Here is a 140833-nt window from a genome sequence, read left to right as displayed (position 1 = left end):
CTGAAACAAAATCTTGTAGCACTGCAATCATCTTTTTTTTGTTGTCTCTGCCTATATTAATTTATTTGAGTCACCAGTATTCCAAATTAACCAGTTTCTAACAGGACTAAAATGCCTCCGCACATACTTAAATGCAGTAATAACAACACCTAATTGGATAAGCAGACATGACTTATGCTCTAGAAAAACTTTTGAGTTAGCTCATATTAAGCTCAGAGATCCCTGGAGCAGTTTCAGAACATTACAGCTTCAGCTGGAAGGCACAATTTCAAAGCTTTCAATACTTCCTCAGAGTTTAGGTAAATGACAGTAACTTTTGTTAAGACAGAACAATTTTCAGTCAGTGGAAATGGTATGGTCTTTGGTAGCCCCCAATGAACTTTAGAACCTTAAATACATAGACCCTGAGAGGTCCTTTAAAATCCTGTGATCTCACACACCTCAGCCAAGTATTCTTTGGTCTGGATCTGTGTGTTCTCTGCAAAGCTGTGGTCCTGTTTTGCCCACAGCTTCTCACATCATAGGACCTGTAATCCTTACTTGTGGTCTCCTGCGATCGTGGTGGCACCATAATTGGCACCCTCGCCAGAGAGAAAATCTATTTCAGTGTGAGGGTTCAAAATAGACTCTGCTTTCCACATCAGTGGTGCACTTGATCTCTAATTGGTTCAAAGCAGCAGAAAACTCATGTGACTCTTGGACCGACACACGATATTTAAAAAAAAAAAAAAATTCTCTGAGTGGAACTGCAGAGAGAGTAAAGCCCTGAAGGTACGATTACAGGAACAGTTCATTTGTGTGCCTACAAAAATGTCTGAACAGTGTGAGATGACCCTTCTGGAGGAGATGTTCCCACTGATATTCAGCAGAGAGAGACCCATTTGCTATGATAAAACTTCACTCCGTGCCAAGTACAGTGTTGAGCAGAGCTGAAAGAGAATTACATGCATGCTAAAGTGATTCTTTTAGCTGGAAACAGATGACGGTCAACAGAGCGTAATTTAAAACCCCAGGCCTTCAATTTCTAGCTGTCCAGCAGCTAAATGACCTGCAGGATCAAGCCAAAATGATTTTAAAATGTTTCAGTGGACCTGAGGGTAAAGGAAGGTCTACATTTTACAGTCTCATTAACTCAGCTATGAACTGTGGCTACGTATTTGCTCCACTCCCTTAGAGACATTATAGGAAAACAATGGTGTCAGCATATCATCGATACCATTAAAGAAGAGGTTTAATTAAACCCATGACGCCCTTTAGTTGTGATGTCCTAGTTTTCTTGCTAACCAGTTGACCACAGGAAGCCCAAGAGAGGCATTAGAAGGCAAATTGGTATTGTTTTACCATATGAAAATCTATTCCTGTGTAATCACAAGTGTATGTAAACCATGTAATTATTCATAGTTGTAGTGTATTTACTCACTATAAGATTCTCATTAAGCATGGAGTCAGTGTAGTGATGGGACGTGTTCCCTTTCTGCACAGAGTTCTCCATTTGAAGAATGAACACAATAATTAATACTCTATGTTAAGACAGGTCATTAATGCCATATTATAATTCATTGGCTGACAAGGCTGACAATTTCCTAAATTTACACCACTGCCTCTGATCTCTCATATCCATATTCTAGTCTCATTTCCAGGTCTTGGCTGAAGCAAAACGCAGTAAATAATTTAGGAAGCACATCAATGAGCCCCAGTGACAATTTCTTAAGTCATCTGATTGCTGGGGAATTTTAATATAGTGTTAGTCATTGTCAGTAGATCTGGATTAATTGCAATGGGGGTTGTAGCTCTCAGTGACATCAATGCCATGAAATGCTGATGCTAAAGTAAAAGATTTAAAACAGGAATTTATGAGCTCCAGGTAAGAAGGTTGCAAAAAGGCTTCAGTAACGTTCTGAACGTTTATTTTAATATGATCCTCTTTCCTACACTGTCCAGAAGTACAGTGTTTTCTGATTTCATATCCCAGGCACGTCAGTTCCAGACAGAGGTCAATCAGATTACTAGCCTTCTTCCTGCTCAAGCTACAGGTGTGTTGTAATCCGAGTCATCTTCTCATCTCCTCAGTAGGGAAATGGAGAGATCTGTAGTGGAAAGGCTTAATAGCTTTGATAATAACTCTAAAGTGACACATCTTTCAAAACCATACATATCAACACCCCCCGGCCCCACACACACCCGCACAAACAAAAACACACACGCATTCACTCTCTCTCTCTCTCTCTCTCTCTCTCTCTCTCTCTCTCACACACACACGTTTGTACTCATATCCTAGTGGGGACTTCCCATTGACTCCCATTATCCTGTAACTAAAGAATACTAACCTATGCCTAACCCTAACCCTGACCCTAACCTTAACCAAAGAAATTACACTTTTTGTTTTATCAATAACAACAATATAGTTTAGAAAAACTTTGTCCTTCGAGTGGTGACCAGCACTTTGGTCCCCACCAGGCACCTTTGTCAGATTATGCTGTCTTACTGGGGACTTACTGGTCCCCAGAAAGATACCAGTGCACGCTAGCAGGCATGCACACACACACGAACGCACACACACAAACACACGCATTTCATTTTCAGTGGCATTTCACACAATTCATTTCCAAAGGCATTTCAGGTTTCACAATCTCAGGCAGGTCCTGAAATTGCCCCCTGAAAAAAGGTCCCCTTTGGCCATCACATCTAGGAGCCAACCAATAGCACTGTTATGAGATTTGTCACTCTGAAATGAAGGAGATCTATGTTACTTTGTTCTGTGTTTCTGTAGGTAATATAGGGCCAGATTCCAAACTTTCTATAGGTTTGGGGGCGTTAAGTGTAAACCTTTGAAAACAAGCAAAAAATTATGGGAGTGGATTATCTAGTGCATCGAGGTTTGTCAGTCTTAAACTGGTCTTAGTGAGAGGGGGATTTTACTATGCATTTCGAAACCCATATGCAGTTTTGGTCCTTCCCGTGGAAGTGCAATTTGTTCTAAGAAGGAACAACAAAATAACAGAATGAGGGGAATGTTAAAAGGTGTAGGTGTCATAGAAATAACTGGATTTGCAGATTTGCACAACTCACACAGACAGCTAACTTAATACTTAAAACCCAGCCTGTTTTCACCGGCTTAGTGAGTCAGCTCAGGTGATTATGTTTCTTTTGTTTGGGTTTGTGGCTTTGCGCAAATTAAAATACCACCAAACCTTTGGTAAACCCATCTTTCCCTGTTCAGCACATAGACATGGACAATCAATTGACTTCTGTAATGCTATCTTAACCAATACATCATGCTGAATTGCTACACACAAGAATAAATCTAACACCATTTGCTGTAATGTGACACCAAGTGCTAGAGGTGCTCTAGCAAATGTTGAGGTTACACTGAAAACAGTAAGGGCTCCATGTGAAACAATGAGAGAAATCTAAGCACCAGTGAGTCATTCTTTGAATGTTGATGTGCCTCCTCTACACCTGCAAGGTCAGGAAGCAGAAGAGAATTTAGAAGAAGACCTGCATTCAAGCTGGAAAAAATGCAACCAAATGCCTTCCTACCCGACTAGGGAAATAAATCTCCACAACAACAGATAGGGAAAACTCGCTATTGTTATCGTAGATCTGATTTTGGAGGGTGCGGGCTCACTTTGGGATACAGATATGATCACTGAACGCCGTGGTTCAGTTTTTTTGTATTCAGTCCGTAACAGTTCCGGCTGAAGTCTAAGTCAGACCTCTGTGATATCTTTATTGTATGTGTCAGCCTGACATCATTGAATTTTTATGGCCAGGATGCCACATTGAATTGACAGGACGTTTAGCTTGCATTTCCTCAACAAAAACCAAAAGAATTCCAAACATATCTGTTGCCTCCAGAACCATGCGATTGAATATAATGGTGTTTGGTTTCATTTTTTTTACCCCAAAATTCATAAAAAAAAAAGAAATACGAATCTAATTTAAAATAGCAAGAGAAAAAAACACTATCTAGACTAAAGAAACCCAGAGGTCGCTGCTCACAAAGGCTTTACAAGAAAAACTTTACCGACTGTTTACAAATTAAACTTATATGGCTTCTTCTTTGTAAGTAATATTAAGCAATAGCAGATTCCCAATAAATGACCGGCACCAACTGTCAGTTATTTGTGGGATGGTAGATTTTTATACTGGTTTCAGTTTGTACAGTCAGCATTCCAGTTTGTTGACTAAGCGTAGACAGTTCTGTCTTTCAGATAACCAAAGTGACTGTAGCACAATCCATAGTACAATCCAGCTGCTTCCAGACCCTGATCTGGGCTCCATCATTATGCCCCTTGCAAGCATCCCCACACAGGAAACTTATCAATTATTCAGCCCCATTGCTCGACTCACAATTGAGTACATTTACAACTGGCGCCTTGCGACCTCACTCAAACTTCACCTTGCCGTAGCAGGGAGCAGAAATCCTTTGGATCCCTCTAAATCAATTCTAATCCCCTTCACAGGGATCAAGGAAGATCCTTCAGCCCACAACGCGTTTAGAAATCTAATATTTGGAAACCAAAGGCATGCGCCGACTGTACTGTGTACTAGTCGTCACAGAAAAAAGTGTATGTTTGGTCATATACATATCCAGCTCCATGACATCTAGGTATTAAAAGAAAAAGTGAAAGAAATGTTACTATTTTGATGTCTCTGAAAGGATGAGAGTGATGTGGTAAATCTAAGAGCTTCTGACACTCAAACCTGACTCTCATGAAAATGATGCAATCAGCCATTTCAGAAAGCCTGCTTCCCTGCGTTTATAAGCTCTCAGATATTTGATGTTGGGGTTTTTAACTAAAAATGTGTCTGCTGCCTTTCCTCAGGCATATTGTATATCTAAGGGCTACACAGTGTTTATGTGTGGTCTCACCTCCCCCCCCCCCCCCCTTCCCCAACCCACCCCTCCCAACACACACACACACACAGAAAATACCGGACATGAGGATCAGTCCCATATCACAAGATTTACAGCAGGCCGTCTTTAGTTTGATAAAGGGGTTATCTGCTCTGGCCTTTCCTTCTTGTCAGACTTTTTTTTTTTCTTCCAATCCAATAACAACGACGGGTTATGAGAATTTCTTCAGGGGGGCATCAGAGCAATTCAATTCTGTGTCTTCAGCTATCTTCAGCCTGGCTGCCTCACTAAATCAATTATAGGAGAACAAATGGTGCTACCTCTCACCACGTCACCTCTCATCTCAGCCTGTGTGAAAACATTCGACGGGAATACCTAGTGATATACATATTCTGGAAGATCTATTCCAGTAAAAAGGCAAGAAATTGTTAAATATAAGAAGGAAAATGGCCCATATACCTCTGTTTTCTTCACAGAATGGGTCCTATAACTGAAAATCCATTAGCGATTCACCTACTTAACGATTCACCTGCTTTCAGCTGTTTTCTTCTGTCTTCTGAGTGGACACGAATGAATGCAATGCAGTGATTTGAAATATGTTGGCAGTTGTTTGAAACAGCAATGGCCTGAGGAACTGTTGTTTTTCAGATGAAGCAAGGTCTGAGCTGACTTTAAGAGACTCACGGGATGTAATGGGTTAATCCCTAGAAGCACTGTAATGAATAGATTCACAAACAGTGATTTGTACTGTTTTTACACCTAAGAATGTTCACACTGGACAGTCTTTTTGGCCCTGCATCAGACAGGGTGAAAGAGTCCTCACTTAAAAGAAATGCCTGCTTTAAAGCAAAGTGATTTCTGAATTTCACAGGGTTCTTAGTTTTTTTTTTTTTGGGGGGGGGGGGGGGGGGGGTCGAAGCACCAAGTGTTAAACCTCATGATGAAACACTTTTGCCAGAAATACTCTGTTTTCGTTCTTGCTCCTGAGAAGAACAACCACAACAACACATATTCTACTCACATAATCAAGTTAACCCTTTGATGGTTAAAGCTAAAATGCTAAACAATGAGCTTTGAACATTATAATATCATAAAATACATAACACATACCATACATTTGTATGTTTTAATACAACAAAAATTATATATGCAACTTATTCCTTGCAGAGAGCAGTTAGAGGATTGCTACGAGAGACAGTTCATAGGGATTTATTGATTTGATCTTAAAAAGGACTGAAAATATGTAACACATTCTGTCCAAAGAGCGGCAGTGAGACCATCAAATGCAGAGCTCTGTAAAGCATAATTCAGCATCATATTTCTGGACAGTAAAAGCTGCCAGGTTTAATAAATTCAGGAAAAACCTAACTGCCTCAGCTCTACACTGTACAAGACTTTATTAATGCAAGAGTCACACTCCCACCCAATCCTACCCCTGACTAAAATGCTGGAGATTTCGAAATTTAGAGATGTACAAAGTGGGTAAATTTCACTTATTAGCGTTGCCAAATGGAATCCAGTGAATTTTCAGCTGCTGAATTATGCATTTTATTAATATCATTAAGTTTCAAATTGGACTGAAGCACGTATAATTTACTATGAACGTCTATTAGTGTGTCAAAGCAAGCATTAAATGTGCCAGCTGAATCCATTTCTCCTTAAGATGATGGAGAGCCCCCCACCCGAACTAATATTCCGCCTATTACTTTGACCATTTAGGCTACTGAGGTCCCAGTAGTGAGGTTACACGCAAGAGAGATTGGATTTTATATCAACCTCAGCTGAAACCCTTTTTACCGTAATGCAACCCATTTGATGAGAAAGAGTTTTCATATCGAGATAACACAAACACAGAGTGGCATTTTAATTCAGCCCTCTACTCCTCTATAAAACCAAATTCCTTTACTAGGACAATTAGTGGGGGGCTAATTATTCATTTTTACCCGACCCGGTTTTTGTTACCGTAACACGCATTGTGAGAGTAAAAATGTGCCTTTAAAACACTATATTTTCAAATTTGGCTGTATTGTTCGCGTATCCGATGAGCACAGGCAACTGCGGAGGGACTGCCTCGTTGTCAGAGAGACAGAGACTCACCCCACAAAAAGCAAAGCTGGCCTATCATGTTCAAACAGGACAGGTCTGCTTCTTAATAAGAATTAAACAATCAGACTTCAGTTTCGCTGAAATACTAATTAAATAAATAAGCATAAATGTCCGTACTGATCCTCGATATAAAATGTTTGAGAACTAGCCCACATAAGCAAAGTATTGTCCATCAAGCAACGCCAGAAGAGTTCTGAGTTTCTCATTTAGGGTAAGGTGTGGGGGTGAATTCCTCATTGCCCGTGAACACGTAACCACAACTCAACTTTTGCACAATAACTAACTGCAGACAATCATTAATGATGTGAAAAGCGCTCATTTACCACAATATCGCGGAAGCATGCGGAGAATTTTTGCGGTTTGTTCGCCACCCATATAATCTGTCGTGGACTCATGTTGTCTATCGTAAGCATGTAATGTTAGGATCAAATCGAATGATGGAAAAAACAATGTCTTTAAACTAAGCCTTAATGACTTGTTCATTTATATGGTGTATGTTTTTTGGCAACTTAACATGGAAAATCAAAGCAAAACGCACATACCCACAAATTTCACAGAAGTGTTAGAACCTTGTCGCGACTAAATCAGAAGTAACTGATGTCTGACATAAACAACAGTAGAAATGCGCGTATGAAAATAACTGTTGTCATATGGATAGTGTATAATGGACAAATCTTGTACAGTTTAAATGAAGAAAAGAAGTGATATCCCTAAATGAGAAGTAAGATCAAAGCGCGGCTACCTGCAAGAGACGGTGATCTCCACTTTTGTGGCTGGGATATTCCCAGTTATGGGGTCGAACTCACACACTGAGGCCATGTCCTCCAATTTGTCCATGACGTCTCCCTCCATTAGCGCTGGGGACTCTGGGCCGCTCTCCGCTTCACACAGCTTGGCTGTTTCTGGGTCCCACCAGCGGTTCCCCAAATCACACGCCTCTGGCCAGGCGCGGGTGTGCGCAGGGAGCGCAGCAGTGCCAAATAGAGATAAGCGTCTGCGTTGCAGATACGGAGTTAAAAACGAGAGAGGGGGAGATTCCGTAGATGCACTCTAGAAAACTAAATCTACTCTAAGCAAATATCGTGGTTAATAAAGAACGACTAAGTGACAACAACGAGTTTAGGAGTGTGAAGTCACAGGTCTGATCTTCACTGAAGCTGGAGGCGCTCTCTGTTCGCAACGGTACCGTTTGGAAAGTAAACGCGCTGAACTCCACCCCTTTTTGCATTCTTTCACATGCTCGCTGCGACTACTGCTCAGTGCATCACTCGTTGTATTGATCTATAGCTATGACTCATTACCATCCCAGTCATTTCTCACAGTTGCAGCAAAGGAAATTAACAGGCCAGTAGAGTTATTACATAATTTTCTTGTAATAAGCAGCTGTAGCGCATTCATAAAACAGTTTGAGGGGGATTACTGAACTGATGAGAAACACGGTGATATACATTTTGCTTAATAACTTAGGAATAAAAAGGAATCATCAGCTGTTCTTTTCGACCTGGCTCGAATTGAACTACAGTGTTATGTGTAGTAGTGAACCGACTTTGTAGTTTCATTCGCCAAAAGTTTAAAGGTCTTTGGACTTATGCAGTTCTGTGAGTGGGATCCACGTTCCGAGTTTCTCGTATTTTAACAGAGGAGATTTCAGCACCACTGACAGTTCCTCTTTACCGAAAATAATAATCACGCATTTCTCCAAATGCGTAAGATTTAAACATTCGCTTAGTTTGTGTCTTTTTCACAAATAAAAGTCTTAATAAACAAATCAAAAAACAAACAAACAAACAAAAATTCATTCAGCTTCATTTTCCATGGGAAATTTATTTCCCAAGCAGATCTTCCATTTTGCTAGTTCAGTAACACTGAGGTTTGTGATTTTGTTTGATCAAACATAAGAGCAAAACCATGGTTAGATTAAGCCAAAACAATCTTTAGGTCTCATCTGAACCAGGTGTTTTCTTACATAACTGTTTTTTTTTCAAACAGGCTTTATACTAGGAGCAAAGGTACCAGTGTGGCCCACTGGGCAAAGTATGCCCATTTTAAAGTCTTTTTACATTCCTCTACAGTGCAGGGCTGCACTGCGAAAGCCGAGGCTTTGCACTATGTGTCTCTTCAATGAAACACACAAAGGCGAAGATCTGAGCAAGGTTGGAATGAAACAAAAGGTGCAAGGAGTCTGGAGTTAATCATTTGTCGGGTTTAATTTCATCTTCCACAGTCTCCCGGTTCACTGATGTTAAAGCCCCTTAAAATGCCCTGGCCCATGCCGAGGCACCCTGCAGACACCGTGTGCTCTCAGTTTTGGCCAGTACGTGTAATTATCGGCTGCAAATGGGTGGGAAGAGAGGCGGTGTGGCAGCCCAATAGTTGCATTCTGACAGGACCCCATATTGAGATTATCTTCCCTTGGAAGGTTGACTTTTCAGACTACCCAAATGACGACCTTGTTTTGCATGTGGCTCTTTTTTCTGCCTCTTTCTTTTTTTAAATAGATACAGATTACAAATAGACTCTTTCAAATAAATACAGATGTAGGATGTAGTGGATTTGTGCAAGAGAGAAAGAGAGAGAGAAAAAGAGAGATTTTCAGCATTATGGAAAGCAGCTTGACATATTCTCAGTTCTTCTGTTAATGACCCAGGAGCATTCAATCAAAGAGTTTTCATCAAGCCAGCTCTTGTCTCTCTTCTTGTTCTGAAAGAGAAGAGGTCACAGACATATAAATCAGGAACCCCACCGACATCTTTTCCCTAGTTGGAATTCAGTTCCAGAGGGAGAGCATTTCACAAGGTGACATCCAACCACGCCTTTCAATTACACATACCTCTGGACCTGACTGGTCTGTTGTCCTCAGCTGATGGACACAGAGATACAGGAGTACATCCTAGTGCCTTGGCCTATGCTCTCCCATCCTGAACTGCACAGAGTGAAACTGTCAATCACAACAGCACCATGCAGGCAGACTGGTGCATTGGCGCACATAATCATCTAGCACGTCTCAATTCGTTATTTTACACCTCAGTAAGTGCAGCCAGTCCAAGTCCAACAAAAGTGAAGTGAAGCAGTATAACGAAGAGGACCTTGACGTAGCTCAAACTTGACACTACCTCTCCCTGACCCGTGAAAAAAAAAAAAAAGAAATTTACAGAGAATGAACAAGTTATCAAATGAGGCAGTGTTCCATCTGTTATGTAGTTTTTACTTGGTGAAGACAGCCAGTGCCTCATTCAGACAATTCTGAAATCACCATTTCTCCTGTGGAGATAAAGCAAAAAGCCGAGACAGGCAGAACAAACAATATGGTTTTTATTTCTGAAAGGTCTACGCCTGGAATCCAGGGATCAGTAAACTCCTCCTTGTGCCTCCTACATGTGTCAGTCACAGATCGCTGAGGGGGAGCACAGTGGAGGGCTCATGTCAGCATCAGCAGGACAGGAGCACATGGAGGAGCGCTCCCGCTGATAGTCAGATGGAGCCTCGTCACAGCGAGGCAACCCATTAAGAAGCCGGCGACCACTCCATCTTGCAGATGCCTTCAAGCAAAAACAGAGCGTTACTGCCACAGTGGGCAAGCAGCCATCAGAACTAGAGGTGCCCGGGAAAACACAAGCTCATCATGTATGGCAGCGGTGTCGGAGGAAGATACAGTTGTTTGCTCGATCAAGAGTTTTGGGAAGCAACAATCCTGCATGCATCTCTCAGAACGTAGCTTCATTCATGGTGTTCACTGGTTTTTGCTATGTCCAGTTTAGACATAGTTTAGATGTTTTACAGTGTACAATGTGCCATGGGTGATCCGAACACGACGGAGAGTCAAAGAAAAGAACATGAGAATGATATTTGGACTTGTGAACTATATTTCCCAACCATCAATTGGGTAATTGTGATACTTTAGTGGACAATGACTTCGGGCCATGTCATATCAGTCACATTTCCTGTTATGCATTAAAAGGAAAATAATTTAATCAACATTGCTCGTAAATGTTACAAGCAAACTCTCCAGGCAAAAACATTCTGATATGAATCCCTGTCATTCAGCATTGATTGATGGCAAGTTTTTTTTCCCTCTTCTTGGCAAGGACTTTTACAAATGAAGCCATCAACCATAAAGTGATTGGAAACATTAAGGAACATTGACTGCAGTTGAAATGTACAATTTCAAAATCCTATGTGAACTTTAGAATGAGAAAAGCAAGTGGTGGCATTTTTTTTTATCACCAGAGACAGATTTTTGACGGTGACATATTTTTGATAGCTGGCAGAAACTCAGCTGTGACAGAGAGAGACAGTGATTGACATGTGATTAGCCTCATCACAACAGGGTCAACCCCCACAGGTTCACTGGTCATAAACAAACGTTCATCTGAGACTTAGGAGAAACACCTCTGGGAGACAGGCATCACTGTGAAGCAAGACACTGCCTTTCCTCAACATTCCTGCTATCTTTCATCTCTTACATCCAAACAAGAACCTGAGATTCAAAAATGATCAGACTTTAATTGGCATTGCAAAGAATTTTACTGAAGAGCTTCCTCCAAATGACTCTAAAATTATGTTTTTGCAGATATGTTGATGAGTCATTATTTGATTATAGAAGATACACAACAATCCTTATCTGGCTCCAGCTAGCCTGAAACACATTTTTTTTCTCAACAAGGGCATTTAGAAGGCTCCTTTTTTCAAACGATACATGAGTGTGTACAGCATATAACTGATAACAGGTTCCTCTGAAGTAGTGAGGTAAAATTGTAACACACGCGTTGAACAACAAAACAGAGAGGAAAGTGTGTCTCAAACCCACAAGACTTTAGGTTCTTTCTGTGGATTAGCATATCTTGCTAAACAGACTGAATTTTTAGTGTTGTAAAGTGCTTTAAGTCTCAGTTGGAGGAGAAAAAAAAAAAAAGAAAACGAATGAACATGCTGTGACGAGACAGAAGAAGCCGGAAAGGATAGAATCTGTGCAAATGAACAGAGTGAAATTTTGGAACAGCTTTGTCATTCACTTGGGGGAAGAAAAAGAATATCGTACACAGAAGAATAAAACTCTGTATTGATCGTGGCAGCTGGGACTTAAATAACACACGGGTCTTGGCTGATATTGGAACAGCTAATCTTATAAAGATATTTATTTGTGAGTTTATAATATATGGATAAACATACTTTGAAGAAGTACTTATGTGATGGACAAGCCTTTTGATGTTCTTGCATGTCCTTGATGGAGAGGACAATTCTGACCTTCACATGACCAAACTTAGGTTCTTCAATCACTTTGAACAAATTAGTCAGGAGAGTCTCACTCTAAAAACTTGTAAGCACACTGATTGGGCAAAACACAATCAGAGAGGAGAGGCACCAGTACAATTATAGCTTTTCTGTCTGATTACTAGATGCTTCCTGTATGCATCCTTTCGAAAAATTGTGTTTCAGTAAGTGATGAGCAAATTGCAAGGGTGACAAATGATGGAGCTTGTTTTGGCATGGTTCTCCCATTCAGAAGTATATCTGACAGTTAAACCAAGTGAGCTGCAGCAACTGTTATATCCCAAAACAAATGTCACAAGTGTATTGATACAATATTTAACATGCAAGCTCACAAGGCTAATTTTAAGTGTGTGATAGCTGAGAACATGCAGTGGTGCATATCAGACTACAGCATCTTCTAGAAAAAATTATATTTCATTCAGCACTCAACACCTCTTTCCAAAGACCGCCACTTTTTTTTTTCAGATATCATGTATTTTAGCTGAGATGCCACTATCTTAAAATAACAGAGAGGTTGAGATGAAGGGATGGCATGATATGGCCCTCCCTCTCTTCTCCTCTCCTCTCCTCTCCTCTCCTCTCCTCTCCTCTCCTCTCACCAGTAGTGCTACATCTAACATCAGCCTGACCCAGTTTAAACCTACCCTTGGCTGACACATGCATATTCATTGGTCTCTCAATCTCAAACCTGCCACGAGTGTGTGAAGAGGAGGTTTCTTTAATTACTGTTCATCCCATTTTGCTATGAAGATATCTCAGACAATATCCAATGGTGCATCACGTAACACATTTGTGATAAAACTAGAATACGAGTGCCGTTTGTGATTGATAACCCTCTCTGTTCACGTCAGTTTATACACATGAACAGATTTAGTTAACGCAAACATGACATTGATCACTGTCTAGGATGGATTTTGTTGTGTTGTTTGTTGTGGGGGTTTTTTTTCAATTTCATTGCAGTCTGTGGTACTCAGACATAACAAAAGCCTTAAATTTCAGAATGTCCAATATCATTATATGCACAAGGACTTATACCAACAAAATTCAGTTGCAGCAAAACATCTCCTTTCCATCTGTCTAAGATCTTCTCAGATTGTCCACACACACACACACACACACACACACACAAGCACACACACGTGCTCCTGTGACCAAGTGACACTTGATAGCTACATGTCCTATGCAATTTGCACTAAAAAAAATGGATTGCCAGATTTAAAAAACATGGAAAGTCAGTTCACGTCTTCAAAAAATTTCCTGCGCCTGCACAATCCTCACGGGAACTCCCACAAAATAACAGAGTCTAAATGTCAATTGGTGCCTACCATAAACAAATGCCATGGAAAAACAGCAGAAGAACACAAGCCAAATCCTGGTCTTATCACACGGAATTGCAAATAGAACAAAACCTCCCCTCTGTGTCTTGAGGTCTGTAAAATTCAATGGCTTTAGAAATCCTCTTAATGCATTTCTGCACCGACTTTGACCTGACTCTGTCTCCAGGAGTGCAGTGCTTGAGGAGGACGATATTTTAATATTCTGAACAAAGTAAGCAGCAGCATCAGCACGGAGAATTCAAAGGCTTAAAAAGTCGATTTCCACAAAACTGAGCATTCCTCAGCTATCTGTTTTCCCTTCATCACGCTCTCTAAAGTCTACTTGAGTCAATAAAATGACAGTGAAAGTTATACCCATTACAAATCTCGAGACTCTTCATTCTCTGTTTCTACAGAGAACTGTTAGCTGTCAACATCATGCTGGTGTGCTTGGCGAGAAGTCTAACAACAAAGGCTAATCCTATTACTTTTGGATACTAGCCGATGCTAATGTAGTTTTGAGTCTTCTCAATCCACACACTGAGCTGCTTCTCGGTAAGGATTAAATTAAAAGGATTCAGGCAAGGAATAAAAAACAAATTAAAATCACTACATTTCTTGTAATTTAATTTCCTTTCCAGACAGGAGACACTGGAAGTTCTAATTGTGAGCTTTTCCAGGGAGTTAGTTGCAAATACTAACGAAGAAATCAAAGAGACAACCAAAATTGACTGGTTCGAAAGGATCTATGAACTGACCAATGGAGTCCCAGCTGGCGTACTGCTCTTGGGAAAAAGCTGAGTGGCGTTATGAAAGCATTCTGAAGCTGGTGCAATCTGATGCAAGTATTTGTGAAATATGTTTGCACATGTGATATAACACTGTTCACTCTGTGTCCAGTCAAAAAACTGATTGGTTGGAAGCATCATGCAAGATCTGTGAGGATGACAGGTGAAGCCATACATTTCTAAACCCTAAGCCTATGCGGGAGACTTGCTCAACTCACCTGCTGAAAGACAAAAAATCCTCCCCAAAAACCTCCCTGCCCATATTTATTTGGCAAAATATCTTGAGAAATTCTTCTTTTGAAAAGCTTACATTTTATTGCAGATAATGCGGAGGTGTCTTTACCACAAGACAAGAACAGCATTGAAAATCCCCAAGTTCTGCTGAAATAGATTGAGCAATATTTCTGTGGGCTGCCAAATTTAGCTTCCTATAACTTCTGTATACACTGCCTGGCACACTCTAATATTTCGTTGGACTGCCTTGAGCTTTGATTACGACGCGGATTCACTGTGGCATTGTTTCGACAACCTTATGCGATGCACAACATTTATTTCCGTCCAGAGTTGCACTGATTTTTGGCTGAGATCTTGTTGATGACAGGAGAGTCGAACCACTCCATAGAGTCTTCTCCAGCACATCCCAAAAACTTTTAATGGGGTTAAGGTCAGGACTTTGTGGTGGCCAATTCATGTGTGAAAATGATTCCTCGTGCTCCTTGAATCACTCTTTCACAGTTTGAGCCTGATGAATCTTGGCATTGTCATCCTGGAATATGCTCATGCCATCAGGGAAGAAAAAATCCACTGATGGGATAACCTGGTCATTCAGTACATTCAGGTACTCAGCTGACTTCATTTTATTCCCACATAACGTTGCTGAGCCTAGATCTGACCAATTGAAGCAACCCCAGATCATAACACTGCCTCCAGAGGCTCCAAATCCAAACAGCGACTTTTTTTTGGCCAGGCAGTGTATATGTATCCACAGGTAAATGTAGTTTGCAATTAGAGCAAATTAGAGAAATGAGAACAGAATCCCATATAAACCTCTAGAGACGATAGCCACGTCACAAAAAAGGTTGTGACTTCATTTTAGCTTTCCTTACTCAGCTAGCTCTTAGTATCAGTGAAGGATTGTCAAGAGTGCGCTTCAGCTTATTCTCATTACTATGAAGCTATCGTAAGCTCACCACGAACCCTCCTACACATGCTCCTGTAAATTAGCAGCAAAAGAGTATAAAAACCATGCAGAACCAACAAAATGGTTTGTTTGAGGGATGAGATCAAGTGTTCCCATTATGTCTTTCTCTCTGCCAGACCTGGGCACTTCCTCCTTTCCCCCTGGTGGCACTAGTCTGGGATAATGACCTGAATACGGGAGCAGCTTCATACCAGTTAAGCTGTAGCATCGCCTTAGAGCGAAACACTCTCCAATGCACATCATTATATAAACACTCTGAAGACACACACACGCGCGCACGCGTGCGCACACACACAAACAGATACCCCGCAAGGCCTATCAGGGTATGTCATTATCATTTGCCTCATTAGCAGACCTGCACATACTGACGCTTATCTTTGCCTCATCGCCTGGGGACGTCATCAAACGAGATTCCTACATCTCCTGGACGACTCACTGTGAGCAGCTAGTGCAACGGGAAAAGCCCCACAAAAAGTATTAAACTCATTCAGTTCCTTGAATTCAGAGAAGCTCTCAAGCAATCGAAATACTGTACAAACAAAACCTGCCTCCAGTGTGGCCTTTGTTTCCATACTGTGAGGTTGAAAAGAAAGATAGATAGTTCATAACACAAGGCTCTCTTTCAAGAATAACTCCTTTCTACAAATGGAGAAAACAACCCTGTTTTAAACAGAAACCTTTTACTGGACACAATTCGGTTTGCTTTACTCAATGCCCCCCTTTGGGTAAATCCTGCTGGTGAACAATACTGAGCAAACAGGGAGCCAGGGCTTAACAGCAGCACAGCACAGATCATTTGAGTGTGATGGATGGTTCTGGGAAGAGATGAAAGGTCTTGTAATTTTATCACAAGGGAATCCTCTCGCTTTCCCTACATCTGTCCATCCAATCAATGGTTTCTCATTCGTGTGACTCGAGCTGACCTCCCTCAACGCTCAAGTGATGGATTAGCACAGAAGAAAAAAACCTTGGAAGAAATGTTCTTCATGCCTATGGATCATCAAGACATCAATATTCAGACAACAAAGCTCACCTTAAGGCCCTCTTAACTACCCTTTCTTTTTTCTTGTTGAGGCACTGGAGAGCTTCTAAACTAACACTGAACACTCTGATAGTCTGTTACTCTGATTCCATTATTAATCACATGGTTTTTCACCAGGTAATAGCTGAATCCTTGTCTGTGTATGAATCAAGGGTCACATAAGGATGAAAGTTATTTCTGATGACAGGTGTTTTAGTGTGTCTAATCAACTCCATTCACATTCATGTAATCCAAAGTTACCCCGTTTCATGTTCATTCATAAAAATACTTAAAGGCCTCGGGTAACACTGTAACGGTGCTTCTCAGATCTTCTCAGTGATGGTTCTTAATGTTCATCTGTCGTGGTGTGTAGGGAAACATATGGAAGTAGCTTCCAGACTCTGATGGAGTCAAGAATTGACATCTCTAATGATCACAAGTCCTTGGATCATATTATATCCGCAACCTGGAGATTCAATATTGAAACAAGTCTGACAAACAGCATCACAAACGGCATAACTTTGTTATGCAGGTCATAGCATTAAATTGTGTGATTAATCAAAACAAATGTCTTAAATTGATTACAGCATAATCACTGATTGTCAGTTGGGAATGATTTGTTATGCTCAATATAAATGTAATAATCACAACTGAAGTTTAGAAAACTGGCTGAGAGAGAGAGAGAGAGAGAGAGAGAGAGAGAGAGAGAGAGAGAGATATGGGGAGAGAACAGAGAGTAAGGAAGGGGGTGCAAGCAGGTCCAGCTGTGGTTAAATTTAATCTAAACTCAGATACAATGAGTGGTACAATGAATGTTGACAGTTGTAAGGGAAGAAATCCTTGATTTTCAAAATAATTTGTGTTAATAGATTGTTGATACTACAGGGCTGCTTTGAGTTTGCAGACAGATTATAGCTTGACAACAATACTATAATTAGGTCCTAGACCCACGGGGTCTTTTGGTACCAAAGAGCAGGCAGAAGGTATGAAGAGAACAGGACCGGTAATGACTGTTTGCTTAAATGATGATGGACCCTATGCTAGTTACGCCAAAGCCCTCCACTTCAGACTCCCAAAGCAATCATACTAAATTGTTGTTCTCTCCTCTCTCTTCCCCTTGCTTACAGTTGCCCATAAACACAGCAGTGGTTGTCCTCTAATGACTAGTGATTTTTGGAGAAGTCAATTCTTGCCCTCATCAGCATTTGGACACTACTCCAAAATACTTCACTCTACCAAACGCCAGACAGAAGGACAGAAACAAATCAGAACACAACACTTATGCAACTGTCCCATGCTTTTTTATGCTAATTATGAATGAATGTGAACTCATTCATAATGAACTAGACTTTCTGCACTAGACTTTCTCTTATTATCCACCGAGTACTTGTCCCTCTGTTGATAAGGAGTGAGAGAGCTGTGTAAGGGGAATGGCAGGACCATAGACAATAAGTCAGTGGTTCAAAATGAGCCACAAAACTTTCTGGCAATCACATTTGCGCTTTGAGATTAGGAAGAAACCAGAAATAAAGAGAAACAATCTAATGACTGCCTTCTCCTGAACACATCAAACAAGAATAAAGAACGAATTCAGTGAACTTTCTGCCCTGTTTCATAATTACCCACCTGCACAACACAAATATGTGTATTGTTTGTTTCATTCCCAATAGAATGATTTCTTGCAAAAGTTCAATGTGAGAACAGCCAATATCTCGATAGGTTATACAGGGAAAAGAAACAAAACAGAGACAAAAAAAAAACTTGTTACCATTCTCATTTTTTTCTATGTCCTTTTCCATCAAAAAGACATACTGCCCCCTCATGGTACATTCACTGCTCTCATTCATTTTCTGGTCTCTCAATACAATTCAGAGATGGAACTTGTTACTACATATTATTTTCTGATGATCAATATTCATTACAAAAAAAAATAAAATAAAATTTGAAAAAAAACACATCTCTCATTCTTTTAACTGATTAAGACTAGTCTATCTAGAGATCACCACACTCATAGAGATGGTGATCATCTTAGTGATCTATAACTAATTTTGAACTATAGCACTTCAGTGAGAATCTAAGCGTGATATTCATGAAGAATACTGCACTGCCTTAAACAGGACTAAGAGGACTATGAGGTGTGTTACAAGTTGGTCTCATGCCAAAATACAGCAATTACAAAGCAAAGCATTACAAGAACAGCCAAGATGAGGACGGCAAATGAACCACTGAAAAGGAAAAATCTCAATACATCAAAGAGTCTGAGCTACAATGTGCACCTTATTTTGTTGTTCAAAAGATACTTCACAACTGTGCTGAAGAAGTTCTCAATTTGAGATCCACTATGCAATCCAGTTTATTTTAACTGTTACATAAACAATGTTTTCTGGTGCGAAACTGACGTTTTCTTCCAAAGCATGGAATTTGATTAATATTGAACTAATTGTGTTTGGTTATGTAAAGTAGAACAACTGTATCCAACAAGGCCCAGTGGGGAATCAAGGAGATGAGAACCAAATCAATGAACCAGAACAATGCAGATCCTAACTGGTTACAATTCACAGAAATAATCACAGGCATGTAGTAGCCCTGTTGTTCAGCTCCCCTGGGGGCTTTGACAAACACACACAGGGTTGAAATGATGCTGTTGGCTGAGGAAAAAAGATTCTAAGCATCCAGAAAGATAATGAAAAATCACACAGAGAGGCAAACCCAGCATTCTTCAGTCTTCTTCCACTGAGCAAAGGAACAATGAACCAAGGTGAGAAAAGTGAACAATGTGAAATTCCATGTATTCTGTAGTGTCTGGAAATCTAATTTGGTTTATCATGTCTTATGTGACCAGCATTCCAATATTTTTGCCACTTTGTATAACAGAGTCATTAACATCTAATTAAAATAAAACCAAAGTTTTATGGATGATAGCTGGTCATGAAAGCAATAAATCCCAGGCCTTCCCAAGTGCCTGAAGCTTGAAGCTTTTTTGAATTAGATGAGCCACTGAGCTAGATTATGAGAAATTATTTAAAGCTTTCAAAGCTTTAAAGCTTTTTTTTTCATTTGTCATCTTTTTAAGATTGTCATCTTTCATCTTGCGCATGTTTTAATTGGCCAAATAATTTTGCTAATGTAAATAGATAGTCATTACATAGAACAAACACAGTACACCTCACACTGTCATACAACACTACAGGTACAACTGGACTTAGACACTGACTCTCTCTTTGTATAACAAATTCTTTATCAAACTGGACTTAAGTTGTAGAGTTATTCTGGTTCATCTTTAAATAGTTCTGTGTGTGTGTGTGTGTGTGTGTGTGTGTGTGTGTGTGTGTGTAAACTAAGGTAGGGTATATTTGTAAATTAAAGCCTGTGGTGTTCCTTTCAAACCTCCAATGAAAATTCATTGTAATTTAGAAAGTAGTTTACCGCTTACCCCCCTTAGTTCGACAGGAAAACTGTAGACTGGAGGACGAGAAGTTCTGATTAATGTCAGCACACTCATCTGATGGCTGATTACACACGAGCGATGAGCTGTAATCAAATCCATTTAGAATCTCTAAAATACAACATCAGACAGACCAGAGAAAGATGCGGGAGAACTTTATCACACCGTAGACACAATCAGTCATGTTGCTCGTGCGCATGTAGTGCTTTTCAGAGAAGCGCACAGAGGAAAAATCTCAGCCACAGATTAAATGAATGGGTTTTTGTTACCGTGTGCTACACCACAAGATTGCACTCTCATTAGGTTTAATTTGCATTTTTATAGTAAATCATGGCAGTAGATTTCTACACAAATATAATTTACAGTACGTATCTGTTTTACCACTGTAAGAATTAAAGTTAGTCCTTTTTCTTACAACACACCAGAGACAAGTAAACGTAGGCTGTAGACTCTCCCTGTCAATGTTTTATTTCACAACTCAGAAAGTTTGTCAATACCTCAAACAGCAAATCCAATATCAGAATTTCATATGCTTGATATGTGGTTTTGTAAAGCTGATATCAGAATCTAAAATCAAAAAAACTAATTTCAAGAAGTTAATAACTTTATCGGATTTCAAAAAACGCGATAATGAGCATCCAAACATAATAATAGGCTATTAAAATTGTGAGTAGGGCTAACGTTGACAGAGTATATTAAGCATTCTGTATTCTGTTCTGTTAATGGACCGTAACCTTACCAACTGTTTTTTGATTGGCGTCTCATATTAAATCCCATACAATTCCACACGCATATATAAAACTGCGTCGGAAATGAGCTGTGAGACCATGATTATAAGGCGTTTTACATTTAAGAGGCCATCCAATGAGATTTTAGATGCAAAAACGGCTGGGTAAGTTCTAATGGCCTGATTAAAGTGATTCTGAGGTTCCAAATGTGTATATTTAAACATACATGTCAAACAAACTAGGAAAGATTAAACAATTAAAAGTTCAACTATTAATAACTGGTAACCATTCCACGTAACTAACTGCAAGAAACCAGTTTGATGGCTAGACACTTTGGGCGTCTTTTCATCGGAGCTAGTGCCGCTTACCTAATTTACGGCGTGTATACTTCAATGCGTTTACATTTCAAAGGTAGTTTAAGTCCTCATACGATAGCGAGACTCGCTTTACTATTTGGTTCATTTACAATCAAATCATATTTCCGTTCCCTAAATTCAGGTAATGATGAGACAAAAGTCAAAAATCCTTTCTGTAGTTGTATATTGAGATAATCTGTCAAATGTCTGAACAGAGTCCTCAGAGCGAGAAAAGCTGAACAAACTTGTCGAAAATTTAGCCGGCAGTGTCAGCCAAGCGGACCAGCTATGCGATATTTCTATCCTTTTTCGGTCCCTTCCACCTGAGGTAAGTAAACCACTTATGGGATCTCAATGGGCAGGACTTTAGAATATTGAACTCGCCGCTATAAATACTGTGGCACTGATATATGAAACTGATCTCTCTCTCTCTCTCTCTCTCTCTCTCTCTCTCTCTCTCTCTCTCTCTCTCTCTCTCTCTCTCTCTCTCTCTCTGTAGCATGGCATTATTTTGAAACCTGGACAAATTCAAGTAATTGCCGCATCTCTCACGGATGAAAAAAGATTTGTGAGGATACATGGCTACAATACACTTCAGTGCGTGCTGGACTTAGGGACAGGGAGTGAAAAGGAAGTAAAGGTCAGAGTTACTATGTTTACCTTTACATTTAGCCAGCAGGTGATTTGTAGGGGATGCCTTCCCCTTTGTTAGCAAAATGACCAAAATTCATACCCCTTGTTAACCTGCCTTCCCCCTATATACTCTACACTCTATACTCTATATAGTAGTGTCAGTGACCATTGGACCATCCCCCCTGTTGGCCATTGGGCCATCCCTCCTGTTAAAAAATAACAAATCCCCTACTACATTTAGCCATTTCACAGACGTGTCTCAGCACACAAAAGCAATACCAAGAACTAGTTTCAAGACCCATGAATAGAGTGAAATACTTCATTGGGTCTTTATGTATTTGTTGTTGTTATTATTATAAATACAAGTGCAGTTAATTGGTAAGATTAGAAAGAGGTGAGTTATGAGGCATTTTTGAATGTATCCTGTGTATTTGGAGGGGAGTTGTACGATAGAAGTGCAAGGGAAATATGATGCAGAGAGGCAGATCGTTCCACCGTTTAGGAGCTAGGTGCGAGAGGATTTCTGATTGCAACCCTCACCCACATGCAGGTGGTGCCACTAGGCATATTTCTGTAGCAGACCTGAGCAGATGGCCTGGGGCACATGGTTTGATTGCAGACTGAATGTGGACAGGTGGGGTTCCATTGGCTGGTCTGAAAGCCACCATCAAGGTCTTGATCCTGATGCAGTCAGCATCAGGCAGCTAGTGGAGAAATACAAAAAGAGGAGTGACGTGTGAACATATAAGCAGGTTAAACACTGAACATGCTGTTTCCTTTTAAATCCTCTGGAGTGGATGGACTGACCATGCAAGGAGACTGGCCAGGAGAACATTGCAGCAGTCCAGACAAGAAATGACCAACACGTGGACGAGGAGCTATGCTGCATGCTTCAACAAGAAAGGCCTGATCTTCCTTATGTATCTGCATGAGCACACAACTGCTGTGACGTGGTCGGTGAACATCACATTGACACCTACTGGTATTCCAAAGTTTCTTACTGTGTTGGAGCGTCTTACTGCCAATGAACCTTTGTTGATAGAGAGGTCCCATGGGAGAGATGAGCTCACAGGAATGACGAGAGGCTCTGTTTTCAAATTCTTGAACAAGAAGTGATTGTTCACCATCCATCTGGAGACATCAGAGAGGCAGGCTGTGATCTTTGCTGAAATGTTAGCATCGAGTGATGGAAGCATAAGTAAAGATCAGTTATTGTCAGCATAGCAGTGAGCGGTGTAAGAGAGGCAGTATGGAGTGTAAAGAGGAGCGTGCCAAGCATTGAAACTTGGGGCACACCTGTTGGTACTAGCCTTGGTTTATGTAGTTGCCCCCTCTATCGGGGGTATCAGTGACCAACAAGGGGGCTATCTCCATATAATGGCCATTCTCAAAACCTGACTTGTTAGATTCTAGTAGGTTGTTACCAGTAGTAGGTTGTTAACAGAGTCGGGGGGACGAGTAGTGGAATGGTTTGAGAGAATGAGACACAGGTCCTTTGGCATAGCACAACTTAAGTAAAGGTCAAAACTCTCATACTAAGGACTTGATTTAAGACTTGATTTAAAGTTCTAAAGTAGCCTATCAACTCCAAAATGTAAACTACTTAACTTGGTATGTAGTTTCTTGTATTGCAGGGTCAAATTAACCAAAAAGCAGATATATGTTGTGAATGGTATATGTATGATTAAAAGGTAAACAACACAGTTTATGTCTAAATCCAGTTTATAATTGTCCTGTGAACTTAGATGGATGGGACAGAACACCACATGAGTACCAAAATAAGAAATGAAATATACACTGTACTCTGTGCTGCAGAACATCCCATAAAGGTTCTATGATACGCAGATCCTGTGATTTTGCAGCCTTTGTGACCCATGCACCTGAAGTCCAGAAACTGACTCTTTCGGCCCCTTTCAGTTTCCGTTAGATGCCGTTTTTTGTTGTTTTAGAAACTCACCTATTTTTAAATATCTTTTAAGGCTAACACATAATGAGAATTAGTATTTTACTTAATTGTCCATGTAGCTAATCTTAATGATTTTAGTTACTTCAATATTTGTGACCCTTTTTATCTTCTGTTTCCATTATTTTGTGCACCCCAAGTATTTTCACTGTGCTTTGTACTTTTTAAGTGTGAACTGACACTGATTTGCTGGTTTTATTCATATATTTATTTAGCGACCCATTTATTTCTTTATTTTCAAACAATATACTTGTGTGTAAGTATGTGTGTACATGCATCTGTGTTAATGATTCATTTTTTTAAGACTTTGCCTGCGTTTTACCTTTTGCTCCTGTCTTATGAGTGTAACTGGCTTTATGCATGTCATCATCCTGTGTCCTTCATCTGTGTTCCAGGCTGTTGTACACTACATTCCACTCCTGTTCTCCCTCACTGCTAACAGTGATAGTCTAGATGAGCTGCAGGCATCGCTGGAGCTCCTAGTCTCTCTGTCCACCCATAGAATAGCTCATCATGTCCTGGTCCAAGGCCTTCCTTCCTGCATCAGTATCCTCCACTCACAGCTCTTACAACACAACATTGTGGTGCGTTCAAATAATCCAGAATTTTGAAAGGTTATCCATGACTGGGGTCAGGTCTCTTAGCCATACACAGCTGTGCCATATAGTTTATTTTTCTGTAAACTTAACTCTGACTCTAACTCATATGGTTAGTATCAAGTGTTGTGTGAGTATACAGGTAGAGGACCTCAGTACAGAGGACTACATACAGTAATAAGGAGCACAGCCATTACACATAAAAAGCTAACCTGCTTGTTTAATACTGACTGCCACATATGGGGATATTATTCACAAACACATACATGTGTTTTTTTCCCTTCTGTGTAGAAGCTTGTGTTACGACTCCTCTACAACTTGTCTGAAAACAAGGATGTGTTGGAGAGGCTACTGAATTGCAAAGTGGGTCTGTTTCCCTGATTCATGAAGGCCGTCGAGTTAATGAAAGGCACCATTTGGTGCAATATCACTGCTCATACTACGGTAAGGGTTTTTCTCTCTCTCTGTCATTCTCTCTCTCTCTCTTTCCAGATGGAGGTTGTTCTTGTGAGGCTGATGCACCCTTCTTCTCCAAAGGAGATTCTGCTCCTCTGCCTGGGACTACTTAGCAACCTGAGCTGTCAAGAGCCACCAGGGGGCACCAGAACACATCAGTATGCTGAGGCGTCACTGTACAGCCTACTGTATTCCCCTCATTCAGCCTTGCAGTGTACCCTCAAGACTCTGACATCCCACAGTGAGGAGCGAGTGAGAGACACGGCCTGCTACATTCTGTCCAGGCTTCCCCTGTTGACATCAGTCCACCACCAACCCAAATGACCTTGTCCAACACTGAATGAATTTGGATTCGGTCTCTCTCATGCATTAATGTTGCTGAGGTGTAGAGAATCATAAGCATCCAAAGATAAATTACATATATGGACACATGGAGTACAAATGCAATCATACAGGCAAATGATATTTCCTTCCTTAATAAAGTCATGGTAACATCACATAATATCATTTTCTAATTTTGTATACATCACTTTCTACACTATAGATGGCTGTCTTTGTCTAAATGTTATGTACAGGGGAGTGAACATCCTAAAGGTAACTGAAGATATATGTCTTATCTGTTCCCAAGAAATCATGTTTATTGTAAAGAGACAGAAATCTTATGATAAATGTAATCAAACTATTATCAACTATAAGTCAAAGTCTGTGCTTGAAGAATAAATTTTATTTCATTCAATGACATTGTCATGTTATCATAAAGATGTTGTCTGTCATTGACTAATCTCATTGAAAAACAGTTATCAAACCAGCGAGCCAATAGCCAAACAATGTGGAGTCCTTATAAGGAATCACCCTTGGGTAACTTTATAACTTACTGATATTGGATATTTATAAGAATTTGAATGAAAATTATAGATTATATCTACACTGGGGATATTCATTGATGTCAAAATGATTCAGCAGAGCTTATAAATCGCTCAGCATAAATGAAATTTCACCATTAGTCCAATGTTTAATTTATTTCTGGCGAATCAGAATGTTCGAAAGCAGAGACAGTTGTCATGAAGCCATTAAACATGAAACCAAATGTTGTTAGTTGGTGACAGATTTTGAGGCATTAGGGTCAACGCAGACGCCAAAGTTGGTGTTGGTGATGGAATCACCAAGACTCCAGTCAAAGTCACACTTCAGTCCATCCTCACAGGGGCAGATGTAGTATGTACCATACAAGCTCTGGAGAGGTGAGAATGGTATGAAAACAAAAGAAGGCACACATTGAGACCTTTAAAATACGGATTTAGTTTAAATCATTTCATTTAAGATCCTGTCAACAACATTAACTCTAACTATTTAACTCAACTAACAGTGTGTGAAAAAGATATTTTCAGATCAATAAAGTAGTTTTAACGTGAGAGCAAATGTTAATTAATTAATTTAAAGTTACAAAATTAATTGTGTTTATAAGTGGACAAAAATGCTAACAATAACTTATGCAACGCCATGCCTTTTTTTTTTCTTTGCAATTTCCCACAAGGATCTTCTTATCTGACAGCGGAGGCCAGTGTGTTTCTAGTGGCCTTCGTCTCTATTTTAGGCAGGGTCTCTCTTTGATCAGAGATCTAAGACCGAACAGTCTTATCCTGCGACTCTTGTATCTGAGTGAATTTCCACTGCAGCAGGCAATGCTATATTGATGTGTAATGTGTTGTGTTGTTTTGTTTTGTGTGTTGTCCCGTACTGTAGCTATGCTACAGTAAAACCTGCTGTTTTGTTCTGTGCTTAGCTGAATCATGCAGTCTTATGGTGAGCTGTGCCGTGTTTTGTTGTGTTGGGCTGAGCTGTGCCGTACTGTAGCGGAACACTTCTGGGTCTCTGCGGAGCGGGGGGCACAACGGGCGAGGCTGGTACCAGAAGAACGATGGCAGCAGGAGCTTTTACACTGCAGGCTGATGAAACATAGCTCACCATTATCCTATGGGAAATGCATATTGTGAGACACAGACTGTGAGAGTACCTCCAAAAACAATTGCACATCCACAAAAAGATGTTTATTTAGCTTTAACTTTAAAGTATTTTTCTACCCCCTCAGACTAAATAATGAATTCAATAAGCTCAGCCAGACATCCTATGTTTTACATTACAAATATTAAGTTTCCTACAGTCTGTTTTTGAGGTACTCTTTTATAAAAACATATTAAAAAGAAATGTTTGTAAAGAAGGAATTTTAATATTTTTGATGTAGTGTTTCAATTAAACGCACAAATGAGACAAATATACTTCATGCAGTATGTTCAGTACAGCAGATGTTATAGGGGTGCCATGGTACTTACCAAATTGATGATCAGGCCCTTGGTATTAGGAGGGGCAGCCAAAGCTGCAGCTACCAAAAACACGGCTAGCACTAGCAGAGTCCTCATGATACGACGCGTCCTGTTGGCTAGAGTCAACTCAGACTGACATGCAGAACGTATGATTTGATTATATATCTGAGATCCCAGTGCGCACTTGGATCCCGACATCTAACGTCAACAGTGATTGTACGAGCTGCATTGTAAACTCTGTAGCAGCTGTGTCACCACACGCCTTTTCCCATCAAACTGACTGGAACAACAGAGGGCGAATTCCCAGGGTTAGATATCTATATCCATATTTTTTGGAATCGTACAAGTTGGCACACGCATTCGTGGTGAGGTTAGAACTGAGAGAAAGCGATTGATGGTTTAGTTACACTAGTTCCCAAGGTCTATGTAGTATGATAAAAAAAAAAAACAGATAAACTCACTGTAATTCAAGGAAACCTTTTTTTTTCTAACTTGACCACAGATGTACATAGCTCAAACAGTTGAGAACGGGATGCAATATCGGCACATAGCCCTTCTGCCATCCCTTTGCAAACCCCCACCAACCTCTCTCTCTCTCTCTCTCTCTCTCTCTCTCTCTCTGACATTATTAATGAAGTCTTAGTTCACACCCATATCTGATTACCCAAGTGAACAGTATTTTGTCACCTTAGTCGTCTGATTATCTTACTAGGAATAATTAATAATTCAAACACTGACACTTCTGTTGGCAGAGAAGTTACCTCTAACACCCGAGACCTGAGAGTTCGCTATCAGTCTTCTTTAGTTCTTCGTTGTATTAAATAACTCAACACCATTACTGCTGGTAACAAAGAAGAGACCGTAAGACATGCAAGTATTCGTTTTCGCCTTCGTTTTCTGACCGGGCATCAAACCACCTACTGTCCAGGATCAACAAACAACAAACGGATTGTGCATTCCTTATCCTGTCATTCATCTCTTGACTGACCCCAACAACAACCAAACAGAAAATGAATTGACTAAGGGACAATCAACAACTGGGGCGCGTGTGCTGAGAATAAGTCTTGTTCGAGTAACTTTCTTTGTAAGTCTTCTTCCTTCTCGTTGATTACAATACGTTTCTTTTGTTTACATCGCCAGACAACTTGTTGTCAAGATGGAGAAGATGCTACCAGCCCAAGAGGCTGCCAAAATCTACCATACCAATTATGTGAGAAACTCACGAGCCATTGGTGTCCTTTGGGCAATATTCACTATCTGTTTTGCCATTATCACAGTTGTGGTCTTCATCCAGCCGTACTGGATAGGCGACAGTGTCAACACTCCCCAGGCTGGTTACTTCGGGCTCTTCCACTACTGCATAGGCAATGCGCTCAGCTCCGAGTTGGTCTGCAAGGGCAGTGTTCTCGATTTTGGTTCTATTCCGTCTGGGGCCTTCAGGACCGCTTTATTCTTTGTTGGCTCTTCAATGTTGCTTGTTGTCGGCTGCATTGTCTGTTTCAGTCTGTTCTTCTTCTGCAACGCAGGTAGCGTGTACAAGATATGCGCATGGATGCAACTTGCCTCAGGTACGTAATTTCGTCTCTATTTATCATGTTCATTTTTCGCTGCGCGACTGCAGACCAGTGCAATTTGGTTGATATTACTTTGCGTCCAGTAACTACTGTAGTGATATACACTACAGGGATATGGGTTGGGTACCACAGATGCACGTACTAATAAAGTTAATGAATTTACTCTGGATCTAAGAATAATTAAACTCTATTCGACATCATGAGGATTTCTCACCTATTCGTGTTGTGTGTATGATTCGCGAGACTGACAGCAAGAAAAAAAAACACTATCATTATGTGTTTGCAGTTCACTTATTTTAGTCCAGCTGGAATAAGACTGAAACTTCAGCTTAACAATGAAAATGTTCAACGCTGAACCTTGAATGAAAGTGTCGCGACTAATCAGTAGGAAACTGCGCAAATTCTTTTTGTTAGCCTGGATAAGCGCATCCCGAATCTGTGTAATCTTTCCACTTTTTTCTCCTCAGCCGTGTTGATGGTAATGGGCTGTATGATTTATCCCGATGGCTGGGACGCGCCTGAAGTGAAACGTATGTGCGGCGAGCGGACGGATAAATACACGCTGGGGAACTGCACGGTGCGCTGGGCCTACATACTAGCAATCATTAGCATCCTGGACTCGCTCGTTCTCTCCTTTCTCGCTTTCACTCTGGGTAAGCGACAGGACCAGTTGCTTCCCGATGACTTCGAAATAGAAAGTGGTGATAACAAGGAGGCTGAGGGCGACGGAGCAACAAGTTAAAGAGTGTGTATGTGGTAGGTAGAAACAGACACACAAACCTTCTGTTCTCTTTGGACACTCAGCGTGAGAGAGTGCCATCATGCAAGACTATGGGTAAAACGAGTTTCAAAAGAATTCGCATTGTTTTGTATTCCTTTTCAGATCAATCCTGAAAACAACCAGACTAAATCGCTTGAAACCATCAAGAACATTGTCCTCAAATGTAGGCTACTGAAAAGATCATGGGCTTGACAGATAGCTTTGGGTCCTGAGACACTACAAATGATGAACATTTGATCTAGACTGTAACTCCACGATCTCTCTGAATGAGAAATTCAGCTATATGAAGTCACACACCCTGATATATGCATTATAAATAACTGTTCATTTGTTTGTTGCAGTTACGCATGACTGAACCACAGCCTAAACAGCTCATGAAGTTATCAGATGACTGAAATGATACACTACTTTTAAAGTTTTCAATAAATATACAAAATGAAATTAAGTGGAGTCAAGACCTCCTTGCTTTACTCATAGTCCTTCCCATATTGAACATATTTACTATGTCCTTTACACTTGGGATCAACTACACAGAAAACAGCATTGAAAGGGCTTATGGAGACCTCTTGTCATGAACACGCGCCGCACAGACAAAATGAGCTTGCACACTTCTTCCAAATGCTTTATTAAAACATTTCTATCCAGCTAAATAATCTTAGCTAAGATACCATAGTAGGATTTCTTTAAAAACTGTACACGGCTGTAATATACAGATCAAGGCAAACTCTTTGGTACAGGTATATACACTGACACACAAACACACACATACTCTCACACAAGCACACACTCAGACATACACATCCATGATGTTTCTTTTCACAACTTTAGTTTCTCTCTTTTTCTCTTTTTTTTTTCTTTTGGTGGTCTTCAACAGTTACTCAGGTTGTATTGGAAGCTTCTTGAAATTATCATTGTCTACTGACCTTGAAGAAACTGTGACAAACCCCTCATACAAGTCTAGAAGCAGGAAAAAAAGACTAGAACTATTATAATTACCTAACTAACTAACCAACCAACTAATGAAAAACCTGGTTACGCTGATTAAGTCAAATTGCAATAGGGCCTAATAGACGTAACACAGTGGCCTGGCAATTCCTGATAGACAAAAAACAGTTATGACTGCCCATGCAGTCCTAATATTACTACTAACAGTCCCTTCCCATAGCTCTTCACATAAGGTGTGCGCTAGGATAATATGTAACAAAAAAAAAAAAAAAATCCTCAGGACGAAGTCCGATCCTTAAATTATAACAGCACAACTTACAGTAACCAAGCAGAAAACATAACAGACAGTACACAAGTGGATCCTAAAGGAGACGTTTCCTTGATCTGATCCTAATTCTGGGTTGTGCAAAAAAGAAAAAAAAACAACAACAACAAACAAACAAGGGGAGGAAAAGTCACAATGTGTGAGAGGAATAAACTGGAGAAAAACATCACCAAAAAAAAAAAAAAAAAGACAGGTTCTCAGAACAAAGGACAATATGGAGAACAACAAAGAAGAATGAACAAATAGACATGTTTATCTGCAAAAATGAACATAAGCAATCACACACAAAGAAACAAAACAAAAAAACAAACAAACAAAGTAGTTTGCAGATATACGGTCATAGTAGAAAGTGATCTGTTGCAGTCTTGTCTTTTTTTTTTTAAAAGGGAAAAGGGGACAGGGTGGAGTAATAGCCTTTTATGGCCACTAGAGGGCGAGCCAGGGGTGGCGCAGGCACTCGGCTGCTGTGGCTCGTTTCTCTGGGATGAGTTCTAGCATGGGAAGCAGGAAGTCTGTAAAGGCTTGGGCTTCGTCGCGTGGCCATTCATACTTTTCCACAAGCACCTCCAGTAAGCCCCACGGCTTCAGTTTAGTGATGTGTTTCAGCTCACCTACAGATAACATACAATCAGCATGAGAGTGTATATGTACACAGACACAGACACACACACACACACACGAGCTGACAAAGCTGTCTAGCAAGGTTCTGAGTCATGTAGGTAAACACCCACACTTACACACGGTGACTACAATCTGTTGTATAATAATGTAATATGGTTGGCTTTCAAACAAGAAATGAAGCCATGTACATTAATACAGCACTGCAGTGTAAGACACAGCTTGCTTCTTTAAGTTGTGGTCTACTCCCCATAACTTAAGCCTAACAAATTATAAAAGGAATCACATTCACCATACACATTCTGTGGGGGAAAAAAAAGGGTGGTAACAGCCCTTAACACAAGCTCCTCTTCAAGAGCTTCTTGCTTCTTCTGAAATTCACAGCTACTATGGATTACGTTTATAATTAAATGCGGACTGATAAGTATTACTTTGTGCTGTAAAGCAGGCTTCTAAACAACAGCTATGTTTGTGTTTGTTCAGGAGAAACACCGTTTACCTTTCTTGGTGAAAAAGTCCTTGGAATACTTTCCTGCTGCTATGAGTTTGCGTGGGACACTCCCCAGCAGCTCAATGATCAAAGCAATGTGGTCTAGCCATCAAACACGGACACAGAAAAGGGGAGTGGGTGGTGGGGGGGTCATGGAAGGGTGGAGGGGGACAGGGACAGGGGTCGAAGAGACAAACGACAGCTTCATCAACACACACAGTACCGCAGTAATTCGCCCGCCCCTGGGAGTGGGCAGCAGAGTCAACGGGTCGGGTGGGTCAGTGGCCAAGTCCGACAGCAAAGCAGAGACACGCCAAGGGCTCATGCGCTCTATTCATTTATCTTTAGACAACGTAATGTCCCAGTTGGACGAAAACGCCTCCGGCAAACGGCATTGCCGTGAGGACGTTTTTCTTTATCCGTGTCTGGGAAGCTTCGAAACTGGGGAGCTTCAGAACTTTTCTCCGTTTCCGCATTACAAACGGAGTTTCATTGAACGCGAGTGGGCGACACCGCGGGAACCAGGCCCTGCTGACGCGCACTGTGCTAAGAATCCAAAGAACTGACAGTTCAAAGTTCTCTCGGATGAGAGGATGCTTTAGTAACGCCATTTTTGTCAACTGGAGCAAACACTGATACTACAGAGTTCATCCAATGGAAGCTTCCTCCTCCACAGAGTTAAATGAGAATCGGAGCGCGGCTCTGGGATTTGCTATCAGACGAGCCGCTGACATTCCATTTCTCCCCGAGGCTCACTCCCAGGGCTGGGAACACGTAGTAGGACAGGCCTACCTTTCCGGCTGAAGTATTCCTGGGAGAGTTTACCACTCAGAGCATAGTGACGAGGGATTTTCCCTAACAGCTCAATAATCAGAGCAAGGTGGTCTGGAGATCAGAGGGAAATGGACAGAGCACAGAGATAGAGAAGGATGGAACACATAGAGAAAAGAGAGAGGCGGAGCGGGCCCCAGAAGAGAGTGAGAGCGTTAAGAATAAATGGAGAATGACTTTAAGTAAAGCATTATAGAGCTTGAAGCACATAAACACCAAAGCATATGGCCCCACTTCAACTGGTGGATAAAGGCTTTGAATTTTATCTTCACTTAGCAAATTCAAGAAATGAAAACCATCTATGCATACTCTTCTTATGTGGTGGAATAAACCATGACAATTACATAACAGAATAACAGAAGGACCAGATTCACTGATTTCTTTAAAAATGTCTCTCTCTCTTCTTTTTTTTTAAACATCAAACACAGGCCAGTAACTCACGCATGACAAAAACATCACCTGACAGGGTCATTTTACTGATAACTGAGCTTACATAAGCTAAAAAGTTTAAGAAGTGAAGAAATGGGCTTCTTCCTGTATGATGGCCCTGTCTGACAGATGACAGAAGAGCTTAACAAAAACAGTGGGTGTCTCCCAGTGCATATATGCGCTACATGCAAGTCAGTTAAATGAATGTTGAGAGATAGAGAGAGAGATGAGTGGTTAGTCACACAGACGTAGTGAGAATACAGTAGCTTGCATCTCCTGCGTGGTTAAAAAAAAAAACTGAGTGACGCATGCACAATCTCCTCTGACCTCTCTAGCTTTTTCCAAAGAATAAAAACAAACAACTTCATTTCCTGTTGTTTTTTTTCTTCCCCCCCCCCCCCTTTAAAAGTGCTTACGCAGCTTTGATTACACTGACACAGAAACAATCTGACAGGGAGTGTCTATCATTTAAAATGAAAGATCTCGTTATCAAAACCCCCATGTTATTGAGGTTCTTAAAAATGTTAACTTGAATGTCAACAAGATCACAAGTTCATTGTCTGCAGAGGCACTCTGCGGTTATGTGGCTTCACGGGTCGATGTTCACACCCCCTCAAATTGTCTCGCTGCTTCACCCAAAAACATATCTGTGGCCGTATATCGCGTTAAGGATAACAATGAGGAACATGACGACTTGTTTTTCAAACCACTAAGTGATGGATCCTGTTATGCACTTGTGTATAAATTTATACATATATGCAGACTGCACTAACCCTAACTGACTGTCATCCGTAGCAGGAAGTTAAGACTCGAGGCTAAGTTTTCAGCAGTTGCAAAACATAGTGGATGACCTCACGCCGCAATCGGATCAGTAGGACAGTACGAAACCGATCGAAAGAAACAACCAGCAGAGGCATGATGCCCTGGGGCAACATCACTGGTGAAGGTGTGTCTATTCACTCGGCTCAGCTTTCCATTTCAGGCAATATACAAACACCCGACCAAAGTCCCTCAAATCCAAACGCATTAGTGGCAATGCACAGTGCACACAATGCTCCTGATGATCTAAAATAGTACAGATCTTACATTTTCCCACACAAACAGAAGATTTGCATTGCAAAAAAAAGTGCCTTTTTTACAGCCGTTAAGACAGAGTGAGGCTTAGAAATGCATGAAGAGAGCTGAGAAATGAACTGATGATGAGAAAAGGGAGGACTGAGTGAGAGAGGAGGAGTGAGAAAGGGGTGAGGGGGTAAGTGGAGAGGACAGAGAGGTGCTTCATGCCAAAAATGTGGCTTTGACTGTTAGCAGAGAGGAAAACACACCCAGGAATACAGGCAGACATAGTCAAAACATCAAAGATTGACAGTGCAATTAAATAACGTTGAAATTGGAAAAAAAGAAAAAAGAAAACCTGACAGATCAGAAAACTGCTCAGTATCCACACGGACTGAACGGGAAGTGATGAAGCAGTTTCCTGATGTGCCCACAATTTCTAACAGACATTCACACTTCTCTCACTAATTTCACTTACACACCCAACCTGCTGCCAGAGCCCGTGCAGTAGGCCAGGCGTGTCTGTGAAATTACAGTCAGCATTTTGCTTTTAAACCTTTTTAAACAGTATAAACTCAACACCAGTGCAGGGATTAGGACGAGAAGATTAAACATCTATCTATCTATCTGTTTGACAGGTGTGTCACAGTAGACAAATACACACGGTCTGTGCGCTTAATGCGATCAGTTCCAAAAGTGATTTGGCCCTTTTTTTGCTACCCAGCCTTATAAACAAAGAGACATGAGCATCAGTCAGTGTCAGCCCTGCTGCAAACAGTGGACTGCAGATAACAGGCTGTGGCTAAAACAGGACTACAATGTGTCATATCGACTGGAGGAAGTCAGACACCCCAAGTAGGTGAGTGAGAATGATACATGGTAGGGTGAGAGAGAGAGAGAGAGGGAGAGACAGAGAGAGAGAAAGAGAGAGAGGGGGAGAGAGAGAGAGAAAGAGAGAGGGACAAAAGAGAGATAAGTATGCATTACCTTCGTCTCTAGAGTAATCTTCGCCAGAATGGGGCTCAAACAAATAATCCCCCGTGGCCAGTTCAAATGCCTGCGGAGAGACGGGAAACAGGCCCAGACAGAGAAATCACGGGAAACGCTCAGAGTACAGACGGTGCCTTGACTTATCTCCAACTGCTATAAATATCACTGCCCTGGTCACTTCTTTTTTTCCCCTAAAATAACACTACTGAGCTTTAAAGGGACGAATAATCGTTATGAAGACACGCAAGCTGGTTACATGAGCGACTAGAATTCAAATGTGCCGAGGGAACTGGACCAGACTAAACACGAAACAACTCTTTTAAAACCCAGACGCTCAGAGTCGTTGCGTAAGACGTCGAAACACCGTTACTCATTCTATCTTGCCTGTTATGGACAGCTGAGTGAGGCGTGAGTGACATTCGTTGTGGTTTTGTTTTGAAGCCTCTGCACGTGTTTTAAAGGTGTGAACCCACCATGCAGGCTGTGCTCCATAAGTCAGCAGGTGTGCTGTAACCTGCACCAATCAGCACCTCCAGGGAGCGGTACTGCCGTGTCTGAATGTCCTCCGTAAAGTGCTTGTGCTGTGGGGAAGCAGTGAACTCGTTAAGACTGTGCAGCCTGGTTCCATCTTTAAGTTAACTACAATCAAAAAGAATTCACATTGTCTAAGGAAGGATCGAGATTTTGGAAGAGGCTTCGGCACAAGCAAATGTATATGCTTAGGTAAAAACTGACACCGTAGCAAAAGACTGGTTGGAAGATTTGATATGCACAAGTCTTGGATTTGGACAATGTCATTAGTTTCGTACATGAAAGATTTTGTGGTCTGGAATTTAAACTGTAAGACAAAGTTTTTCCACAAAGAAAACACCACTGGACAAAACACGTTACACAACAAACAGAAAGCCACTCAAACAGAAAGCCACTCACCACCCAGCATGCATTGCCCAGGTCAGCGATTTTGACCTTGATCTTCTCAGCATTTAGCGGATCCAGGGGATTGACCAGCAGACTTCCTGCTGCTAGTTTGGCTGACGGAGAGAGGGTGAGAGGGAGAGGAGGAGAGACAGAAAGGAAGGCGAACACACACACACACACACAGTGAGTCAGCACCATTTTCTCTCATGAAATCTGGATCAATTCAACAGCTTTCTCTCCTTCACACACACACAAACACAAATCACCCACTTGCCACAAGTTACTGTTTACACTACAGAGCATTACTCAGAACATAAGGTGACAGTCACATCATAGTCATAAAGAAAAGTCATATGGTTAATGTTATAACACTTTTAGTAGGCACGCCAGCCCTGGATAAAACGTTCTACAGAGCAAACCTGGACTGTAACCAAAAATGTCTAACTGCACCTTTCCTTTGACTGGGTACCACTGCAAGATACATTAATATATTTAACATATGAATAACGGAAAACATACACACGTACACCAGCATTCAATCCCCACAAAACAAAAAACACAACTGTTACTGTGTATCAAAACGTGCTGACTCACCCTTTCTCAAACTCTCTGGTTTGGAAGTTTGTCTTTGAACGCCCATCTCTGGGAGGCATTCTAGTTTGTCCTGCTCATCCAGTTGGAGTTCTCCCTCCTCTAGCTGTGAGCTGCCGACTGCCCCGTTACTGCCGTGGCTGGCGGTGCCTGGAGAGTTTGCCCTCTCTGGCTGCATGCCGTTACAGTGCTGGTACGAGTTATGGTCTAGCCCCTGGCTTTCCTCTGCGCTCTTCTCCGTATGGCCGGTGTTAGCGTTGTGATGGTCCTCTTCTTTCAGCTGGGCTTGTCTATTGTTTTCGTCCTTTTCTGCCTCTTCTTTCTCCTGGACTGGGCTGCCTGGAAGGTGACCGTTACAGCTCAGATCCTCCGTGTCTGTGGGGCTTGCAGCCAGCCTCTCTGGGCCGTTGTCTGGGCAGAGGAAACGGAGACAGACAGTTCGCCGCAAAAGTTTGTCTGAATTTTGAAAACCGCACTCAGCCGTATTAATGAAACACCCTTAGGCTGCTAGCAGGAATAACTAAACTCTATTAAACGTCTGCTTAACTACACTTGAGATGATTGATTCTACAGTGCCATCAGTGCAATCGATCTCAGCGCTTAAGGCCGGGCTCCACAGAAAGAAGCTAAAACTCCAATCAAAATAATATGCATGACTGTCAAAACCAGGTACCGTGCTTTGATCAGAAGAGTTATTTGGTCACCTCTAAACTGCTCTCATGTGATCGGGGGGGTCCTGGTTACATCAGATGCACTGACCTGTTGTGTCCTCTGTGGCAATGTCCTGTAGCGAGGCCTGGCGAAGGGGGGCACAGGTGGGTGATCTGGGTGATTCGGGGTCGTCGTCCTCCTCGTCACCCCCCTCTGGTCCACGCTCCATCTCCTCAAGGTCCATGATGCACTTCTCCAGCAGCTCCGCCTGCCTCTTCTGTTTCTTCTTCAGCTTCTTTTTCTTGTTCTTGGACATTTTTGACGCCTGTGCGGACAGAGTTTTTGGGGAGAGGAGTAAGAAAGTGAGAGAACATTGCTGTTGTCGTCAGCCTCCATCCCAAAGTAACATAAAACATTCTTTTGACTATTAGTCACGGGCTTCAATGAACTCACGTGACAGTAACATTACAGAGAGGGAAGACACAGTCAAAAGGGAGGTCACCATTAAAACCAACAGGCAGCTAAACTGAGAAAGGTTAATGTTTTGCTTCAAACATGATTTTTACAGCTCTGAGAGAACGAAAGCTGCAAAAGTCAGTTAACCTGCATGTCTCTGAAACTAGGAAAGAAAATCAAAAAAAGTGACTTACTTGTTTTGGTACAGGTGCTGTGCTGACTGAAACAGAAAGGGGCAAGTGATGAGTCAGCAGAAGTTAATGCAACGACAGTAACACACATAATAAAGGGGTCACATTTCAAATTTCTCTCTCTCTCTCTCTGTTTTCACACCAACACACAAAGAGAGTAATCGAACAGGCTGTTCAGGAAAGAGAGAGAGAGAGAGAGAGAGAGACGGAGGGAAAGGGAGTGAACGTGAGAGTGAGAGTGAGTGTATGTATCTGCGCGTCTTATGTAACCGGTGCAAGTCGACTGGGAATACCTGCTGATCCAGATGGCGGCGGTGCTCCAGCCTTCTGCCACTCGGTGGCCTCGGCCGCCAGCCTCCTCACGTAGGGCTCGTTCACACTCATCAGGATGTTCTCAGGCTTGATGTCTGTGTGGATGATTTTGCACTTGGTGTGGAGGTAGTCGAGACCTTGGAGAACCTGCGTAATGAGTCCAAACGCACAAAGACACAGACCCGCGCGCAGCACGCACGCAAAACGCACAAACACACACACGAAACGCACGCACAAACACCTCAGAACCATTTCAAATGAAACAATGCTGAGTCTCATTCTAGAAAATCTCACACGTGATGTGAAGGACTGGCACTCATTAAGCTGAAGCAGAAGTAAAAAAAAAAAAAAAAAAAAACCCACACAGCCAGGAAATTTAGCAACACATTTCTTAGTGGTGTGTAGTGTGTGTTTTCTCTCCTAACATTATGTTACTCATGCAGTAAATTTAGAAGCAGTAACACAAGGAAGCAGCTGGGTCTTAACAGAGCAACTAACAGGTCAGCACCACACGTAAAGTACACTTACCTGCCGAATGATGCTTTTAACACAAGGCAGCGGCACACCTTGGTAGTTTGACTTGATAATCCACTTCAGCAAATGATGCCCCAGAACCTCAAACACCATGCATACATCTTAGAGCGAAGTCAAGAACCAACCACATGAAAAATTCACTATATGTAGATATGTATAAACCATCTGAATCTCTGATGAGCTTGACGTTTCCTCGTGGAAGAAGAAACAAGACTGAGATGCAGAGAATAAGAAGCTAGAGTTTCCAGGTGCCTTTTGAACCTTAAAGTCATCAAAAAGGCTTCTAAGTCAAGGTTTTGAATCCTGCTCATACAAGTCTTGTGTAGGTGGATTTAAAAGAAAAAAGAAAAAGAAAAAAAAAAACACACACGCTGGCAGAAGGAGGCTCGTCTAACCCCCAGCTGTGCCCCTGCAGTAAGATGAGTTTAAAACAGCCACCCCTGACTTCTGTTCCACACCAGAAACTCTGCGCTCACACTTCCAGCACCTGGCCTTTACGATTCCAAGAACCACACCCACGCATCTCTGGGAACAAGGAGTACATCTTTTTTCTGCATTTGAGGGAAAGCTAATATAACACACTGCACATATGATTCTAAGCGGAGAGGAATTAAAACACGCCTCATTATACTCAAAAACGACACAAACAACCTCCTGGGCTCTGGAAGCTGTGCAGGCTTACTACACGTCAATATTTTGTGTTTTGGATTTTTGCATTTGAGGGGCTGTTTCAGAAGTCAATATTTACGTTTACAGAAATGCCTGTGTGAAAACACAAGTGTGAAAAAAGGTGAACTTCCTCTTTGACATTTTCACATAAAAAGAAAAAGAAAAAAAACAAGAAAACAAAAAACACAGACAGAACATGTCTAGCTCCTGGTAAGTTGGGGTGGGGGGGTAGACAAAAGATACGAGTGCCGTTGATCCCTGAGATCTTGAAGTCATCCAGTAGCTGAACTACCATCTCTCTGTTTGGGTCGTCAGGGTCTGAATTTCTGACCTGCATCAAACAAAAGGGGAAGAAACACACACACGCATTTTACAGAGCTTGTTTTTAACATTCCTGTTTTCACCACACTTCACACAGGGTTATTTCCCCCCGGCTGGGTAGGGAAAAAAAACGATGAAAAAGACATGCTGTTTAAGCACACTAATATTTACAGACTGTGAGACCAACAACTGGTATTTATTATGCAGACTGTTCTAAGCCATTGTGTACAGATAATTTACCAGAATTATTCTTGTGTTGTAAGGATGTTTGTGTTATGCAAGAACAGAGAGGGAAAAAATGCTAAATGTTTCTTGTTATACGCTTTTTCTATTCTCCAGAAGAAAACAGAAACTAGATGGCAACTGTGATGTAATGGGTAATGCTGTGTAATGGGCAGTAATATAACACAAGAAGATTTCTATTCTTGTCCCCTCTCTCTCTCTCTCTCTCTCTCTCTCTCTCTCTCTCTCTCTCTCTCTCTCTCTCTCTCTCTCTCTCTCTCTCTCTCTCTCTCTCTCTCTCTCTCTCTCTCTCTCTCTCTCCCTCCCTCTCCCTCTCCCTCTCTCTCTCTCTCCCTCTCTCCAGGCCACAGACATTTCAAAAGGCCTTAGTGAACACAGAGCAGTTTATAAGTCTTCTGTCAGACAGTGGGCAGAAAAGTCAGTCACAATGTCTTAGCATCCAGTGCCTTGAGCCAATACTTACAGATCTCAACAGCTTAATCTCATCCAGGGCAGTCTCAGTGTAGTGCTCAGCGCTTTTCACCACCTTCATCGCCACAAAACGTTTCTCCCTGTCAGATGGACAGGCACACACACGCACACGCACACACACACAGTGAGACAGACACAGACACAGACACAGACACACACACGCACACGCACACACACAGTGAGACAGACACAGACACAGACACACACACGCACACACACACACAGTGAGACAGACACAGACACAGACATACGCACGCACACACAGTGAGACAGACACAGACAGAGACACACACACGCACACACACAGTGAGACAGACGCAGACACAGACACACGCACGCACACACACACAGTGAGACAGACACAGACACACGCACACACACACACACACACAGTGAGACAGACACAGACACACGCACACACACAGTGAGACAGACACAGACACACGCACGCACACACAGTGAGACAGACACAGACACACGCACGCACACACACACAGTGAGACAGACACAGACACATGCACGCACACACACACAGTGAGACAGACACAGACACACGCACACACAGTGAGACAGACACAGACACACGCACGCACACACACAGTGAGACAGACACAGACACACGCACGCACGCACACACAGTGAGACAGACACAGACACACACAGACAGAGACACACACACACACAGTGAGAAAGACACAAACACACACAACCACAACCACACACACACACACACACACACAGATGCAGAGAGAGAGAAACAGATGCAGCATGAAGCAGAGTTTGAAAAAAAAAAAAGAAGCTTTTGGGAGGGGGAGCTGTTCTTCACCGGTCCCCTATCCATGTGCATTTACATTCATTCATCCTTTAGTATGAAAAACAGCTCTTACTGAATATCCCAGGCCAGCCACACGGTAGAGAAATGGCCCCAGCCCAACTTGCGGATCACGTGGTACTTCCCGTTGTAAAGGTCTCCGATCTTCACGTGATGATAGCCTCCTAAGCCAAGCAGGGGAGAGGGAGTATGTGACTGACAGCTGAGGGAAGAAGCCACTCTCATCTCTAGCTTTATTTCTACACCATGATCTTGCATTGAGAGGAAAAAACATGCTTCCCTGGCGATATGTTTAATAAATACCCTGAGTTTGCTGAGAAGGGGCAATCTTTCTAAAATTTAGCAACTCCTGATGCAAGGACTATCAATGCACATGATCACTGCAATCACATTTTAAAGCAAACATTTCCAGCTCACATACAAACAAATATAAAGGAAAACAATGACCATTTGTTTTAGCTCTACAAGAAATCTGCACACACAAACATTCTGTGCTCTAACCTTCAAAGGCTGACATGCATGCCGCTAATGATTCATTACTTTGGTCACCACCAAGGGTGGTGGCCTGAGGGGGGGGGGGGGGGGGGGGGGGGGCTAAAGGACTGTCAGTTGACTCTGCGACTCACCCTTGCAGTAATCGTTGGGGTCTTCCTGCTCTTCATCATCCGAGCCCAGGATCTCCTCATCAGGCTCCTGCTGCTGCGTGTCTGCCTGAGGCTGTTGCTGAGACGCCCCACGTGGAGGATGAGTGGGCCTGAGGGGCGAAGCGATATTTCGGCTACGTGATTTAGATACGCTGACACGGTTCGGGCGAGTACCCACACGCCGTATCAGATATGACACAGAGTAGCGATATTCCCCAAAAACTCCGCGCGCAAAACTATTCATAAACACATACCAATATCATCTTGGTACTGACTAAGCCAGCAAACGTGGAGAAAATCTTGCACATAAATGAGTGGGAGACAAAAAGGGCCTGTTGTTTAAAAGGTTAGACCATCAGATTTTATGATTCTCTAAGTTTACATGACAAGCTATAATTTTTGTTTCAATTTGTAATTCCAATAAATGCACTTACGAAGCGAATAACATAGTTTCCATTAATCTGATGAGAAAACAAGACCTCTGGTGCAACAGTTTATTATATTAGAGCGTCTAAGTTTCTTTCACAGATACACTTCAAACAAATACACTCCAACATCAACTTTTTTGACAAAGACACTGTAGTCTGCTCCTGTAACCCTTAACATGATAGCAATGCATAAAGACCCATAGGACCTGTATATATAACCGCATATGAATCCAAGCAGTTCCTGCATATATTTTAAGAACACCACTAATTCAGTCACTTACTGAAATCAGTTCTGAGTGATTTACCTTCATACTGCTTGCAGCAAGGTTGTTACTGTAAGCGTTTCTCTTTGCTTGACAGAAGTACTAAAAAGGGATTAAAATATTCCTGCCCACACATTATATCAAAAGGAGAGGAACTGGAATCTGACACTCTCTGCATACCACTGAGATCACATCATACTTTCCACAAGTTGACAGATGCATCACTTGTAAATATTCATGAATGACAAAGAACCATCTCAAAGCAACAGGAACCATCATGGTTTTCATCCTTGCACCCTCAGAGAAAAATGACCATAACCGCATTAATGAACTGCTATTCGTTGTATTGGGAAAACGAGCTTACTGACTTAAAGATTGCTAAGCCGGTGAGGTCACTGAAAGATAGATGAGTAATGCTTAGAGAATTTGACACTCACATGCAATAAGAGAGAAATCCACGTATTGAAGCACATGTCTAGCTCAGCACAGAACACCCATGGAGCAGGTTTGTCATCACACATCTGTGTATTTTCCGATATAGCTATCTCTGGGTTGAGCTCCATTCCAGAAAACGTAATCTGTAGTATTTTAAGGGTCTCGACGTGTTTACATAGTCAACCAAAGCAGCTTTTTTTTTTTTTTTTACATCTGAAACGTTCAGAAGTCGAGCCGTTTCATTATTTAAATATCACTCAGCATTCTGAACTCCAGCCCTACGGGACTAGATCGAGCAATAAAGCTGACTAAGTGAATTGTCACATTACAATGGTTGGCGCTACATTGCCCATGCCTCGCCCGTTTCATTCAGGACAATTATTTGGCCAGCGTTCAGGTCAAAGCTAGATAACTCGAAGCATTAGAAATAAAGTGGGAAATGTTGATCACCGGCCAGAGGAAAAAAATGTTCGCAAAGAACTTGTGATACTTGTATCAACAAAGAGAACTCACTTCTTGTTTGACTTCTTGGCTTTGGCTCTTTTCTTCCTCGCCTGGAGGGCTAGAACTGTTACGGAAGAAAGGGTACATTATTCAAGAGGACATGGCAACAAACAAAACACAGCCAACAACTAAACCTTTAATAAAAACAAAATATGGTTTGGTAACACTGCCAATAACAATATTATTGCGTTGGTGATGATTCTTACGACGCACAAATCAACAAATCATTAAAACCCATTAAAAAAACTGACAGCACAAGTGAACACACTCGCGGTAACAAAACATATAAGCGTCACTTTGTCTAAATAGATGTATATGCTTTTATAACCACTTAAAGCGTCTCGGCTATTTGGGCATGCTAAACTGCACATCACTTTGAGTTTCAGAGCAGCTGCTTCTCCACGGTGGAGATGAAAATACAGAAAGCAAGGAGACTGGTTGTGTGCAAATCTTCTTGTGCAGTGCTAGGATAGCAGGCGACACCTTATTAACGTTACTGCCTAACGTAGGTCCTCAGGACCAGTCGTGAAAACAAATTACCAAGAATTACTGTCAAGGAAATGTTAAAGAGGACTACCAGTAGAAACATACGTTATCCTACAAATGTGCAACGTTTAACGACTTGCCAAATTGCTTAATGCAACTGGCTGACAGAACGGGTCGCTCGCTGACTCCCTTGCTAATACAGCTAGCTAAGCTAGCAGTTCATGACGTTGAGCACAAGGCACAAACGCATGTCTCCAAAGGCATTAACCTTGTAAAATCATAGTAAACTACCTGAAACACCACGTAATTAAATTCAATTACGATCTAAGTTCTTCATCCTCAAAAATATGCAGTAATCATCTAAATGTATGAGTATACAGTTTATAGACACTCTTTGAAGAGATTACCTTTTCTCTCCATGATGGCCCGGTAGTTAGTGGCTTGAATAGCTCCGCGCATGCGTATTTCCATAAAGCTTCACGCAAGCGACCACCAGTAGGACTCATGCCATACATTTTTTTCTCTCTCAAATGTTATAATCGTTTGACAGAAACTCACAATTGTGACATCTGATATAAATAATATTCATGGCAGGCTAACTTCCACAGACATGTCTCATGTTATGTTTTCAGTTAAATCATAACCAAATGTGAACGTGTCTTCTTTTTATCATAAATAGGATGAAACAGTTCATATATGAAGTACGAATTGCTGCAGCTTTGGCATTCTAATTTGATGTCAGTTTGAAAATATTTAAGTTACCTCGGCTTCATAATGCACACTAGAATTCCGATATCAATTTCAAACAGGTTGGTAAAAAAAAGTGTAATTCGTGATGGCAGTAGTAGGACTGATTTGTTACTTATTTGTTAACAACTGCCATGGACAACGCACCTCCCCGATCAAGAAAGTCTAGCTTTGACTGGCTGGATTGTTTATCTAAACATCCTTCTACATTTGTTTAGAATCAAAACATAAAGGGTATACTTCCATCTAGTGGCTACTCTTTACTGGATAAGCAGAAGTACAAAAAAAATATAGTTCAGCCTTTTTTATCTGACTAAGGAATATAAACGATACACATCAGTAAATATTATTTTAGCATTTCCCCTGTTACCACAGCAATGGGAAACTTCCACTTTTTCATACTGATGTTGGAACAAAAGCAAGAAGCAAGAGAACTTTTTGAAAAATAATGGTCTTTATTTTTAGTAAACAATGGTGTGTTGATTCTATATAATCTAGATTGATATAGGAAAGTAAGCAGACAGTTGCAGTCACTCCAGTTTATAAATACTACCTCATCAGTGTATAAATATTTCACTCTAGGTTCATATTTTGACATTCATATAATATCTGTATTTCAGTTAAAAAAAACAAAAAAAAAACAGCTCAGCTCCTCAGAACACTTTCAAGAGGCATTTACACACTCACATACATACATACGTACGTACAAACATATATACACACACACAGAGCTACATATAACACCCCCCCCCCCCCCCCCATCACATACTCTCTCTCTGATACACACAGACCCAAGATAGTGCGCACGCGCACACATAAAGACACACTAACACAGAGATTCATGAAACAACACGCCACAGCACAGCCATAGACAACCAATGACATTTAAAAGCTAGAACTGATATTTACATAAAATCTGCCCACATCACTGTGCCAAGGAAACATTTGCCTCATGCTGGTGTTCCAGGAAAGTGCACTAATAGCCACAAGGTTGGGAATTGAGACCTCAAGCCATGACACTTCACAGTCAGTGCGAGGCACTAAACCCTAAGGATGCTCCAGAGGCATGTGACCCCTAACAAAGCATACTATATTTGTGAGTCATTCTGGAAAAGAGCGTTAGCCAAATGAATAAATGTAATCATCGCTATTGACACTGACTGAGAAGGTTTGCCACATTTTGTATGCTAGCATACACTAGACAGGAAATGTATTCATTTATGTGTGAAATACACCACTGATAAAGTCCTGCTCATCCATAACAAATCAGCACACAGATATAGCTTAAATTTTTGGATAGACAGGGTTAATTGCCGTGATTGACAGAGAATGAGTGAATAAGTGAGCTACAAACACATGAATGTCTAGCATTGCTTCCAATAATAGAAAACTTCCAAGATACTATACATTAGATTCATATTGTTCATTCAAAAAAAGAAAAATAGCACAGCTATACGCATTTCCAGACATTTCTATGCTTTAAACATTAGCAAAATGTGAATATCTTTGTCTGTTCATATAAACACTCAGTAGAATAATAAGCTATTTTAAGTATAAAAAGGACAAATGAGTGGTTCGACATACGTATAATATGTGGACAGTATAAACCTCATAAAAGGTGCATGAAATACATCAAGTCACTGAAAAGCATCTGTCCCTTTTCCCCCCTCATATTTTACTCCTTACTTTTCATATTTTCCTAACCAAGAATGGGCGCTGAAGTAATGAACAAAGAGATACAAACGGAGAGTGAAAGAGAGAAACACTGGCAGGCACTTCCACTGTACTGTCTGTCCGGTAAGATTAAAAAAGGAGGCTGGTTCCCCTGACGAGGTTAAGGTTAGGCCCAAACTCAGTTTAATCCTGTACTGAAAAAAAAAAAAAAAAAAAAAGGTATTTTTAATTCAGGACTACTCTTAATCCTTGTCCAGAAAACCAGCATGCTGCAAAAAGGAGAGACGTCAGGTTTGAGTTCGGTTCCCATCTCTGGCAAAACATCATGATTCCATCTCGTCCCCGTCAAAAACCGGAGGCTCAAAGCTGACCACTTCCTCATAGGTCAGACCTGTGCAGAAACACAAACAAAAAAACATGTAATTCTGAAGTACATTTAACAGACACAGCAATGTTAACATACAAATAGCGCAGCGGATATTTTCATAGATATAACAGGATTCAAGTCCGAAGCTCTAACGTCACTGTACTCCACTCCTTAGTGGAGTATCCCACTAGTAATCTCTGTTATTTTCAAAATTGACAAAACTCACTGCTCATTTTCACACATGCAAAGCTACCAACAAGCTAGCTGTTTTTCTATAAACACTAAATTGTACTGCTCGCTGCAGCGCTGGACAGAGAAAATGTAACAGTTCATTTTCCCATCACGTGACACTTTCTTAGCAGTTTAGTTTTACAGTGCTAGCATTCCTCAGACAAGATACGCGACTCACGTTTCCACTCTTCGATGGGCAGTTCGCGACTCTCGAAGCTCTGGTCGTAGGGTTCGGCCTCGGGCTCATCATCTGGGTCGTGGTACTGAGCAAAGTAGGAGTGCGCAAGTGCTTCGGCTGCTGTGATCCGCTTGTCTGTGTCCAAAACCAGCATCTTCTCTAACAGGTCCACAGCTACAAGCAACGGACATTCATGAGAAACCACCACATATCCAACAGTCCCAGAGCCCCCCACCCCCCCTTTTTTTTTTCTTTAATCACATGCATTCATCTGCTCTGATCAGCGGTGAATGAATATTTGTTATTCGTCAGCTCTCACCCAGAGGATTGGCTCCAATGAACACGTCAGCAAAATTCCTCTTTGGCATGTGTGGCAATGAGTTGATGTAATTCCTGGCCTGGTGGCAAAGACAGGGTCGTTTGTAAGTCGCGACAAACATACATAACAAACGGGCAACTGTATTTGTTAGTGGGACTGGCAGAGTTATGATAACATTTGAGTGGCCAAACCGATTCAAAGAGGCAAATCTCATCTCATTTTAAAACAGTTCAAACTAAGCAGATTAAGCACCCTGGATTAGTAACATAAAGGGGAGGTTTGTTGGCAAAATCAAGCTGAGAGAGGAAAAACATTTTTTTTCATGACAACTGATGTCATAATTGGTGTAATCCTTTACAGATAGATAAATACAAAGATAATGTTGGAACCACGGCATTATGCTTTTTGTTATGAAATAGACTGTTACGTAAAGTGAAAAAAAACACGCTTATGCAGAAATACAAAAGAATGAATGCAGAATCCATTCTAATTCCACTTTTGTACCACATACTGTCAATTGTTACACACTGTGATAGAGAAAATACTGTCAGATCTCAAGCAGTGATTTGTAATTAATGCAGTAAAGTGCAGGCAACAGAACTGAGCTTTGAATCAACGAGAGACACGTGTGTTTGCATTAGGCACTGAGACGAAGCCACATTCAGGATTATCATGTAGAGATGCAGAAAAGTCAACACGAAAGAGTGAAAGCCAGAGGAGATCTTTGGAATTCTTTACAATTTAGGTCCCAAACAGACAAACAGATCAGTTATCAAAGTCTTCAACAATTTGGACGAATTGGGTCAGGTTTTCATGACAACAGCTGACTGGGTGACAATGACAATGCATAGGGCTGAGTCATTGTAATGTAATAAGGATCGCTAGAAGGTGACTTGGGCCACAAGAGTATGGATTTCACACACAGAGTTAAACTACGAATAGGGCTGCAGACATAAAGAAAACTTGGCTGATGTGCATGGGTGTGGGCCAATGAAAGCTCACCTCATGACTAGGCATTCTGCTTATTAGTGAGGCGGGCGGCGTTCCTGTTAGACGCATTATCTGCTGTAGCTGGTTTATATCTTTGAGGTAGACGTCAAGGGGCTTCAACCACATGTATTTACAGTGTTCAGAGGCAGGTGTAGGTATAATTTTTCAGGGTATTTGGGTTGGGGCGGGGCAGGGGAGGGGGTATGTCTGCTATTCATGAGGAAGAGGAATGGGGAGAGGAAAGGGAGAGGAAAAGTGAGAAAGGTTAGGCAGTTAGACATGCAAATTAAGGACAAACGACACAGAGAAGAATGCCCTTGATCACAAAGTGCACTGGGACGAGAAGAAAGGAATTCATATCACAATCAGCCAGAGAGGAATACAACACGGCCCAAGCTGGATTCCCAGACATCAACTTGAATTTTCTTAGCATTAAGCAAAGCAAAAACAGTTCCAGAAGTTGATTTTTTTTGTTTTGTTTTGTTTTAGTGGTTGATTTCAGATTCTCAAAGTTAAAAAGAAAAAAAAAAGATCAGAAGACAAACCACATGCTAAGAGAAAAAAATGCAGTTGCTGGTTAAGTTAAATGTCTCCAAAAACAAAACAAAAAGAAAAAAAAAGAGAGAACAAAAAAAAAAAATCAATCCTTTCGATAAAACAGCAAACAAGGCATCTTGGCAATGTGAAACTCACAGATTCTGAAGAGATTTTCATCAACAACTCTGGCCCTGGTGTTCCCACAAGCAGCATAATGAGTTTCAACTGATCGATGTCTATCAAATAACAATAAAGGAAAAACAAAGAGCCAGACCAGATCTGCTCAACATGGCAAAATTCACAACCACGGCTTAGAAAAGGCTGTTATCTCTCACCTCAATTTATCCCATAAACACAGGGCGCATGGTTAAAAACACAACATTTATTGCACTTTTTAAGTAATCCCACTTTGACGCATAAATGGTTTAGCAGCAGCAAATGGATTGGGACAGTGACGAGTCAGTGGCACTACTTTATAAGTCAGTTTTGAGCATGCTGTTGGTTGAAGAAACAAGGCAAGCCTGTGAGCAGCTTAGCGTAGCTGCCAGTCACAGATTGCACTGGAGGGGCTGGCAGTTCAAAACGAGCTGAAGTTTTAACATTCTCAAAGCAGGGGGAAAAAAAAAAAACCCAACAAGATCAGAAATGTCCCGCAGGTGTGCTCCTCCGACAGAATGTGAATGAGCCAGTGACTCAGACAGAGGGAGGAAAACACCCAGGCTAGTATTTTAAGCATGAGAAGAGTGGAGCCAATATCCCACCAATAGCCGAGAGTCAACGTTAAGCCCCCTGTAATGCTACGAACAGAAGAAAAAGAATGAGAGACAGTCTGTTGAAGGAGATAGATGTAGAGGAGGTTTAGTATGTGAGAGAGAGGGGTGGAAAAAAGAATAGAAGGGGTGAAAGTGAGATAGTTTGACATTTCATGCAGGACTATTGCTACTGGCTTTTTTCACAACTGTAGACAGCATTTCCTCATTAGCACAATTGCCCCATGGCCAGAAGCAATGAGGTGGGACAAGTGGAGTCAAGAAAGAGGAAGTGAAACCAGCCAGAAAAAGGGAGTTTAGCTCTACCATTTTCTGCTTTCAGCAAAAGCACCTGTAAATAAAGACACAGTATTTCAATAGAGAGAACATTCCAGGATCTTTGGTAAGAGCCTGCTAGAAAAGTGTTACTGGCTCAGAGAGAAAAAAAAAAAAAAAACATCATCATGGAGAAATTCTACTGCAAGCTGGCAGCAGAGGCAAACTACAGCAAGCTCAAGCTACAGTTAGCAAAATGAGGACTCTGCAGATAATGCCAGATGTGTGTGTGTGTGTGTGTCCTGATGACAAGGAGGAAACAGATGTCAAAGGATACGGTCAGTGCCTGGGAATAGGGTCCTCCCAGTGAGCAGCTCAGCCATAATGCAGCCAACAGACCAAATGTCAACTACACAAAAAAACAACAGGCGAGCATTAGAACACATGTCCAGTTACTCAATTAGGACCCCCCAGGGAAATTTAAGGTCAAGAGTTAAAATCTTTCTGATCTGTTTCCAAATGAACAGTACATCCAGTGCTAGAGGACTACTTGGCAGTGATGTCAAGTTGGGCCGTTCAGAAAGGACACTGTTTTTCACTGCCTGCCTGCACAAAAGCCAGAGCCAAAGGAAAGTCCAACCTGTCATGTTGTAGTGCATCCAGTTAAGCATGATTTCTGGAGCACGGTACCACCGGGTCGCTACGTATCCGGTCATCTCGTCGTCGGTGTGCCGGGCCAGACCAAAGTCTAGGATCTGCAGGGGCGTGTCAGACGTGATTTGAGATTGAAAGAACATCAGTTCTGTCTAACTACCATCCCATGAATCCCACGACAAACAAAAACCCGACTCACTTTCAGTTCACAGTCTTCATTCACGGCCAAATTACTAGGCTTCAAATCCTGAAAGGTAGGATAAGAGTGAGTTTGAATGCATTAGTGAGTTGTTTTGTATCAATTAAACGATTTAAAGAGTACAAGTTGTTATTGCATATTTGATAAAGAAGCTGATATTTTATCCCATTTTAAGCATTAATCAATTATTCTGTTGTTTAGTTTGAACTTGTGTGAGATAAAAGAACAGATAAGGGTCACTGCCTCAGGACTATGATTCATTAGACAAAACAAAGACAATTCATTTTTACAGTGTTTGCACAGGCTGCTGGCCTGGCCACACCATGTGGTTATAACCATAAACCACCCCCCCCCCCTCCAAGAAAACCAAAAAAAAAAAAACCAAGCTGATTCATACTCAGCGACACTGCTTAATTTCCTCCTCACTTTATCTGGATACACATTCACGTTGATTACTATTAATAACTTACTCTGTGTATGATATCTGCTGAATGGATGTACTGCAGAGAGATGAGAGAACAGAAGGACAGAAAGTAAAATGAGTCAGGACGACAATGTGGTCAAAACGTTAAAAATGGAACAAACGGCACTTTCACATCTTGTAGAGGTTCTCAGAACTAAAACTACTCTCTGCTAATGGAAAACCTAACCTATCGAATAGATTCTTTAAAATGCTTCTCTCATTAACTTTGTCTCTAAGGCAGTGAAAAAGCACAAATGCCACTGAATCAATCAGCGTTTTTTTTTTTCCATCTTTTTAAAGCCGCAGACTACCATAACAGTCTGAGGTCAATCTTAGACTAAATTACAGGTTCGTGATTTGAATCTAGGCCTGTAAAAGCGTTGTGTGCACCTTTAGCCCTCTGAGAATCTGGTAGATAAGGAATTGCACATGATCATCTGTCAGCTTCTGGCATTTGACAATGTTGTTGAGGTCAGCTCCCATCAAATGAGTCACCAGATACCTGCCAATCAAAACACAGAGATCACACACACCTGTCACCTTTCCATTATCAGTCAACAGTGTTCATTTTGGAGGCAATTTGAAATTTAGCCTTAGTATTAGTCTTTTTGTAAAAACTGTAATTAGTTTTAGTCACATTTTAGTCATTTATTCTACCTTAGTTAAGGTCAAGTTTTTCTCAGTGGAAATTCATTTTAACTGCAGTCTAGTTTTAGTCAGAGTTTCACCAGATGATTTTATGCCGTCATTAGGATGCGGTTTCCGGTGACTGCTCTTGGCTCTATTAGAGAAGTATTTCATCGCAATTATTGAGCATTATTAACTATGTATAAACTTTTCCACATAGCACACTCAAAAGAAGTAATCGTTTTATGCTTCAAGTATGTCAGCATAAAAGCAAATGGATTGACCCTGCTGTAGCAATGTATTTTCAAATTTATTTTCAACACGGTTTCGCATGTAACCACATCAAACATACACCCTTCAGAACGAATTTAGCTGTTTGAAAACAGCATTCAAACATACTGAAAGCGTGATCATTCCATGACATCTGCGGCCAACTTGCGAGCAGATGAAGAGTTCTATGGGCCATAGGCAAGCTGGGGCAATGTGACCAAGTTAACCAATGTGTGAGAACAATGTAGAGGACCGTCGCCTCTCGTCCAATGACAAGGATGCGATGACATGGCTTGGATTTTGCAGAACAGATGTATGCATTCATTTAGGTAAAGTGGAACTGCCTGCACCTCGGCGGTTCTTGTGATCTTTGTAATTTTGGTATCTCTTCCTACATTACTGCTCTTTTCGTGCCGCCAGTTATCAGTGAGGGTTTCAGTCATAAGGAGCTACTCATTAACATCATTGTTATGTCATCGTTATGAAACATAGGGTCTTCAACAAATGCTTCTGTCAATATTTTCACTGACCTAATTAACTCTGCAACTCAAAGCCACGGGAGCTCAACCTAAACAGACCGGCAGACAGATAGTTTTTGAAGAAAGCCATCAGAGTTTCCCTCTCGGAGATGGAAAAAAAGACTTGTTTCTTTCCACAGAACAACAAAAACGATGTATTTAAAGAAAAGTTTTACGTCTATGTCTGCTGACTACAGACCTCCGTCCTGGTGATTACTGGTTTAAAGACCCCGTGTAGCTTTTGTGGTGGGAATGTTTTCCTGCAAAAGCATGAGTCAGCTCACCCTGGCTTGGCCGACAGTCTTACACCGCCCACTCAGACACAGCAGGCAGGAAACTCCACAACAGTGAAAGCACCACCAGCACGGTTACTCTGAATGACCAAAGCCAACATAGTAAGTGTAGCTCAGACCCAGTCTAACTGTCTCACACTAACCCAGGGCTGCGTTTAACACTTCGGAGGCCGACGGGTGCCTGTTCGGGCGTCTAAACACGCACCGAGGAGACGTTGGGCAGCTCCGTGGAAGCTGCTGGGGAGGTTTCCTCTGGTGTTCCACGGAGCACAGCTTAAAATAAACCCTGCTTAAGCCTCTGGCTGCTGCTTGCTTCCCTCTCTGCACATGTGTGTGAGAGTGTGTGTGTGTGTGCGTGTGTGTGCAACACACCAGAGATGATGAACTTACAGTACACAAACATAGGGGCTGTGCAAGCTGCTGGAATCACACAGCCTGGAGATAAAGTATTTATAGGACTACTCGCGTTTGTTGTTTTTCCACTAAGCTCACACCATATTCCATTAGAGACACTGTGTGTTGCGGAGGGGGGCAGGGGGGTGGGGTGGGGTGGATTTGTGACTGCTCTTGATCCAACAGGATGAGTTGTGCCGTATTTTTGGCAGGGGACAAAACACTAGCTAAAAGACAGTGAGGCTGCTCTGCTAAGTCCAAGCTCGCTCCTAGACAGAGTCCCCTCCCTGTGACAAAGGCCTCCCACACAAATAGCTTGGCGTTCGCCGGCGGCCCCGCGGCTCCTCGTGTGAGGCTCACGTTTCTTCTGGGAAGAGCCTGCTGGCGCTACAGGAGGGTCTGGCGAGCTCCCGCTCTCCTACCCTTGACTTTAAAGAGTGGCCATGGCCTCATTTGGCATTTGACCTCTGGAAGGTGTTAATCTGGGACACTGAGGCAACCCGAGCCTGCTGGGCCCAGTCACGGAGAGCAAACACAGGGCAGAGGAGAAGGAGGAGTGTAATGCCCCTATTGGGCCAACAGGCTAAAAAAAAATACATAAATAAATACACCTCTTCATTGCCTTACACTCACCTATTCTTTCCTTGTTCAAACAATAACTGATCATGCATTTCAAATGAGGAGCATTTCACTATGAGGGACAAACAGGAAATGCAAAAGCAAAAGTACTGAGACAAAAATAGAGCACAGAGAATTATTGAGATGTCAAAACATCTCAAAGCTTCAAGTTAACAGGTAATGAAGTAAATAAACTAGCCTCATTTCCAGTCATTTTTGACATCGTAACCTTAACACACACAATCATACACTCATAGAGGTCTAAAATCTGCATCATTATCAACAACACACTCGGAATACAGTGAAAATCACGGAAGTTTAAAAAACAACGCGTTCCGTGAATAGGAATCACTTCAGAATCACAAAGACAGACAGACAGACAGACAGACACACACACATACACACATAAGTCAAAGCATCGCCTCTGACATAAAAGTAAAGTCAGTATAAAGCCCCAAAACATTGGTACTGGTGGTACTGGTAATCTTTAAACGCAACTCAAGTTATATGGGTAATTCATGCCTATTAGATTGCTTTTTTTGTGAAATCACTGTCTTTCTTCATTTAACCACAGAAACTTGAAAGAATTTCGGGTAATTTCCCTTACACAACTGTCAAGGATCGTAAGCACAAACTGCAATGGTCTATCAATGGTCTAATGATCCGTGCGTCTATATATGATTAATCAGTGACTTCAAACGAGGGCAGCAAGGTGCCTCCCCCGTCATCAAATTTTAAATCACGCAAAGCACTAGTTGTATTGGACCACTCGCTCTTGTCCGCTCTAGACGCGGCAAAAGTTACTGTAATCCTCAAGCGCGCAAGACGGAAAGAGCCAATCTCTTGACAGCACAGGAGCTAATGAAGAACATTTCACCATGCAGCTATTCCATAACAGGGCTAGCTGTGTAAAGCTCAGAGCGAGAGACAGGCAGAGCAGAAAGAATGAACTCACACGTCATTAAACTCCTCCAGACTTGTGGCAGGTGTGAAAACATCCAGTAGGCCAATAACCTAAAAAACACAGAGTCACGCTTACTCATCATTAAGAGATTATTTGCAGCAGCTCTCACAAAGAAAATTACATAACTGCAGAACACACTGGGCGGGGCGGGGCCGTGATTGTTTTTCAGGCATGCTTCTCAATTATTACGCAATTAACTGCATTAGCCGAGAACTTCAAGTGAAAGAGGAAGATGAAAGCGTCCATATTTCTTGTGACGTAAACCAGAGCTCGTATGTCATTATTAACTTGCTTTTTATTTTGTGTTTTTCTATTTTATTTTTTTTTTAAGTACTCTGCACAGTTCTGCGTAGTAAACTTGGCCTCTGGACTTACGTTCTCATGTTTCATGTGTTTAAGAAGCCGCAGTTCTCTGTATGTTCTCTTTGCGTGAATGATGGACTGGAACGGTCTTGAAAGCTTCTTCACAGCCACTTTTAAGTCGGTCTTCACATCGTATGCCGAGCTGAAAGACACATTTAAAAATATTCACGCGTTAAAAACGCATCCAAACTTGTGACTCTTTCGCTAAATAAATTGACAGAAGTTGTTGTGAAAGCGTGTTTAAAAAAGAAGAAAAAAAAAAAGAACAATCCAGTGACATTACGGGAAAGCATTGACATCATATGAGGAAACTGCTCGCTCTCACTACCGTGTCTCGTAAACTTTGATACTAACTTTGAAACTTTGATTTAATAGCATTCATACCCAGGGGAGAGGTATAAATTCATGGGAGGAATGCACATCAGGGAAAACCAAATTGTTTCCACTCAACATAATCTGTGTAGCGTCTTGTCCTAAATCTGCTTCTCTCAGTCATACATGGTCACACTGCATTCTCACTTCTCCTCTGGGACTATTGCTGACATTTACAAAGGAAGTAAAGGCAGCGGAAATGCAGCTTTGTCAAAGTAATGGGCAGTGCAATATGAGTGTTCACTGCACACAATGCAAATCTGTCATATACAGATATGCTGGACTGATATATCAGGTGTTTTCATTTGTTAGAGGCAAAGTGTAGTCTCCCCCCCCCCCCCCCCCCCGAATCAAGACCTCAAAGTCTGTTCTAGAAAAATTAGACTTTAGGCTCTGTGATGAAAATAGAATGGAAAAAAATTTTTGAGGGTAACTAGGTTAACCGTTGAGCAGAGGAAAAGAGGTAAGCTACACAGAAGGGTCACAACCAGGTGGCTTGGCAGTCACAACAGGGCAATTAACAGATTACATGATCACTGACAAAGATAGACAGGGAATATATTTTCATGGCTATTTCACTCATATTCACTCTGTTGTAGCACAGCCCTCTTCACCAATCACTGGGATCATTCAAGTCATGTCACCATAAAGTTCTACAATTGCTCCTACAAAAAATACTGGAATTTGTGTTATATTGTTTGAGAACAGAACAGACCTGACCAGTTAAACGTTTCTGATATGTGACTCGTAGTTACTGTGGAAAAAAAATCAGAAATTTGGTGGCTGGGCGGAATATTTGTGATGTAGCAGTTACTGATGCTATTAATTTTTCATGCGTCTATAATGTCAATGTAAGTTCGTAATGTTTGTAAATCTGACTCTTAAGTGTTTAAATTGGCGATGCATAATGTCCCACACTGAACCCAATCTGTACATCTGCGATTCAGTTACACAGTGATAATGATTAGGGCCTCTGAAATATAATCCAGGTTACACCGTTGCCTAGCAATGTGCAGACGACATTCTTTTTTGGAGCACAAAATATAATCTGTTTACACAGACAAACGAAGCTAATTTAGCAAATGACCGTGATGTTCAAACAATGAAAGCCTATTTTCATTAAAGGGATCAAATTATGGACACCCCTGAATTTGTTCTGATAAAACACACTTCAATGCCATATCAGCCCATATAGCCAGATGCACTGTAAAAAAGACACAAGCAATTTAGCTTCTACAGAAGACTTCAAAAAATTGTTCATCTTCCAAAACTTTGAAGCCACTACAGTTTGAGGAAGTATAAAAATCCACACAGGTTGCAATAAGGAGGAAGATACATGGGCAGAATATATCTACTGTGTGTAAATACTGCGCGTAGATTATAATTACCCTCGAAGGTCAACACTCAAAGACAAGAACTGCGAATCACTGGCAACGGCACGAAATAACCTGTTCTACAGCTATGACTCACAGTGAGTACTATAAACTGCATGACATCATCCAAGTAATAGTTGAACAGATGCCCTAGACGCGTTAAGACAAATACAGAAAGTTAGTTACTAATTAGACAGGAAATCACAAAATGACAGCCATTTCATTTTAGCGCAAACTCCCGATCATACAGCGCTTCCGTCCCTACTTAAAATAAGCTGCTTGATACGTTAATCAAAGGAGCAGCGTTACAGGAGTTACAAACGCCCTACATGGGCTGAATACATTCTTTTAGCTGGGTTTCCTACTGTTCTCCACATCTGTTTCACGCAAGAAAAGTCATACTGGAAAATGAAAACTGAAACAACATTTGAAACGCGAAAGCATTAATCCCCGCATGAATATTTAAAACACCGACCACTTTGTCCACTAGAAACGACTCATCTTGTGCTTGCTTCGACTTGCAAATAACCAAGTTAGCTAGCTGAGTTAGCTGTCTACAGAATGCAGGGTCCTTCTTCACGGGCCCATCTGAATGAATGAGCCACGCCGTGCTGCCCTATGAGGACAAATGGGAAAATATTTACCATACAGATCCATAAGCACCCGAACCGACAGGAGACAAGTTCTGGTAGCGTTCTGGTACCTCCCACACGGTCTTATTAACCTCCTGTCGATAGAAAGTGGGTCTTTCGTTCTGCGACATTCCTGCAGAGCAAGCCCCGGAGCAAGTTTCAACTTCTGTTTTTCCTTGATCGGCTATGGTCGCGGACTTGTTAAGTTACCTGCAAAGTGGTAAACAATTCTCGATGCTGCAAGCGACGAAATAGCAAAGAAAAAGTAACTCTTCCCCTTAACTCATGCCAGGCGCAATAAATGACTTGGAATTGTGTGACTCGTTACTAGAACCCGAAGAGGAGTTTCAATTTCGTCCTAAGTCCGTCTCTCTTGGCAGTTGTAGTCCTCGCAAAGATGGTTTGCCACTTCCCGAGCGCGCCCCCGCTACCCTCCAGGAACTCTCAGATCTCGCGAGATGAGTGCTTGCACAATCCTGGCAGAAAATGCGATATCTTCGCTGATGCAGCCTCTGAGGATATGTACGACACGATCTGTGCTGTAAAGCAGCGGTTTCAAAGCGAGAAACTTTATTTTCAAAAACAGATTCTGTTGGTCTCAAAGAAGAAAATGTAGTGCACTTTAGACTATAAATCACAAACTAAATGCTTGTGTCCTCAGTACAACAAAACTTAGGAAACGTACAAACGATGAAACAATTTACCATCTAAATTAATAACTAAGTAGTTGACTGCAAGTTATTGCATGATTGTACATTAAGGCTTTTCAGGTCAGCCTACTGAAACAACAGTTACCACAAACACAATCCATGTGTAAAGAGCCTTTTTGCCCGTACAACAGAACATTATTTCAATATTACATCTGACACAATTTAAAAAAAAAAGAAGAAGAAGAAGAAAAAGAAAGAAAGAAAGAAAGAAAGAAAAAAAGAAAGAAAGAAAGAAAGAAAGAAAGAAGGAAAGAAAGAAAATAACTTAGAGGCCAAAACTGTGTAAACCAAAAAAACACAAAACTGGTTCCATATGACAATTCATCATCTGACAACTGCTTGCTCTCAAAAGAATTCGTCTCTCATGTGAATGCACCACACTTGCAGAACTGCACAATGAGTAGCCTGCTGAGTGGCCAGAAAGAGAGAGATCAGAGAGGAAGGGGTTTTTTTTCTCTCTACTTTTGTTCAGTTCTATCTTTGGTAAGATTTCCATTCGGCTGATTTGGTGATTCCATTCCTCCTCTCCTATGATTGACATTAAATTGTTGATTTTTCTTCGGTTGTGAAGATCTCTAGTCCATTTCCATTTCCTGTCCTGCCGATGACTTCAGAGGCACCGAATCAAATCCGTCCGATGTTCTCTGTGAAATAACAAAAAATGTCTTTAAAAAGTGCTCAAAATATGCTCTAAACAAACCCATAAACTATAGAGAAGGTGCAAAATGGCACTATTTTTAACTATATATTACTGCCTAATTAATTTTTTTTCCCTAATTCTAAACTGAATTAACTTTTAACTATTTTTTTGCCCTACGTATGTTTGTGTAATGTTGGCGCAAAAGTCCACAGCACTAAGGGAAAAAAAGAACCCTATTTTGAAGGAGCTCACCTGTCTGGAAAAGGACTTGATCTTTCCAAAGAAAGACTTCTTGGTGAGGTAGATGAGGTCGTCTTCTGCATCTTCACCTTCCATGATGGCACAGCTGTCTGCAGCTGGCAACTCACACTCTTTCTCCCCGGCGGTCATCATTAGCTTAGAATACTTATACTCTAACCTGAGGAGAGGACAAAATGATCTTAAGAAACTTGTTCATTTCACCACGACACTGTATCTGATACAGCAAATGCAGTAAGTGTTGGCTGGCACTGCAGATTTGGCTTGCATACATGCTTGTGTACTGCCTTTTTAGGGATGGCAGCTTTCAAATGGTTAAAACTGACTGATAATGGTCATAACCAATCTCTGAATGTTTGGGAAAGATTCAAAACTCAGTATAAAACTTGCTCATTGTTCACCACGGCAGAAAGGCAAAAGTGCCATACGCCAGATAAATGCCAGGTAAATGTAAAACGATGGAACTAATATGATATTACATATTAAAACAACATATTGTTCTATGCCAAATATGCGGCTGCACAAACAAAACCAGAGGACAGTTAGCCCTTCACACTGGATGACATGTAGGCCAACACGCACTTGCGGGTTCTCTTCCAGAAGTAGCAGCTGATGCCAATGAGCAGCAAAGCAGCCAGTGTTCCTATGGAAACGCCAAACTTCAGCCAGAAGTCCAGAGTGACGCAGGCATTCACCTTTGGAGGGGGGAGAGAGACACCCCCGGTGCAACGCAGAGGCTGATGCCAAACGTAAGTGGTTCTCTGAGAAATGCAAACACATACAAACACACACACACACACACACACACACACACACACACAAAGCACAAAGCACATTTTAACATGCTTATTTAATGCAGATCATTTAGAGTTACTACATACAATCAGTTTATATAATGGACAGGCAAATGCATACCTGAATGCCTTTGACACAAGCGCTCACAATCTCTTTGTAGTTACTTTCTGAACAGAGAGGGCAGGCGTACTTGGACCGCCACAGGAAGTGGAATGAACAGCCATCACAGGTGCCTTCAGTACATTTACTTCAGCACAGAGAGAGAGAGAGAGAGAGAGAGACTGAAGGTCTGAAGGTTTTCAAAGCTATGGCTGTCAGCAAGGTTGTATACTTGTAGACTAACGCAGACACACAACCACTGCCTCCGAAACTCATGATGAGCTGCAATGCCTACTTTACTCCACAAGGAGTCAGTCTCTCCAAACCAATCATACCCCTAGTGAGTATATTGCACCAACAGACTGTTGTTACCTATGGCACATTACTGCTATTGAAAAATATATGTATTTGTAAATTTAATCCTTTAATGCTCACTAAATGTGGCCTTTCATCAGAAATTTCTGTAGCAGCCGCTTAGTATCCTGTCACTTAGCTTTGTGTTTTACCTGGGCAAAGAGATCTGGTCTTTCAATGCCACTGTGGGATCACATCTGAGTCTGATGTAGGTGGATCTTCCATTTTTACAGGCTTGTGTTGTTTCCCTCGCCCTAAGAACACCATTAGAGAGAAAAATTCAGTTCGACTGTAACTGAACTTTGGTTAAATATCTATAAGTGAGTTTTCAGGTGTAGTCTTGAAATAGCTCGGCATACATCTGTGAACAGATGGTCATTTTAAGCGTGACACATCTCACCTGACACATCATAACAAGTTGACATATCTCACCTGTAGTGGAATATGACATCCGGCAAGTCAGACTCAAGGGGGAAGTAATTCTTTGGAGATGAAAGTTGATCTAATTTAGATTCGGTAGTCACCCCTGAGACAAAACGAAGCAGAAACATTGGAAACTTCTTCAAAAGGTAGCACCTAAAGGCCCTGAACAAGAACTCTGAGCATAGAGACAGGTCACTGATGCTCAGTTTAATCCTTTACGTAAACGATTGTGGCTCTTAGGAGCACTGTGTAGAAGAAAGAGCTCTCTCACCTTTTAGTGTATCACCAATACTGAAGGGCTGAGAGGAAACCATACTCTGACCTCTGACCTCAGAGGGCACCACAGTAGACTGGCAGACGTAACTCCTCACCTCCTTCCTGCTCTCCGTCACGTTGTCCACACAGCTCGCCAGCTCCCTCCTCTAAGAAAGAGTGAGAGCAGGTTAAACGGGCTGAGCTTAAGGACTCCTCACACTGGACAGGCATAAAGCAAAGGAACTGAGCTCAAACACCCACCAAACTGCCAATATTATGCTCAAGGTTAAAACATAAAATAAAATTCACTGACATAGACTGGACAGAAGTAAAACACTATTAAAGGAATGAATGATTTAATTTATAGATATGACCGCCTATGACCTGTCTGTGTTAGATACAATTCCGTAACACGGATGCTACGGTTGTCGTTATGATTCTTGTTATCAACAGCAAATTCAGATCAGTTTGTTTATTTGTTTCTTACCTCTGTGCCACACAAGCCGACACTGAACTGGTGAAAATATCTGAGGCCTTTACTGGTAAAGCGCGGGCCACCCTGAAAGTTGGTGACGTTGGCCAAAGCAGAGAAGTCGTAGCGCAGGGTTTCTCCTCTATGGTTTACAGTCAGTGTGCAGTCACTGACACAGGCAGAGTGGGCCTGCAAAACAGGGTTTGGAGTGAGAACAGATTAACACTGCCCAAACAGTTATAATATGTCTGTTTGACCTTCAGGAACCATCCAGAATGAAAGAGAGCTTCAACGCTTACTTCATTGCTGTTGGTATTCGGTCCACAGGGGATGCATGCCTTCTCTCCGACAGGCTGCTCAGGTCTGATGAAGGTGTTTGGGGGGCAGCTCTTGCAGAGCCCTGTGCCTTTAACCATGTAGTGACCGGCTGGACAAGGTTTACAGTCTGACCCTGCCTCGGACGTACCAAGGGCACAGTGTCGGCAGTGAGACGCCACTCCACCAATCACGTTGGTGATGTGAACGGCGTAGATCTTGGTAAAATCAGAACTGTACTGTCTCCCCTGAAACAAGGCCAGAAAGGCAGTTCGTGAGATGTAACCATGGTTTCTCTCTGCCCTTGAAAGCGGCTTTAAGGTCAACAACTCTTCCCGATATGAGCCATTACCAGGAAACAATCAATACTGTTCTAGAGCAGGAAGTATGCACAATTCCTTCAAATCATAGATTTCAACACTTAACTGGCTTTTATGAGGTAATAGGATGTAGTTACCTCCTAAAATAAAGATGCAATGCACTGATATGGACACCAGAGCTTGTTTACTACACAACTGATTTCTGAATAAGCCAGTTCAGACAAGGCAGTAAAACAATATATTTAAAGATACCCAATAATCTTAGACAGTGAAATTCTTAGAGAAAATCTGTATTGCATTTGCTCTATAAGAGATTATTTATACATGTATGCTAAACTGGAATTTCTGTCGACGGCACTGAAGGATGGCAAAAAAAAAAAAAAGATATCACCTGGCATCATGTAACTGTGATAGATTTGCGTGCCTTCATGGGGAAATCTGCAAATAAGTACGGCAAGCGCAAGTAAAAATCTGTGTGACGGCAGATTGTCACAGTCTCACCGTAGAGTATGTGGAGGTACGCTGGAAGGCCCAGGTGAAGCTCACAGTGTTGTTGTTTTTGATGAGGTATGAGTAGGATTGCTTCCCATTAGTTCCAGTCCACTGCTCCACTCCATCATTATTCCTCTCGTTTAAGCCCTGCCCAGAGATACCAGACATTTTCCTCACCAACGTAAAGAGTTGCACTCAGGCATGTTTTTCACTCAAAAAAAGAAAAAGCTGAAGGGTAATGATCATAGAGAGATAATTATGACCAAAAGGACTTTGGTGCACATAACACTCTTCTTTTCTTTAGCTTGAGAGCGTTGTTCCAAAGAATCTATAAAACCCAGACCCAGGTTGATTCTCACCGCCATAAAATAGAGTGTGCAGTCAGCCGTGCACTTTGTCTCAAAGACAAACGAGATTCGAGAGATTTCTCCTCTCTCGGGTTCTTTGGCCAGGGCATTGGGTAAGCTGAGGGCAGGGAGACAAAGAAAAACTTAAATGATTGCATCAGTTGCGGCCTATATCCATTTCTATTGAACTGGAACGTCTGTCTCTGCTTTCAAAGTCTCCGTACCTGTATCCAGGGACGCTAAGAGTTAGAATCATGAGGTCTGAATCCAGATCTCCCGGTGTGGTGTAAATGTACTCTCCAGCCACCTCCCATGCTATCGGAACAAATCAACATTCAGTGTAACAGCAACTCAGCATGGATCACAGATTAAATAGCACATTGCGCTACAGGGATGGAGAGAAACCCCTAAAGAGAACTGTTAAACTGATAAGCCAAATAATTGGATGGGAGATGTATCCAAACAAAACAATAGCAAGACCTGACTTAGGCCAAATACCCCCAGCAAATGCTCAATCTCTCTCTCGCTCTCTCTCTCTCTCTCTCTCTTTAAAACATCTCTCAGTTTCCCTTTGAGTGCATTTCTCCCTAAGATCATTTGGTACATGTAAAGAAACTGAGTTTGTTATTTTTTTGAAATGGACAGATGTGCGATTCAGTAACCAGATGGTTGTCTCCACTCACCTGTGGTCCTCTCTGAGTCACTGTACTCACGACTGTAGACAGAGCTCCTCATGTTGCTAGGCATCCGGTTCCACCACTTGTACTCAAAGCCAATCACGGGCTCGGTTCCAACAGGGCACTCCGAGCACGCTGCAAAAACACAGCAAAGCTTGCTGGGACGTATGATGACTATGTCATGCTTCTCAGGAGTTATAAAATTACGAAAGACAAAAGACTAGACAATAACTCTGGAAAAATAAACAGAGCCAATAAACGTATCTGACAGAGAGTTAAATGCCTAGCAACAAAGCATTGTCTGTATATCTCTATGTTGTCTCTGTGTTTTGTTCATTTTTGTTGTTCTTTTTTTTTTTTATTAAATGTTTAAATTAAAAGTAAAATGTTCACCTCAATTTGTTCATCATTATTTATCCTTACTGGTACTGTACAATTTGAGCATATTCCATCGCGCGTTAGCATATATTCACATCTGATAGCACCTCTGCTCCGCAGCATCATTTGAAATTCATACATGAGTGAAGCATGACTCGCCAATCGGTGCGGAGGTTAAAGGTTAAAACATTATTGCACCTGTTCCATTGGAGTAGAAGCTGTGGGGACAGGGCTCACAGACAGAGCTGTTGTTGGGAAAGAATCCAGGGTTGCACGGTGGGCAAGTCTCCATCTGGCCCGACGCTGGCAGTTTCGCCGCCCCCTCCGCGTTCTCGCTGCAGATCTTCGGCTCAATCCACTTATACATGAGCTGAGTCTGAGGGGCCACCCAGACAAACACAATGGAAAAGTACATGAGCGTGTAGTGTCAGTAGGATGAATACCAAAAGACGTGATAGCAGCCTTGTCCCAGCACAGCATAGAGACATCCATGTTACACTGTCATTCTGCTAGACCATGTAAACATCCAACACAGTGTTTATGTTTTCGGATTTAAGGATAACAGGATGAGTGATACGCACATGTCTCATTTAAAAAAAAAAAAAAAAACCTTTGCAGTTTGTGCGCTGTCTTTTGTATATCTTAATAATGCTATTGCTATGTAAGTAAATAAATAAAAATGACCTCAGTACCTTTCCTTCAGAGTCACATGGTGTGTGAGTGTAGAAATAGTCGGTCTCTTTACACGGTGGCCGCTCCAGGCATGTACCTGAACCAATACCTGGAAAACGGTGACAATGTGGGAAGAAATACTCAGTGATGTTAGGGGGGAAAAAAAGGCCGTAGGTCATTAAGACCATAGGTCGTTAAGATCGAGTGATAGCAAAGCACCAGAACAGCTCCAATTGTACAACCTGTGCATCTCAGGCGTGAAGCAATTTCCATATACGTTTCCACTGTTTGACGACTTGCAAATGACAGTTACAATTATGCAAATGTGGCAGTCTTTATCAAACACTATCGACTCTCTACGAACTGGGAGCAGGCAAATTCTTGAAGGCAACTGGAATAGTATAACACTTTTATTTTAAGTGTGCTAAAGAAGGCAAACGCACCCTGAGCATCCTGTAAATTCTAATTATGCTCTGAGAATTCAAAATGTGTTGAACAGTTTACCAGCATATTTCTCCTTCTCGCATGGTTGGCACGCGGTGGCACCCTTGTTAGAGTAGGTATCGACGGGACACGGGGCGCAGCGGGCAGATCCGGGTTTGGCGCTATAGGTGCCAGGTTTGCAATGAAAACACTCTGAGGTATAGGCCACTCCTGGAGAGAGAGCGTCAGTTTTTAAATTCGTTTCACAATTTCATTCGCCTCTACATTGAGGAAACTTCTAACAAGTTTTTGGAACAGCATGGTAGGTGGAAGACCTTTCAACAACCTGCTGGACTTAGGTCATAAAGTATCGTTAAAGTGGGAGCCTCTGGTATTTGTCCAACAGCTGATAGGTGATAATAATAGGGAGGAGGAAGAGGAGTAGGAAGAGGAAGAACCTGAGATGGCAATGTTTCGCAGGAGCACTGGTTTAACAGCAGTACCGGCCAGACCGAACCCGGTGGTTCTCCAGTACAGGATGTTATTCCCTTGGTTCAGGTTCACCTATAAGAGACATGGCCATTTACTGTCAGGCTTCATAAACAGACTCATATAAACACATTTCGCTGGTGGATGCTCACATAGTGGGAGTCCCAGTTGCTCTCTGATGTTTTCATCCAGCGGCTCTGTGAGTCAGTAGACTGGCACTGGTCGTTCTGAACCTGACGGTGAAGAGAAAGAAGTGTTATGACATGTTTATGACACTGTAGTTGACCTATCTTCACATCCGATCATGGAAAGTTTTGCTTTTGCTTATGTCAAGGAGAATCCCAGAGAGTGACGATGTAACTATGTTGATGGTCTACTCACATAGAACTCAAAGAAGATTGTTTTGTCAGGGTAGAAGTACTGGAAGGAAACGGAGCCAGGTTTTTTCAGGTTTACAGCATAGGACAGTGTGGAAGTGCACTCATCAGTGTTTGATGCAATGTAGTCTCCTTTTGGGGTCCAGGTGGAACTAACACACACAAAATCATATTTATCTTATTTATTTAACCTGACAACCTAATTCAACGGTTTTTAATCACCTTCACACACACCTATAAAAGTGTAGAACAAGATATATGATGTTCAACAAAACTTGTTTGCCAGCAAACAACAAATTTAATATCGGCATCTCAAATAGCAGTTTGGCTTTGGATTGCACTTGTGACAACACAGTGAGTGTTTGTACTATGATTAAATATTGTGTCTATATACAACATGTCAAAGATATTCCATGTTGCATGCCCACTCACTTGGTGCAGTTTGTGTAGGTGCTTCCGTAGCTCATGCTGACACCTTGGCTGACAAACCCTGCTGGCAGGTTGTCCCACTCATCGAAAGCGACTCCTGTGCCCAAAGAGTAGGTTCCTAGCGCACATTTCCGACACTCCTGAGTCTTCATGTCCAGGAACTCACCCTCACTGCAAGAAAAAGCTTCATAGAAAGGGAGATAAGAGTTTAATGTGTATATTTTCCTTAATTAGCACTCAGTCTGAGGTTTCTCCTAAGCACTGGTAATAAGTTCTCTCCAACCTAATAAAAACAGCTACTGTGAGAGGATTGAAGATTGAATAAGCTCAACATCAGTTCTTAGTTGGAAGGTTCAGAAGAGAGATCTTTTAAGTGCTTTTTCGCCTTTCAGAATCCAGCAGACACAAATGTCAGGAAATACAAGAAAATATGCAATGATGTGTTGCTTACGTCACCGTTTAGTAAGCAATAAACAGTTGGAGATTGTGGTGAATGAGTGCGAGCACAGAGCTAGGCTGTCTCCACTGCTACTCACTGCATTGTGTGCCTTTGACTGGGTCTGGTAGGCCAGTGCAGGTCTCTGGCTTATTAGGTATAGCTACCCTCCAGCGAGAACCCAGCACATCACAGTCTGTGTATTCAAAGTGGTAATCCGACTGTAAAACACAAATATAATTTGTCATCCGAAAAGAAACATACATAAACACAAGGCTGAAGTGACTAGACTAGGTTACATTCTCACTCAAGATAAACAACTATAAAAAAATTAAAAGCTCTGAGCTATTAAATATACTGTTACTAACATTATTTTGTGCTGTGAAGTGTGACGGTGTCAAGTTGTAAAGGGACCCACTGAGCACACACACACACAGACTGTCTTGTTACTGTCTTGTTCCCCTGACTTTCCTATGAATGACACTTCAATGCTTAACGTTCTTCTGGAATTAAAAGGAAAAAAAACCATCCCCCTTCTCAAATAAATGGGTTAGATAAACATTTACACAGGAGTCTGCCTCACCCACACACAATCAACTCCGTCAAGGATGTCTTATAGTTCCTGTCCCAATAAACATGCTTCACTCACACAGAACTTACCTGCCATGCAGATAAAGGAGGGGGCACTGATCACACTAATTCTTAAGTAAACATTGGGTAACAATTCTCTGTAAACAACATTTTTTTTACACCCAATGCCAAATAGACACAAACATCATTACCAAGTCTCTAAACACTTCGGGTGTGATGCTTCAGTAGGACAATATTTTGTTTGGGTCCTTCGTTAGAAAGCAGAGAGGCAACACTCTGAAAAGTAATGAGGACTTAAAAACTGGAGGTTTAAGAAAGGCACAGCTGGTATAAACAATACATGTTGAATAAGCCAAAACGAAAACTAAATAGGTTGTGTAAGTTTGCAAGCCATGAGCACTTAACAGAGTAAACCTGACTCCCTGGATGTGAGAACCAAAGATTAATAGTTAACAAAAGAACAGGTCAAGACAAATGATGTCCTTCGTTGATGTATTTTATTAGTGCTGCTACATTAGTCTGACGTATCATTTGGAGGAAAAGAGATTAAACAATCCGAAACAGGGGAGGGGGAGAGGGAGGGACAGAGAGAGAGATAGGGAGAAATGGAGAGGAAGCACTGAAGCACTATATTGTGACTAATCCACATATCCATATTAATACAGTGAATCCATGGCAACCGGACACAACGACCTCTGTTTCCCTGCCGACTCGCAGGGACCCTTCTAAAGGTTGTACAGGCAGACGCCGACAGAGTAATACAAGCTGCTCATATCGTTTCCAAGGATCAACAACAAGGTCTTTCGACTTTCAGTACAGGCAAGGACAAACGTACCCAAACGTGGAGTCTTGTTCATTAAAAAAAAATATGGGATATATATTGTAAAATGCAGCAGTGAAACAATAGTGGTTAGTTCAAAAACATCCTAGGGAGGTAAGAGGAAGGAATAGTATGTTCACAAATAACAACTTCAACATAAATCCAAGACCCTCTTTAGATCATTTTTAGTTAGGTGGTTTTTCTTTGGCATTTTGGTATGTATCAATATGTAAAGGCGATATTCAACAAAGGCCAGTTCAAACTCAGGTCACGAAAATGTTCAGTTAAGACCTAACTCTGTCATACAGGGATATGGACGCTACAAAAAGATCATTCCAAGCAGCTGGTTCACTTGATAACAAGAACATGTGTGGTTTTTATCTAACCAAAAATGCCAGTGTAAATATGAAAAGGAAACTAGGAGTGGTAATAAGTGTGCACTCTCTTACAGCTTACAGGTGAACAGAGAATTTATAATGGGAAACCCAACATGCAGCAGTTTGCTCAAACTGTCAGTACAACCACAGATGTCACTTTCACACAGGTATCATTAAAAATATTGTGTGTGAACGAGTGCTCACTGCTTCTTGATAAGATAACTGTGAAGGTCGTTTTTCACAGTAAAATTAGAGGTTGCAAAAACACTTCTTTTGGAGATCTATCACCCTGACACCAGTCCTTGTCTAACATATCTCGTTCTATCTCTCAGATAAAAAAAAAATGGCTTAAATAGCCAATATGGACACACATTAGGGCTGGAACAAAGAACTGAGGGGAGTGCTGAGCACGTGCGTTTCCCTTCCCTTTCTCTGACCTAATGACTGCATAATGCATCCACCGTTGCCTCTAGAAGGCAGAGACAGACGCATTTAAGTAAACACCTGATGATAAGGAGTTGACATTTAGTCAGGTGGTTGAGTAAAAATGACTGCATTCCTTATCATTAAATTTGCATGCGATTTCGAAATGTGCAAGTAAATCATTATGTATTCAGTAGGATCAACTAAAACTAAATTAAAGACGTGAAAGCGTAAATGTTAATTATGAATGCTGGTTCATAATTTTTTGTGACTTCCTGATGTCGTACTCGGCAATTTCATTTCATCACTAGTTGAGAAGTTATTGCGGGGGAAATCATTGTGATTGTGAACAATTAAAAGTCATTTTACGTGTATTTTGACATCCAAAGTCGAAAGGCTGTGATGGATATAGCACACCATCTGATCCCGACAGAGGGAACATTTGAGCCACGATTAACAGATTAAAAGTGACAGTTCTTTAAAATCAGAAAGACATCAGGAAGATATTATAAGAGCCTTTTCTACGATTTTGTAGCATCTTAATATTCTGTCAACAGGTATGGGACGATAACTAAGGTAGCCATACTTGTCAGTATAAATGAATCCCCTCTGAATAACTGCCTATATTCTTTTCATAGCCTACAATATAAAAGCTGCACGACAAAAACGGGGGACAGTGATACCATATGTTCTTTCGTGACGGGGGAAGACTAACTACTCTCAAAAGTTCCGCATGAGGCGCAAAGACAAATCTTAACTCCAATTTGAGACTACATTTCTAATTTAAAGCAGATCGGCGTGATCCAGGATCAATTTAACACAGCACTGATATGTATCCATATAGAACAGTATCATGTACATCTGCATTCTCAGTAGAGTTAAAAGAAAACCATATGATATCCAGTATTCCTGTGGTTTTTCAAACTTCTCATACTGCACATATATGTAGTTAACGTATGTATTCTTTGAGTCTATTGACAACGTTGAGATAACTGTAGACGTACGTACCTCTGTACACAGGGGCAAGTCTCTCGCTTCAGTTCCGAGTATGATCAGGAGTTCAAACAAGTGAAATAACACCGCTGAAGCACCAAATGTCATGGCAGTAAAATGTGAACCTTTTTGTGACATTGCCTAAAGTAGTAGATACCAGGCCAAAACGGAGAAAACTACTGGAGCAGAGACCCGGCAATCTTGTCTGAAACCGGTGATTGCCACAGATACAGTTACCTGTGGAAGGATGTCGATATGTACCCTCACCTCACGCCACTTTGCTTTAAGCGCGAGTTGCAGACAGCTCCCCTATTGGCTGTTACTTTTGTTATGCAAAATCATGGAAGAGCTGCACTATCATACAATCTGTGAAGAACGCAGAGGGAGATAGCACACCTCATTATTGTATCTGAAATTTTGCAGACGTTACACACAGTAATGCAACTTTAAATTACCGTTGAATTGCTAAAAATGATAACAATCATGCCTTTTTCGTTGAAGACCCAGTTGCTGATTTAAGTTCTTGTTCATTAATGGGTCACGTGAAATACACGCTGAACACTGTATATATAATGTTCCAAACGATGACCAGAGCCTGTGAACTTCAGACTTAGGTGTATGTCAGACTTTCTTAGGACTGAATACGGCACGCACAGACAAGATACGGGGAGTGAATTATATGATTTAATTTGCTATATCCCAAAGTAGCAATCACACGTATCTCGTGTCCACAAGTTTCGTTTTATATGCTAAATACACAAAACCTTGGACCAAATTTTTTCTCGACTGGATAATGCTGCCTGACATTGAGCACTTGGTTGCCCGCTGTCCAAGCGTCTCTTAGCAACCGCAAGACAAACTCTTCTGAGAAACCTTATCCAAAGGAAATTATACAACTCTAAACAGACACAACAATTTAATTTGCCATCAGTCAGAATGCCGCGAGAACGAGATCCTTTTCCTTTCCCAAGATACGAAAACGACCAGACATTCACCGGTCGAAAGCAATGTCAGGTGACAAAACCTTTTTGTATTGTAGACCTCATAATATTCGATCTTTTCTAAAGCTTTGGGACTGAATGATCCGTTTCAACTGTTGATATTCACACTTATGATACACCTTTGACCTTGTTAGCTTTTCGATACTGTTAAACCATAACTCATTGTTTATCGATTCAAAGATGCAGGCCTTTAAAAAGCCAGTTCACATTGCACAGAACGACGAGCCATGGAGTCGTCTTAATGATACTGCTACTTTGGCCAGCATTCGACGTAACATACATTACTACGACAAGGAGGTAAAAAAGTACAAACTGTTGCATCAGTTGGAATGTCTGGGTGGAATATGCCCTATGTAATTGTCTACTGATTCTTTTTTAGGCACCGAGGGATAGCCTGGATTTCCATCTAAAGTCCACGTATGATCAACACCTAGAATTTCTCCGGAACAAAAACCAAACCCTATATCAAAGAGAGACGTTCAGTCATGACCATGGGTGCGTGCGTTAAGTCGTCGCGTAATACCACAGTGATTACGATTGCACTGTGAGTGATAACAATTGAAACAGGATAAACAGGACAGATAGATAGATAGATAGAAATTTCGAGTCAAATTTTATTTTCTTCTATGAAAACACAACTCCAGTCCAGTAGATGTATACCAAAAAGAGGACAATACAATAGCAGCCTGCTAGTAAAACACTATATGGGAGGTAAACTGCACTGTTTTGCAACAAGAAAAATGCCAAAATAAAAGTGCAAAAATGCCCAACAAAAAGTCAAAAAATATTTAGGGCTTCTGTTCTGAATTATATATTGTCAGTAATCCAAGTAAAAAAAAAAAAAAGAAAGAAAGAAAGACCTAAAAATGAGGTATCTGTTAAGCAGTGTTGCAATGGAGAAAGTTCTCCGTGTACACATGGATATAAATGTAAGTTCGAAATGCCCAACAGAATGCCAAATATTGTGATGTAATAATTTAGCTTCAGTGTCAGATTGGTCAGTGTGTTAAAACCATGGTATATTAGTATTGGACACACACACACAAAATAGATGTTATATGTATGTGTGTGTGTGTGTGTGTGTGTATATATATATATATATATATGTATAACCACACATATGTAATATATGAGTGCATATAATTTAAATTCCATTAGCATTTCCCTTTGAATTTGGCTGTTGGAAACCAGGACTTAGAAGGAATCAGTTTTATTTGTTCTAATGAGGACAATGGCTAATGACCTTGTATGTCGCATTGTCAGGAGGACACTGAAAAATAGAAGAAAACCTGATGTCCCAAGTTGCAACACTGAACACAGAGAAGTGAGAGTGTGGGTTAATTCACAGCGACCTTCCATTTACAGCGTACAGGGTGCCATAGGTGCGAATTTCACTTACACTTTGTAATGCATACAGTTCTGATTGTTCAGTTTCTACATTTAGCTGCAAAATTAACTGAAAGGTTTCTGAAATTCACAGACAAGTCTAATCAGCAACTTATTTTGGGTCAGTTTGGGGCAACTGCTCATCAGACAATCTTTGTTCCCCCAGAATCTCACCATAACGCTTCTACAAACCGGGGGTATTCCAGGAAGCAGGATGGGGGCTTCTATTCCACATAAGAAGATCTTTAAGCATTCAGTGGAATTCACTTAACCCATCACAAGACATCAAGCATTTGTCTACAAATTACTAAATTGAATGCAGGCTTTTTATTGGCAGACCAATTTGAAATAACACAGCAGTGTCTCAACTCAAAATAAAGTGAAGCAAGGCAATTTGGTTTGGCTAATTACATACATGACTCATTTCTTAAAAACACACAATACACTTCACCTCCATTCAAATAAATACAGTTGTGGAATCATCTTACTCAAAAAACAAAACAAACACTATCACCCTTACTGCAGTTTTTGTCTAACATATCTGAATCTAATAGTCAGATCCCAAGGGCCTAAAATAGCCACTGTAGTTACACATTAGTGCAGGAGGAGAGACCTGCTTGGAGTGCAGAGCACAGTGTATTTCCCCATCACTGAACTTATTACTACCTAACTCATCCACCCCTACCTCTAGGAAACAGAGACAAACACACTGAAGAAAACACCTGTTTATAAAGAGTTTACATTTTGTCAGGTGGTTGGATAAAAATGACTGCATTCTTCGTCAGCAAGTTTGCATGCAATGTCCTGAAACTACAATTTGCAAGATAATCATTATGTATAATCATTATGATACTAAATTACACATGTGAAACTGTAAAGATTAATTTCATTAATTCAGTGACAATTAACAGCAGTTGTGCAGTGTACCTATGAGCGTTCATAATTTTTTTTTTGTGTGACTTCCTGATGTCATTGTCATGAATGGACAGAGACTGGATGTAAATGCAGACAGTTCTTAACTGGTAATCCAGTAAGTAATCAATAAACAGGCAGGGTCCAGTACACAAACCACAGGCTACTAGGGGCCGGGCAAGATCAGAGGTTGGGTAATAAGCTAATTTCAATGCACAGGAGGGCTCACTGGGAGAACAAGGAAGCCAACAGGGAGAACAGGGAACAAGCTAAAAGGGGAATAAGGCTAACAGTGCTAAGATGGAACAAGACGAACAGAAGGAACAAGCAACAAGACTAACAATGAACAAGGCATGGATTGGTGCAATCAGAATGTGAGACACTTCACCAAGGCCTTGTCCACACGTACACGGGTATTTTTAAAAACAGAGGTTTTTCTGTGCATCTTAGCCTTTCGTCCACAAGCTAACTGCGTTTTAGGTCACTGAAAACTGACTTTTGCAAAACTCCTTCCAGGGTGAAGATGTTCAGAAACTCCATTTTTAGCATTGATATGTAGATAGGGAAAACGAAGTTTTTGGCTTATAACGTCAGAATGTGCCATCATCTCTTTTGTTTGATGTCAGAATGTGCGTCGAAATCATAAATGTACAGCTACTCTCCCACTAAATTAAGGAACAGGGACGTCAGAGTGCCATGCTGCATTTTCAGTTTTGGCACTTATCATATTTTGACGCTTACACCTTTGTACTTCAATAAGATTTTGAATGCAAGACTGTTATTTGTAACAGAGTACTTTTACACTGTGGTATTGCTACTTTTACTTAAGTAAAAGATCTGGGCACTTCTTCTACCACTGCAACAGACACAGTACTAGCATATAGGGTACTCTACAGCCTACCTGTATAAAGATATAAGCACTTCTTGACAATCAGTAATTAGGCCCTACACACATGAAGTAGATGTCTTCTCTACCTCACCAGTGAGGGGGCCAAATTACTGCCGTCAGACTATTGTAGTTGATCAGATACATCTGAAATTTCCACAACCGAGAGGTCAAGTGCAGATGAAGAGGATGCAGAATCTGAACTGTGATGATGAAAAGTTGTATCAACATCTGTCGTTTCTATACCAAATGGAATGGAACTTGCTGTTGGTGAACCACCCCGTATCTGCTCACATAGTCCAAAGTAGAGTAGAACCACTCTGCCATGACCGCTTTTCTACTGTGTGTCTACTGCGTGCCTATATTTTCCCCGTATCACCTTTAGCTTGGTGGTGATGATGGCCCTGGTTATATCCTCCTTGCGATGAGGAAGGGACTTGATGCCAGGCACAAATTCATGAACGGGCATTGCATTATTTCAGGGGGGGGGCACAAATGAGATCAACCTCATTGCATAACATTAATTATCTTTCAAATTAACATTAAATTCCTACACATCTTAACACGTTATTAACCGTTTTTACTTGATCATGAACTAGATAAATCCGAGATGTAGCCTATGGACAATCACCATTGCGCAGAATCAGCCATACAATCAAAATCAACATGGTCATCTCTAAAAGGTAGCTGGTTCACTCAAGGAACTCAATGACATCAGGTGGCAAAGGCAGAAGTACTCTTGCTAAAAAAAAGTATTCTAAGTAGAGTTAAACTGACAACTGTTTTTGTAAATTATAAATGCGTGACTATTTAAATACTTTTCGGGAGGGACACTTTAACTCTATTTAGAGTACTTTTTTTTTTAGCAAGATTACGTCTACTTTTACTTTTGCCATCTCTGAACGACATCGATTACTGATGACAAGGAGTATCTGTTGCGTTGCAACTGTTCTGCATTGATTAAAGTTGTGATTTCTGTACCGGTCTGAATCCATCTCTCCTTGTCCCTCCATATAGCTTCACAAATATGGGAGGTAAACCCGCTTTCTGGAATACCCCCCAGTGTTCTTTTAATGCTGGGTGTTTATTAAGTCCTTTCCCAGTGTCCACTGCATGCTTCCAGTTGCAAAATCTACTATTCGTAAACATGGGGGACAGTCTAAAATGCTTAATGTGAGAAACACTTAATGCCGTTTAAAGTGCCAAATATGAGGGGTAGATACTCCAAACTGCTCACATATGTGTCTGCGAAACGATAACTTTTGATAACAGTAGCCTATTGATAAAAAATATGCAAACAAGCGAGGACTGATGATTGGTGGGAAGTGGGATTGGTGACACAGACAAGCTTGTCCAGGGCAGGCCAGGCTTCCCAATGCCTGCCCATGGCACCAGGACTAATGAGGAAACTCTTGGGACATCTCAGAAGGGTAGTCCTCTGGGAAACGGCTAGGCTATCAGAATACTTAGACTGGCAAGACTCCCAGTTTTGCCAACTTTATATTCGAATGTGATATTGAAGAATAACTCCACTTCACTATCAGTCCACACATATGATTCCCCCCTTCCTCAATGCGCCATTGCTATTAGCCTGTTAGCATTGTTGTAAGCCGGTAATAACTTTTTTTCAGGCTTCTGATTGGCCAACATGTGTTTACAGTTAGGGTTATATCACCAGCTGTTGCTTTGGCATGCTCTTGACAGCGTGTTTTTGGGGTTTTTTGAGTGGACGGTATTTTTTTTAAAACAGTGTCCGTGTGGACAGGATTTTTTTTAAGAACGAAGGAGGAAAACCTCCATTTTAAAAAATACCCCTGTATGTGTGGACTAGGCCCAAGGCACACAGGAAAACACTGGAGTATATATACAAACACAAGATGAGGGAACAAACTGAGGACAGGTATACACAATAGTTAAGTAACAAGGTGTTAGCCAATCAAGTCCAACTGAGCTCTGATTAGCCAGGAGGTAGGAAGAGAGGAGCCCAGTCTCTTTGGGATTTGCGCTATTGGTACAAATGTCAATTTGTACTCCATGGCACAAAATTTTAACAACTCCCCAAATCGCTCATTGGCTACCTTCTGGAGCTTAGCATTGTTAGCATCTTAGCATGTTGCGTTAGCATCTTACATAGTTAGCATTTATGATCATTTTTTGTACAGAATCACAGAAAACATCAAATCAATTATTCTGTATTTAGAAAAAAATTTGACTAAGCATATGTAGCTACGCGTAGGGTAAGGTCAATGCTTAATCTCTATCTGTTAACCTGAAGACTTTATCCTTGTCCTTATCACAGTTTGTTTCACAAACTTCATACCTCCCTGATAGAAGAAGTGGATGCTGGATTATGAACTGTTAATAAACTCACCCTGCCAAAGGTTTATATCTTGATAGCAAGCAGCAAGTTTTTATGCCATGGAGTACAAATTGACATTCATGCCAATAGCGCAAATCCCATGCGAGACTGTGTTGGAAGGTAGAGACAGAGGCCTGACAGTACCCCTCCCAGCCCGTGGCTCCTGAAGTGCAACTATGATGCCCTCCCCAAGGAAATACAGGAGCCTTAGGAGAATTGGAAGAACCCGGAAGCCTCGAATCTGGAGAACCAGGTGTGTCCAGAGAACCAGGAGACCCTGAAGGTAGCGTCAGGGGCCTCAGGGGAACTGAAAGCAGCACCAGAGGCCATGGAGGAACTGCTGGCATGCAGACTGAGGATGCTGGTGGCAGCTTAAATGAAGCAATGAGCAAAGCTGGCGAGAAACTGGGTGACAGGACTGGAGTGACCAGAAGTAGAGCAACCACCCAGACTAGAGAGACTGGTGAAGAACTGGAGATGACAGGAGTGGTGGTGGTAGGCCTGGAGGTAATGGCAGCTACTGAGATGGAGCCACAGACGAAGCTGGTGAAGGCCTGGCCAGTAAGACTGGAGGGGCAGGAGACCCATTTGGAGCAGGCAAGAGCCCAGTTGCTTATTTGTTTTATGCTCCTGTTCATTTGTTGGTCATGTAAAATGCATGCTGAACACTGCATATACAGAGTGTTCCACACTAGAACTGAACTTGGCACTTGCATAAAAGATAAGGGGAATGGATTATATGATTTAATTTATAATATACAAAAATAACAATCACGCATATCTTGTATCCAGAACCAAATTTTTTCTTGACTGGATAATGTTGCCTCACATTGAGCACCTAGTTGCCTGCTGCTCAAGTGTCTCTTGGCAACCGCAAGACAACGCTAAAAAGACACACAAATTTGTCTGACCATCAGTCAAAATGCCATGAATGGGATCCTTTTCTTGACCTAAGATACAAAAATGACCGGACATTCAGTGGGTGAAAGAAATGTCAGGTGACAAAACCTTTTTGTATTTTTGCAGACCTCACAATATTTGATCTCTTGTGATGCTTTGGGACTTAATGGTCCATTTCAACTGTTGATATTCATGCTTGTAATACACCTTTGACTTTGCTGGCTTTTTATTTTGGTTAAAGCATAACTCACTGTTCACCGATTCAAAGATGCAGGTCTTTAAAAATTAGGCAGTTCACATTGCACAGAATGATGAACCATTGAGTCTTCTCAATGACGCTGCTACTTTGGCTTGTATTTGATGCAAAGTGAGGTACTATAGGCAAAAATGTTAATTTTGGCAGGAGGTAACAATTTTGACTTTTTGCTGTATTTAGCAAATTTCACATGCAAACTTTCTTAAAGTATACTAAATAAAACATACATAAAATAAAATATACAAGTAGTTAATATCTTATTTTTTATCACCTGCACCACATAGACAGCATTAAATTACAATTTTTTATCATCATTTGCTGTAACTGCTCCCTGCCTTTGTGACTAGCATTGGATGAATCTCATATCATGGTAAAGCTTATTCTCTGGAGCATATTTTTAGCTGGGGGAACACAGAGACCCAACCCACAAATATCACTGACTAGTGGAGTTTCGAGACCAGTTCTGAAGTTTTCAGCCAACAAGAACAAAAGCACAGCCACAAAACTATGTGTTCAAGCAATATTAAATCATTTGAGTGAGACTAAAACTAAAACACAGATGCTCTAGGTGGAAGTCTCAGCTAACTAAGGCCAGGGAAGAGAAAAAAAGGTGGAAATTGGTTTGAAACCTTATCTGAGGTAGCTGAGGTAACAACGCATATCAAGGCACAAATTAGATAACATGATGACAAGTAACACTACCAGAAGTTAAACTGCCTTACAAAAGGACACCAGTAACACAAGAGGTTGCTTTTATTTCACATTGAGCAGATTAACATAGTCATTGGTGAGCTTATTTGTCTGAACTGACTGAACAGTGGAGAGCTAGAAAGGAATTTATCCTTCAAACCAGGGCTTCTGCAGTCCTTTGATGCTTCAGTGTACTCATTGTCATCAAGTAAATAAATACAGCAACAATCTATTCACCTCCACATGATTACAAGACAGCACAAGAGGAGATGTAGCTTTTCACTTCAATGTGAGCATGGTAATTGCTAGGTCTTGGTTACAGAGCTCTGAAGAAAATTAGTAAAGCGCTAGGAATCCCTTAAATGCTGATGAAGTCGTACCAGGAGACTGAGAGATAGAGATTAGAAATGTTAAGGATCTTTAGATAGTGTAACTGAAAGTCTGCTGGTTATTTATTGTTCACAAGTTGAGTAATAAATTTCTCCACAATGATTTACCCTCATTGCACTCACATGAGTATGGAAACATTTCTGATGCAACTAAGCATCTGTTGTGTATAGGCTCTTATAGGCTTTCACTAGTATGTATTGACCCTGCTTTGCAATTATGGCAGCTTTGTCATAAAAATTTCATTTCCGTTGATGCGGTTTTGGCATCGAGTAGTCTCTACACAGTGAAGCAGACATGATAAGAGCTGCTTATGCAGATATAGATCCAAATGTGGCAGACCTATTTAGTGCAGACAAGGAAGACAGAATCAATATTCAGGTGTCCTTTGGTGGTACATGGCAGAAGAGAGTCTTGTCCACCAATTATGGAGTGTAAGTCTGTACTGATCTTCTTACTGGTCTTGTGACTGATTATGCTCATGATTGATTATAAGGTCTTATCATTGTACTGCCATGCATGTGCCATTAAAGAGGGACAAAAAACACCAAACAACCTAAAGATGTCACAACCTGCACCTCCGTTTTGGACTTTTAGTTTGATATGTCTTTGTGCTCCCGTTCTGTGTCTGTCTCCGCCCCTCACCTGTACCTGTTTGTCTCATTATTACCTTGTTAATTTCACCCAATCCTGTTTTGCCCTGATTAGTTCTCCTTCTATTTATGCCTTAGTGTTTGCCTTGTCTTTTGTCTATCGTTGTTTGTGTATTTTGCGCACTGTCATGCTGCACCTTTTTGTTATCGGCTTTTGTTATCAGTATGCACTTCTATTTTGGTCTTCATTTTAAGTAAAGCCTTCCGTTTTGTCACCGTCAACCATCGTGTCTTTGCACTTGGGTCCTGCACCACACCACCAGCGTGACAAAAGAGGAGTTCCTGAAATGGAAAGAATCACATTCCAACGACTGTAAAAAATTTTTGAAAGTTACAGCAAAGCTACGGACCAAGAGGCAGCCAAATGCATGTGGTCATTGTGCCATCACACTTTCCATAACACAGAGATGCATTCAGATGGTTGTTAGTCTAGTTGTTAGTCTAGATCCCCACCCACGTACAGGGATAAAGAAACCTGAATACAATAATCACATACCTTAGCGTCTAGGAACAGCATTGCGAAAACTCAATGCTGAAAAACATTTAAGAGGCAAAGGTATCAGAAAATTGACTCAGTGCCCAAAAACAGCGTTTGTAGGTAAGGATCAGGTAGAAGCCGCAGTTGGTATGGCTGTGACAAATTTTTATTGAGGGGGCTTCTGCAATATCAGTGATTATGGACAAATTATGGCTTGAGAGTACTTTGGTGTCAGTACAGTTCATATAAGAAGAAGATGAGTAACGCATTTCATGTGCCAATGCAGCTTATAGTAAGAGTGGAAAATGTAGACAAAGAACCCCTGACACAGTAAAACAAAAAAATTAAACAGCGTCAGCAAGAAAAGCAAGAAGGATAGCAGACTGACATTATTAATAGCATAGTTCAGCTAAAATAACATGTTACTGAATTAAGACATATATTTTGGTGTCTAAGCTATATAGTTGAATACATATAGGAAAATCAGCAACATATATCCTGAAATAATATCAAAGCTAAATATCTACAAACAGGTTCAAACAATATATGATGTTTTATCAGCTTTCCTCTATGTTACTTCCAAAAAAAAGCATTAAATTATACCATTATACTTACTATATCTGAAATGTAAAAATGTTTTTTATACCTACAAATGTTTTAACAAGCATTTTCTCGTAATGACTTTTTGCGCTCACACCAAGTGCAATATATCATGTTTCATAATATAGGTACAGCCTCCCAATTTTAGATTTTGCCTCTTACATTATATTGTTTGTGATTGTCATTGGGGTTTTTGAAACTTTTGTCCATTTGCATTTTATAGGATATTTAATTTGGAAAAAAAATGCTGAAAACTGTGTTAATTAAAGTACATGAAGTGTTTTATTTAACATGTAGTTAAATTATAAAAGAGTATTTTGATAACAAGGTGTGACAATTACCAACCAGAAGTGCTGATCACATTAAAAAAAATGTGAGATTTTCTGGGGAGTGAATATCACTTTAGTAATAATATGCAAACTAGTGCATGTTTACTAAGATAAAATGCCTCATTCACATACTTTAAAATTTAACAATGTAAAGTCACAATACAAAAAATTCTCAATTTTGTTTTATTCATCTGACAAAGTTTCATTTTAATATACAAGAAAAAGATTTATTTCCCTGTAAACCTGTAGTATCTCCCCCATGGTGTACAGTACTAAGACAAGTATGGAGGTAAAAAAAAAATTAAAAATTGGTAAAACTGATGCATCAATTGGGATTGGGTGGAATAAATACCAAGTGATTGTTAACTGGGTTTTTTTTGGGGGGGGGGGGGGGGGGGGTTTGAGCACTGAGGGATAGCCTGCATTTCCATCTAAAATCCACATATGATCAGCACCTAGAATTCCTCCAGAACAAAAACCAAACCCTATATCAACCAGGCCCGGCTCCAGCTCTCGGTAACAGTTTCAGGTTTCAAGTTTTATTGTCATTTACTAGATAACAATGTAGACATCATTATCAGCAATGAAATTCTTGAGCTCGGGGCCAGCTCAACTTGCGAAGTGTAAACAGTTAAATAACAATAAGAACAATAAGGTAGGTAGTATAGGGGTACTATAAGGGGGTATATATATATATATGTATATATATATATATATATATATATATATATATACATGAGCATAAATAGAATGTACAGTGTTGAGAATATAAATATAAGAGACATGGAGTAGGTGATAAAGTGAGCAGTGGGATAAAGTGTGTAGTGGGCGAACAGTCCTGAGTGGGACAGTCTTAAAGTGCATGTGTAACAGCAACAGTAGTGCAGCAGCATAGACAGTTGTGATGTACACAGTAATGGTAATGGCTTGGGTAGAGAACAGTGCAATATGAGTCATTAGTGCAATGTGAGTAGAGTTATCAGACTGTTATCAGACTAGGGGTCTGACTAGGGGTCTGAGGGTCCGGGCAGTGTCTGCAACTGTAGTGTCAGTGGTTCAGAAGTCTGACTGCTTGAGGGAAGAAGCTGTCTCTGAACCTGCTGGTACGGGTCCGGATGCTCCTGTACCGTTTGCCGGATGGCAGGAGCATGAACAGTCTGTGGCTGCGATGACTGGGGTCAGCAAGGATCCGCTGTGCCTTCCTCCTGCAGCGCTGGCTGTAGAGGTCCTGGATGGCTGGTAGCTCAGTCCTGGTGATGCGCTGCGCTGATCTGACCACCCTTTGCAGAGCTTTGCGGTCGTGAGCAGTGCAGCTGCCATACCAGGCCGTGATGCTGCCAGTCAGGATACTCTCGATGGTGCACCTGTAGAAGTTGGTGAGTATCCTGGGGTCCATCCCGAACCTTCTCAGCCGTCGAAGGAAGAAGAGCCGTTGTCTTGCTGCTTTCACGACCACTCCTGTGTGGTGTGACCAGCTTAGATCCTCACTGATGTTAACCCCCAGGAATCTGAAGTTGCTGACCCTCTCCACTGCTATACCCCCGATGTGGATGGAGGTGTGTCCCTCTCTGTCAACATCATTGATGTTGCTGATGTTGACAGGGTGGGCCAGTGAGATTTTGTGGGGGGCGAATTATATAAATATATATTCAGAAGAGACAGGATGTTTCGGACATTAGTCCTTTGTCAGCTGCAGACAGAGAGCTTTTGTGGCTATGTACATACAGTGTGTCTGTGTACAGATAGATAGATAGATATACATATACATATATATATATACACACACACACATATATATATATATATATGTGTGTGTGTGTGTGTATATATATGATAAATATCGCAACACTCCCTTTATTTATCCTTTATATAAATAAATTCAAACTAGTACACAAGTTGTCTAGTGAAACAGGATATTTCAGACAGAAATATTTTATCAATAGCACAAGCAAAGTGCTTAAAAGCACTTTGTGTGTTTGTGTGTGTGTGTATGTATGTGTAGTATAGTATTGTATTTGGGGGGAACTTAGTATTGTATTTGGGGGGAAGCCAATGCAATAGGATAATGATATAACAAAAAAAGTGTTGAGTCTTGCACAGAATGATGCTGTGCTCGGCTACTAAGGCTTTGTTATACAAAGACTGGCAGTGAACCTTGAATACTGCAAAAATACAAATGATAAATGACAACTGATATATTTGACAGACTGATTGCCAATGAACTGAATAAACCCCAAACACAACAAATATATATTAAACTGTATATAGCATATTGTAAAAAGTAAAGGCTGTGAAGTCTATATGAACAAACTAGGAACTGCATAGCAAACTGCATAATCAAAGCATAGGTTTTGTATTGAACAAAACATGAACTGCATTACAAATCACAAAAAGTCTTATATCAAATCATTAACTTTCGACTTGTTTTGGCAAACTCTTGGACAAAATCATCCAAGTTCAATTTCTGTGTGATTGCTTTTTCATAAGCCAAAATCACCAAGTTTTTCTTTCTCTCGTGGAGCATTGAGTGTCGAAAGGGTGTTAGCATTCTTGTGAGGGTAGAGAAAGAGTTCTCACAAGAAGCAGTGGAGATACCAGTTACTAAGGCAGACACATACACTTTATGCAGCCCTGGAAATTCATCTTTGAATCCCTGCAAGTATTTGCAGACATTGGAACAATTTTCATTTTCTGGCATATTTTTCAATAGCAATGGTTTTGCCACAAGAATCTCATTGACAGTCTCATTTCTTGAGACACCACCAAGTTCCCAGAGGGGCTGTAATGTATCAACATCAAGAAACAAGTCAGATTTTGGGAGTAGGCAGGAAAAGGCCCTCATCAAGTCTAAATTTTCCTTTGAAAACCTGCTCTGAATCTCTGACAATGCCCTGTCTAAAATGCTCAGTAATGGTCTCCTTAGTGTGAAACCACTCCCACATGAGGCAGCGCTGTCTGAGTTAGGCTTCCCCACTGGAGATAGAACCACAGAGTCACTTAAGTGTTTACTCATTATACTCTGGCGTTTCGATAGAGGTTCATCTGGGATTTCACCACAAATTTGGGCCAAGACAGCATCATTCCAACGAAGACAGTGTAGTGCTTCAACTGATGACTGAATAACCTGACTGGCACTGCACAAATCTACAGACTGTGATTGTAAGACCGCAATAGCAGGCTTCAAAATACCAAGAACATGGACCAAAAACTTCCCAATGACAAAGAACTTCTGTTTTTTAAGTTGACATGTAAGCCCTGCTGCTTCTTTGCCCAGATCAACAGAGGCACCCTCGTCATCTGCAACTTTCAGCAAGATGTCAAGGATCACCTCTTCATTGTCGACCACACAATTGGTCACCTCATAATGACTAGTCCACCGAATTTCCAACAACCTCTTGAGGGAGGGGCAGCTGTACTTCTGTGTGACATAATGGTGGTGAAAAAATGAGTATAGTGAATCTGACAGATCAAAAAACCTTTTGGCACATAGTTCGCTTTGAATAGCATGCACAACAGCTAAATGGAGTTGATGGTTAAAGCAGTGAATGTATGGAATGTATCTGCCAAGCTGTCTCTGCATTATAGCCTGCATCCCACCTTTAACTCCACTCATCACTGCTGCACCATCATAGCACTGACTAATGATGTTTTCTGCATTAAAGCCTGTGTGTGACGGGTGATCAAGAATTCCAGAGGCAATGTACTCAGCATCAAGCTGCTTCAGTTCGAGTAAACCTGTCAGGTGTTCCTCTGGTGTCCCGCTGCATGCAAACCTCACCATGACTGAAAGGTTTTCTACATTGCTCCTGTTCCTGGTGCTATCACTTTTGATGCAGTAGCTCTGTGAATCTGCCTTGCATATCTGTCCCGAATTTCTTTAATGACCATTTTGGCGAGTGTGTCAATTACTTCATTCTGAATTGTTTTGGAAGTGTATATTGCATTTTTTGGAACTCCCTTTGCTATGTCAGCCAATGTTTTATCATTATCAAGGGTGTACTTGAATAATTTCACTAACAGGTCAGCAGCCAGACCATCAGAGCACTCCTCATCATTCACATTTTCCTGATCACCACGTAAGGGAAGCTCATTCACTGCAAGAAATTTCACCTCTCCAATACTCTTTAGGTAGTATCTGTTCTTTTCTACCTGTATAGGACCCAGGAGTGAGGCAACTGTCTCGCCTGTTGCCTGTCGTGTGTTATATTCTTCCCAGCGAGAGACAGCGTGTATGTGAACCTGACACATGCTTTTGCAGCCCACGATCGCGTTCTAGTGCCGCTTTCCAGTTACTAAATCGCGTCGTCACAAATGCACCGTCTGTCATAGCATGTGGGACTACTAAAAACCCTACATGGGAAGCAAAGCAAGCATCTTTTTTGATGGAATATTCAAGCTAGGGTCTAGATTTATACCACGTAGCAGAGAAACATCTCTCCCTTGCTCCGATTACTCGCCGTGGATAAGTTTTTAAAACTGGTTGGCTTGGGGTTTGTTTGTTCAAATCATCGACAACAGAGATGGACTGATTACCGCTACCGTGGCTGGATGGGCCAGCAGAATCATCACTGCCACAGATGTCAGCCGGACGAGACTCAGAGTCCGATCCACTAAGTTTAACATTAGTTGCTGCCACACTATCTGTAGCTATCCCCTTTTTAGGTACAAGAAATCTGTACATTTCTAGAACTGTTTCTAGCTACTAAATTTAGGCTAATCTCCTAGCAAAATTATGTCTAAATATTTATTAGCTAAATAACAAAAAATGACGATAAAAGAACCAAAACCGGTACGACAAATGAAATGGAAACTGGTTTCTGATACTATTTTCAGTTTATTAATAATTTTTTAAAAATTCTTTACATATAAACCTTGGTATTTGAACTTACAATGACCGTGGAAATGCGCAATTCTACCACTGACACACTCCAACGTCAAATAAAAATGCTAGTTGCACATGTCTCTGCACTGATTGGGTGTTCGCCGCTGTTCCCTCGAACGATGATTGGTAGATTCGTACGGAGAACACAATTTGGGTTTTTTTTGGGGGGGGGGGGGTAAGCTTATGGGCACAAGAAAGATACATTTTCAAATAAAATAAAATAAAATATATCGTGGAGCCGGGCCCGATATCAACCCTATATCAAAGAGAGACGTTCAGTAATGACCATGGGTGGGTGCGTCAAGTCGCCACATAATACCACCGTGATTACAATGGAACTGTGTGCGGTAACAAGTGAGGCAAGATAAACAGGATAGACAGATAGTCAGGAGGCATGTATAAGTGTGTGCGAGAATGCATTAGGGCTGTCATTAACAAATTTTGCATCGGATTAATCCCTCAGTTAATGGATTAATCTGAAGTAATAATCCATTTAGAAAGAAAATTAAACTGACAAATGCTTGTAGCTAATGAACCTATTTGATGGAATCAACCAATTAATTTCAATCGCAATCAGACATGAAATTTTCTAGAGTGATTTTATTTTCTCCCATGAAAAAACAACTCAAATGCCCAAAAGAACATCAGGAAAACGTTGATACTTTTGCTTTTGTGTCAGATTGATCAGTCTTTTATAGCCAAGTACTGGCAATGGACTGAGAAATTCTTACACAACATGGTCAATAAAGATAATAATTCTCTCTCGTTCATGAGGTCACTTCATTTTCAATTCCATTAGCATTTTCCTCTAAACTGGGCTGTTTGAAAGCAGGCCTTGAGGGAAAGTTATTTGTTCTAATGAAGACAGTGGCTAATGACCTTGTTTGTCATATTGTCAGGAGGAACCTGAAAAACAGAAGACCTGTGCGATTCTCACTAAAATGCATAAAGTTCTATATAAACGCGAGTGATTTTCTGGTTTATAAATTTAGATGTAAAATCAAGTGGAAGGTGACTAAAATTAACAGCCAGGTCACATCAGCAACTGGTATAGGGGCAGTTTGGGGCAACTGCTCATCAGACGAACTTTATTCCGCCACAGTCTCACAATAACGCTTCTACAAACCGCAGGGTACTCCAGGAAGCAGGATGGCGGCTTCTATTCCACGTAAGAAGATCGTAAAACGATCACTGGAATCCACTTAACCCATCGCAAGATGTCGAGAATGTGTCTCAACTCAAAGCTCACTTCTTACTTCTCCAGAGGTGAAACACAGCAATTTGTTGAGTAATTACTTACATTACTCGTTTCTTAGAAGCACACGATACACTTCCCCTCACTTCGAGCAAATACACTCGTGGAATCATCTTACTCAAACACAAAACAACTCCTTACACAAACCATGCATAAAAAGTTTCAAAAACGCCGCCTTGTCCGTAGTTCACGACATCGCAAGTTATGGTTAGATCAGAATCGCCTCTATACTCACTGTCCGCGGTGGAGACGCCGGGTTTACAACCCAGGATCATGCCGGGACTAGTATATCTGATCAATTCATCATTTCTGACCACAACCTTTGTTGTGAATGCCTTAAGATAGTCGAATTGCTCCACGCACACCGCCACAACTGGCTAGCGTTTCGGTTATTATCATCTCTCAATCGGAGTAAGGCACGACTCCGATTAGATCAAATAAGATCACGGTGTAGATATTTCAGAGTAATATTTTAGCACACATACATACATACATACATACATACATACGTTCACACACACAAACATCTATCATCCATGGAACACAAACATACAGATACAAACTAACACACTTACTCACACGGCCACAACATTCGCGCAAATGAACGTGTATCCGGGTTGGTGGGTTATAAAGCTGCAGAGGATACTGGGATATCATTAAACTAAGAAAATATTAAATGGTGACACCTTGAGGACATTTGTGGTATCGTCTGCGTACTCCAAAATAACACACCGGCAGCTCAAGGCACATCCTTACCGTAGAAGTGCCGAGGATCAAAATTTAGTAATTGATTCAGTTGTGGTTACAGATACGTTTTAACTAAATAAATGCAAGAATATATATCACCCATAAAGAATTACGGCGCAGGAGCTCGTAACTTATTTACTGCGTGTATAAACAAGGCCCCATTAGTTGCCAGAGTGAAGACTAGTTGCACCTTTCACTCTTAAACATATTTATGTGTACATTTTTATTAGAATGTCACTAGGTATGTCATTTTCCTTTTTTCTTTCTTTCTTTAATTACAGCGTTTAAATTCAGAATGACGAACCACAAGATGTTTGTGTTGCAACATTATTGTGCGTCACGACAAGGCACTGAGATTTCCCAAAAGGCATGAAATCTGCTCTTTGCTCTGTTGTCAGACACCGATGTAAGATAGACTTAAAGAGCTCAAAGGTTCAGGCTTCTGAGCGGGGGAAAAGAGGTGCTGCCTTTGCGCAGTTAAAAGCAGCACTGATGTCGACGGCAATTAGCTAATCTTGTGTACCGCGCGCACAGGATTGTTCGCCGGTTAATCTTGAATGGCGTAATGAGATTTAGGGGGGCAGTCTACTACCAGTGCTGATAGAAAGTCAGAGACATACTGAGGTCTCCTGCTTCTCCACGTAGTCTACGATGCTGGACTTGGGTGCCGCCAAGAAGCAGACAGTGGAGGTAAGTGTTACTGGACAATGGGATTTTTTCGATAAAAGATTGTTTGGGACAATTTGACACTCTGTTAACCGAGGGTCATTGAGGAAGAAAGAATCCCTCTCCGACTGGTCATTATCGATTTACCTGCACAGTAACACTATCAATTCCAATGATGGGTCACCTAGAGCTCATTTAACTGCCACATCATCTCTGATGGCTCTGATGACTTTAAACTATTAACACCTAAACATAAGCAAATGTGGAGTGTCTTTTCTGTGAGCTTTTTGAGTCAATAGCACTTATTTTGTCTTGAGTGCTGACATATGGGCATTGTCACCTTACAGTTCTTGTTGTTTATTCATTTAGCTGTAGTAGCAATGAAACTTATTCTTTTTTATTTTATTTTCACTCAAAGTAATGCTCTTGTAATGTTCTACTAATGTTCAAAGTAATGATGAAATTATTTGAACAGGCAGAGCAACTTACTTTTACAGGCATCAGTGATTTCTTTGTTAGTAGTTTGTGTGTGAGTGTGTGTGTGTGTGTGTGTGTTTGTGTTTGTGTGTGTGTACACTGAGATACACATACATTGTTATAAATGATTATACATTGTGATACATAAATTGTAAAACTGTAAATATACATTCCAAATGTATATGTCATATATTCTTCCCGTCCACAAAATTACATTACACAGTGTGCCTTTATAGAAGCTTAAAAAATGAGCATTTTTAATGAGCAAAACATGAGCACATTTGCTGTGGCTGAACAATACAAAATATTACTCTACACTATGTATACCTATGACACAGAGATCTTTCCACCCGTCACTGGCTAGGTAGAGTTTAGTGGCTGATTAGCTCCCAAACACTCCAGTCATGTGAAACCAGTCCAATTATATGAATCCAATTGACAAGAGTCAACGCTGTACAATAGTTCAATGCAGACTATCCTAGTCTTGATATAGTAAATGACGATACTGAGGTAATTGAGTCAATACAATCCACTGTAGACCAAGCACTTTGCCAGCCAAAGATCTCCTGCAGGGTGAGGACAGGATGGAAGATGTGGTCAGGTCAGATGTGGCCGTTTGGGTTGGCATCCAGAGAGCGCCTGGTCCAAACTAAACATGTGACATTGAAAGGATCAGAGTCACCTAATTTATCCCTCCTTTCCAGACAAATACTGTGTCTTTCATCTGAAGAGAGCTGAGTGTACCTGAATGTTTATGCTAGAGATAGATAGAGGAGGAAAAAATGTCTTTTATGTGAATATGTTCAGCAGATTGCTTCTTTAAACAGGGAATCATGAAGAGAAAACAAGGCATGGTGTTTTTACATCAACCAGAATAAACTCAAAAGTAGAACTGCTATGAATTCATTCTTTTCTAAGTGAGAAAGCCTGACAGCATCTGTCATGTATTAGATTTCTGAAATCTGTGTTAAATAATGCCATTCTTCAAATGTAGTGTGTATGAATCTTCCCTTCTGTTGCTGTTTTTGATTTCAATGCCAATGCATATGTCAGCAGTACAAGCAGCTTGAGCAGAACTCAAGCATGAAGTGTTTGTTTGTTTGTTTGTTTAACTGAGCCACTCCACACAATCATTTCCTGCACAGTTTTTCTCAAGTTTCAATGTCAGATGCAATGAGAGAACATCTGAGTCTCAGACACTATAGATAGTACCAACAGCTTTGCATATCAGTATAAGCAAATGGCACCTTCATGTGTTAACAAGCACAGCGGGTATCTCTTTATTTAGCGCTTACGTAATTATTCTGTCAATCAAACCACTGAGGTGAATTAGCTCTTTGATGAGTGCAGGACTTGAACAACATATTTCGGTTCTTTACATTCATGTATGTGTAACAACTCTTTGGCCTAATTCAGGACAAAGAATACACTTGCATCATGTGACACTTTTGTTTGTGCTGATTTCTCTGAATTCATCTCTCATTTTGCGGCAATTCCACAGCGGCCAGGATTTAGACATCACAGAAAAGGTACAGAAAACTTTCTGACCTGCAGAAAGTTTGTAAAGTGTTTAGAAAACAGCTGCCATTCTGTCTTATAAATAATTACTATAAAAATGTTACATAATAATCCCACATGAAATGTTAAATGCCCATAGTGTTTTATTACAAATCAGTGTTTACTGGTGTTTTATTGTAAACATATATGGTCTGTGAATCAGTGATGTAAACTTTGGCACTATAACAACACAGGATTATGACATTTTAATAAATGCCTCCGAAAAATAACTAGCATATTTCAGATATAACTCAGACTGACACGCTTGCTTTGGTTACAGGATAAACTGGCTGTGTTTACTGATTTGTGAACTTTCTCTCTGCCACTGTAGAGACCCATGTGTGTCAGCCAACACTTTCCCATCAGAATACAGAGAGCAATGAGGAATTCACTCATTTCAGGAAGCTAAATGGCTCCACTGTAGACGTTCCCAGTCACCAGGACCTCCACAAAGAGCTGCTGCTCAGCCACAAGCGGTGAGGGAGGACTTGCAATGCCCCTAAATAGTAATGTCAGAATATCTACAGAGAGTGACTGAAGCAACTTGGCCCATGATGAGGATCAACATATTTATCTCACTAAACATTATCCTCATAATTTTGTGGTTTTATGTTAGATATATAGACTTAACAGAAGTGATAGTGTCAGTTCAGTTTTTTTCTAGTTGAATGTTTGTGTGTGTGTGTGTGTCTGGTCATGCCGCTCAGTGGCCTGGTATTGGAGGAGAAGCCTGAGCTCCAGAGGGTGTTGGAGCAGCGGAGGTTGGACCAGTGCCGAGAGCAGGAGCTGGCCCAGCGGCCACCTTCTGATCTGGAGCAGGAGCTCCGCAAGAGACAGCAGAGGCTGCAGGAGGTATCACACTAATTCACTGCATTACATGAGAACACATCATATGTCTCTGGTTCTTCAGGCAGAAAGAAGATTACCCAAATACAACCTTTACTCTCACACGTTGTTTGATGTGGTTGACGGTTTTAATGTGTTCTAAAAATGTTATTCTCTCTCTCTCTCATTCTCTCTCTCACGCACACATACACACACACTTTTGATGCATCACTGGTCTTGTGACAGTATGAACAGGAGGAGTTGAAGCGCATAGAGGGCCAGAAGAATGTTCCTGAATTTGTGCGAGTCAAAGAGAAGCTGAGACACATACAGATGTCTGGAAATAATGGCTGACAGACCAGCTGGGACGATGTGGCCATTAACTGAATTAACACAAAAATCAATATGATTTCATGTTTAACAATATCAGTAGTCAGAATAATGTAATATTTCAAATTATATTTCATTTTAATATTTTTTGTGAAAAAAATAGAAGATACAGAGATAATGGCTTAACAATGTAGACAAAGAATATATGCAGGGAAGCTGCTAGTGGAGATTCTTAGCTCTGAGGATGGAACTGTTACATTGTATCATGTCTTCGTCTTTTTCTTTTCTTTTTTTGTTGTTTAGTTTGTTTTGCTAGTGATTGGATGGCATACATGATAGGCTACATGCTGTGAAAAGTGTAGCACCCACCTAAAATTCTGTGAATGTTTGTTTTTTATGACACCTTTTTTCTACTTCACACTATTAAAAAAGAAGAAAATAAGCAATACCACCTGCCCGTGGACTAGACTGCCGTGTCCCAATTTATTTCACAGAATTACGGAAACCTACCGAGTTATGGTCATGAAAGTCCGTGACTGCTGAAGTCATCAGCTTTTACTGCAAATTTAGCTATAACCTAACTATGAAGATTCATTTGGTAATATCATTATCGACGATAACAGATTTACGATTAAGCCTAAGATAAAATAAAGTTAATCAAAAATGTGGATGGCAAATGTCCTATTTTTCAGCATGATGGTAAATGATATCCATTCAATCCCTTAAAAAAAAAATTTAAGTCCTCTGACCAGGGCGAAGTTCTTTCTCCATCGCCATTTACCGCCTACCTAAATAAATTTTCTGTATGTTTGAGGTTGTGGCATGTTTGAGACTGCCAACACACTCACAGGTGGCTCTTTGCTAAAGCTCTAGCCAATGGAGCAATCCCCAAGGACTCCCCGGCGTCTTTCTCATGGAAATAAACCCCTATTTAATTAGTTGATCTTTTCATTCCGAACGGCACGCGGAATGAAAGCTGACCATCTGCCGGCTGAACTACATGTCTGCTTGGAGGGGGTGTTGGTGACACTGTCCATGTTTTCAAAACTTATATTCATGACATATCAGTGAAATTAGAGGTACGGTTTCACTAACCAGTGCATATATTTTAAAGAACTGTGAATAATACTTTCTGCACATGCTGAAAAGCAGAACAATATAGATAGGTTATGCCACTGGCCCCAGAGAAGACACTATTCATTAAGTCTATAGAACTATTCGCCAGCTGTCTCTGGCACTCGCCCCTTGTTTAACTCTTTTGTCACACTTTTCTCCCGTCAATTCAATTCAAGCCTATGCCCCCCTCCCCTCCCTAGGGACGCGTGTGCTGCTCCCAGGGGACGTTTAACTTGAAGCTCACATTATTGTTGGGTTAGCGTTCCTAAAGTACGAAAGGGATGTTGTAGATAAATTTCCTCCATTTAAGCGACATTTTGAAAACATCTCGAAGAAATTACATGTAAAAAGTGACTGCTATTTTTGATATTCACCATCTGCAAATTTACACGTAAACATGCATCAGAAACTTTCAAACGCCCCGATACACGTTTGAAGTAATCTCCCCCTCTTCGGAGACACAATGGTATAGCCCAAGAGGCAGCAGTAGTTCTGAGAAAGCTCCTGTGGCATAGCCAGCATCTCGCTGCTTCACAAAGTTGTCCAGGGGTATTCTGGCATTACAGTTCTCTTAAAATGGATTAGCAGAGGACGGGGATTGAAGAGGGACATCGAAAGGACGCCAAAAGGTAGTAATACAGTATTTTCAAGCAAACTTTATTGTAATTTTCTTGCAACCGGACTGTTACCATTTATTCAATGAGTGTGTGCTCTGAAAGAGAGCATGTAGTTCTTAAGCGATTTATTTTCTTTCTCCCTGAAGTATCTCTAAATTATTCAGCAGCACTCTGTTTTAGGAGTGCGTTTATGCTCTGAATATTGTTTTCATTACAGCCGTTCCAAAGGCGTGTAAATGTATGGACTCTCAATGAATATATATAAATACATGATTATAAATGAGCTGTCAGTTCTACATTGCACATAGAACAGCCTGGATTCTTTGTATCATGGTAGCATTTACTAAAGTCGTAAAAGAACATGGGTGAATTAAAAAATTATTTAGTTTGTTAAAATATAGACACATCATTGGCTGAAACAAATTCATTCAGCGGTACTCAACAGCATGTGGAGCAACTAGGCTACATGCCCATTGCATTGTCTATTCAGTATGATCTAATTCATTCACACATCATGAAAATCGTGATCACTTGATAACCCATAGTTTCTTCATCAATAGACACTGCCTTTTTGATTTAATTAGGCAATTTCAAACCCAGATTGGCTGTAAAACCCCCTAAAGAATGCCAGTGCGCCTTTTAACTTAATTGACTTTGTGTTAGAAAGTAAATTGATCAATTGATAATCAGTTGTAACAGTGCTGAGGGGTTGTGTTTCTTACACAGATAAAGAGAGGACCTTCTGTATTTTATTACATCAAGTGGATATCATTACTTTATGGCTGTTGTCCTTGGTTGGCAAACAGATGGCTTTATCTTTTTAATCTACACTAAGTGAAACTGATCAAAAAGACAGTACTTTGTGGACATGCCCCTTTGTTTCTAACTGAGATGTTTTCTCAGCTTTCTCCATCTCTCTTTTTTTAGGCTTTCTCTTTTTTCTGTAGGACAGTTCCATTTTAGTGAATAGGGGTTTTGGCCTTTTACAAGGCTCTGAAAGAACTCATACTGTAAAGTCATTTTTGTTTTGACCATAACATGAACAGCTACTTGATTCTGCATCCCCTTAATTATAGGCTGCGTACACATTTTTTTGGGTCAGTTTCAAATCTCCCTCAGACTTTCCAAGACTAGCCCACACTGGCAGTTCCAACCTAAGCCACAGTGGTAATGTGTATGGCTATGGAGGCATTCCAAAAGAGATCAGAACTCCCAGCATTGCTCATGGGAGCGGGCGGTGGGGAAGTTTGAGGAGACATGGGCTCCTCATCATAATCGCTGACTCCAAAGAGCCTTTTTCCGGTGATGGGCAGTTTTTGTGCCCCAGAGAGCACACAGCACGGGTGGATCAGTGAATAGCAGCTCTGCAGAGGCTAAGATCATTGTCAGTTGTTATGTCCGGGCGGGTAATTGAGAATAATTAGCTTTGTAATTAGGACTGAAATGAATTTATATTGTGAGGGTGGGGTGAAATGTGAATGCCCTGTTTGTTTGTGAAGATTGCTTGAGTTTTTAGGAGTAAAACAGTTACTTGTGACTGTGAATTTCATTCATTGCATTGTTTTGTGACAGCGCGCACACACACACACGCACGCACACACACACACACATACATACACACACATTTCTCTCATGTGCACATGAACAAATGTCTGTATGCTTCCTGTTTCTTGGTTGAGGTAATGCAGATATTGTCCACTCAGCAAATTAGCCTCATTGGTGTGTTGTTACAGTGCTTTTGTTGGTGTGTTGGTTTAGTGTTCAGTGGTGCATACTGGGGCAAGCTTGTTTCTTTTGTGCTGGTCTCTGCTCAAAGCTTGCTCTGTCTACATGACTTACTGCCTTGAATGAAAAGAACTATTAGGATTTCTAGAATAACATCCTGCAGGACTTTCAGATTCTGTAGACCCCTACCCTCCGACCCCCTGCCTTTCATGAAAAGTAGTGATACTGATCTTCAGGCAAATGCCATTAAATATAATGAAAATGGATGACATCAGTTGGATGGTAAGCTCTTTTGTACATCAAAGCTTAACTTTGGAATTTATGTCTGTGTGAAGAACTTCTTACAATGGATCTTGATAGAGGCATCCATTTGGCTGAGTTTCTTTGGGACACTCAAAAGCTTAAATGCAGCAGAACAGTACAATGACCAATGCTGACATGTCATAAGGCACAGTAATGCCATCCTTAAATCTTGTTACTGAATATGAAAAGGTTCTTTGTATCTTAACAGAGTGCTTTAGGAAGGAAAGAATCATACCAGACACGTGAGGGTGAAAAGAAAGTGGATTAACTGACCTAAAATAAAAATCTTGAACATAACTGAAGGACTCCTTCTCTGTGTATTCCAAGACAAGTTCACAGTACAGCATTCCTGTACTGGTCTATACTTACATAACAGTTCTTAACTTTTTCATATGAATCTCTAGAGGCAACATGCGGGTATCACAAGAATAAAGCAGATTTTACGACTTTGTTTTTACATCTTTGTCTAAGATGAGATTTGCATGGCCACGTGAATTATGTTGATCAGAGTCAGAGTCAACGCTGGGACATTGTTCCACTTCAAAGCCCACAGACAAGTTTTGGGACATTGAATGGATGTTTTTGGGAGGGGCTGTAGGGTAACAGGTGCAGCTCAAGCAGAGGGGGAAACTCCCTTGACCATCTGTTTTCCTTTTGGGGGTCTTGTTTCCCAAGCACACACTCCATCACACACACTCCATCGCACCACAGCCCACAGACAAGCATGGTTTCCAGTGTCACCATGGCATCAGGCAGTGTATAAACCCCTGCACATGTGCACAGTCAACCACAGGGCGTGCGGCTATTGTGCTTGGGGTATTTAAGTAGCAGGGGGCTGTATTTGTGTGGAGAGGAGGGGGTGGATATGGTTAAAAAGACTAGTTGCTACTACTTTTGCCTCATTGTCTGAGGAGACATGGGAGAGTCAGTGTTGTTGTGTAGAGTTCAGAAGGTTGACTTTTGCATACTGCATGGCCACACAGATAAATTTGCTTGTCAAATCACAAGCGTTTGGGGAATTAGAGAAAGCCATTTGAGTAGTACAATTGGATGAATGCAAAAGTAAAATTAAAATAAAAATCAACTAGAGACTAACCAACAAATTTCACATCAACAGGTATTTTTGATACAAAAGTGAACCCCCTTTCTCAGTTTGAAGAAAAGAAATCATGAACACAACCATGGACTGCAAGGAGGAAATCAGTGACTCTGATAGTGGAATCATGCTGCACTCTGGTAAGTTCTGACTACAAAACCTGACCTCTGTGTTATGGAGGATTAAATGGTGAAATTGCAGCCCTGTTATGTGTACATAGCTCTTTATTTTTCTTTCATAGACTTTCCTCTATATCCCTCAACCTTATTCAGTGAGTAGCATTCCATATATATTGGGTGTATTTAGTATAGAATCAACCCTTGTGTTGTGCAGGTCCAGACAGCCCCACCTCACCAGTGAAGGACCTGAGCACCCACACACGAGCCATGAGGCTGAAGCATCAGGCTTTAGAGGACAAGCTGGAGCTGTGCCTGCAGGAGCTGAAGAAGCTGTGCATCCGTGAAGCAGTGAGTACCTCTAACCTGCATAAAATATGTGGATTAATGGTCCTAACACTCAATTTACATTTCTCAGAGGGTTCCACAAGGGACTTTAGTTGATAATGATTCTATTGTTTTGACTTACTAAAGCCCGAAGTGGAGAGCCAACGGACAGATGTTCCTTTATAAGTTATTATGGATCTGTTTCACTTGATGTTTTTTTTTTTTTCACAAAACAGAACAAAAAACCTCATAAAGAGTTGTCTGACCCATAGAAAACCCGTTGTGGGTGTTACCTCAAAAAAAAAAAAAGCCTTTCTAGTAGGTTTGAATGGTAGCCAAAATCCCAATTCTGTCTGAAAGACTGAATTATCTTACCTTTATATTTACCAACAAAAGACTTTACCAGAAACAAAAGTTTCTCTAATTTTGGTTCTTGGCTGCCCAGTATAACGTGTTGTTGGGTTCACAGGAGCTGACTGGAAAACTGCCACTCGATTACCCGCTGCTCCCTGGTGAAAAGCCTCCAGAGATCCGAAGACGCGTAGGAACTGCCTTTAAACTGGATGAGAGTTTCATTCAGCAAGATGGACAGGTACATGCGTAGTCAGACAGAGAGTCTTTTAACATTAAACTTACATCAATCTGAACTGCTTCAGCAATGGAGTATTTGTTGTTGGAGATGTGTTAGCAAGTCCTATATTTTCTTTGCTGTTTCTTTTAACACTTCTGTGCCTGCTGATACCCCAAAATAGACCTGTCCAAAGATCATTTTAAGAGAAAATGTAACGGATGCACATGACTTATTCATTGTAGCCTTTTAGTTGTATATTCATTATGTTTGCTATGTTTTTGGACAGGAATCAGAGCTACATGCACTGGAGACAGATTTAGCCTTGCACCAAAAGATTTATGAAGCAGCCCGCAAACTATCCCTTGAGGAACACCTCAGCAAGCCAGTGAAAAAGAGCCGTTTGCAGCAGTGCAAACGTGAAGAGAGGAAAGTGAAGGAGCTGCAGGAGGCTGTGTTGAAGCATCGCATTAATCATGGCTGCGTGTCCCCACAGACCTGCCACACGTCAAGGCAGAAAGGTGAGCTATTCCTTAAACCTAACAGTTTCCTGTAGCTACATATAGGATATAAAAAAATAACCAAACCTTTTGTGAGCACACTTTGATGGCCAAATCTGTTTTGTTTCCTATTTCAGATCTTTTTATTTCAGATGATAGTTCCTTGTCTGATGCTGCAGCACTTGATGATGGTGAGGACACAGTTATGGTTTACAGTGCTGTATAGGAGCGCTACAGATATAAATGCGACAAAAAATAAATCCAAAATTTGGGGTTGTTCTCTTTTTTTAGAGCTAGCTTATGTTTAACACCTACATTTTTTTTCCTGTATACTCAGAGATAGAGTCCAGTCCGTTTTCATCCACAGCTGTGGACTCTCCTTCAGAAGATGTTTTCCTGCCTTCAGGGAGTCCTCATTGCTCTCCCAGTCACGGTCCCCAACAAACCAGCTCCAGTTCCAGTCTGGAGTATGAGCGCTCTCCCATTCAGAACTCCCCCTGGAGAGAATCCAGTCTAGATCAGCCCTATCAGAAGAGCAAGAAGTCCCTCTCTGCGTGCAGTAGTCGGTCCAGGTCAGTGTCACCAGAATTATGAAGATTTGCTTACACATGAATGATGTGAATTTGTTGTATGAAGTCTCACATACCTTGTGCGCCTTTGTACGTAATCAGAATGATTTTAAATTTCGGTAATGACATTGAGGTGGATGACAATGTTACACACCTGTAGTAGCCAACCCGCCTTCTGGATTTCTACATCCCTGAAGGACTTGTTATTCCAGTCCTAATTTAATACGCCTTGTTCCAATATTCAAATGGTCTGCATGACCTGAATGAGGTTTGTTAGATTGGGGCTTTTGGGAACGCAGTACTGCAGGTGGAAAGATCTCCAGAGAGAAAGCTGACTACCCTTGTTATGGAATTTTGTGGAACTTACATTGCTTTGCATTGTGTCAGCAGCAGCCCCACAGGGAGTCCAGTGGACCTCCGTTTGTCAGATATTCCCCCACCCCCTCAGTTTGTCTTCAGAAGCCTGGCTATGTGTAACAATCACTCTAATAGTGCACCATCTACACCAGAACTGCCAGTACGACGCCAGTTCTCCCAGTCCTTTAGGTGAGCCTTAATAACTTATTGTCATTTAAAATAAATTGTTGAAATGCAATTGAAAATGTAGAGGAACCCATCTGGTTGTCAACCTTTCCTTGTATCTCTCAGACTGCCCAAAAGCAAGCCGGACTTTGGAAAGTTGTCTAACTCGGACCAGAACCGGGGACGTGCCAGGATGCCGAGACGTCGTGCAGCTGACTTTGCTGTGACCTCAACAGCTTTCTCGCCCAGGCTGCTGTACCAGTCCAGCTCTGAGGACAGCAGCTCAGAGCACTCCATGTCCTCCTCCTACACTGGCTCACCCAGTCGCGAGGCTAAACCCTGCCCACCTCCTTACGGATACCACCTCAGCGCTCACCATAAGGTTTCGGCTCCGTTAACTGCACCAAACCTTAGAAAAAACAACTCACCTCAGCCTGCCACTGGCCCCTCCCGGGGACCTATTCCTGACCAGACTACAGCTGAGACCGAGATGGCAAAGTTACAGCTTGGTTCACCATCACCAGCTAATTTGGGGACCCAAAACAAACATTTGGGTGGGGAAATCACCTCCCCAAAAAGGATCCTCAAACCCCCACCTCCATACGCAGGGCTGGTCCGAACACCTTCGTTGAGAGAGTACCCAAATCATGCCAGCAGGGCTCTTCCTCGAGAGGTGGTATCAGCAGATCTCAAATCCTGGCACCAGAGGAACAACCTGCAAGGGTTCCAGCCTCGCTCGTTTGAGCGGCAGGGATCAATCCGAATTAAGCGCTTACCCAAAGAGGGGCCACCTCCCTATGACCAAATCCACCCTGTCAGACAGGTAAATTCTTAGTTTCTTAAGCACATGCATTAATTCATAGTTAGAGATAATAATGTCTAAACCTCACTTCAGGCAGCCCCTTCCTCTTATTAATTTATTACTAAACACTTACTGAGAGGTTCTTACATAAGAGCACTGTGGGTGTACAGCTGCTCCTGTGATATCATATTTGTTTATATGAGCCAGATGCACAAGAGCTTGAACTGAGCAAAGACGTGAAACATTCGTAGCTTCTTGTAGAGAGGATGATGATTCAGTGGTGCCTAACATAAGCTAAGCTAGTTATCGCGATTAGCGATGGTTTAGAGCCCATTGCATAATAACAAAGGGTAAAAATACACACACAGGCATAAACTTTATAACACTGTGAATCATACTAACGCATGGTATGGCCTTCTCCTTTCTCTAGGGTCCTCAGAAAGTGATACTCCAGAGGGCTCCTGATGGGACCCCACTACAGTGGTATGAGGAGGAGAATTCTGAGATCATAAGCCAGGTGTAACTCAGTAACTCTTGGCACATACACAGCACAAAACCTTTTTTTCATTTTTTAATTTGTATTTTTTTAATTTATTGAGCCAATGGACTCGAAATGAGGATGAAAAAAGCTCTGTTTCTGATGAAGTGAAACAGAAGTGTGAAGCCACTGAAATACGGAAAGCATTTCTACAAAAAAAAAAAAAAGACTGTTTGTACCACTTAATTTTATTTGAATTTTAAGTCTGAGACTTCATTGTAAGGCACCATGCCCAAATTTATTTATTGTATGTAAGTGATTTACTGTATTATTATTATTATTATTATTATTATTATTATTATTACTGAATTACATTCCAATACAAAGACAATGATTGTTTTTTGTTTTAATAAGTTATGTTCATTTATTTACGTTTCAAGTATGTTAGTGTCTGGCACACAGTTTTACTTTATTAAGCATTTTAGTTTAGTGCAGTTTAAAGTATAATTTTCTTAATGTTGTAGTAGTCTTTCAGAATGTTTTCAAATTCTAACACTCTTTGTAATTTGCTAATTTTTTCTATGCCGTGAATGTCAGTGCTATGCTAAATGCTGCTATGCTATCCTCTAATTTTAAGGATTATATGTTTTTAACATGATTACTCTTAGTCTCCATACTAAGCACCTGTATCTTTAATGTCAAGCATTATGAACTGTAACTGAAATGCTTCCTAATGCATTGTGTTTGCGCACTAACTGTACAATTCAATTTATGTTATTAACAATAAAATAACATCAAAATCATCAAGGCTGAGTGGCAGAATATAGACACATTCACACTCTGAGGATTTCAGAAGGACAATAAAAGAATAACCTTTATTTCATTCAAAGTCTAGTACTCAACAACAAAATTTACTCCATAGGTACAAAAATAGTAATATCTCCTTGAGCACAATGTACGTCCGAAATATTTTTAACTTTTAACAAAATCACAATTTAAAAAAAATAAATAAATAAAAACCTCTGAAATGTGATTATTAGCTTAGTTTCATAACCACAATACAGGAGCTTGGAGAAACCATACCAAAACTGACATCAGTATAAGTGAAAACAGCACTATTAGGTAAATTACAAAGATTATCCAGCGGCAGTGATACAGCCAATGTACCAGCGGCCGGTGTCTTCACATGGGGGCACAAATAGAGAGATGACAAAAGATTTATGAGAATGCAGACAAAAATACAAGGATCTATTTAAGAAACTGTGAGTATATTTTGATGTGGGACTTACGGGTCTATGCCGCATTTGTTGCAGACACTGATATTAAGTCTGCGAAGTAATCTTTTTTTCCTGAGAGGATTTGCATCCAGAGCACCCTTGCTTTTAGCTCTGTGTCGCAAGCGTGTCTGAACTGGACTGGAGAAGAGAATAAGATTTGATCATTTTTTTTACATTTTGCTAATTGCACATTAACAATGTAGCATAAAAACATAACCTACAAGTTCTACTATCAATACCTAACATCTAAGACTAATTTTTGAACTACTCGGAAAGCCAAATTAACGTAATATAAGTAGGGAATAAGGAAATGTAATGCAGACAACATAACAAATCTAAAACTAACTCGTCCACTGAACTCTCTGTAAAAGGATATTTCTTTCTGTTTCTTGAAAGCATGTATCAGGATTTCTTACTGGCTGAGAGAAAGTGAGCTGGTCGCTGCAGTTTGGGTATGTGTAGTACATCCGTAAGAGGAGGAGACTGATGTATCAGTCGGCACCTGAGTTGTACTTTTCCCTGAGACTCCATGTTCCCTATAGAAAATTCAGATTTGTGAAAGCATGAATTTACACTGACAACACTCTTCACATCAGATGTACATTAGAAAAATAACTTTCTCTTGAACTTTCCCGCTGACCCACAAGATTTGTGTGAAAATTTGCCCCAATCTTGAGATTGCTGGAATGCTGAAATTCTGAATGCTGCCTGTGGTGAGCCTATAGTCTCGTGTATTGAGTGCAAGCTTCAAAATGCAGTGCTTGGTAATTGCCTCTTTAAACTCACAAATTGATTCAACTATGCATTCACTATCAGTCCTCAAAGCATAGGAGAATAATAAATGTTGCGTTTTCATGAAGTAGATGTGGACTTAAAATACCTGCCATCTTGGTGCAGGTGACCATTGTCTTGCGTTAACTTGGCTTTGTTAAAGGCTTTTGACTCTGAGTTCTGTCTCAATATCTTCTTATTGGCTTTCTCTCCAGCTGATTGGTTTTCCTTTTCCCTTTGCTTCCTCTTTTTAAGAAACAATGAGAAGTTTTAAAACTGACACTGAACGTTTTACACTGTTTCATTTTACTGAACATGCAGTAGACAGCTTTGGGTGCACCTCTTTCTGACCTGGCTGTGTTGGGTGATAACAGAAATGCTGACTCTACGTCGTGTGTTGGACTGTGAGAAAGAATAAAAGATACATGAAAGGCAGAGACATTAAATTAACTGTTTATATAATGAGCATTAACATTAACTAACTAATGTTTATTAGTTGGATGAATATGGAATCATATCAGTGAAACCATAAAATTTCATGTTAATGTAATTATGGTGGAGAACATTACATAACAACGAAATTAACCTTACCCTCTGTACATCTTTGGTCTTCTGCTTTGCCTCATCCTCCTCTGAGATTATAAAAAAAATACTGCATTACAATACGTGGGATAAATCCAATTAACACATGGTTTTCAGGTATCTGCGAAACAGAGCCGTGAATCTTCTAAGTTTGTACTTCACACAAGGGAGGGATGTTTGAAAACGCCAATTTAAAAGGAACACATGGTGCTTTAAATAAAAGAAAAGGGAGAGCATGAGATCTTGGATTGAGCTTGTGAACTTGCCTCTGAACTCAGTGGATGGGTGTTGTTGGTTGCTTGTTTCCAGCTGTTTCTTGATCTCCTCTAGCTCGGCTTTGTCTGTCTCATGACGACGCTTCAGGTGCTCCACATGAGCCACCATCAGCTCCACTGCTCTGCTCACTTTAGCCTCCTTGAAACACATTCATCATGTCACACTCTCCACAACAGAACATTACTTGTGGAGTCAAAAATAATGAGGTGTTTGAGCAAGACGCTAAAGAAAATGATATTCAGCACTTCGTACCTGGTGAACCGCACCCAGCACCTCGGCAGTGCTGGCAATTCGCTCAATAGTTCCGGCGAGGATGGTCAAACACAGCTCTAGTCTCTGTAAGATCTTGTAACGCTTGCTGTCTAAACACATTCCCTTCAGTGTCTGGTGCCAGTAAACAAACACGCATACCATTAGAGATCTGATCAGATCTGTTAACAAAATTTGTCTAGGAATCTAAAGTGGGTGCCAAAATAAGGAGAAACCAAGCAGGATCCAAGAATTCTGGATGACAAATAAACTGTCTTGTTCCAGTAACCTGCTACATCACCAGTGATCAAGAACTATGGTGAATTTCCATGCTATATCTTGTCGAGATCCAGACTGGTGGGAGGCCCACATGCCTGGTTGACATTCCTGTAGTCTCAGTGTACCTCTAGTGTTTCGTGTCCTCTCTGTAGCTCCAGGTGCAAGTTCTCCTCAGCTTTATTTCTGGCATGTTCCTCAGTCTGCAGTCTCTGGCCGAGGGTGAACTGGTCACATCGGAAAGCCAAGGCAAGCTGGGAGAATGCATTCTGTGAGATTGTAAGCAGCTACTTTTAGAACCTTCTACTCATCCAGATACAGGAGTGACATACTGAGTCTCTTTAGTGTTAATTATTAAGGCAAATTCTGTATTAAAGGCACAATTCTGTATTAAACTGCAATCATTGAGGATCAGTTGAAAATGGAAATGGAAATGGAAATGCAAGTGTGTATTCATGACATCAACAAAGAGATGAAACAAATATGTAATCAAGGCTGAAGAATCATTTTGAAATGTTAATGGATGGAACTCAAAGCAAGCGATGAATATGAGCGTCTCAACCTCCACTTCTTCCTCCGTCATGTCAACACTGTCACAGAGAGAATGAAAAAACTGTCAGGGTGAAATTCAGAGAAAGGCAAAAGCGCAAAGTCCCCTACAAATACAGTGATGTGCATCCACTGAGGTAACAGTGAAAAATAAAAGTGAGCACTGTTGTCGTCCATATGCCAAAGACAACACAACCTGTTGGGGCCAAGTCGCTCCATAACGGACAGCTCATTCCAAGTTTTAATGTCCTCTTGCATCGACTCTGAAAGTGGAAAAATGTGCATGGTTCATTCCCGCGAATTTCTGGGAAGCATTATTCATAGAACACTCTATTAATACCAGCCCTTTCTTTTCATGACTTTAATTGGATATAATTGGTAAGGTCTGTTGGTTTCACTTTCCATAAAAACACTAATATATGATTTTGTTCCAGTCTTAATCTAACACTAACAAATCTAATGACAAATCTTATATTTATACCTCTAAAAGGTGCATCTGCCCACAAGGGGTACCAGCTGTCCAACCCTAACTAAGAGTACCTTCACCAGTGTAATCCACGCTGTCTCTCATTATGTTGGTATTGGCCATTTTTGGACCCCAGAGGGCTGGAAAGGAAAAGAGGAAAACTTTTTCAAATCCTGTTGGCCTAAAGGCTTAGTGCCAGAAGAGGGAAGATACACTACCTTTAAAACTCCTAAAACGGCTATCAGGGAATAGTGACAATTGAATAAACAGCTGAACAAAACCTGTATCTTATCTCCTATGAAGTGAACTCAGACGATAGCCCAGACATAGATGTCATAACAACCCTACAGAAGTAACAGTTCATAAACCATGGTGCTACTCGTTACACAACATAAATAGAGTCTGAACTCAAGAAAGAGAGAAGGAAAGAGAAAGATAGAAAAAAAGAAAGAAAGAACACCTTGAGAACTTCATGCTTATGTCTGAACAAAGCTGCAAAGATCACACACACCGCAACAACAGTGTGGCTAAAATGTGCTTAGGGAATCACAATGTTCAACACACCTCAGCCTGAATCTGCAGACTCAAGTATAAACAAATGTCGATAACTTAGTCCATTTCCATTAAAATGGTCTCTTTTAGAGTAGATGCTATGTGCAATTTATTCTTCCAGAGATTCCGAATTATCCTACTTCCACATGCAGAGGAGACAAACCCAGACCACGATGGCTGCTAATCCAACGTGACCAGGCCGACCAAACCGTTATCTCAGTTTCTCATTCAAGACAGCTGACGTTTGAAGAAGGGGACAAAAAAAAAAAAAAAAACAATGCTGGCAATGATGACCAAACCACAGAAGGAATATAATCCTGGGAAGAAAACAGAAATCTTATGTCTTACCAAATGGTTTGCTTTGATTCCTGGTCTGTCCACCTCTCCTCTCAAACTGCCACAGGGCAGTAATCTCATTAGGAGATACAGAGACAAGACCCAGCTTAGCGACTTGTGATGGCTTTCACCTTCACTGCTAAGCCACAGTATACGGGGAAAAAGAACTCATCAGCGGAAGCTAAATATAGCTTCGGCATTTCCCTTACAGCTATTCAAAGATGAATGGCATGAGACTTTGGCCATTCTCACAAATCCGTACACAGAAAACACTAATTGTTACCCGGTTCCTTTTCAACAATTGGTAAGCAACACATTGGGGTTTTTTTTAGACATTCTGATGAAAACCATGTGTTCCATGTCTGTGAATACCAGTTAGTCTAATGTAATAACGGGTGAGGATATAGCATTTTAAGACAAGAGAATACCATTTAACGTCCGTTGATTTTAAGATTTTAAATCTAATGTTTATAAACACAGTATTTAAGAGCATGGCAACTGCTGATCTGCTTTAGTGATAAATTTCATATGGACCAAGCAACTCCACTCACCATCCTTTAAAATAACTACTTGCCAACATGACTTATAATTGACAATACTCAGGGTACAGTCATACGTACATGATGGCTGATATACAGAAGTGTTGATACAAAATAGCCCTCAATTTAAAAATTGTCATTGTGCTACATCAATGCCCAAGAGATGGACACTTTTGACAGCCAAGGTAAAAAAAAAAAAAAAAAAAAAATCAGAACATGTTTTTTGTTATTGAGGAATGAATAAGTGCAGTAAAACCAATTTATCCATTAATCCAAAACTGAAAATGAGATTCTATCAATTCCATAATTCACTATTCAGGAAGGAAAAAACACACACACACACAGAGTGGCTGGATTTCTCCAAAGTGTTTATTCATAGAAAAGTAGAGGCATGCTCTCTAGTAGAGACGCTGAGGCTTGCCCATGGTGCTCTTGATGTAGAGTGCCCGCACGTTCTGCCAGTTCTTCTTCAGCAGAGACACCAGGAAGTTGACGGCGAGGTGAATGTTGTAGACCAACTCGTCCTCGGTCATTCTTACGTGACCCACAGCCACGGCCAGACACAGAACCTGACGGGAACGTCACACTGGTTAACGGGGGACAGATACGCCGCTGATAACAAGCCCCATTCAGCCCCACTTAATCTGATCTCATCTCAGTCTAATGGTTTACTGAGCCTCTGAAACACGAAGGTATCAAGGATTGATTGCGTATCGCCTCCAGCTTGGACTGATAAATATTATTATGGCAAACATCTGAGGCTTATGGTTTTACTCCCGACATGGACTTGAAGCACAATATCTAAGGCAGCGTTTTGCAAATTTAGTCCTGGAGACCCAAAGGATGGCACATTTTTGCCTAGCACTTCAACACTTGATTCTACTTCTATACTGACTATGGAGCCCCTGGGTCTGGAGCTAAGCATGTTAGTGTTGTCCATTCAGTAAAATGTAGTATCTAGAGGGTCCCCAGGACTGGAGTTGAGAAACTCTGAGGTATTGTGAGAAACTCTGAAGTTTCCACTGGATGAGCGGGTGATTACTGCAAAGCAGATAGGTTTGTTTTTTTTTCCAAGCAGGACTGAATAAAGTTAATCCAAAAGTCCCATGTACCCAATGTTCTACCTAAACACTCACTGGGCTGATCTGACTCCTACTTTGACTTTTTTCAATGTTATCCACTGACAAAAAAAGGAACCCTGTTCCATAGTATCACCTTTACAGGGGGAAATGTTTTGCAATAATGTCCAGTTTTCTAACGATAATGCTACCGCTGAATACTGAAACGAAATCAAGCATGCCATGCATTATACGACACTTCAAACTAGAGTCCTGAGACGCATACCTTCTTCATCTGGAATTTGATGGTAGATTTGACTTCATCCACCTTGGTGATGAGGTTCTCATTGTGGGTGAGCAGGGAAGGGAACTTTCCTGCCTTGTTGAGGCCGGGGCCAAGGATACGGGGGATCTGCTTGATCAGAGACTCGGATGCCAGGAAGGCATCGTATTTCTTAGCTGGGGAGAGAAAAGCGGATCACGGTAAGCGGGTAACACAAGGGAGCATTTAAAGTATAGCTACGTTTTAAACACACTCCTTCATAAACCACAGCTGGCTGCCGACTGGTTCTGTTAACAGACGCAATGCTCTAAAATCTTGCCTACCACTGAATGATACAGAGTTGTGGGGATACAGAGTGCTATTGACAGAAATATCAGCGTTGGATTATTCAACCAGTCTTTATTTACTCACCCAGTTTCTTCACCAGCTTCTTGTTTTTGTTGAGCTTTTTGAGAGCCTCAATGTCCATGTGGGCGAGCTCAGCTGCTTTGGCCTCATCACAATGCTGCTGGTCTCCGAGAACGCACACAGAGAACTTGGGGCGTGGGGTGGTCTTCAGCCTGTCGATACATAACAGATTCAAGGTAAAGGTAAGACCATTCGACCCTTCCAAACTACATCCGGCCCACCGAGGCAGAACCAAGGAGCCTTACCCATACCGCCTTGGCTGGGGGTCCTGCTGACAGCACAGGCAACACAGTTAAATGGTCGGCTGAGGGGAAGAAACCCCTAGCCTCCCCTCATGTTTTAAGACCCAGGGTAGGGGTCCGTCTACTTGACCTGCCCAACAAGTGGGAGGTGAAGACAGACTACCCAGAACTATTCTCCACTGCCTCTCCCAAACCAGCCTGCTCCTCTGCAAGTGCAAAAAGTTTATTTGTGAAAAATCAAAGGGGCAGAGAGCTCAGGCATGGCCAGTGAGGGACAGAGAGAATGTTGGGTGAGACAGTAAAGGGCCGAACCTGACTGTGCCAGAGAAACGCTTGTCCTTCTGGGGATCGTAGTTCTTCAAGCTGATCTGAAGCTCCACAGTCTCCACAAACCTAAATACAAAGACAGGTTGAGTCCATTAAGTTTTTTTCAGGAGTGCAAAATAAATTCACCATTACCAATCAGCTGCTATTGTATCAGCCTGTCATTTTAAAAGCATGCTTGCACTATTAACATGGTACATAGAGACAGGACAAATTACTCTGTATGCTACAGATGCATAACGCCAGTATTCATATATCATGAGGTGACACAGTATGTTAAGCTTATGCCTTGGACAAGTACATTAGCTGGGCCTTACTTTCTCCTCTTAGCACGGGAGCCAGCCTGGACCTCCCGAACGGCTTCGTACAACGTGTCTCTGGAGACTTTGCTGCATGGTTAAGAATATCATTAGATTATCAAGGCCATGTTGTCCTGATTCACATCTTGTCAACTGTTAACGCGGGACAGCTGCTACGGTAGCTAGCTAGCCTTAGGACCAGGTACCGTTAAGATGCTTAATCTCCCAAGAAATGACATCTGAGTGGTAATACAGCCGTCAATAAATTGTTCAGAGTTAGTAAAACACCTATCAACATCATAAATTATGCGATGCATCAGATTTGTTGAATGATTAAATACGATTGAGCTTGAGTGTTTCATCACCGTAAAGCTATGCCAGTTAGCGTGCTGAGCCGGCAAAGGGCGACAGCACTGTATAGTTATTACATTTCTTTTAATAGCCGAAACCATTAACAGAGAAAAAGGATATAACAACAACGTTATGATTTAAGACATAAATCATGCTACTTCTTTGGGAAAGCAGGGCAGTTCGAGAAGAATTTACACTATTTTCCGTCTCACCTCATTTTGACTACTTCTCCCCTGCCACACGACCTGAAAAGAGGAAGTCGTCTAGGAAGTTACGCTAAATATAGGCGCCGCGCACCTCCTACGGTCTTGCGCGGCAGCCATATTAGTTGTGGCATATTAGTGGATATGAGGGTACATGGGACGGTGATACGCTGAAATGGGCGAAGCGTGTGTAAATAGAGTTAAAGTCCTAAATATTTGCCGATAACAGTTTAACTGTTCTCGTATTCGCTGGTGTAACCATCAAAACCTCCCTCCCAATATCATATAACATCAGTATGAGTTCCAGAACATTCAAAAACTGGGAAAATGGCAAAGAAATTTTAATGATCAAATTCTAACAAAGTTACATATTTACATTTGTTTATAAATTGACCTTTTTATAATTCTGGTTTCACCACTTAATAAAAATCTGAGATGCATTTTTATAAATGGCAAATCCGGTTCAGAGCAGCCTGTAGAGACTTCTTCAAGAATGTCTCGTTGGAAGATAGACAGCAGGACAGAGTGTGCTTGCTTGTAGCATTCACCTGTAAGAGCAGCAGAGCAACATAAAATAAACAGCTTATAAATAGCCAAAATTTATATTGGAAATCTTGTTAATGATGTTAGGTGATCTTTACTCACATTAGACTGGTATTTCGTAAGAATAGTCAGTGTCATTTTTGCAAACTTCATAGACTTGGTGAAGTGTGAAGACTGGCTGCTTAGTTGGTCAATGAAGAGAGAGAATATTTCCTCACTCAGCTCAAGCTGAAGCATAAGAAAACAACTCAAGAGAGTTTCTAGAACTTTCAGAACAGACACTTTGCAGTTTAAAATGTATCTTTGTTCCAATGGTATCAGTTTAATCCAGAGAGATTTACCTTTGAGTCTAGCAAAGCATGGATAATTGACAACACACCCTCATTCCAGGAGCCAATCAGTATCATCCTAAGAGGTGGCAGAATGAAATATATATTGAGATGCACAAGGTTAAGAGGGCTTTCCACAGTATGTACTGTGTTACGGACCTCTGTTCATTGTTTCTGAAGCACATGCACTGGAACGGCTCACTTAATGTATGAAATTCTGACTCACTGGAACACAAGTAGTCTGTGATGGGGTTCAAAGCAGTCCTCAATAAGTCTGCACAACAGCTCAGCTTGAGCAGTACCTGATAAGACAACATACAACAACAACACACTGCCACAAGTTGATTTTTATATACGATGAGGATTTTCCTTCCCTTTAAGACTGATGATGCCTCACCTGTATGTCCCCCTTGAATGATGGGTTCTATTAGAGTCTGACAGGCTGGCCGTGGGTAACGGCTGCAGAGTGATGTAGCTGCAGTGACCAAACACCGGGAGGCGGGCTCAGTGAGAGAGAGAACCTATGAGAAAATGCAGAGAGATGCCGCTATCACAGAGCTTCCCCTTAGGTTTTACAGTTTAAATAGGTACTGTACAAACCTAACATGCAACTTCCAGAGGATGGTTTTCAGCCATTAGAAGGCATATAAAAGATCTGGGCGTTTGGCCTTTTCCAGGGAGAGCCAAACAATACATTATGGGCTCCCAATACATTTAGATTCTAAATTATTTTAAGTATTAACAACTGAATTAACAAAGCATTTCTCAGGTCAGCTGAACGTGAGGTCACCCGTGCAGGTCACCTGAACGTTTCTGGAAAGTAATTCTCTTATGAACTTTGAGTGAACTGTGATCCTGGGTATGACATACACTGATACCTTGTCAAGTAGGAGGTTCTTGATGATGACAGCAGCTGTGCTGTGGCTAAGGTCTGGGGTCAGGGCCAATAAGCAGCTACAGAACTGAGGCAAGGTGCGTTCAGGTGCTTCAGACAAACCTAACATTCCACATAACACTTCAGCCTTGGACACAGAGAGAGAGAGAGATAAGGACCATAGATACAGATCAACTCCACGTACATAAATAAATAAGTAAATAAACTCTGTATGCACCGGTAATGATAAACTACTGGGGGTAAAAATGTGAGGGTATTTTTGAAAATGACACCTGGGCAGAATCGCATTCATTCAAAACCCTGAGGACGGATCCTGCACTCTCATCCCACTAAAAGAGAGGGAGGAAGAATAGCAAGAGAATATTAAAAGAACATAGAGGTTTCAGTAATAACGGAAAACCGAAAACACATACATACACACACATTCTTACCTCCATTTCAGACTCCAATAGTTCTTTAATTAGTGGGACAACAGCCTGAGATGAAATGATAGGAAGGAAAATGAAATAAGTATCACACAAATCCATCAGAAATGGTTCTCTGCAAAAAAATGCACCTCTACTAAACAGATCTGCCCATTTTCTCAGGTAACAGCTACCTTTACGTGGTTAGGTAATTCTTTTAAGGAGTCTTCAGTTGATGACTGAAATGCTGTGGATGATTCTACTGTTGGGCCATTGTCAGCTTGTTGAGACGGACTCTTTTCAGGAACCTCAACATCCTCAACCAATCCGTCACTGTCAGCGTAACCCTTGGGTGACAGCTGATCCATCCTCATCCTTTTGCTTTGCTGGGCATCCCCTTCCACATCCAGATCAACAGTCTGACTTTTTCTCTTTTTTGACTCTACATCCAAAGTCCCCTCCTGACCATGAGCGGACAGTGTGGTTGCTTGGCCATCAAAGCAAGAGGCCCATCTTCCCTTTCCTTGAATATCTTTAAATCTGTCGCAAAGCCCTTTCAGTCGTTCTCTGCACTGTGGTGTGAGCGGTGTTTCTCTCGTGAGTTCTCCAATGTCATTGTGGAGTTGATAGATCAAGGCACGAATCCATGGATTTTGGTTGGCTTCTTGACTTAAGCACCGAATTAAACGGAGCACAGAATCACGGGGCAGCGCCGGACCATTGAGATGAAGGAAGCATAGAAGATTCCGTTTGAATGCCTCAGAAAACATGCACACCAGTGGTTTTCTGAAAGAAACATAAATGTGAATCTTAATTGTATTTCACAGACATGTCTAATACAGTTCTTAACACCATCTGTCAAAGTCATAGAGGCTTAACAATATTTCTTACGTAGTAAGAGTTTGTTTGCCATCGTCCAAACAAGCTTCATCCTGGCAGAGTGTCTCCAAGAGAAAAGACAGTGAGAAGTCGGGATCAGAGGAGCGCTGTCGATTTAACACTGTCAGCGCACTCCGAGCTCCAGCCACCCCCGAGAGGAGTGAGTGGGCCAACAAGCGAGAACGTCCATCAAAACGACTCAATAAGCCTTTCACATCCATTGATTTTCTACTTAACTCTACTCAAGTCTGGAAACGGCACCAATTATCACGTTTTAGCTTCTTTTGAAAATGTCACTTCAGGCAGTTTGTTCAACTGATGTCCATTTAAACACCGCTAGCTTATGAGAGCTTACATGTCTGGCGTTAAATGCGTGAAGACATTTAGCATTGTACTTCTGCATAACTTCATTTTTCCCACCTTGGTATGCTCGCCGCTCTTTTTATTTACATTTGTGTTATGATAAAACCTTGGCGCCACCTACTGAAGGGGAGGGCGAATTAACATGTAACTTCCAATGAAACATCGGAAATATCGAAAACAAGCTTTTAGACAATTGAGTTACCACTGTTTGAACATGACACGCATAGCAAAACCACATTTACTTAGCGGGCCATTTTCCATTCAAGTAAACAAGACTGAAACAGATAAGGCAAACTGTGAACATTTTTTTATTCTTTTTCCTTTGAGCGAATACAAACATGTAATAAAAGTAATAAAATATAACATCCAGTCTTTGTTACTGTCAACACTGCTACAAGGGCCAGCTAATCAGAGGCCTGTTAACAGTTTACACAAGTAGTGATATGTTTTACAAGTATGTCATAGCCAAGTCAGTAAATGGCAGTCAAGACATACATAAAATTAGACAAAGTTCATTAAAAATGTAGATACATACAAAAGGTGCAGAGATGAAAGACAAACCTATGTGGAAACATGAATGGTCAAAAATATCTAACAGACAAACAGCTTTTGAATCAAGCAAAAAGTGGCAGTTTAACTTGTATGACAGCAAAACAACTTCTGCCTGGTCCCCCTCTCTTCCCAGACTCAAAGGCTTCTTATTTTAGCATTGCACAAAAGTTAAAGATTTTTTTCTCTTCCCTTCACTTGAACATCCCATTTCTATAAATGGCTAAGTAATTAACCAAATGTGAAGGCTAGATAATAGCCATCTCAAACAAAGGAGTATGCAAGAACAGTTTTAAGTTTTGGTGCGGAAGTCGAAGCTATGAGCTAGTCATGGCTGAACTTCACACGTGCCACTAGCAGCTAACCCAAGTGATGATTGCAATGGTAATGTGCATTAGCACCATTGTGTAGGTGCTCCAGAGTTTCCGTCACATAAACCAGACTCCTTTAAATCAGTCAGGCCTCAGGTCCGACACCCTAAAGTGTCTTACCGATACAGAAGACATGGAGGCATGGTTCAGAAAAGACAGAATCATTTATCATCAGAATGAAGCAGAAACTCCAGGAATACTGTCCAGGAAATCTTCGTCACTCATGTCGCTGGAGTCCAGGAAATCGTCATCATCTAACAGCGTCAAAGCAATTACGTAGTTCAAAAGCTGGAAGCTATCCAAATCCTCAAGCATCATTGTAGAACTCTGTTGGGGAGAATGGGGGTGGGGGGCAGCTCATTATCTTAAGTGAAGGACGCCTTTTCAATGCTGGTTAAGTTCTCTTCCAGTGCTTATGATAAAGCAGGCTTGTTACTTCTGCAAACTCAACTGAACTAAATCGAGACTGAGAATAGCCACCGACTCGGAATTCAAGAGAGGTTGGAGAAAAGCCTCCGTACACTGCAGCTCTGGAGTCGGGGAGCTAACTAACCGAATCTGATATCCTACTGAAAACATTCTGAAATTTAAAAACAAGGTTATTCAGCACCAATTACATGTTCATGCGGCAGATGTTTAAGGCTTACCCGTGGACCTGCTCGTCTGGAACGAGGTCTGTAGCCAGGTGGTAAATCGTGACTATAAATACATTCTGACCTAAAAGGGCAGCATCCATTACGAATGAAAAAACTGCATCGTCTTTTACTATGGGGGAAAGAAAAAAAAAAAAAAAATCAAAGAAATGACTTGACATTACATGAAACAAATGGCAAACATGTTTGTTTAATCAGAAGTGAAGAATAGTTGGAAAACAAGTCTACCTGCTTTTCTCCTTGAATGAGGCAATCAGTGCTTCCTTTGGTTCACCTTCACTAACCCAGTAATCACTTGGGATGTAAAAAGCTGACTTCACTCTGCACTGCGGACAAGCCCTAGTTAAAAACAAAAACAAAAACACGTTTGCTGAGAGTTCCACTACACAGATTCCATGACACACAAGCATAGAAATACACCATCAAACATACTTGATGACGTCTTCCTGGAAGTCTTTGGTTTTACGCCACGTGACGATGCATCCAAGACAGAAGGCATGACTGCAGTTTGGCAGGATACCGAAGCGGCGCTCCTGCGCACGAGATTTCTCATAAACCTTATCCATACAGATGCCACACAAAACATCTTTACTGAGGTTGTAAGCCGCAGAGCGCCCCCTGTCTGCGGGGGCAGCAGCACCACTCTGATCTGCACCATCTTGTTGAGATGTATCCTGCAAACCATCCAGCAACAGGAACATTCACTACATAATAATTCAACACTTTTGATAACTGGGACAACTACAATCAATTCTACACACTTGTTTGTCCATTTCAGTTACTGTCCTTTCTTGAGTCAGCTGAGTGCTAGAGACCAGGGCAGCGTTGGCCATAATGGAGTTTTGGGTCGCAGTTTGATGGGCACCAATTAAATTGTGTTGCCGGTGCAACAAATGACCTGCAGAAAATAAATAAATAGTCGTCACAGACCCATGTGTAGTTACACAGTGAGGCCATAACCATAATAAAGGAATGCAGAAAAACGAGAGATCAATACCCTGATGCTGGATTATAGATGGTCCCTCAGCCATATCGGGCTCTTCCTCCTCTACTATGCCTGTAGTGAGACGTTCAAAGTTCTGCTGTAGGTTGGCCACGCTCATCACGAGTGGCTCCGACGCCCGCCGACCAAACCCGTAAGCTCCCTGGAACTGAATGAGGGAAGGCTCAGAGCCACGGCGATCAGGCAGAACTTGACCGCCCAAAGCAGAGTGATGGACAGCAGGATCGGAAGCTCTTCTGCTCCCTGAAGCCCCGCCATCCATAGGAGGAATATGTAGATACCTTACACAGTAATCAAACAGTTATACATCCTTCAAGGTTTAAATGTGTGAAAATGTTAGATACCAGGGGGTTGCTCACCTGCATCGCTCACCAAACCAGCAGGCTCCTTTCTGGAAATACCTGCACAGTTGTGTTGATGGCGCTGAAGGCCACTGATGCAAATAGTGACAGCTTGGACCATATCTGCATGCACCACTTATGAATTGTCTAAAAGAATGTCGAGGAAAAACGGATTACGTAATTCTACTGACGGTTGGGCTAGGATATGCACAGAGGGAAAAAAACACACACACACGATGGAACTGTCGAGATTATTTCTGAAGATAGGCTTATAGGAAAATTGGGCAAATCAAGGAAAGTTAACCGAGTTAACAAGAGGAAGTGATTTGTCAAACGAGTTACTTTCGGACCACCAAACTTTGTTATTGTTCGAGAGTAACATTCGGAGCGACTGAGCATCGAGGATATCGCCTGATGTTACAACCGTTTTGACTGCTGGGATGTATTCGCAGACGATTTAAACTAATGGTTCCTTAAACTGTTGATAAATATCGCCGATTATGAAGTTTTACTAGACATTGTACCCTTTTGTGCCAGAACCGGATGTAAACATCTAGCCATGTTGAGCACAGCAGAGGAGTCAGGCTTTCTTATAAAAGATGACCACAGTCGCAAAAACCTTTCACAAGTTGAAAGTTACCTGCAAATGCCTCGATCCGCGCTAAATAAGCGTTTGTTTGAGGTTCTATATGGTATACCGTATCGATCCATTTTATAAACCTTGCGTGTACTCTGATGGTTTCTTTGCCAAAGCGAGTGAGTTTACAACCGAGTCAAATCAAATGGGAAGCGTTAGAGTGAGCTACGTCATTCACAAAGTTCTCAGTTTAACCAACCAGTAACGCCCAGGAGAAAACTTTTCAGGAACGTGTAATATAAGCACGAACCCCAGAATTAAGACAAATTCTGTGGCATGATCTGCGACAACATGAACGTGAAATTACACTTCGACAGGTAAAAAAAAAAAAAAGAAAAAGAAAAAAAAATCAGTATTATCGCAGCAATTTGTAATGAGCGAAAAAGTAAAAGACAGCTTCGTAGCATTTTATGTTTGGAAAAAAGTCGACAAGGAACGCAAACGAGATCAGATGACTCCAAGCTCTTAACCCGACCTTTTGCAAGTTTTTCTTCTTTCTTTGTCTTTTTTTTAAAACCACAGTTCATGTCATCACTGCGCTTTGGAAATGCTTACCTGCAAACACCATTGTGTTCTATGTCTACTGAAGTGAAACTGGTCCCTTTCTCCATCTCGCAAGCCGTTCCCTGCACTCTGACGTCATCTTTAAAATTAAATTCACATCTTTATAATGACTGGGCGGGATCCAACTAATTTACCTGATAGCTTGAGCTCCAATCAGGGTCGTCAACTTTGCGCAGCGGTGGTTTGGTGAAATGGCTAACAGCAAATTAACCTTTAAAATTCCAATAATACAGACACGTGGCTAGTTGTTTGATGTTTTACATTCATGTCTAAATCGGATTTTAAACGTTTTTCATTAAAAAAACAAAGGTTTATATCTGTAGTTGTAGTATGCATTTAAACGCTGAAGGATTAGTTACCAAAAAGACTGTCTCCCGATTTCTCCATTTTATAGGACCATGTCCTCTCATATGAAATATTAATTTGGCAATTAGAATTTAAAAGCAACAACAACATCAAAAAAATCTCAAATTTCACGTTATTTTGAGGAGCTTCAGCATGTACAAGAATAGCCTTGCCCAAAACCCACCTGGGAACAAATTGTCTGCCTATATGTGTATATCATTCTACCAATTAAGATGATTATTATGGTGGGACTGAAGAAATAAAATAGAGTATTATTATACTATAAATAACACTATAACACTATAAAGAAGCTAAATTGTAATGGTAAAGAAGATCTGTAAATGAAACCTGAGTTCATGTACAACTAAGGAAAGCAGAGTTTTCTATGAAGTTGTCATGAGAACCTAGTATATGTAAGCATAGATTTACTTTAGGCTTCCTTCAGTAAATGGACCATCACTCAGAGAGTGAGCAAAGTCATATCCTAAGAAAACACAGCATAGGCCTTGTAATAACATTATTTTTTTTCAGATGCAGGAGACCAAAAAAAAAAAAAAAAAATCCATGCATTGACTGCCATTTCCAGATTTGGAGATGTTACATCATGATAACAGTATACACTGGATTTGTTCACAAAGCTGTGTTGTGTCACATTATGAGCTTAAGACAGACAGAGAATCATTCACATTGAGATCTGTAAAGCCTTAGGCAAAACAGGGGGAAACTCTTTACAAAACGTACTACAGAACGATTCTAATATTTCTTAAACATAGTTGTGCTTTCTTGTCATTGTTGTACACAATACTGTTGTACACAAGACTGTTGTCCAGTCCTCAGAGACTAAGTGGATATGACCAAGTTGCCATGATATACCAAATAATCTATATAATCTAATTTCACAGCGACGTCCTCAGTAGTTTATTTACATTTCAATGTTTATATTTCTTTTGACATTTTTATATTGCATAACGTTGAATGCAAGCTGTATATCAGTGAGGAATCACCTGTGTTGCAGAGCCATGTTCATAGATTTCTTCTGAACATCACATTGTTCAGTCATCAGGTGACTATATCAACACCAGTGATTTCACTGTAAAGGAATTTCCTTTTAATATGCACCAATTATCATATCTTATTAAAAAAAAATACAGTTCTTTTTTTAAATTTTTTTTTTTACTTCTTTAACTTTTTTTAACAAGTCCTAACAGTAGATCATTAATAATATCAAAATAAGTTAATTGCTTTGCCCAGTTGAATACAAAATATTGTAACATCTTTAACATGTGTGATATCTGAAGGATTGGTTTAGGATTGGAAACCTACAAATAGATATTATTCCTAGGTTTTTTTTCACCACTCAAAAACTTCTGCAGTAGCACCTGTTTATTTGTTGGTGTAAAAGTTGTGGTATTCACCATTAGTTACTTACGCAATAAAATAAGCAAAGCCGGGGAATTCCGTCACATGCTTGAAGGGTGAAACACGACATTATAGCCATAAAGTGTTGCATTTACCAGAAATAATTAACTGAGTAGAGTGTCACTGAGTTGTGAATAAAACAGTCTCAAGATTTGCTGGAAGTGTCTGTGTGTTCTACACCAAATATTCAAATTGTTGGAGGTGTTTTTTTTTTTTTTTTTAAATAAGATATCCAGAAATCATGTCTTCCAGTAGTTTTATAGCTTGGAAAGTGGACAGCACATATCAAACCATTTTTCACCCACAATAACACTAGCCTGTTTTGAGGCAGACTGTATTAACACCAGTACATTACAATAAAAAAGAAACTGTTCCATAGACCATTTGCAACAGACTTTAGGCCAACAAGTATAGAAAGTTCTAGTGTGCACCATGAGGTTTAGAAAAAGTTTTAACATCTATGAGACTGACTGAGTTAAAAGGGTAAATGCAAATCCCAAGCTAACAACACAAACAAAAATGTAACAGACATTGGAGATGTCCTTTCAAGCTCTAGATTGCAAGATCATGTTCTATGATCTGTTTTTGTCAGTTTAGTTCTTTGTCTAGTTAGCCAAAATAAATCATTCTGTAAAATAGAAATTTCAAAATCAACAATCAGTGATGGACAATTTCATTAAAAAAAAAACTGTCTCAAACTTGGAAAAAAAAAGGCATTCATCTAGCTATTGACGTTTGACATGATGGAAGAAGGAAAGAGAGATGAAATGAGGATTCTAATGTGAAAGTGATCCATGTCTAGAAAAGACTTATAAAAGTGCCCTCCCATTAAAAAAAAAAGTCCTTTTCCATACAGTACAATTTCACTGCACAGTCTGTATAAAAATCCCACTGTGTACCACAGTGTCACCAAGACCTCGTTGACAGTTCTGAACAAGTCCTGGTTCAGTTCTGCAGTTGAAGCGAATTCCTCCTGAGATCTAATTAATACATGTCCTTGTAGATCTCCTGGAGGAGTGGGTGTAGGGAGGTCTCGGATTCCGTCTTTTTGATCATCTGTACCAGCTGGGCGTTCTCTGTCACGAGCTGCCTCAGGTCGGCCATCTTCTGCAGCAGCTTTGGGAAGAGGTGAGGAGAGTCGGGATGGTGGACCTGTAGGTGCTGGTCTAGGGCCTGGAGAATACTGTCTTGGATCTGCTCCACTTGCTTCACATTCATTAGGCCTGGACGGTCTACGCAAGAAAAACAGGTCAACGAATAACTCAAAGAGGATTTTGCTCACTGAAAACCATCAGAGAAAGGGACTGTACCGCAGTATTGAACAGGGCTTAGTGCGAACATCCCCTGTAAATACAACATATGCTTTTTCTGCTTTTATCTTAGGGTTTCTGATTAATACAAGCAAAAGATGAGCCCTCAAAAAACAGGCCTGGCTAGTTTTCAGTTTGTTTAGGAGAATGCGTAAAAAAAAAAAAAATTATGCGTACCTTGTCCAAAGAACGTTTTGTTTAAAACAATTTGAGCATCAGTGCTTTGGCAGACTCTAGCTAGCGGCTATAGAAAACAAGCGAACCATTGTAAGATCCTCCCCTCCATTATGTTATTAGCTTGAACAGCGTTTCCACATGCTCACCTCCACACAGGATAATGGCAGCCACAAAAAGAGCAAGGTCACTGTCGTCCAGCTCCAGGGCGTTGAACTTGACAGCAAACTCAAACTTGGGCTCCATGATCTCACTGAAGGGTTTGCGAAGGCTTCGCAGGAACTCCCTCGTCACAAAGCCCTTCCCATTGGCCACAAGCAGCCCATCTTTGTTCATGAGGGACGGAAGCATGGCAAAAATCGCTTCATGCACACCGTACTTCAACAGGGTCACCTGAAAGTGACAGGCCATAACATGTTCACAACTGGTTTACCAAGTGTAACTCACTCTTCCCAGAGATACAGAAATCCTATTTTCTCAAAACATGGCGCATATTAGCAGGCACGACTGATACGTGGCACCACTGGAGTGTCACAAATATTTTATCATACACATCATTTTACATTCTATATAACGTTATCATATTTTTTATTTATATGTATGTGTGTATATATATATATATATATATATATATACTGTGGTGAATGTTTTGATGCAGGATACCTGGTCATTGAGGAAAAGGTCAATGAAGCCTGGGATGTTTTTAGCGAACTCAGTGAGTTCTCTCACAGTCTCCACAGTGGTGCACTGACAGCGGTAAAAAACATGGACACCAATCTCTTTGTTGAGGGGAGCTCCGTTTAGCTGATTCCACACCAGGCCGTTCTCAGCCTGCCACAGCGAGTCCATATCATGGATCACAAAAGGCTGAAAAGAACAAGCCGGGCAAATTTAAGTCTGAATGTACAGTGAATGCGGATCTAGACCCAAGACTGATTAACTAGATTTAATATTACAGTGTCACCTGCTGCCACAGTTTCACCCTTGCCTCTACAAAATAATGGACATGCTCATTTGAACTTGCAGAGCTATCAATTGTCGCTTCACAATACATTCATTCCTACTCATGAAACACTGCATTTGTTTCATACTTGTTAACTCAGAGTTACTAGACCATGGCAAGTTTACATAGGTCGAGACAATACCGCAGAGCAGCTGGTTTTGCCAGTCAAAATGCTGCGGGCTTTCTTCTTGGTCATGTTGAGGTTCTTCAGATAGGCTGTGTTCACGTTCTTGGCCAACGTTTTAAGGTCAGAGCCTCCAGGGCTCTGCACACTCTTTTCTCCAGCTAGTAGCCCCGCCACTAGTTTCTTTTTCTCTGCCTCGGGCATGCGTCCGTACCTGATTGCTGTGGAGACGCCAACAGCCTACTGTTAGAATCAGTCTAGGGACTCCAGAGTCAAACACAGAGATGACTTGATGAAATCGTATCTTGAAAAACACGCCTCTGTGATGCAGCGTTCAGCTTACCGTCATGAGACATGCCTAGCGCCAGGCACTTCTGAAAGCGGCAGTATTGGCACTTGTTGCGGCTCTTCTTCTGAATCTTACAGGTGCGCTCGCAGCGTTCATACTCCAGCTTCATACGAATGGTTCGCCTGAAAAAACCCTAGAGGAAAAGAGGAGAGGCGGTTTTACCAGTCTCATAGATACTGCAACCGAAGTATGGCCTTGGGTTTGTTAAACAGACTGGATTTTAATACAACACGTAGGTCTTGAGTTTCACGCTCTAGCAGATCAGTAAAGAGCAGAGGATAAACTGTAAAATGAAAAACTTAACGAGCTTCAGATGCTTACTTTACAGCCCTCACAGGCGTGGACACCATAGTGAAACCCCGATGCTTTATCTCCACATATCCTGCACTCCACGTTAAGCCCCATCCCAGTGGGGTCATCGCGACCGAGCCGCAGCTGGTCGGACAACGACAGAGAGGACGTCTGCAACGGGTCTGCTCAGAGAAAGACGAGGAGAGAGCGGTGTGAAAGGAATGTCTCAGTGGCTCCACATGGATCTGCCTGCCGATTTACAGTTAAATCTTTTGTGCACTATGAACAATGTGAGTTAACTGTATGATCTGTATGAACTGGTTACATGTGTATGTGACATCGACGACCTCAGAACAGCCAATGCATTCATTTTAATACACTTTTTTAAAACCAGCTCAGCGTCGTGGAGGGGGGTTTGTATGCCCTTTGGAAGCCCTCTCACCTGGGAAAGGGTTGGGTGTTGCAGGACTGACATGAGCTCCGTCCTTCTGTTCCGGCGTCGCCTCCTGACGGCCACTTCCGTTCTGTCGGCTCCCGTCCCACCCGTTACTCCTGGGCGACACCCCCTCCGCGCCGGTGACGTCCGAGGCCTCGCTGCTCTCAAACTCTTCCCCTGAGCCTGGCTCCTGAGGGTCCGATGTCCCCCTGTAATCTGGGGTGACCGGTTCTCCCTCCCGTACCGTGTCCTCCGTCAGTTGCGGGGAGTTTGCGTCGAGCTGAGGCAGCAACGTCCCGTCAAAAAGCCCTTCCGATGTCATGCCGCGCACTGGTGTCAGCTCAGCCAGTTGCAGGCACTCAGTCTCTGAGGTAGCTCGCGCCTCATCCCCCATAGCTCTCAGGTCCAGCTGCTAGAGCTAACAGCCCTCCATGTTCATCATGTGGCTGGCATAGCTGCCCTGCGGAGCACAAGAAGGTCACCTCTGAATATGCATTATACTCTGCTTCACAACAGTTTGGTACAGGTGAAGGTCCACAACACAAGCCTCTCATGTGGTATAGTCATACAACTAAACAAGTATGTAAACTCGAAATTCCATTTGGGCCTGAGTAAAGCCTTAAGTGTTGACCATTACAGCTGGGCTATTTTTGATTACCTCGCTATTATTAACTTACCATTGCCCAACTGCTTGCATTTGGCTTCGCACATTACATTAGTTTTCACACAGATCCACAATCTCACTCTAACTGTTCAACAACAAGTCAGTATTGCTGCTGAGAAGCACTTATCAGGAGCTCAAGGTCTGAAAGTGTAGTTCTGCCCCCAGCCAGGCCTTTATCACCCTGGCTTTCAAAAGCCTTTTTTCCCCCTCTCTCCCCTTTTCTGCTGAGCTCTGGCTCTGGACAGTTTTCTCTGCTCTAATGGAAACACCCAACTGAAGGCTGCCAAGTGGTCTAAGATTAGTGAAGGTCAGAGTGCAAATAGTGCAGACAATAACAAAGAGAGATTATAAAAAAAAGTCTGAGGTTGTTTACTTAAACAGATAAGCCAGGCATTACAGTCTGAACCTGTAGAAAATTTGCTATGTAAGCACTGATGGAGACTTGAATGCGGGCAAGTGTCACTGACAACAAAGAATGTTTGTTATCAACCTGATAATATCAAGATCTTTGCAATTAAATCTACATTTGAGAGGAATAAATAAATTAATCGCAATCCCTTAGAGCTCATCAAACAAACTATACAAAAGACAGAGCGACGGCTTTGCCAGTCTCTCTGTGATGATAAAAAAAGTTAAAAAAGATAATGTAACATCAGGGTCAGAAACTTAAGGATCCATTTATTATTATATTAGCTGTGCAGAATCTGTTCCTCATTCCTCACGCTCATGTGTGAACTTCAATCCAAAAGTTCCAAGCCATTCATAAATTCGTCTGAAGTGAATGAGAGAGTGTATACCAAGCAGATGGCAGGAGTGCTTTCCAACGTTAAATGAGTCACCAATGAGCTACGAGGCACTAATATGAATTTCAAAACAAGCAGATAAACACCATTTCTATCCATTAACTCTTCATAAACAAACGAAAGCAAGACATGTCAGCAGGACATCCTTCTATGATGGCTGTGGGTGAGAGTCATATGTTGACGTGCGTACACCACGAGGCTTTTCACTTCTTTATTGAGTAGAATGGCCACTGTTAAGAGATCAAAATACACGAATAATCTGTGGATTTACACTAGCTCTGTTGGTATCCATTAGACTGAATGGGGACCAATGGGCAGCTTCACTGGTGCTGAATGAGGTCACGTCCTTGATGGCACCCGGGGTGGGCAGCATCGATAGCAGATATGAGTGTCTGCAGACATGGAGAGATTTGAGAGTAGGCCTGGGGACTTTGTTTGTAATCCGTGGGATTCTCTGACAAGAGGATTATCAAGTATTGACATAAAAGCCATCCACGTATACACCCACACACGGTTCCTTACAAACTAACTGTCTGAGGAGGAAAAAATGAATTTGGGCACATGATCTAAAATCAAAAAGTGGAGAGAACTGACAATGACACAATTAACAACACTGCTGAACAATGGATAGCCCAACTTCTTTTTCTATCTACTGATTGACCAATTGGAGGAAACAGATAAAATGTGGAGACTCAGAGTGAGTTATACAGTAATAGAAGTCCATTTCTGCTCTAAGAGACTGTTTAGGCATGTTGGTAACCTGTCATGCTGGTTTTCAGATTATCCGCTCAACAGTAAACTTTCCCCAAGCATGGTAAAGTGCACTTGCACAGTAAAGGGTAATGAGTCATTCTGTGTGGGCATGACAAGAAAACATTCCTGTCTTGAATTCTTTCAGTGGTTTCCTCTCATGTCTATCAAGTGAAGAAATACTATGCTTTTCTTGATTCTTATCAACGTTTCTAGTGCGCCTGGGCTTTAGAACAAACTAGCTTTGGATTAACTTTTTGTTTTTGAATCAATGAATTAAACACAGAATCCAGTGCGAGACAGACTTTATGTCACTCCCTAAACAAACACAACTACCTTTCACCTATTCGGTCGAGAAGACAGAAGACACATCACTCACAGAGGTTATTGTTTGTTTAAGTTTAATTACAATAAGCGGTTGTCATGGAATGTTGAGCTGAAAAGACCTTAAATCTTTTTTGCTCTGAACTGTTATAGCATTTTATATCCCACATCCAGTCTGACTCTCACCCTAAATGACGTCTAAGACATGGTTTTGGATCAAATAATTTTTATAGCCAGAACAGCTTAAAGACACGTAGTGACTAGTTGCATCACTACAACGTAAAGAGTTTTCGGCTAGACTTCCGCGTAGACTTAACCAGACACGACGTGACTCGGGTCAATCATGAGGCATGGATTTCATTTTTAATGTGTAGTAGCTACTCTCTTTGCACACAGACAATCATACAAAATACATTCTCGCCTAACTATAAGAGACATAACTGGACCAAAATCGTAAGTACTCCCGTTAGACAATCAATTGGCACTATTCCAACTGATATTAAATAAGAACAGAGACATATACAAGACTTTAATTTCTGAACCCCAAACCGTAACCGATCAAATTAAAAGATAAGTTATCAGCTGATTAAAACTGTATAGTATTGACTGAAGACCGGGTAACTTCAGGCTCGCTGCAGTAACTCTTTATAATACCCTATCAACAAAACATTACGCTAACTCACGTGTGCTTCCCAGATGGTAGGCTATAGTTAACCATCTAAGAAACCGCTACCTAAGGATAATCTTCAATGCCAACATGCTAACAATATTTAGCTATGTTACTTGGCTGTGTGACAGCCTAACAAACCTAATAAATGACTAACAGAATAGGTTTAATAACTTTGACATTAGCTATTCAGGCAAAACTGTTGGCACAACCTAATCACAACGGTAATGTATCTCAGTACGTTTACAAAACCGTAGGTGAAATCTTGACCAACTAGTCGACAACATACGTATGCTAGGTATGCTACACAGACAGCTAGGTAGACATCACAGAAGCACTATGACCGATGGCCGAGTTAGACGAGATGACAGCTAAATACCGTTTAGCTTGTTAGCCAATCTAGTGGCGTTACTTACCTGCTGTGAGGCTTGAGGAGTACTATGAAGTTTACAACGTAGCAAATGAATACAACTCTTTTCGGCTTCTTTTCCTGTGCGATATCTGATAATTACCCAGCGAGATACAAAGAGAAGTAGCCCATTGCATAGTCAGTATTACCTTTACGATCACCACATCGCCCTCAAATATGTTCAAATAAACCTACTTCATGCTACAATTGCTAGCTTACCAGCTAGCTCACTAGCTTACTTAAGGTAACTTTTTTGTTCACTTTCTAAATGTTGTCGCGTAACAGCATTATTCTCCAATAACCTGGGTATTAAATGAATTAAGTCACTGCAAACTCTGTCGCCCAGTTTCAGCTCTCATTCAAATATTTATGGAGGTACAGTAAGGGCTGGTATTTAACTTTTCACCCAATCTTCACTGAGCTAGCTAGCAATTGCACTTGCTTTGATTGTTTCCTGCAGCTTGACAGCCAGCCACTGCGTATAACGTCAGACGTGGCGTGACATACGTCGTATACACAGTACGGTTACGTTACAAAGCCGATGTGCCTTAACATTTCGTTGATGTTTGTAGTTATGAATGGTATGACATGGTATGATATGCAAGTATTTAGAGAAAAGACAGTGTATTATATGAATGTTAATAGTATATGTGAATATAGTGTAATAGGAGTCATATAGCTTTTTACATGGATAAGTACTTACCTTTGTAAACACCTATATGGCATGATATCACACCACATACAGTTATATTAACAACGCATATTAAACACTGTCATAAATAACGTTCAGAAAATCTCAGTTAAACCTCGCTGTTGTATGACCGACTGCTTTGTTCCTGATGTTTAAATCACAAATCATTTTTCACCACTTCAGCTGTAGGTATAACGAAAGTCTTGTTCCACGTTTGAGACCTGTGCATTTGGCCAGCTGATTGGGTGAAATACCACTGGGAATTTCCTCAGTCACTTAAGACCCAAGGGGCCGTTTTCATAAACGCTGCCACCTACACGCGGAATTAAATGATGCCATCATCGATAGCAGTTGGGAGCCCCCAAATGCACACGTCTGCGGTTTTCCGAGCATCAGCAGTAATTGTGTTACTTCAACAGCGTGTGTCACTGTTAACCTATTTCTTCCTCGTCATCGAAGGTCGCTACAGCATCATGCAAACGGAAAGATGGACATTTCCTGTTGTGTGTGCATGTCTAGAAGCTCCCACGTAGATTTTAAGTTACAACATGTAGTAGCCTATGTGCTGTCTTGATTTCAGATTTGTTACGTGTTAGACTGACTCGCACTGTCGAGGGTTTGGGGTTTGAGGTTAGGGTTTACATTTCAAGGTACTGGTGCTTCTTTAATTAACACAGAGAGAGAAAGAATAATATTTTTTACCAGTCTAAAATAATTGCGATTTGAATGCAAAGTTCACTTCACATCCGCACAGTATTACACAACGGAAGCAGGAAGCAAGCAAACCACACGTTTCACGTTAATGTGTATGCTAGAACATCACCTAAAATAAGCTTACGCAGTAATAACGCTACAGATATCTAAGAGAAGGATTCATGAAGCACTATATTCTCCGTTGTTAGAGCTCAACCGTAAACTGTGAAAAAGAATCATATGACACTTTATTCATGTATTGAACTGCTATTCATTCCCCCCCCCCCCCCCTCAGAAACAGAGAAGACTTTTTCTAGAGAAAAAGAAATACTCCACCATAGTGATCAATTCAAAATGTAGGTTTTAGGAGTTCAGTAATAGAACAGCCAATGAATCAAAGTACATCAAATTTATAGAACAAAATTTACACTAATCTCAAACATCCAAATCTGTAAAGATATACAGTGCGCTGCATGCACATATAAATTTATCATCATTCACCAGGGTACTGCAGTTTACCCCTTTACAGTACATTCCCCTCAAATATCTCCCATTTTTTGAGTTTCAGTCTCTTCCCTTCGTTGGCCTTTTATTCTGTTGTTGAGCTTCAGGAAGTCAGGGAATGTCCATGTCTCCATTTGATGCTTTGGACAGACGCCTCTCCGCCTCACTCCCTCCCCCACTGCTGTCTACATTCTCTTTGCTCTCCTCGTCTTGTTCCTCAGACCTCTTTCTTAAACGTAAACCTGGGTCTTTTTGTGCGGGGATGCGGAAACTGGAGAAAGAGCCTAGTCCAGAGGATTTTTTCTCTAAATGATTCGTCAAAGAGGGTGAGAAAGAAAGACAAGGAAAACAGTGTTAGTTACTTTTTGGATATATTTTTTTTTTCAATCAATGACATGTAATTCTAAAAAGCTTGCATGATGTTGATGTCTTATTGATGTGGCAAAGCAAATATGACGTATTATTTTTTTAATGACAGTTCACACAAACGTGGGCACCTACATCTGTAAGAAAGCAAAGTTGTGCTGGTTTTGCTGTTACCACAAAGTGAAGCACAGAAAGACACAGATCTATAGCACAACCCATTCTGTGCGCCTCAACTGGTGCCCCTGTTGCTACACCCTGTGATATGCCAACCAAACCACAAAACTAGGCAAGAAAAAGCTGACCTAGTTGTTTTACCTGCAGTCTTGTTTACAGATGCTTTAATCTGATTACTTCATGTGTTTTAAAAGCCAGTGTATTTGAATATTGAGCTCTATGTATTGGGTACATATTACTTTTTAGTGTTTGTATCATCTGTTTTCATTAGCTATCTTAGTTTGAAATCAGGTGAGCTTGGCACCAGCAAAAATGCTTGGTTGATCTGGCCCATAGTGTGATGTATACACTAGAAAAGCATGGCGTGCTGGGTATTACTTACCTCCTGGTCCAATTGGGTGCATTAATCTGTTCATCTGAACGTTCCAGTGTTTGACATTGGTGCTAGCTTGTCGAAGCTTCCTCTGAGCAGCCTACCAGGGTAAAGTAACAGCTGAATCATTTATATTTACCTCATACCCAGTAAATTTTCAGTCTATCTATACGCGAGTTAATCTTTTGTGTAGTCTAGTTCATTAATGAATCATATGTTTACGTTCCCACATATAAAATATCAAAACTGAACAATAACTGAAAAAATGAATGAACAATAACATGTTGTTATTAAACTGTCATTACAGCATATTATCTATGAAATGGCCTGTCACTGTAATTGAAAATGGGATGATAAGACACCTTAAAATGTGAATCTTAAACAAGTAAAGGTAAGATAAATGTTATGATAGCTAGTTGTGCTCACCACTACGTCCTGGTCCACCCTGTGACGGTTAGCACGGACCTCCTCCAGTTGACGCTGCGCCTCCTCCAGGGCCCGTGACTTACTCTCCATCTCCTGCTTGAGCTCCTGCTTCTCCCTCTGAGTCTTCTGGATATACTCTTCTTGTTCTTCTTGTAAATTCATGAGAGCCTTCATCTTCTCCTCTTCCTCAGCCAGTAAACTTCAGAGAGGAGGGTTGGAGGTCCCGTTAGTCATATAAGTACTTAATTCTAATGAGGTGACACTAGTTTCTCTTTGAAAATACAAATCTAGAACTAAATAATTGAGTGGGTGTATGAGTAAATGTTAACAGACAGTAATGTTTGCTTTCTCACTTCAGGACTGTCAGTCGATAGCACACAGAATGCAAATGGATCCATCTATAGATAGATAAATATATCTATATGATACTTGAGATTTGTAATCTGTATATATTGGTCTGTTTTTTTTTTTTGATAGAGTGAGACAAACACATCAATATTAAAAAGAAGTATTATTTTCACTGTTCACTAGTCTCACGTAGCATGATGTGTATCTCGAATACTTCCTCTAAGAACTTCCTCAGGAACTTGACATAAAGTCTTTTCTAGGACTGGCTTTTAACTGCAACATAACAGCTGCCTCCTTTGACTGTGTGACCATTTAGTTCATTATACAAAGACCTATGCTTCTGTGTCAAGGATCTCATGAGTGTAAAGATGAATATTGGTATTAGTGTTGTGGTGAAGTAAGTGTAAATATAGCGGAGGAAGAACTTTGTGTGTGTGTGTGAGTATTTGTCTGTGTGTGGATGTGTATATGTGTGTGTGCCTATGTATGTGTGTGCGTGTGTGTGTGTGTGTGAGTGAGCGAGTTATCTTATATGAAAGCATTGGTGTTTCTCTTTGTGAGAGACAGAATAATAACATTCGTATTGAGAACAGCATGCGACTATGACCACGAGGATGTGTGTGTCTGTGTGTGGTTTTTTTTTTTTTAGGGGGGTATCTAAACATAAAACCAAAACTATTACCTAGCCTGTGCTACACGGAAGGCCTCCTCATCGTGTCTGGCTTTGACCTCCTGCTGCAGAGCCTCCTCTAACTGCTGTTGCATGTCTTCCAGCTCCTTAATCCTCTTCCTCTGCCGTTCTGCTTCTGCCTCCTTCAGAGCCATCTCCGCCTGCATGCTGGCCCGTGCCTGAGTAGTCCAAAAAGGCACATGGCTGGTGAAATTGCTGCTTAATATATATTAAAAAAGGTATGTTCACGTTATGCTTTTCTCTACATGAATAACTACTCTACCTTCATGCTCTCTCCAGCTTCCCGAGGTCTCATTCATTCATTCATTTATGTTTACATCTCTCCTGACATCAACCTACGTGCACCTCACTCCATTAAGTTCCAGCTCTTCTGAACCACACTGTTTTTTTCTACTTCAGTGCCTCAGCTATACACACAGCTTTTCCAACCTCCCACATTAGCTCTATTCATCTGTCTTTAAACCCCATGTATACATCTCTGCACTACTTTCACAGTCTTCCTCATAACCGCATACTCTCCCAAGTCAGCCACAGCCATCTAACCACATTTCTGCAACCTTTTCAAGCAAATCCTCTTTTCCACCAACGTCATTTTCCGCAGAGAACTCCTTCCCCCTTTTTTTTTTCTTCACTTCCTCCGTAAAAGATATTTTCACCCTCTTCTATATGACCTCAACACATTATTTATGGTATAGCTACATGTTTATCTCCTCAATACCACCATTTTGTCTCATCCAGCTAAACAACCCTCTTTATGTCACAGATATTTTCCCCATCTTCCACAACTGAACAGACTCCTCTTTACAACTTTTAAATCCTGTACAGGCCTCAACACCCACCCCCCCACCCCCCACTCTTAACTCACCTCCTCTGCCTCTTTAAGTTGGAGCTCCAGTGTTTTCTGTAGCTGCTCATGCTGCTGGCGTCTTCGTAACTCGTCCTGCTCCAGAAGGGCCTGAGCTTGCCGCTGTGCCTCCTTCAGCAGCTCCAGCTCCGCCAGTTTGCGCTCTTTCTCCTCCTGCACGGCCAGGAGCTGCTGTAGCTCCTTCTCCTTGGCCTCGCGTCTCTTTTCCCGCTGTTCTCGCTGCTCACGCCGCTTCAATTTCAGATCCTTGTGGAGCGATGTTTTCCCTTCTACGTGAAGCCGAATGGCTGTCTGGATGGCTAGAAGAACAGAGAGAAAGCAAGAGATATAAGGAGAGAGAGATGGTTTTTCAGACAACTTCATTGTCCGCTTTGAATGAAGTCAAGTTTTGGATGTGATTTCACAAAAATACGATCATAGAGGTATCTTTCTACTTTTTTGCGGGTGCAGTATAACATGTAGTGTCGCGTGCTTGTTTCCTGGACAGAGACTGAAATTGAATATGTTGGTTTTTTAAATGGAGAATCTCCACACAGAATGAAATCACGTGCACAAATGTTTGAAACATTTGCCCTCGTTTGATACGTGATTTAACATGTTTGCCGTTAAACTTTACTCCAAACATTCGTACTCTTTTGCATGTATACACTGTATTTCAGCTGATCACAGTTAGATTTGTCATCAGTTGATGACATCATCTGCACTTTGTGCAACAAGCAACCTGTCCACAGTGGCTACTTCAAGCAGTAACCATACTGAGAGATAATTTTGTTCTTCACCACAACTAGCTGACGTAATGGCCATGCTCCGTACACTGATTGCGGTGACATTTGGACCAGGTCATAAAAGAGAACAACATATTCACCTCTGTAAAATCCAAATCCGAGTGAAAAAGCAAAAATACGATGGTATATGCTCACCTGAAGTCCACTCCTGCCTCTGTTTCGTGTCTGATGCACTCAGCTCATAGGACTTGGAGAGGGTCTTCAGACAGAACATGCACCTTTTCCCATCTTTGTCAGGCAGGACCTGACAGACAAGGGATGGCACAGCAGTCAAATACAACACATACACAATGTGTCAAAATTAGATGAAGGAAGAGGTTAACCATTACACAGACATAGCAGATGGAAGTGAGAGGAAATGTCCATCCTCTGTGGTTTCATCAACAGCCATTCCGCAACAGAAAATACTATCCCTCTCTCTCTCTCTCTCTCTCTCTCTCTCTCTCTCTCACTCCCACACACATACTCTCACAAACATAAAAATGTACTACTGACCTCAACACAGCAGTTGCCGTCCAGAGCGATGCTGCCCCTGCAGTCTTTACGGTCCTCACTTATGTAGTAACACAGAGTACTGGGCCTCAGAGTGAACCAGCGCTCAGTCCAGTTCCTTCTCAACTGACCCTTCTTCCACAAATATCCCTAACACCCACAAAGCCACAAGGACATATCACATGACCTGATTGGAGTATGTGGCATTCTACTTCATATAATATAATATAATATAATGTTACATTATATTATAATAACTATTTAAATGATTTTTACCTCCTTGAGAACATCACCAACAATTTCCCTGTACACTTCTTCTATAGCCATGCTCATTGTCTCTTTAGAAATGCCTCGAGTTAGCTTCCCAGAGTTCATCATTTCAAGGAATGCCCAAACAGTAAATCCATTCTGCTGAACAGAATCCTGGGATATGAAGTCCTCCATCTCAACACAGTTTAACTCCACACTCATGGCCATACACAGTTTCTTGAGTAAATATTCGACCTAAAATGACAGGTACAGATGCTTTGGTTGAAAGGGAGTCCAAAGGGGCATAGAAGACATGCATAACATCCTCTGTCTAAACAGTTCATTTAAACTAATAGAGACTTTTAAAGAAAAAAAATCAAAGGGAACAAACAGTATTGTGATTTAAGGTGTTTTTAAAAACTCTTGCAAAAACTGTTGAGCAACAGAAGTGACTAAATTCATGCACATACTGAAGGAAACGTGGAGTTGAAAGCTCCTAGGGGGAGAGACTTTTTCATGCACTGAGCTAATAGCTGCTTTAAAGCACAAAATGTGCTGATCATGATACTGACAACACTAAACTAATCTCACAGTTGTTCAAATTTAAAGTACGCCACATCTCCATTCTCCAGAAATCCTTTCTAATTGCACCCTGTTTTTTGTAATTACCTTATTTATTATGCAACATATCAGTACAGTGCAACAGGAGGAATAAACAAAAATTCTCTCCACCTCAACCACTGTTTTTCATGACATATATTTTATTGGATTGTATGTTTGTTATGCTTTCTTTCTTTCTTTCTTTCTTTCTTTCTTTCTTTCTTTCTCTCTCTCTTTCTTTCTTTCTTCTCCCAAACTCAGGGGAACTAATGTTGAGGCTGGTAGTTTATGCCCCAGCAGTGAAACCACTTAATGTCTGCCAAGCAACGGTTGTGCAAAACAGCCTGCAGGAAATCGACAGCTTTGCTGCTAAAGATCTGTCAGCTTACAGAGTAGCGGGGGAAAAAAGAGATCGAAAAAGAAAAAAAAAACAAATGAAAAACATGACACCTCATGAGACGTCTATCTTTAGAACGACGGATGAAGACTACTGAAAAAAAAAATCCATATATGTAGGGACAAAGACGGAGAACCTGTAAGTTGATTATGTTGATTATGCCTACAGTTTGTTAAGAAGGAAATGCAGTTTCCTGAACTCTTTAAAAATACTCACTCTTTACACAAGCTGCTGCAGTCTGTAAAATCTATTATAACATGTTAGTGCTGCATTTGAATGACAAAGTCATTGAAATCATGACCCTAATACAAGAGTTTTGTTTAGTAATTGTTCTTTGATCCATCCTGTAGATTAATTAGTTAATAGACACTAATATAATCTGACATAAAACTAAAATATAACTCTCCCATAGAATGAGAGCGCAAGAGAGAGACAGACAGAGCAAGAGAACTAAAATGTAATCCATTCATTCTATAATGTAAGTAAAGAATAAATAAGACTTAACCATGTAAAAGAGGGCACAGAGCCACAGCAATTACTGGCAAGGACTCTTACCTCATCTGGTATCATAACTAGTGGATATTTGTCCTCAGATAGGAAAATAAACAGGCACCAAAGGCGAAAGGCATCTTTTGTGGTCAGTATGCCTTTGCTCCCAGAATGATAATTCTTTTTAGCAGTAAGAGTCCAGCACAACTCGTCCACATTCTCCTTCACAAAAACACCTTCCACCACCTGTCAGTCACAAAAGAAAAAGTAAACTTCTGAAATAACCCCAAACTCAAACCTCCATTTTAAATGCTTTTAGTGTTCTGAGCTTCCATCCTTTAGGATTTCACTAGAGAAAAAAAAAAAATTAGATGATGTGATGTTCACATTGGGCAACTGGTGTGGAAAAACATACATTCATTATACTCAGTTTACCCAGTAAATGCTCAGTACTCTTAGTCTACAGACACACACACACATGCACGCACACAGTCTGCATGTACACTCAGTTTACATTTATGAAGTATAAGCCACTATGTTTGTACGCATTACAAGAGGCACATGAGACAGTGGAGGTGCTGGATTGGGCATGAGATTCCAGTGTTAAGACACTAACAGAATAATTGGTTAGATAAACTGTGTTTATATCTCATAAAACTTTTAAACATGTGAATACACAAACTGCAAAAGTCCCAGTCTTTTTTTCCATTCAGATCAGCTAGTACCATAATGACCATCCAAAATATGATATTCTGTGTAAGAAACCACAGTCTTGAATATCATATTTGCCACATTCCTCTGTCATAGACATTAGAAAAATGTCTGTGTAACCTGCCATTTTGGAAGACTCACAGCTTGTAAAAACTTACAGCTAGCTGAGTGACAAATAGCTAAGCATAGTGACAGATAGCAAAATACCTGTGAATTTTAGTAAATATGGCCACAGAGAGTCCCCACGTAAAACTGAAAGGGTTGTGACGTACCTTGTCGAGGATGTACTTGTTCAGGTAAGGCATGTAACCCTGGCTGGACACGGGCCCATCATCATCGTCCCTGAAGTGCTCCTCCAGTGCAGCCGGGTCGTGTGGGATACAAAGGACTGTACAGAGGTTATGGGACAGGACCTGAAAATCATAAAAAAAATTACAGCTGAAGATATCTGAATATATATCTATGTTAAAAGACAATATAAAATCCTTTGTTATCTAATCCGATAAAATGTTTTCTTCTCTGAAGAAGATAATTTTGGAAGAAACTTGACACGTAATTCACAGCAAGTTCTAAGTAGGACATCAAGCTTTTTTTTTTTTTTTTTTTTACTTTTGTTTTAATCAAAGCTTCAGACAACTGATATCCCACAGCCTGTCTTGTAGACCTTAACCTGAATCTTGAGATGTACCAGAAATGAGCAAGTCTTTTTCCTGATCATCAAAACTCAGTCAACAACCGTTTATCACATGTTCAATCAGACACTGCACTGCAAACAGAGTGTCACTTTGTGAAGTTCAGACATAAGGCTGAGCTCATATTGCATTTTGATTATTATTTTTTTTTTTTGCTTGTTTTTGCTTGTCGTTATCATACCGTAATGGGCCTGACATAACATCATAAGGTTTACTGAACCATTAAAATTGTAAATCAGTGAATTTTTTCAACATCATAGAAATGTTATTTCCTTTCTTAATACTTTCAATCTTTTTATGTAAACAGCTGAGAGTGTCTGTTAAGAAAGATAAAATGTGGCTGCATTAGATATCTGACAACTGTTGCATGGAGGAGACTGAAAAAAAAAAGCAAACCACATCCTGTGGGCCTCTCTCTCCCTCCACCCATCACTAAGCAGAGCAGCATTCTAACAGTAGTGCTTATGGGAGTCCACCAAGAAACATGGCCAATTGTGCAGTATCCGGACTGGACCTCCTTCAGGCAAGATTGGGATATTGACATAAGCTTGGTCATTGGATTATGTGGGTTAATGCACATAGCGCATTGCCGTAAAGAAGATCCGCATGTCAACAAATAGATACGCTGCTGAGTGTTCATTAATACATAGTCAACCATTAATCCAGCTCCATCAAAACTCATCGCTCTGTCTATGCCATTGGGTTGTGATGGTTCTTGCATGTGTTTTGTGAAACTGTGGGATCTATATAACCCAAAACCTAAAATATAAGAGATACTGGATTTCTCTTAACTGAATGCTCGCCTCTCAAACCCTGTGTATTTTCATTAAATTTTCATATAAAATTATTCACTGCCATCAGGTCATCTTAACATCACTGTTTATGTCTGTTGCAACTTCTACTTTAGCAATAGTTTAACTGTTGTTCTCAGCAGTGCATCCACTCGTACAGACCATGTGGCACATATGGTTTACTCAACCAGGAAATATATTGCAGACAACAAAACTGAATTTTTGTCTTTTTTTCTTTTACTGATCTTCAAAAGATGTGATTTTTGATTAATGTTCAATTTCTCTTATGCTTTTTGTGTCAAATGAATTAAATTAATTTAGTTGTAGATTTTTTTTTGTATCTAAATGCAACTCGTCGGGATGCTAAGCAGGCCAAGATGGTGTGATAAGGAAGATGCGCTGTGTAAAGACACATTTCTCCACCTGCTGAACTGTACATTGATCCACGTAAACTGAGCACAGGTCCACTCACCTTGAGCTGGGATTTCGACACCTTTCCACTCTTCTCCACGTCCAGTGCGGTAAAGGCATACCAAATAGACTTGAGGAGCTCCGAGCGTAGGTCCATGACTAGAGCGACATAACTTTTGTGTTTTTCTTTTTTTTCGCAGTCTCTTTCTCTCGCGCTCTCTCTATCTCTCTCTCTCACACCCTCTCTCTCTCTCTGCCACAAGCAGCTTGCTTCAGCCTCCCACACCCTGTGCGATGAATGTTCACGTTCAGAGGGACGCCACCTACTGGGTATTCATTTTACAGTTCCTCTGTTGCGGAACAGATTACATCAAATACCTATATCATACTCATTCATCCTTCACATTTCTCTAAATAGCAACAAAATATGCGCACAGTCATACCTGAAAATAAAATATAAAGATTTGATCATTTCTTTAGAAATCCAGGTTACATTATATGCAGACCGCTCTGATTTTACTGTTTGAGGAGTTCGGTCCACCGATTTTCTCTATATACTCTAATATTTGTCTGTTCTATCCTTGGGCTGATTGTGCAGACTCCCTTCCGTCTTTATTAAAACAATCTAATAATTATGGTGTGTTTCTTTGGAGTGTAATTTGTGGTAAGGAAAAGGTGTAAGACAACTACTTATTGACGAATAAAGTGACCATTTTCTAGAAAGGGCTCCACCAAACTGTGAAAGTAATAAATTCACCAAACAACGCCGGCAGAGGCACATTTCGATCAAGCTACGTACGTGATACATAATGAATGTTTTGGTTTAGCAGTGCGCTGCTTCTTCTTCTTCTTCTTCTTCTTCTTCCTCCTCTTCCTCTTCTTCTATTTTTTTTTTTAACTAACAAATGCAAGACACACTAGTGCACCAAATAAATAAAGAGGATCGCGAAGTGTTTTGTAATTGGCTGGTGTTCAGGGTGAATGACAAACAAATAATTAAGTAAAACAAATCTTTCGAGACTTTTATTTTCAGAATTTTGACAAATATACGCATCCGGAAGTAAATACATATGACCTCATCGTGTTGCGATCCCTTACAGCTGTCTTGAAACAGGTGAGAAAATGATGGTCGACGTTACTTTCAAGAAATATTTTTTGCAAATTTATGTACAGTTCTTGATATTGTGCTAAAATGCAAAAATATGAAAACATGTAAAACACCCTTTATTTTGTCGATGTTAGAATTTAACACCGTCAGCAGGTACTGTTTTTTGTGCGTGTCATCCAAGCTCGCTTTAGATGCTACATCCTCGATTAAAGGGTATTACAGAGCTGTTAGAGAGCCAATTCATGTTGACTAGATTTCCATCGTTTCACTTTCGTAATTTATTTATGGATAGGTGATATAGTAATTCAGTATGCTGTGACTTGTATGAATGACTGAATATTGAACCGTTAACACCTGCTGTGGTTGTTGGGAACAGCGTTTTTCTGCTCTGTTTTCGTATTCTTGTTGACGAGACCATTTATATGTATTTCACAGGATTGAGAAGTGTGCGTCCATTTGACAATGATGCCTAATATATTGCAAGGCCTTAGGGCACCAGTTACTGTCTTACTGCTCATGCTTCTCTTTGAGGTCGCGCCATACACCCAAGCCAACAAGGTAACTGAGTCACTAGCTGTTTTGAAAACGCAGCCGTTGCTTCCCCCCCCCCTTACTGTAATGTGTTTACGCTTACATACAAACGCTGCTTGCCGTATAAACAGTGCATAACACAACCTTGTCATTAAATTTTTTTGCCCCTTTTGAACTTATTAATGAAAGAAGGGACATTTGAAATATATTTTCTCTAGAGTTTCGAAGACGTACGGTGCAAGTGCATTTGCCCCCCCTACCGGAACATCAGTGGTCATATTTACAATCGGAATGTGTCACAAAAAGACTGGTACGTTTTATAATGCAAGTTAATCAAGCATAACATTTACCTTTGTATAAAGTCCATGTATATAGACTTCAGTTTGGAGATTTTACTTTTCATTGTTTTAAAATGGTTTCTCAGTAGTTATTTGTGGCTCGTTGTAAGTACAAGAGAAGAGTCTGAAATAATTGTTCATTGCTGTCAGGCAAAAATGCTCTTTTTTTAAACAACATGCGTGAATTATCATTTTGTCTGGTTTGAAATTATTGATTTCTTTCTTATATTCTTCCTCCAGCAATTGCCTGCATGTCGTTGAGCCTATGCCAGTACCTGGGCATGATGTGGAGGCTTACTGTCTGCTCTGTGAATGCAAGTATGAAGAGCGCAGTAGTAATACCATCAAGGTACCAACCCTCCCCATGACTCACCACCACTCACAGCACTATCACTGAATTCACCCGTTATCTCTCAGCTGCCATTTAGACTAGTGAAAATGTTGTACCTGATTAGTTACAGCCAAATCTCCGTTACTATGACAGCAGGTCTAATGCATCATAAAGTGGAACAGTACGAGAAGATGTGTTTAATCTTTTGTTCGTGTGTCTAGGTGACCATTATTATCTACTTGTCTGTGGTGGGCTCTCTCCTGCTCTACATGCTATTCCTGCTTCTGGTAGACCCACTGATCCGCAAACACGATCCTTACACACAGCCACTGCAGAATGAGGAAGATTCTGAGGTATGCATATGAACTCAACACAGCTGAAGTCAGAGGCATGCACCTATTAAATAGACCAAAGTTATATGGGAAGTTCCTGATGTTACGTGTTATGTATTCCTCCGTGGACTTGTATTGCTACATGAATGGAATCGATTGTTATTTAGGGACTCTTCACCAAACTGAATTAAAAACATTTTTTCTTATTAAGTGTGAAGAAGGTACAAGATGTGATTTTTTTCATACCTGGCTCCCTCTACAGGACTTAAGGACCCATGTGGATGGTGCACAGGGTCGTGGTAACACTGTGCTGGAGCGAGTGGAAGGGGCACAGCAGCGCTGGAAGAAACAGGTCCAGGAACAGCGTAAAACCGTTTTTGACCGTCATAAGTTGCTTAGCTAAGCTCTTCTTCAGGGCAACGAGCATGTTGGTTATATTATACTCATATTTTGACAATTCAAACAAGAGCAATCTGTAGCTGGGTTGCAAAGCCTGAAATTTCCTTTGCACTGGAAGGTTTGTTAATGAAGACTACTGAATTAGGGCCTTTTTGCCTCACTTAAAGCTTATTTATTTTGCTAAAACTACACTGTTTTAGCTCTAGCTAGATTTTGCTGAAGAAGTATAGACTTCTTGTTTCCATAGTTAAGACGTTGTTATTTCAACTGCATTACGACTTTCAACTTTTCACATTTTTTTTTCAAACACTGCTGTCTGGCTCAGTCCCAAACAGTCACCGTGTCTACCCAGCTGTCAGCTTTCTGAGTTCAGAAAGAGAGCTTGTTAAAGAGCCTTGGAGCAGAAATCACTCACACCGTGAGACATACAAATAATTTTTCTTTTTTCTTTCTTTTTTTCCCTTATTTGTAAATTGAAATCATTCGTCTGAGATATGAAGGTAATTTTGCGGGTATTAGTTCCCTTCATCCCTAGTCAACACACACACTCCCACAGAATGTATGCACCTCTTCCTGCATATTTAAATATTATTATTTGTTATTTATTATTATTTGTTCTGGCTTTACGCCTCAAATGTATGAGTAGCTTTTAAATTTCTTTTTATTTAA

The 140833-nt window shown here is 41.0% G+C and overlaps 14 protein-coding genes and 1 non-coding gene across 18 annotated transcripts in view; 5 read left to right on the top strand and 10 right to left on the bottom strand.

The window, feature by feature from the left end:
* The window catches only part of cpne5a (copine Va), a 58482-nt gene extending 50663 nt beyond the window's left edge, over window positions 1-7819 (bottom strand). For both annotated transcript variants that reach the window (XM_030783927.1, XM_030783928.1), the window contains exon 1: window positions 7710-7819. In XM_030783927.1, the coding sequence (XP_030639787.1) occupies window positions 7710-7819 (110 nt within the window). The remainder of the gene's footprint in view (window positions 1-7709) is intronic.
* An 18014-nt stretch (window positions 7820-25833) lies between these two features.
* Window positions 25834-27158, bottom strand: LOC115821388 (colipase-like). The gene is made up of 3 exons (XM_030785216.1): window positions 27072-27158; window positions 26591-26713; window positions 25834-25974 (listed from the first exon to the last, which is right to left on the bottom strand). The coding sequence occupies exons 1-3, from the start codon at window positions 27156-27158 to the stop codon at window positions 25834-25836; spliced, it is 351 nt and encodes a 116-aa protein (XP_030641076.1).
* Window positions 27159-28218: 1060 nt separating this feature from the next.
* lhfpl5b (LHFPL tetraspan subfamily member 5b) lies at window positions 28219-35110 on the top strand. The gene is made up of 4 exons (XM_030785093.1): window positions 28219-28630; window positions 29104-29337; window positions 32347-32363; window positions 35084-35110. Exons 1-4 carry the CDS (start codon window positions 28219-28221, stop codon window positions 35108-35110), a joined length of 690 nt encoding a protein of 229 aa, XP_030640953.1.
* On the bottom strand, window positions 31108-44485 carry srpk1a (SRSF protein kinase 1a). Its single transcript, XM_030785089.1, has 16 exons — window positions 44458-44485; window positions 43574-43628; window positions 41917-42044; window positions 41346-41454; window positions 40451-40538; window positions 39667-39754; window positions 38749-38855; window positions 38202-38367; window positions 37912-37937; window positions 37370-37586; window positions 36614-37021; window positions 36032-36132; window positions 35575-35682; window positions 35099-35168; window positions 31805-31897; window positions 31108-31298 (listed from the first exon to the last, which is right to left on the bottom strand). The coding sequence occupies exons 1-16, from the start codon at window positions 44468-44470 to the stop codon at window positions 31114-31116; spliced, it is 1962 nt and encodes a 653-aa protein (XP_030640949.1). The 5' UTR covers window positions 44471-44485; the 3' UTR covers window positions 31108-31113.
* Window positions 44486-46699: 2214 nt separating this feature from the next.
* Window positions 46700-58160, bottom strand: mapk14a (mitogen-activated protein kinase 14a). 3 transcript variants are annotated; one of them, XM_030785090.1, is made up of 12 exons: window positions 57870-58160; window positions 55493-55622; window positions 55109-55167; window positions 51825-51936; window positions 51442-51471; window positions 50972-51019; window positions 50759-50873; window positions 50456-50527; window positions 49250-49329; window positions 47567-47645; window positions 47248-47421; window positions 46700-46862 (listed from the first exon to the last, which is right to left on the bottom strand). In XM_030785090.1, exons 1-12 carry the CDS (start codon window positions 57986-57988, stop codon window positions 46795-46797), a joined length of 1086 nt encoding a protein of 361 aa, XP_030640950.1. In that variant the 5' UTR covers window positions 57989-58160; the 3' UTR covers window positions 46700-46794. The 3 variants fall into 3 exon arrangements, with proteins under 3 accessions (XP_030640950.1, XP_030640951.1, XP_030640952.1); XM_030785091.1 differs by lacking the exon at window positions 49250-49329 and adding an exon at window positions 48569-48648; XM_030785092.1 differs by lacking the exons at window positions 49250-49329; window positions 51442-51471 and adding an exon at window positions 48569-48648.
* Window positions 58161-59142: 982 nt separating this feature from the next.
* elapor1 (endosome-lysosome associated apoptosis and autophagy regulator 1) lies at window positions 59143-66949 on the bottom strand. The gene is made up of 20 exons (XM_030784434.1): window positions 66786-66949; window positions 66358-66505; window positions 66129-66209; window positions 65946-66051; window positions 65569-65718; window positions 65085-65173; window positions 64591-64768; window positions 64021-64149; window positions 63562-63652; window positions 63350-63455; window positions 63000-63137; window positions 62163-62426; window positions 61879-62052; window positions 61408-61558; window positions 61146-61239; window positions 60866-60967; window positions 60381-60507; window positions 60048-60226; window positions 59460-59625; window positions 59143-59211 (listed from the first exon to the last, which is right to left on the bottom strand). Exons 1-20 carry the CDS (start codon window positions 66932-66934, stop codon window positions 59143-59145), a joined length of 2691 nt encoding a protein of 896 aa, XP_030640294.1. The 5' UTR covers window positions 66935-66949.
* A 4409-nt stretch (window positions 66950-71358) lies between these two features.
* cfap276 (cilia and flagella associated protein 276) lies at window positions 71359-73046 on the top strand. Its single transcript, XM_030785660.1, has 5 exons — window positions 71359-71436; window positions 71604-71720; window positions 71803-71918; window positions 72705-72805; window positions 72976-73046. The coding sequence occupies exons 1-5, from the start codon at window positions 71359-71361 to the stop codon at window positions 73044-73046; spliced, it is 483 nt and encodes a 160-aa protein (XP_030641520.1).
* Window positions 73047-87604: 14558 nt separating this feature from the next.
* LOC115821925 (small Cajal body-specific RNA 2) lies at window positions 87605-88002 on the bottom strand. Its single transcript, XR_004025613.1, has one exon.
* Window positions 88003-88794: 792 nt separating this feature from the next.
* On the top strand, window positions 88795-92022 carry LOC115821387 (protein FAM107B). The gene is made up of 5 exons (XM_030785215.1): window positions 88795-88833; window positions 90788-90815; window positions 91175-91319; window positions 91551-91695; window positions 91915-92022. The coding sequence occupies exons 1-5, from the start codon at window positions 88795-88797 to the stop codon at window positions 92020-92022; spliced, it is 465 nt and encodes a 154-aa protein (XP_030641075.1).
* A 4918-nt stretch (window positions 92023-96940) lies between these two features.
* Window positions 96941-100782, top strand: inavaa (innate immunity activator a). The gene is made up of 9 exons (XM_030785151.1): window positions 96941-96995; window positions 97189-97322; window positions 97768-97890; window positions 98156-98387; window positions 98504-98557; window positions 98704-98938; window positions 99326-99481; window positions 99584-100280; window positions 100690-100782. Exons 1-9 carry the CDS (start codon window positions 96941-96943, stop codon window positions 100780-100782), a joined length of 1779 nt encoding a protein of 592 aa, XP_030641011.1.
* Window positions 100783-106957: 6175 nt separating this feature from the next.
* Window positions 106958-109826, bottom strand: rpl10a (ribosomal protein L10a). Its single transcript, XM_030784037.1, has 6 exons — window positions 109788-109826; window positions 109243-109314; window positions 108914-108994; window positions 108363-108511; window positions 107955-108127; window positions 106958-107179 (listed from the first exon to the last, which is right to left on the bottom strand). Exons 1-6 carry the CDS (start codon window positions 109790-109792, stop codon window positions 107009-107011), a joined length of 651 nt encoding a protein of 216 aa, XP_030639897.1. The 5' UTR covers window positions 109793-109826; the 3' UTR covers window positions 106958-107008.
* Window positions 109827-110221: 395 nt separating this feature from the next.
* fance (FA complementation group E) lies at window positions 110222-113049 on the bottom strand. The gene is made up of 10 exons (XM_030785214.1): window positions 112841-113049; window positions 112144-112735; window positions 111977-112021; window positions 111818-111874; window positions 111529-111672; window positions 111048-111171; window positions 110877-110952; window positions 110663-110729; window positions 110424-110549; window positions 110222-110326 (listed from the first exon to the last, which is right to left on the bottom strand). Exons 1-10 carry the CDS (start codon window positions 113047-113049, stop codon window positions 110222-110224), a joined length of 1545 nt encoding a protein of 514 aa, XP_030641074.1.
* Window positions 113050-113629: 580 nt separating this feature from the next.
* Window positions 113630-116819, bottom strand: mkrn4 (makorin, ring finger protein, 4). Its single transcript, XM_030784666.1, has 8 exons — window positions 116749-116819; window positions 116127-116255; window positions 115762-116048; window positions 115526-115662; window positions 115197-115438; window positions 114993-115103; window positions 114759-114876; window positions 113630-114438 (listed from the first exon to the last, which is right to left on the bottom strand). The coding sequence occupies exons 1-8, from the start codon at window positions 116817-116819 to the stop codon at window positions 114283-114285; spliced, it is 1251 nt and encodes a 416-aa protein (XP_030640526.1). The 3' UTR covers window positions 113630-114282.
* A 2525-nt stretch (window positions 116820-119344) lies between these two features.
* Window positions 119345-137282, bottom strand: LOC115821385 (differentially expressed in FDCP 6 homolog). Its single transcript, XM_030785213.1, has 18 exons — window positions 137187-137282; window positions 135504-135644; window positions 134587-134766; window positions 133062-133289; window positions 132789-132935; window positions 132429-132537; window positions 131509-131807; window positions 130635-130801; window positions 129605-129803; window positions 129188-129278; window positions 128383-128570; window positions 122767-123172; window positions 122355-122506; window positions 122028-122166; window positions 121703-121905; window positions 121221-121424; window positions 120707-120950; window positions 119345-120305 (listed from the first exon to the last, which is right to left on the bottom strand). The coding sequence occupies exons 1-18, from the start codon at window positions 137280-137282 to the stop codon at window positions 120058-120060; spliced, it is 3441 nt and encodes a 1146-aa protein (XP_030641073.1). The 3' UTR covers window positions 119345-120057.
* An 886-nt stretch (window positions 137283-138168) lies between these two features.
* On the top strand, window positions 138169-140621 carry tmem9 (transmembrane protein 9). Its single transcript, XM_030785662.1, has 6 exons — window positions 138169-138239; window positions 138669-138791; window positions 138983-139074; window positions 139343-139451; window positions 139655-139786; window positions 140028-140621. Exons 2-6 carry the CDS (start codon window positions 138696-138698, stop codon window positions 140166-140168), a joined length of 570 nt encoding a protein of 189 aa, XP_030641522.1. The 5' UTR covers window positions 138169-138239; window positions 138669-138695; the 3' UTR covers window positions 140169-140621.
* The last annotated feature ends 212 nt before the right edge of the window (window positions 140622-140833 follow it).

The sequence above is a fragment of the Chanos chanos genome, chromosome 9 (assembly GCF_902362185.1).
Source record: "Chanos chanos chromosome 9, fChaCha1.1, whole genome shotgun sequence".
NCBI lineage: Eukaryota > Metazoa > Chordata > Actinopteri > Gonorynchiformes > Chanidae > Chanos > Chanos chanos.
This window is presented reverse-complemented; position numbering and strand designations above follow the sequence as displayed.

What these genes read in the sequence shown, in the direction of transcription:
- LOC115821388 (XM_030785216.1), bottom strand. Translation starts at nt 27,158, where the DNA reads ATGAGGACTCTGCTAGTGCTAGCCGTGTTTTTGGTAGCTGCAGCTTTG. An exon ending in AGGGCCTGATCATCAATTTG is followed by an intron (nt 26,714 to 27,071) that starts GTAAGTACCATG and finishes CATTTCCCATAG; the next exon opens with GATAATGGTGAGCTATGTTT. An exon ending in CCCAGAAGTGTTCCGCTACA is followed by an intron (nt 25,975 to 26,590) that starts GTACGGCACAGC and finishes TCACCTCTCCAG; the next exon opens with AGCTTGTATGGTACATACTA.
- lhfpl5b (XM_030785093.1), top strand. Translation starts at nt 28,219, where the DNA reads ATGGAGAAGATGCTACCAGCCCAAGAGGCTGCCAAAATCTACCATACC. An exon ending in ATGGATGCAACTTGCCTCAG is followed by an intron (nt 28,631 to 29,103) that starts GTACGTAATTTC and finishes TTTTCTCCTCAG; the next exon opens with CCGTGTTGATGGTAATGGGC.
- srpk1a (XM_030785089.1), bottom strand. An exon ending in AGATTAAGCTGTTGAGATCT is followed by an intron (nt 39,755 to 40,450) that starts GTAAGTATTGGC and finishes TGTTTGATGCAG; the next exon opens with GTCAGAAATTCAGACCCTGA. An exon ending in GCCGCCATCTGGATCAGCAG is followed by an intron (nt 37,938 to 38,201) that starts GTATTCCCAGTC and finishes TTTCTGTTTCAG; the next exon opens with TCAGCACAGCACCTGTACCA.
- mapk14a (XM_030785090.1), bottom strand. Translation starts at nt 57,988, where the DNA reads ATGTCGCAGAACGAAAGACCCACTTTCTATCGACAGGAGGTTAATAAG. An exon ending in CTGGAGGAGTTTAATGACGT is followed by an intron (nt 51,937 to 55,108) that starts GTGAGTTCATTC and finishes TTTGATTGGCAG; the next exon opens with GTATCTGGTGACTCATTTGA. An exon ending in GATGCACTACAACATGACAG is followed by an intron (nt 50,528 to 50,758) that starts GTTGGACTTTCC and finishes TTTTTTGTGTAG; the next exon opens with TTGACATTTGGTCTGTTGGC.
- elapor1 (XM_030784434.1), bottom strand. Translation starts at nt 66,934, where the DNA reads ATGAAGACTCAGGAGTGTCGGAAATGTGCGCTAGGAACCTACTCTTTG. An exon ending in GCAACTGGGACTCCCACTAT is followed by an intron (nt 66,052 to 66,128) that starts GTGAGCATCCAC and finishes TGTCTCTTATAG; the next exon opens with GTGAACCTGAACCAAGGGAA. An exon ending in CTTCTACTCCAATGGAACAG is followed by an intron (nt 64,150 to 64,590) that starts GTGCAATAATGT and finishes GTGTTTTTGCAG; the next exon opens with CGTGCTCGGAGTGCCCTGTT.
- cfap276 (XM_030785660.1), top strand. Translation starts at nt 71,359, where the DNA reads ATGCCGCGAGAACGAGATCCTTTTCCTTTCCCAAGATACGAAAACGAC. An exon ending in ACGTTCAGTCATGACCATGG is followed by an intron (nt 71,919 to 72,704) that starts GTGCGTGCGTTA and finishes ACTGAAAAATAG; the next exon opens with AAGAAAACCTGATGTCCCAA. An exon ending in CAGCGTACAGGGTGCCATAG is followed by an intron (nt 72,806 to 72,975) that starts GTGCGAATTTCA and finishes TTGTTCCCCCAG; the next exon opens with AATCTCACCATAACGCTTCT.
- LOC115821387 (XM_030785215.1), top strand. Translation starts at nt 88,795, where the DNA reads ATGCTGGACTTGGGTGCCGCCAAGAAGCAGACAGTGGAG. An exon ending in CCAAGAAGCAGACAGTGGAG is followed by an intron (nt 88,834 to 90,787) that starts GTAAGTGTTACT and finishes GCAATTCCACAG; the next exon opens with CGGCCAGGATTTAGACATCA. An exon ending in CTGCTGCTCAGCCACAAGCG is followed by an intron (nt 91,320 to 91,550) that starts GTGAGGGAGGAC and finishes CATGCCGCTCAG; the next exon opens with TGGCCTGGTATTGGAGGAGA.
- inavaa (XM_030785151.1), top strand. Translation starts at nt 96,941, where the DNA reads ATGGACTGCAAGGAGGAAATCAGTGACTCTGATAGTGGAATCATGCTG. An exon ending in AGCTGTGCATCCGTGAAGCA is followed by an intron (nt 97,323 to 97,767) that starts GTGAGTACCTCT and finishes TTGGGTTCACAG; the next exon opens with GAGCTGACTGGAAAACTGCC. An exon ending in TGCTGCAGCACTTGATGATG is followed by an intron (nt 98,558 to 98,703) that starts GTGAGGACACAG and finishes CTGTATACTCAG; the next exon opens with AGATAGAGTCCAGTCCGTTT.
- rpl10a (XM_030784037.1), bottom strand. An exon ending in TCCCGTGCTAAGAGGAGAAA is followed by an intron (nt 108,995 to 109,242) that starts GTAAGGCCCAGC and finishes CTTTGTATTTAG; the next exon opens with GTTTGTGGAGACTGTGGAGC. An exon ending in GAAGCTGGTGAAGAAACTGG is followed by an intron (nt 108,128 to 108,362) that starts GTGAGTAAATAA and finishes TTCTCTCCCCAG; the next exon opens with CTAAGAAATACGATGCCTTC.
- fance (XM_030785214.1), bottom strand. Translation starts at nt 113,049, where the DNA reads ATGGATGTGAAAGGCTTATTGAGTCGTTTTGATGGACGTTCTCGCTTG. An exon ending in TATTGGAGTCTGAAATGGAG is followed by an intron (nt 111,875 to 111,976) that starts GTAAGAATGTGT and finishes CCTCTCTTTTAG; the next exon opens with TGGGATGAGAGTGCAGGATC. An exon ending in ATGAATGCGATTCTGCCCAG is followed by an intron (nt 111,673 to 111,817) that starts GTGTCATTTTCA and finishes TCTGTGTCCAAG; the next exon opens with GCTGAAGTGTTATGTGGAAT.
- mkrn4 (XM_030784666.1), bottom strand. Translation starts at nt 116,819, where the DNA reads ATGGATCGATACGGTATACCATATAGAACCTCAAACAAACGCTTATTT. An exon ending in GCGGATCGAGGCATTTGCAG is followed by an intron (nt 116,256 to 116,748) that starts GTAACTTTCAAC and finishes ACATTCTTTTAG; the next exon opens with ACAATTCATAAGTGGTGCAT. An exon ending in TAACTGAAATGGACAAACAA is followed by an intron (nt 115,439 to 115,525) that starts GTGTGTAGAATT and finishes GATGGTTTGCAG; the next exon opens with GATACATCTCAACAAGATGG.
- LOC115821385 (XM_030785213.1), bottom strand. Translation starts at nt 137,282, where the DNA reads ATGGACCTACGCTCGGAGCTCCTCAAGTCTATTTGGTATGCCTTTACC. An exon ending in AACACCCAACCCTTTCCCAG is followed by an intron (nt 122,507 to 122,766) that starts GTGAGAGGGCTT and finishes TTCTCTGAGCAG; the next exon opens with ACCCGTTGCAGACGTCCTCT. An exon ending in GCAAAACCAGCTGCTCTGCG is followed by an intron (nt 121,425 to 121,702) that starts GTATTGTCTCGA and finishes TGTTCTTTTCAG; the next exon opens with CCTTTTGTGATCCATGATAT.
- tmem9 (XM_030785662.1), top strand. Translation starts at nt 138,696, where the DNA reads ATGATGCCTAATATATTGCAAGGCCTTAGGGCACCAGTTACTGTCTTA. An exon ending in GCAGTAGTAATACCATCAAG is followed by an intron (nt 139,452 to 139,654) that starts GTACCAACCCTC and finishes TCGTGTGTCTAG; the next exon opens with GTGACCATTATTATCTACTT. An exon ending in AGAATGAGGAAGATTCTGAG is followed by an intron (nt 139,787 to 140,027) that starts GTATGCATATGA and finishes CTCCCTCTACAG; the next exon opens with GACTTAAGGACCCATGTGGA.